Here is a 121,896-nt window from a genome sequence, read left to right as displayed (position 1 = left end):
CAGCCTGGAGCACCCCTCCTATTAGTTAGTCATTCCCTCAGTATCACACCCGGAATCTGTCATTTCACAATTTTCTCCTATAATGCATATGTGCCGCTCTCACCACTCCACTACAGCAACTGCCATCTAACAAGTTGACACAGGGAACGATACAATTCACATCCAGCATTCAGTTCCATATACAGCGAGCATCTGAGGCAGACAGGTCAAGAATATGGCACAGTCTGTTCTGTCTCAAACCTGCTTTTCCGGGACTCAAGAGAAGGTAGATAACGCTCCTATGATATTCTTCAAACACCTAAGATGAGTATGTAGGATTTACATCACTTGTATAAATGAATGTATGCATCCGTCTTTTAGATTCATACCTGTCTACTTTCTTGTCATCATTTATTCAAACAGCCTCTTCTCTTCTGCCATGAAGGTTCAACCAAATCAACAATCTACACTAGTTATACTAGTTACATTTTCAGACTACAGAAGGCACTTGTAGTCAATTATGAAAATGTTCATAATTTTCCCATTACTCCTCACTCAAGATTAAGAATTTTAGTTTTAAAAAAGGATCCTGAATCCACATTCGTGTTCACATCACCACAAACATTTAATAATTTCTTCCTTGGGCCATTTCCTACATCCTCAGAAAACTTCCTCAAGTCAGACAGACGAAACTAAATAATGTTGGTAATTCTAAAAATATACCTGTTATAAAATAAAACAGACAGAAAAGTCCTGTGTTGCATGGACTAAATGTTGTACTTAAACTGTGTTTTTCTTTGTGAAACACGTTTTTAATTACGTTCAAATTCCAGTTACAAAAGCAAGAAAAACAAACGATGTTGTTTTTCTCACGTACTATGAAAAAGTTACACCTGTGTTTGGTCTGCTGCTGATTTGAGCAGGGCTGCCACGTTAGCTAGTGTGTAGCCTCTTAACAAATTAACTGAGGATGAATAAATAATGTCATTTTCAAAAAAGCTATCATCAAAAGTCTGTCATTTGCACAGACCACATAAAGTTCTACCTGTACTTGGATGACTTTGAGAAATAGGTAAGTTCAAACTTACTTTTCTTCACCTTTTTGACACATTACTTAGCTGATAGCTAGTTTAGCTGGTGCATAGCATAGCATAGCATAGCATCCTGACTCAGCCTGGTCCCTATTTGTTTTAGGCTTTAATAAAAAAAAAAGGTTGATTTGGCTACAATAACTCTTGAGTTGACACATTTAGTTTGTAGTTACTAGTAATAGTAGTAGAGACAGAGGGTCAAACCTGTGAAGCATCATGTTTTGTGTAAATTGTTTTTAACAAGCTTTAGTTACATGATAAATTATTAAATCTCAGTACTTAAAACGTTGACTGTTAATTTTAACACGTGTCTTGAGGTGGAATAACAAGTTAGAGGTTATATATCAAAACAATTTTATTTTTGAGTATTAAGGTTAATTATTGTTCAATCATTTTGTTTGCTGCTGATGATAATTTGTCTGCACGATAATGTGATGTTAACTACTCAGAGGGGAATGTAAAACACTTACTGTTGTTAAAGTGTTAGTTTTACTAATTTTGATCACTTTTTTTTTTTAAAGTATGACCTAAGGGGTTGAGGTGAAGCATCACACTTCTCCAAATTTGAGTATAAAGAAAATAAAATGCTCCAGGGGATGTTAGTGTGCACAAAAGTAGTTCTGTTGCCTGTGAGTGTGGTGTCAGCCTGTCCCAGTCCCTTTGGCCCTCACCGTGCACTGTGGACGCCTGACGGGAAACTGACTGCAGCTCAGGACATGGCCTTGTTTGTTCACAGTCCCCCCCTCTCTGAAAAGAGTTATGCTGTCTGTTTTGAATGGACAGCGTTTTTCTTTGTGTGGTTGATCAAAACAGAGGGCAAAGTTAGTCAGCAAGTTGCATAGCTTCTGCATTCTGATTCTTCGAGCCTCTTGTGTATGAAGTTTAGCACAATGTTTTACTCTGTGTTTGACCTGAATGGCATGCTGGAGGTAGGAACGTTCTCTTTTTTTTCTCCAAAAACTTCTACTTATATTATTAGATCACTTATTTGTGTTTGTGTGATAGAACTAAACTAGCAAAATGGCCATATGGGGTTAAAAACTCAGCGTTAACACACACTATGTCAGAGTGCAGTGTTGTTGAATTATTTATGTGCTTTTATCTGATCTATTTCCTAACCACAAGGTATTTGCCTGTGTATCCCTGGCACTTTTGATATTACCTGAAGGCAAATGGTGTATAGATTTATACAAGTTATTTACAACAACAGCCAAACCATTCCTCTGGAAACTAGGCTGCAGATCAAAGGATTGTTTTGATCTCTACTTAGCATATTTGTTTAACCTAGCCAGTGATTCTGAAAAGTGCACAAGCTTTTCGGTGATATGCAGAGCACCCTTTATCCGTCTTTTTCTTCTGTTAGCTCTGGATTTAAGTACTTTCTGTATTTAGGAGACAACTGGATTTGCCAGCTTTTGAAATTTAGTTGCCCACTGCTAGCTGTCTTGGCACTCAGAAATAGATAACTAGGTATGTTCACCGCTAATCCTGATCGGCCTTGTAATAGTATTTGCGGACTGTACAGCACTCAATTAGGGCATAATGTGCTATTTTTATTTCCTTTAAGTTGGATTAAATATGAAAACATGTTTATTTGTTTAAAAAAAAAAAAAAAAATCAGTGTCCTTTTCCCCATTACTATATGGGTACTTTGCAAAGTATTGTTTTACAGTGTTTCAATCAGTGCCACTCACTCCACACAGGACTGCAAAATGTCAGGAGAAAAACAATGTCCAAGTGCTCTCTAAAAAAGATGCCAGGGCAATCAGGAAATTTTCTGGAATGCTTAAGAGAATGCATATGCACACAATGCCCTAATTCTCTCTTACTTTGGGTTTGGGGAAGATGAGCCCAGGTTCATTGAGAGCCAAAAAAGGGGGCAGATGGCTCACAAGAGGGATAAACCTGGGAAGTCATGCTGTAAATGTGTTTTACAGAAAACAATGAAAGGAGCGGACAAAGCGATTGTGGCAAAGTCCTTTGGAAAATGGAAAAGCAGCTCTCTAAGGTCCAGAACCATGGAGAAGCCGGATGAGCCATCCGAGAAGAGTAAGGAGGAGAGCCTTTCCAACTGCACCTGTGAAGCCCCACAACATGGCACAAAAACACTTGGTAAAAGTACCTTATTTTCTTATTTCAAGAACATTCATGCTGCTCTGTTTTTCTTGTGGCAATTTTAATTATTACAGTGGTGACTTGTTTTTTTTTTCCATTTGACTCTCTGGCCTGCCATATCCAGTGAACAAACAAACCACATTGTTGGGCAGGAGAATTCCTTTTGAGGGAAAGTGTGTCTCCAATGATACAGTGTTGCCAGAAAAAGACAAAGCAAAAAATAGCAAACACAAAAACAGTCACAGGTGCATGGGAAAAAGAGAGAACCGAGTGAATGGTCACTGTGGTCCCCAGGAGGTCTTTCAGTGTTAGCCAGTGCGGTGGGTGGACTTCTGACAAGGACGTTGGTGAGCAGCCAGGTGGAGTGTGTAACTGAGAATGCTCCTGTTTATTCTTTTCACATGCTAATGTGGCTCCTATGTGACTTTAATGCGGCAAAACTTTTTCTCAGAGTTAACATTTTTTTTGTAGTTGTTGCAATTCAAAAGGCTCTACACTGTTTTATCTACAGTACATAGCCTTGACATATAGCGATATGTATAGACTGTGTTGTCTGTATTCATTGTGAACAGCTAGAACAGCTACACATATATACCTTTCATGTTCATAAACCAGACCCAGCAAATAACATTCTGTGTTAAAAGTATGATACATTTAAAGTGGTGCTGTGTTTATGTGGACATACAGTGTGAGTGATGTAACAAAGAAAAATGTCCAACCCATACTTTTTATGATCGTTTTATGTCACGTAGCATTTGGCTCTTATCTTTTTTATGCTTCCGGTTGCATAAAACGTTGACTAATGTTTTGTATCTTACAGTGGAGTTTTTTTTAAACATTCCAAATAACTAAAATGAGGCATCTGAGACTAATAAAAAACTACATAGGGGAGCCAAGTTGTGAGCAAATGCACCCCTATGTGGACAAACTAAGAACAGTGGGGCATTTGAAAGAATCACACAGTCCATGCAGTCCTCCTATCTAACTGCTTAGTATAATGGGCTATCATTATTGGAGTAAATGTATATATCTTTCATTAGTGTTTCATGAACAAGCTTAATGTCTAATTCAGCAGCACAAAAGAGCAACGCGGCCTCACACTATGGGTCTTTCCATACCTTGTAGTGTACAGTTGTACATAGCTTCAAAGGCACAGCATCTGCCATCTGCACTTCTAGGAACTCTTCTGCATAACCATTAAAACAAGCTGTCTCAGAGGACATCGTTCGTATTTCAGCCTCAACCCTGAATTACTGTGTGTTCATTATAATTATAAGGGAGGAGTGTTGCCAGGCTAGTCTGCAGAATGCCAGGTGCACACTGCCATAATCTACCATTTTAAACAAGTCAGAGCATTTACAGCAGTATCGAGTGTGTGCTTTTCAGCCATTAGTTCACTTTGGCTTTTATGCCCAAACTCACCTCACTCATCTGAACATTGTGTGTATGACAACAAACATACAGAAAGAAAGTGCAATAGTTTGTAGTGTCGTATTTTCCTAAGCCTGCTTAGGTTATGTGACTGTGCCATGCTGCTGTGTGAAATTTTATCCCAATACTGGCACTGTGTCCTTGTGAGGGAGTCTTGTAAAATAGGTTTACTTAGCGCCTTTGCTGGCATTTCCCGAAGATAGCTAATGCTCAAACACTGTCCATGATCGGATTAACTCTTCAACAAAATGATGTAACTCTTTGTCTTTCTTGTGTGGCATAGGTTTCTGTGCTTAAGTTTACTGGTCATTCGTGAGAGAATGGAAACATTAGGAATCTCTTCACATCCTCACAATCCATATGTTACAAATAACATAGATGACAGCCTTGGTTAATCACAGCCTTTGTCACACAAATGTGACACGTGACTGCCCACAGTGAGTCATTCAGGCATGTATTCACTATTTTTTTGAGGGACAAACTCAAACTGCACAACAACAATCCTTAATCAACATAAGTCTTAATTTTTTGGTGTCGAGGCACAGGATGTAAATTGCATGTGATAAGTGTGAAAGATTTTTTAAGCATCCATATACAGTGTAAAGTATGCAATGCCAAGTACACAGAACATGAATTTGCACCTGAGGACATATAGCTATACATCCAGAGTCACAAGGTATGTCAGGACAAAATGTTAATTACACAATTTATGACAGAAATCAGTTGATATATCTCCGTGGATCTTGCTTATTTACATTTTAATTACTACTATTACTTATTCTTATTTTTTGGATGTGACCATAGCAAGCCCATTTCCTCTCCCACACTAAAAAGAAGCAAAATGACTGTTTTCCACTGGAGGTTTAGATGCTTGTTTATCACTTTTAAATACCATCATCTTTGCTGAAATCCCCTCTCAAAAGAACCTTTCACTTGCTGGAATAAATTCAAATTAAAATTTAAATCCCTCTTTGCATTTCTTCAGCCCTTTTTAAAATAGCTGCCTCCTTTTAGAAAGCTGTTTATGTAGTGATCTGTTCATAATCCAGTTTGTTTCTCAACAGCGAAAAACACAGAAATCGTATTATCACTATCTTGGAGAGATGATGCGAGAAATCGTGAAGTATAAATGTCTGGATCTGTTGAAGTTTTCAAAGTTGTAAAGCTGAAGAGTGAGGCAAAAGCCTTTCAATGAAGTAGTCTGTAAAACTGCAATTTGACTTGCAAATATAGAGAAATATAAAGTACATTTTGCTCTGATAGCGTGAACATTGACCTGCCTTTAAGACTGACAATATGGGCTTATTCAACACCATTTTGTCATGTTTCAGGCAAACTTTGACAGTATTTATCTCGGACTTTTGATAGATGTGGCACAAGAAATATTTGTATTTGTGGCCTTGACGTGATAACTGAAAGATTAATTCTCTGCACTGTAGTTTACACAGTCACAACAGCTCTCGCTGATCTTAGGAGGTGCTCACCTTCCCCAATACAGAGAAACACAATATCTAATCAGAAATATAAATAAAAATAAACAGAAAAGCAGACACTCACACACAAAGCCTTTTCATAACAACACATGTCTGATGTAAAATGACGCAGAAGAGGCCATAGGGAAATGCAATTTACTCAAGTTAGATTGAATTTATTGTTTGGAAACAAATTATAATTGTGTCTCCACAAAGTTAACCAAGATCTAAACAAAAGAAAATCAATGACCCACCCCATTAATCACTCAAAGCCAGCTACTTGTGCTGGAGAAACTTACTTCATAATCAATTTCTTTGTTTTGCTCAAAGGGCATTTGCATTTTAGTTCATGTCAGCAAGCTTCCTGTATCTGGCACAATCAAAAATTGCCAGCTATCTACTTATTAATTACGTCTTTTTTCCCCCTTCTCTTTCTTCAAGTGCATGTCTCTGAATGCTTAAGATGATTTTGGTGTATTATGTTAACTATACAACCCCATAAATATCGTTAAAAAATGAGAAATAATTACATTTGAGCTGCAGACTCAATTGTAAGTTTTTGGATAAAATACTGCTCATTCGTTCCAATGTCTCGGTATAACATCAGGTTACATCAAGTCAGACATTTTTCTTTTAGTTTTAATGACAAAACTCCATCCAATGTCTGCTCCGCAGAATCTTCTCTGTTTTAGCACCCACGGGACTTCAGAGCCCAGACTGAAATGCCTCCTTTTAGTTGTGTCTAGACATACTATTATGGCCACCAAGGTCATTATCAAAGCATGCATTATACACACCTGTTACCATTGTTTAGATGCCCATTTTTGGCTTAACATCCAAGCTCCTATCTTGCCATTTATAGGCGTGTCTGCTTCATTGTCTGCCTGCCCGAGGAGAAAAGATGGGCAGGGACCCCCCAGAGACACCCCAGATCTGGACCTAACCTCTCAATGACACAACACAAAGAGTCCACGGCCCATGAACTACAAAAGTCACACATCGACTGACCAGTCAAGCATTGATTTCTTAGATGTAAGCAATCAGATTCTCTCATTTGAGGGTAGGGGAGAACAAGCATTGACCACAAATGAATGATACGTTTTCATTTTACTGATAAAGTGGATAATTTAAACCTTCAGGGAGATGGATGCTTAGACATTGGCTGACCAGTCAAACGTTGATTTCCTAGGTGTATAAAAGTGAACAGTATTGATCTAGACCTTCAGTAATTACCAAATGTAATCAACATTTTAATTCATCCATGTGTTTTTAGGAATTACCTTCAGTATTGTTTACATATACACAATTTATTATTGAAATTTAGCAACATTTACAGCTGAATATCCGTCACCTACTGTCCGCTACGCAGTACAGACACTTTCTTAATTTTACTATTATGAGTACCGGCACTTCTCACAAGATGCTGAGAGGTACTTTACTTATCTGTCCAATATGGCCCAGAGTGATAATTTCTCACAGTAAACAAGAGCAAGACAGATGATCCGTTGAGGCGACCCCTAAAGGGAGAAGCCGAAAGAAGAAGAATATCTATTAAAAGTTAAAATAAAAAATGTTCGCTAATGTTTAGTTCTTGGCACATCTGTGTCATGGAGGACAGCACAATAACAGGACACCAAATAAAATGGACTGTGTGCTTGAAGTTTAAATCATTGTTGGAAATGTAAAGGATAATCTAAAGTTGGCAAAATGTGTAACACAAGTCCAGTTTTTTTGTTTTTTTTCAGTTAGCATCAAAAGATGTTTAGTTTGTCCATATTGGTCCATAATGGCAGCCTCTGGAGAGCTGATCCAGCTCCTGAGAGTTGTTCAGATCTTCATACATCTTTGTTGTTCAGATCTTCATACTTCATTCATACAATCAGGTGGTTGTACACTTAATTATGTTTTTTTTTTTTTTTTACCAAATGAAAATTATTTTACACACTGTGCCTTTAAGGGTGATTTTTACACCACAGATGACCCTGTTTGGTTGTATGTCATGTGATAAACTTACATGTGGCCTCTTATACCTGAAAGTACTAGATTTAAACAATCAAATATGACGTCTCCAGAGTTCCTATTTCCAAATGTATCCGTTGTAAGCAAATATATAAAATAACCTATATTTGTCCATAACACATTTCAAACGTTATTGAAGTATCTTCAAAGGACAGTGAATAAACATGTTGTAAGGTTGCCCACGGTGACACACGAATCGCCCCAAATGGGATTGCTGTGAAGTAATCTAATCATTCCTTTTAACTGAGACGCAGTGACATGCAGTGTAGATAATGATCCCCATGAAAAATGCACTGTATTTTCAAAAGAATAGTTCCTGTCTACTGACATTAACATAAAGCTACTTATACGTCCTGGAGCCATATCAGCAACATGTACTTATATGTTTTCTGCCTGGTATTTGCATATGCAAATTATTTTTTTATTTTTTTTTATTTCATTCCTTTTATGTGACTTTCTGTGATGAACAAGCGGCATCAAGTGGTTGCACAATAAGGGTTCACTACCACCTAAAAAGACACATTTGTGCCATTTTAGACCGAGCTTAAAGCTTTATCGCTGAAATTAACCACACTTTAATATAGATTTTTTTACACATCTATCACATTCGGTGGCACAGTATGAATATGCATTGTTGTTGTGGCTTTACAGGCTGCCATGTGGAATTAGTCACGTTGCTTTGTTGAAATTGTGGGGCGGGGTGTTGAGTGATAGGGTTTGTTGAAGTTATACTGCTGACATTTTGATCTTGCAGTGCATTAGAAGAATTCAGTTCAACATATTTGTGTAGGTTTCACAGGAGGAAGGTATAGTGCTCAAAACAACAGGGTGCTGTGACACTTCACTTTGCTTACATAATTTGCGGCAGGATGCAAAAAGCTTTTAGACACAGATGTGACCCATTGTAATACCTTTCTAAATGCAATCAAACACTTTCTACAAATATGAGCAGGACTTTTTAAATGTGAACCTTTGTTTGACATGTAATTTTGTCCAACCCACTCCTCTTTCATTTCTCCATCAGCTCTCTCCAGTTATGCCCACATTTTCATTTGATGAAATAGCTTGACAAAAAAAACTAGTCTATGTCCTATGTCGACTCTGAATGAGGTCCCTCTGTTTATTTTTTTTTTAGGGATTTCAGCAGATGTTAGAGCCAAACAAATGTCACATTTTAGAAGAGTGATGTTGTGTAGTCTTCAATATGTTGCTTTTTCCACAATTTGTCAAGACAGCATTAACATGAGTTGATTCTTTTTGTGTTTTTTCCTCACTGATGTCTAGTTCAGGACATGAAATAATCATCCATATAACAAGCTGCTGTCTCCTCCCAGCAAGATTGTCTGCTTCAGCAAACAAAGAACATGTTATTTGATAAGACGCTTAGATAGAGGAGTCTTTACTTTCATATGTGTGTGTGTGTGTGTGTGTGTGTAAGTGTGTGTGTGATTATCAGGCACAAATGCTGAAAAGAGGGGAAGGAGAGCAGGTCCACTCTCTTTGTATGTCTCTTTCACTGTGTGCCATGAATTGGCTCTTGAAGACAGTTAGAAATTAGACTTTCAAATGAGGCATTAAACAAGGTGATGGTCAACTGCCAAACCTTAAGTAATGATATTCTCTCTCCTCAAGTCCCTACCCTTGCATAATCAAATGCACAAATCACACTAAAAAGAACTGAAAATACATTATTATTACATATTGTGTTCACACGTCAGTCTCTGGGGACCTGGGGGGACATCACCAAGAGATAAGCGCGTTTGGGTGGCCCCTACCATCAGCTGGGAAAGGGCTATGCTTGGATATTGAGGGGGGCCCCCCTCATGGGTATCACTTATTTTAAATCCTGAGCCACACCATCTCACCCTCCCCTCTTTTGCCCCTCTCGCCCCAGGCTCCACCCAGAAGTGTGGTTGCCTTTGTCATTGTAATCTGGCCCTGTTTGCTAAACGCTTCCACTGTTTACTCTCTGCTATGGGGGCTTGTATGAACAGGAGTCATCAGGACGCAGGGTGACATCACTTTGGCTGGGGGCTGGGGAGGGGGGTGATGGTCTTTGGAAATCTGCATTTGTGATTTCTTGGGGCCCCTTTCTTCTTTTATTCTTCCCTGTCTCTATCCAGGCCTGTCGAACGCATGAGCTAACCCAGGAGGCTAACATGGCCTACAGGGAGGAATTACACCTAATTACTTGAATAACTGTTAGGCAGCAGGCTTCCGTAGTCACCAAAAATCATTTCCAGGTCTCTGCGTTTTACTGATAGCCAGAATTGTAGTGACAGGAAGCCTCGGACAAAAGCTTTTACATTCAAATTGTCCATGAGAAATGAAACAGGCTGACAGGTACAAACAGTAAAAAAAGGGGGGGAAATCAAATTAACAGACAAGGATTTCATATCATCTATTTTTGTTGTTGCCGTAGCGATAAAGTCGCAGACATTGAAACTGGTCTGTTGAGCCATTGTTATCATCCCTGGCCATCTGCTGCTGAGGAGTGACATTCCCTCTCATTTGCATGATGAGTGATGTATGAGGAGCTTGGGAGGGTATATGCCCTGGTCCTATGACAAAGCAAGTGAAAGTTCTTCTATAAACGCACGGAAAACGGATCAATATGTGAAAAAGGATGGATTGAGGAGTAAAAAAGAGAAATAAATCACCTGTGAGTGTATATGTCTGTGTGTGCATGTTGTGTCTCCCACTAAGAGCACACAAATCTGTGGTGCATGTGTCTGTACGAGTGTACATGCTCATGAGTGGAGGCTAGTGCGCATCTGCCTTCTTGTGTGCCTGTTTGTGTGTTTTGCGGATGTGGGAGTAGAGCGAGGAGGGGGGTTGGTGGCTGTTGATGTGCAAATGTGCATCATGTTGAAGGGCTGTGAATGGGGAGGTGTGACGTAAAAAGGGAGCCGAACGCAGGTGCTTATCTCGAGGCTGTCAAAGGCACAGTATGTCATATTCCTGGGGACTACCTTTCAAAGGCACAGCACCGGCTCAGCTATCAAGACACTGGGAGAAAATCAAACTTTTTGGATCACAGCATTAGGTTGGTGTCAAAGTTCTTTATATTTAATATACTGTCAGTTTGGTCAGCATTTATCATCAATGATACTCTGCATCGCAGTTGTGAACGATAAGCCTTTGAGCTCGTCCTGTTAGATGCTGTCATATTCAACTGAAAACAGGAGCTGAAATGTGTGTTAGAAACTCTGATTTTTTTTACTTAGATTTTGCTCAGCTGTTCAACTTTCTGTTCATGATTCTGTTCTGATTTTTGCTAGTGTTTGTTTTAAACCATGTCAAGGGGAAGATTTAAGAAATGTTGTCCCAGTGATGATCATGGTTTGCCTGGTAAAGTGTTCTTAAAACCTTTGCTGGGAAGTAAGTCTAGCTTCTGTCCAGGTTTTAGACAGTTTGAGAGGATTAAATACCATCTTTTCTCTAGATATGTGACCTATTTTCGACAACATGTGATACCGTCTACCTAAATTAAATTCACAGTACTGTGTGTGGTACAAGCCCGTCTTAGAAGAACACATGTTTGTATTGTATGCAGAGACAAAGCATTGTCAGGTTGCCTGTGGCTTTGACAGTAACAGCTGTACATACAAGACCACTGAGCCTAATGCACTTAAACACTCTGTACTCCAATAATATATTTGAACAGTCAGTGAAGTATTTTATTGCATCCTGTCTGTTGTTGCTGTCTGTAATTTGCATGGTAACACTGTTAAAGTTTGAAAAACTACATGTTATATTTGAATGTAGTATGACAAAAAATATTTTCAAATCACCTTTTGTGTTTTAACCCATGAGCAAGTCTTATATTTGTACAAATTAATTATATCTGAATACACAGTGGTACATTCTTTCTTTTCTTTCTTCTGTAATTCTTCCCATTGTAAGTGAGGTAAAGTGATTCAAGTTACTGAAGCTAAGTCAGCTAACGCTGAATGTGGTGTGTGACAGTAATACAGTCAACCATGAACTTTTGTGTTATATGTGAGCCGGGCTCAGCTTTGAACAAATTCTGTGGGGCCAAAGCACTCGACAGTCTCCAGGGCAACTATTGATTTAGGAGGATGGATGCTGGTTAGAAAAGTTCATCATTTACCAGTAACTTGCAGCTCACTAATGGCTCAGAATCTCTCTCTGTGTATGACCCAACTTTAAGTGAATCATTCTGAAACAAAAGTAAGATTTTTTTTAAGAAGATGCTGTAGATTTTATTTTTGAACAAAAACTAAACAATACAGTATATAGAAACAATAATGTAAACTAACAGCATGTGCCATAGTAATATATCTTTCGCCATGTCTTTCACATACATTATACTCTGTGATTGAGCTGGTAAATCTTAGAATTGAAGAATTTCTGTAAAAAAAAAAACCTGTGTGGAAATAAACTGAAATGCCAGTTGTCACTCTGCCTGTTAGCCTCCATTTAATCACAACCCCATCAGCTTATTTCAGTCAGCTCCCATCTCTTAATAAACATGAAAAGAGCAACAAAGGACATTAGATAACGCAGCACCGTGTAACGGTGTCACACGATGATAATCCTTTGAAAAGTTTCGAAGCCATTTAGATACGTTAACTCGTGAAGGTATAGAAGACATGTGGTCACAAAGTTACTCTTCTGCACTCTGTGTTCCTCACAATAGCAGCACAGACAGGGACGTGTGGTAAAGTAGTGATAAGTAAAAGGCTTTATTCCTCTCCGCTCCACACCCTCCTCTTCAAAGGACACGGATGTTAGTTGCTACACAACACATGAATGTCACTGCTGTTCACCTCCAGGAACTGTCCATGGTACCTGCTGCCCTACCAAACTGGATTCACAAACTTGTTTGCGTTGTTGCGATACACCGTAAATGTCTGCGATGGAAAAAAAATGATCTAAATCTACTCTCATTTATTTACAAACATACATTAAAAAATAAAGCTATTCATGCTCTGAGATCTTATTGTAAAAACTGAAATTGCTCGATTTAATTTGAAGCAAATTGCCGTCGGCTGCACACAATGTAAACAACAGAATGGCACACACACAAGAAAAAAAATAAATAGAACAGTCTCAGCGTACATGTCAGTCTGAAACGCACCATGTTACCTGTTTTTCCCAAACTTCAGTTAGTTAATCCAGGAAAATGAATTATGTGGATTTAATTCAACAAGGTCTCAGAAATGATCCATCTGCTGCCGAGCAGCTGGTGAAAGGATAAATGTAATTAATTACTTAACTTTTGAACAGTATTCCAGAAAAGCTGTGCTGTTTATGAATCCAAAAAAATGTAAAGCAACATTGCGAACAATACCTTTCACATTTAATTATTATATTTTTCCTTCCAGCTACATAAAGTAGCTTTTGTAATTTAACTTCTATATCAATATAATGTCAGAAATGTCACTTTGAAATGATCTTCATAATATCCTACTAATTTAAATAGGTCCTATTATAAATTAAATATTCTAATGGTGGACTCATGTATGTGAAATTCTAGATAACACAATTCTTTTAAATAATTACAATATATATAGCCTCTTACTTTAAAAAAATATTTTTTTTATCTTTCTTTGTTAGTGGACTGATCCTAATAGTAATTATGATGATGACTGATTATAATTGGTGATGATTATGAGAAAATTTAAAATTCTGATAAAATACCAGGATTGTGTAATGTTCCTCATATTTCCCTGGTTTTACTTAAAAGAAATCTAAAACATTTTTTTTATTAAGGGGGGATTCATAACAACAGAAAAAAAACAAAAAAACCTTTTAGTTAATTCTTATATTCGTTTGACAGGGCGAGACTGTGAAATGTTCCCAATTAATATTACATGGGATTTTTTTCCGCCTTTCCTTTTTTTTCTAAATATATTTCAGAATTTACCTTGATTGTAATGTACCTCATTGGCTGTGGTTTTGTTTGTTGGCCTAACTATAAAGGATCTGCTTATACCCTTGTGGGTTGGGAAGAATTAGGATTTATGAATTTATTTCCTCTGTTGTATTGTTTAAACAGCTTTGGTTTAGTTTTGATCCCTTCCTCTTGCCTTTGAGGCTGTTCCACAGTGTCAGCTGTTGACTGATAGTAAGAGAACTGCCTCACAGTGTGAATGAAAGAAAACTAGCGGTTGGTAAACACTGATAAGGGATAAATAGAAAGCGGTCAGGCAGAGATAGTTCTGTGGGAGCCCAGATTGTGTGCGGTCTGTTAAAATGAGATTCTGAGCCTGTCCTTTTTATTCTTCCTCCCCTCCCCTCCCTTCCCCTGTGTGGCGTTTGTCTGGAAAATCTCCAGTGACCCGGCTCGTCAGTCCCAGGCTGCAGTATTCTCTTTTTGTATTTGTTTTGTCTTCTAACAAGGGTCAAGTTGGCCAATAGACATGTCCCTGATGCTTATAGACAGCTGTCATGACTTCAAGTGCTTACAATAGTTACATTTTACATGCTTTCATGGTTCTGCACCAACAAGCACAGCAGGAGAAGATAATTAAAATAAAAAAATAAAATAAAGACAAATTCAGGCACAATTTTGAAACTGAAGTTTCAATTGCATAAATTACTTCTTGTCATACAATTTACCTCAACATATATATATAATTAAAATTATTAATTTTCCTCTAAGATATCATACTGTTCTCTCCAGTAGTCAACTCTTATTTATTTTCTGGGTGTATCTATCTTCTTTGTGACTAAAATAAAAGACCCTCTGAGATCTTACCTTGAAGATCACCATGTGGTGTATTTACACAGAAAATAATTCAGCCCATTGTAGCCCAGCAGCTAATGAGATTGGTTGTTAAGTGAATGACACAAAGGCTACAGAAAAAAGGAAAAAAAGCTTAGCGTTTGGGGTGAATATCACAGTGTCCCTGCACACACACACACACACACTAACATACCAACCAAACACACTCTCTCAGTAGCGAGACTGGACTACCCTGTACCCCACCTCGATATTCTTCTGCTCCGTCTCCTCCCCGATGTCACTATGAGATGAAAAACAAAGGCTAAAGGGGGGCATGGTAAGTCGAGCTCGCCATTCTGCCCTGTCAGACATGTTAACAGTGCATTTAGATGGAGGAGACAAGTGATTGTGTTTGTCAGTGTGCTGAAGATGTGCTGTGCTGTGTAACGCTCAGGCTCACGTAAATAGATTCAGAGAAGGGTCAATAACATTGATGCCTTTTTTTCATGCGTGACTCAGATGAAGATCATCACAGTTTACTTGACCATTTATTAACTTTAAAATAGCTGCCAAAAGTTTTCACTCCATTTCTTCTCCTTGAGCCACTAACTTACCTTGTAGTTGAACTTACTATCAGTTTGTAATGGAGCTAAACTGGTTTTCTTTCATTAAAGGGTGATGGTTTGTTGTTTTTTTTCTCGGTCTGTGCCTGTTTTTGTTAAAAGTGTCAGTCTGTTGTTGATCCTTGAGTCGAGCTTGACTCGTTGTACAAGAAATTAAATTAAGAAGCACTGAAATTCATAGCAGAGAAGAGAATGAAAGCGCAGGAGAAGGGCACCTTTATTCACTTTGTATAGATGGCTACTCTGTTCAGATACTCACTCTCAAGTGAATGGATATTTATTTTTACACAAACATGCACATTTTGAACACAGTGCTTGAATCTCTCCATCAAAAAAATAAATAAAAAAGTGCATTAGCTTATCATGCTCTACTGTCAGACTTTTAACTGGGTTAAACTCCATTGCGTATATTAAACCCTGGACTTAATATACATTTACATTTTGTTAAAGATTACTTCTTTTATTGATGCATATAATCATATTCATGGGCCATCTGCTGATTTGGCAAGCTTGGATCAAACTCACAAAACAGCCCTGCTAACCTTTTAAGCACAAAATAGTCTGGCTTAACTCTGCTAGCCCAGAATTCTCTCTCTCTGTGTGTGTGTGTGTTGAGTGTAAGAGATTGTATGGATATTGGATAATACTTAATTTAGATCCTCCAGGCTGCTCACACCATATTATATTTTATCATGATCGCTTTGGAGGCAGACCAGGGCTCATGTTTGAACAACTGAGCAAATCATGTTTGTCTGACAATAAGCAAAGCAAAATCTTAGTATAAGGAATCTGATTAAACTCTCGATCACAGTGCACAGCTCTGAGTTTACATCCATTGCCATGGTTACGTGGATTTTGCAGGGCAGCGTTGCACACTTCCGCCTGATTGTGATCGGCAAATGTGCATCTCACCTCTTCAGTGTACTAAAACACTGCTTAAGGCTTTTCTGGTTATCCTAATAAGTGATTTAGTCCTGAAGTGTCTCCCACCGAGTGTTTCACAGAATTAGGAATTCACCACTGGGCATCCTTAGTGCATGAAATACTTATGTTCGGCTCATTCCAAACAAAGCTTACGCAGATTGAGAATTCATATGCCAGAGGTAAATCCGAGTTAACACGGATTTATACTGGCATGAGTTAAAGGACTAGAGTTTGTAATCCAGGTGGCCAAGGGATTTTACCATACAGTGGCAAAAATCACTTAAAACTCCCCCAACAATCCCGAGCCACTGAGCTCAGTAAGCAGACAGATTGTTCAGAATTGATGACAGCACGACTATATCAGAGCTGGACTCTGTGTTTGTATCTGTGTGTTCGGGCTTTTGCCTGTGTTTGTGTGCATATGTGAACATGTTTGCTTCCTATATATATTCTCAATTAGTACCAAAGGGGCTGTTTAGAATCTGACCTTGACAGATTGGTATTATTTTCCTTTAACATTGTAGGGGAAGTGTGTTGGGAATACTGCCTTCTTTCTGCATGAACATCAGTGGCGTAAATAAGAAGACCTCAATTTCAGTCGCCGCTGACTTAGAAGTGAATTGATCAAAGTCGCTCTAATATCGAAATAATTAACGTTTAAAAAAAACTTTTGCTGGAGCACCTTTCAAAAAAATATTAAGAATGCTGGGCGGAATACAGAGGTCTGCATGTGTGCGTACACGTGCACATGTGTGTGGAGGACAGAGGAGCAGAGATAGAGTGGAGTTGTTTAATGACAGGAACAGCTGACTCATTTAGAGAGAGCAGTGAAAGGTAATTAACCCTGGGAAAACTACAGCTGCCATGCGAGCTGTTCACTTCAGCGCAATCTGATTAGGAATCACTGCTCGAGTCCCTGACTCCTTTCAGACACTGTGTGTACGAGGTAAACTTTTCCTTGTGCCCCTGAGAGCCCCAGAGCACTGGAGACCTGCCTTTTGTGACGGGGGATTAGCTGGAACGGTTACTACGTTTTTCTCCAAATTGCAGACCACCTGGTTGCATTCATACGACCTCCTACATGAAAGGGCCTCCTTGGGCAGGAACAATGAGCAGGATTACTCTGCTCTTTGTTACACCCGGTCTGGAACTTCTTTCCCCCCAAACACCTGTCCCTAAATTAGACAGGTTTGAAAAACCATTTCCATACAAAATTCAAAGATTCAAACTAACATGAGAGTGGTTTAGCAGATTGGAGACTTGCCAGTGGACGAATTGCCTGCAGCTCCATTGACTATGTTTTTGATGCAGGGTGGACTGCAATAAGATACACATTTTATTATTTGTCTCAATATTTAAGTGTCCCCTAATTGGATTGAAATTCATGAATAAAATAGCAAATCACCATGGCCCCTTTCATATGACGAGAGAACCAAGAGCAGCAGAAATTTGGTCAAAACCCGAAATTGGCTCTTTGATGTCAGAAGAAACGGTCTGGTCTTGGTGCCTTTGTGTGGTCCAGCTCCAGATGAACTCAATTTAGAGGGAAGGCTTTGGGATGACTTTGGAAAGCGATTACAAGATTCATAAATCACCTCGGCAAAGGTGTCACCATCTGACTCTTTTATGGGCCTCTTGCTAACTACGTCCAATAACAAGTTTCCCCTGTAGGTATGCCATCATAACAAATCATTGAAGCGATAGTAGCTAGCCAGGCTTCTAATTGTCTGTTAAGAATTCTGTTAGCTGTGTTCTTTTATTGAAGCATTTCTGTCTTGGAGAAGTGATAAGATGCCAATACGCTTCTCTATAAAAGTACTCTTTGGCAAAAGACACAAACACTTTGCTTGGCCGTCAGGGTAGCTGTGAGGCTGTTATATCTGCAATCGCAGTTGACTTCAAGATTTCTGAGGGTGTCTGCATGAATCCAGAAATCTCCATCAGACAGAGGAATGCTCATAAAATGCTGGCAGAATCATTTTCACGTACAATATATATTTTTTATTTAATCTGAAAGGCCACGTCTATATCATAGCTTTTGTTTTTTTGCAGTTCTAAATAAACTCAATATTGTTGATTATTATAAAAGACTGTTCAGTTATTTTTTTTTGTTTTAATAACTCAGCAAAATATCCAGTCCTGTTGTTTAACGACCAATATTACTTCACATTTAACAAGTATTGACAATTTAGGCCAAGCTGTGCTTTTTCTATAAATTTAACATCCTAGACCTCTTTTTATGTCCCCTTCCCCCGCTCATATATGCCTGAGCCATTATTCTGATGTCCAGCTGGTGTTTAGGGACAGGACGTCTGACCTCTCCCTGTCAATAAAAAGACCCAAAAAAAAGAATAAAGGAAAAGTTCTTAATCTAAATTATCTCGCTACAGAAGTTGATTTTAATCTCTGAGCAGAGCTTAATGTTCTCACCACAAAGACATTTGCATTTCAATGAAAAATTGCTAAATCAATCACCTGCACTCTGTATACAATTTCTCCTGCTCGCTACAGAACAGGTGTGATCACTTTCAAAGCAGGTATATATTTTGCTGCTTGCTCACCTTTTTCCTTTTCAGCCACACATTCAGGCCATATGTGGCTGATTCCTCCTATGGACTAAAGTATAAAATGTGATCAGTTTGCTGTATCCTCAGACATTCATTACAAGGAAATATGAAAGTAAAAGGTGCAATCTCCTGCCGTTTGCTCTTTATTATACATAAACAGAAAACACTTAGCATGTAAAATTAATGTGAAAATTATTCCCGGGGTAAACTATAAACACAGAAGTTACCCCGCACATTTACCCTTTTTTTTCTCCTTCCCCTAGATCAGAGTGTAATTGCCAGTAATCAGGTCTGTTTGCTGCTGATAAAACCACTCTGAATGCGAGGAACCCTCTTTGTGTGATGACTCAATTATGCCAGAAGTGGCTCATCAAACCTGGCCCATCAGCTGCTTTAATAAATAAGGAGGAAAACTTGCTGCAGGCGCATTATAATTCCATTCATTCCATAATTAAATCCATTCCAGTTTTAACCCTTCACTCAGTGTGCTTCTGGAAGAGGAAACAAAAACAAGGAGGAGGAGGGGGGCTACACACCAGACAGTGACCTTGCACAGAGCACCCATCCGTTCCCTATAATTCAAAATGATACTGTTGAAGAAAGGTTAAGAGAAAAAGGCTCATAGAGAAAAGGATGGGAATCAGTTAAGATGCATGCAGCTCCAGTTTTTTTTATTTATTTTATGTATGCATTGTTTCCACACAGCCTTAGACAGTAATTATATTAAAAGAGTAATCTAATCATAACAGTTGGTTGGTTGAGTGTGCAGCACTGACATTTTGAAATCTTATTTTGTGTAATCTCATTTGCCTCTATCATCTCGCCTGTACCCGCTATCTAAAGGAAATGTAAATAATGTAATTAATTTTATGGTCTCCAGAATCTTACTTTGCGACTATGGTCCAGTTTATTGGTTTCAAGATGAGGTATCAGAGGTTTTTTTTTTTTTTTCTTTTTTTTTGTAACTCCATCACAATAATGTCTGTGTTAATTACATGAGAGCGTCCCAAGTGCATGGATAAGCTGGGAACAAGGGGACACAAAGACTCAAGGTCAGTGATGAATATCCACAGCAGCTGCACTGTATTAATAAGGCATTATATGAAAATAATAATAACAGCATCATCCACAACAAAACGGGAGAGTGTGGTTAGAGTAGGAGCGTTGGGGTGTTTTACAGATATTTCCCCTCCAACTCAGCTTGGATGCAGGCTTCCCGATAATGGTGCGAGGCAATGGTTATTCATGATTGCTGGACTGGGAAGGTCTCCCTCTTTTGCTGCACCCAGTTGCAGCCCATTCTCTCCTCTGTGGTGGGAATGCTAGCAGATGGGGTTAGGGGGGAACGGGCTGGGCTCAAGGACACCTAGCAGCCAGATTAACACATAGAAAATCTCATAGACCCTCAGCATCAGGCTGCCTTCTTCCCCCCCCCCCCCCCCTGAGAAATCTGTCCCAGACGAAGGGGAAATAGTCCTCGGAGAGACATTATTTGTGCATGTGTGTTTATGTGGAGGGGTGAGTGCATAAATATATGATTCAGCAGATGATGAACCAGCTCAAATAGTAACTCTTTTTTTTCATATGCTAATGTACTGACTGAATAACCCTCCCTCCCTCCCTCCCTCATTCACTCTTTTTCGCCCATTTTTGTTTTCCTGGGGAAAATGCTCTGTGAGATATAATTAAGAAGATGTTGTTGTTGTTTTTTCAAAGCGAACAGAAATAAATAATTTCATAATAAGATCTGTGAAGTGAAGAGGCTTAACACACTCATTGTGTTGCATCCTTGTTTTCCCTCTTGGATATTTTGTATTAATTAGAAGCAAGCAATTTGATCTCTGTCGAGCAATCAATTTACATCGTGCCCCTTATTACACGCAAAGTATTAATGTGATCTTTACACCTTTTTTTCACAGCATATTGTCCCAATAATCAAAACATATAATACTAAAAAAAACTGATTTCCTGCTAAAATAATAATACAAAAAAATCATTACGACACAACAACTAATGTTTACAGTCGTTTGTGTTTTCTGTATGTTCTGTTACAGATAATGAATTACACGATCGCCTCCTGAGAGATAAAAAGTGTGAAAGCATCGACCAGAGTGGACAGTGTGGATCTGGCATCTTATCCTTCAAAGCGCTTGGAAAACAGTCAAAGGTAAAAAATGAAACAAACACACACACACACACACACACACACACACACACACACACACACACACACACACACACACACACACACACACACACACACACACACACACACACACACACACACACACACACACAGGACTCAGAGATTAAAATTCTCAGTACAATCTAGAAGTCGAGTTTTTGTCGTGTAGAAACAAATCTGACTGAGGATAAATGACTGTGTAGCAGAATAAGCAGCATGTTCAGTGGTGAAGTGTTGCTGTTTCTTTGACCACAGTGGCCACAAACCCAGATTTGGTTTAAATGTACAATATGCAAAGATGTGGGAGGCTCGCAGACAATATCCTCATAAACAAGTGTCGCTGAGTTTGCTTGATGGTGTCAGGATGTCTCTGTTCCTGATAAAACTGTATTCAAAACCATAACAGAAAGTTTAGAGAGAGGTTTATGCTATACATACGTAATTTTAAGAAAAGTTTGCTGTGATCTGTGATGGTTTGCTTAACATTAGGTTCTTTCTTGGTTGAATTTTTGACACAGAAAGAAACCTTAATATTTAGAAAATGCTCAGAAAAAAAAAGTAAATATGCTTTGTAGTAAAAGAAGTTTTTTTTAAAAAAAACAACAACATTAAAAATGACTGTACACTTTATAATGATCTTCATATTATTAACTCTTTCACACTATCATGTTGTAGCAGTAATAGTGGATACGCAAACATGTAAGTCTTGTGTCGTGTACTGTCTTTTAAAATGTATAATATGGATAATTACACTCCTAACAATATGCTTTAATAGGTCATTAAACGGTTTATCAAATATTTACATACTGCTGCTTAAGTGAGGGTTGTTACAAAGCAGTAAGTTCCTGCCATCGATGACATTTAATGCACGCTACCTTCCCGTATGATGACCTGAATATTTATTTTATTTTACACAATAGCAATGAAAACAGTTTGTCCCTCTGTCTGTTTGTTCTGCTCAGCGTCACGTGTGTCCATGCTGTTGCCAAGCCTGGACTACCCGTTAGTAACCAGAGCTTCTACCACAGCATGGCCTGTCCTGTTAAGTGTCACTCTTTGTTACGTGAATTAGTTATGAAACTCAGCATTGTCATAATCACTGTTAATGTGTTTGTTATGTCACAAATACATGTGACACAAACAAAAAAGGGTAAAACTTATGCAATGTGTGAAACATAATACTGTACAGAAACAGACATGATCCATCCTAAAATGACTAAATGTTTTAATTGAAGGAACTTTAGCACACCTTCAGCTGATTCGTGTAGCACCCCATCTTAAATCAAATTAGCAGTCTATTATTTTTATCACAGTAATAGCATTCAAGATTAGCCCGAGAACCTTTGAATAATATATAAAAAAGTATATTAGCTTAAGTGATAAAAATATTTTACAGCTGAGCAGAACTAAAATGTCAGGAAGTGAAAAAAAACAACCATGGTAATAAACATGTGTTGGTGATATTTAGTTAAACTGATTTGAATTTTGATTCACGTCCGTGTTGCTGTTTCGGATTAAAACATATAAGATCAACATTTTGCACAGGAAAAGCACAGATTTATACAAAGGCACACTGAAACATGCCTGTGTGGGAAAGTGTTACCAACTAATGAGGTACATTCGTTTCTACAGAGTGTAATCTATAGTGTTTGGGAGTTGTTTGTCTCAATAGGCTGTAGTAATCAAAAGTAATGAACCTATTATGAGCAGGACCTCTGAGGGCCCGGCGTGGCATTAAGAGTGTGGCACATAAAAGGTTTATTAAAGGAAATTAAGGTCCATCACTGCCACACCTGCTCCCCTATTATAAATGTATGACAGGTCAGTGCCTTCAATCACAACAGCAAACGAGAGAGAGGAGTCATGTTTCCCATTACCAGGGAAAAGTAACAGCATATCCTATGACTCACAGATTTCACTGGCCTGTGACCACTATCCGCCACCATCAGCCTGGAATAATTATGTTTAATAGGTTTTATTTGGGACCCACAAGCAACAGCCAGTGAGAGTGGATAGGTTTTAGCAACTATTTTTATCTAAACACACACAGCGAGCTGCAGCCGGTGCTTTAATGTCATTATTTACTGTCATTACATTTTTACTCACCTCTGAAACTTCCCCTTCCCCGAACATTATACTTTACGTGTTTGCATATTACTGGTGTTTTAGGAGCTTTTTGTGATGCTGTCGTGCACACACACATTTTAAGGCTTACTGGCTTTAGGTGACCAAAAATACACAATTATCTTAAGGTTTAACCTCTTTATTTATTTTTAAATAAATATTATTTTTATATTTATATATTATATTGTATTTTTTATTTATAGTTAAATAAATGTAATTAAACAAACAAGTATAGAATAAAATCTTGTCTTTTTGTGTCTTCATATTTTACAGATGGATTCTGATGGTGAGGAGCAAACTCTGAGCACGTGTAGCACAGGTGAGTGCAGCTTTTAGTTTTTACACACACATATATACACACGCCACTTACCACCATGGGTTAGGGGTATCAGTTCAACAATTCAACTTTCTAACTGTCAATTTTATGTATTATCTTGCTAGTGTTAAGAGCACCGCACTGCCATTTCATTATTCAGAGGGGAATAACTTCATTAAATTGAAACACTGACTCAAATTAGTTAAGGAGTGTGTATATATTATGTGATTGAAAACCCCTAGACTGAATATGTCATTATGCACGTGTTCAGGGCCTCTGAGGCTCTGCCTGCTCACGTTGGAGCTATTACTACATTTGGGCAAATCATCATGAAAAGTGTTATTATTGGTTGTGCTTCATATGAGTATGGGCACAACTTCTGAGTGAGATTGATGCGAGCCTCTGGGGAAATTGATTTACCCTTTTAGATCATGTTGTCAACGCTGTCAAAAGATGAGCTAGCGTCAGTCTCCCAGAGAATGAGCAGCCTGAATGAAAAGCTTTTCAGATCAATGAGGAGACCACTTCTCTGTCCTTATGCTGATTGTACCCGATGGCATTGTAAAAGAGAATAAAATCTATGGTAAAAGGCTGGATGAAGCAGTATTAGACCTGCTGGTATCACCCCTAAAACATTATCTGCAGAACAAATATTTACTGAGCGTTGTAAAATTTCATTAGCAATAACCCAAAAGTAGTGAGTCACCTTGAACCTTTGATGAAGAATATATGGACAGATGCTGTGCTATTACAGTGGAAATGTAAACACGACTTTTTATCTGTTATTTCTTGTGCTTTATTCCACAGGCTTGACTGGCTGCATTACTGAGACAAACAGGTACACTAACACTTTGAGTTTTCTCACATATTTTAAATCTTTATTCGGGAAAGTCTCAAGTTTTAATAGTTGCACATTCAAAACAAATGAACCAGCTGAATCCTCCGTTGACCCTGCTGTGCCTTTTTGTCTGCTCCCCTTTTCCCTTCAGCCCATATGGGTCCATGGCGAGGAAGAGAAGTGCTCAGGAAGGGGTGCAGGGCGCCCCCGTCAACAAGAGAAAGTCCCTGCTGATGAAGCCCCGCCACTACAGCCCCAGCGAGGCATGTGAAGAGGAGAGCGAGGACCTGGCACCGCCACAGGACAAAGAAGAGCTGAGGAACATTGACACTCCAGCAGGTAAACAGATGTCCTGTTGTTTTGTCTGTTTTGATGAACAATTGACGCTGAATTTTAAAATCCCATCTGTTGCATTCATATTTCCCTCCCTCTGCCATCAGCCAGCAGCCACAGTCATTGTGCAGTGGAAGTGAAAGACTACACTGCTGGGTCCACATTAGTTGTGTCTCACGTCCACAAATTGAAGTTTTGACAGCTGATCTGCCGTGATATTTTTGGCGTGGCTTTACCCTCTTTTGATGAGGCCAGATTTCAGAGCCCTCATCTGTCTTTATTCAATAGCCAGTCCAATCCCATTGAATCCATAGAATGAAATACTGAATAGGGGAGTGCACCAGTCCACTTTGATTTAAATGACACTTCCTCCATCCTTTTATATAGAATGATTGTCGAAGTTAGCCTATTGTGAAAAACAAATGAGTTGTAAACACTGCTTGGCTGATGTTCTCTGTTTTTCACTCCACCGCGGAATTTCATCAACAGCGGTTCAAACTGTTTATTTTCACTTATGCCACTGTCCTTTTCAGGAGTAAAAATATTTTTCTTTCCTCTTAATGAATTGAATTTTGTGCATTTGGCAACAAAGCTTGTGGTGTACATGTGCATTCTCACCCACTATAATCTGCACTGATTTGGTATATTTTTAACGATGTAACTAAGCAACAAACATAATTGTCCCTTTCAAAAGCTTTTGTTAGGCCCTCTAACACAGTCTAATACATAATTAGGCATAATGTCTACAGCTCATTATAGTACACATGTGTGTAGTTAAATGGACCAGGAGAGTAGCTCACTGAATTGTGTGGATTCATTGGAAATGGAATTTATTTGTTTCCCTGAGTTCATGCTACAATATAATTATCTAAGAACTACACTGTGCATTATCAGTGTTTCCCTTTTGTTGTTATGTATTCTAGATATATTTTCCTTTGACCACTGTGCACCGACTGACTGTTGTATTCTCTCTTTTATTATTATTTTTTTGACTCTGAAATTTAGTCAAAATATAGCTTTAAAACAAAACATCCAGACAGAATACATTTTTAACGGATGTCAAACAAACATGGATCTTGATAAACATATAAAGACCATATTTTGTTGTTAGCAGATTTGGGGCCTATTTTCTGTGGCAAAATTAGAATTGGAAGGAAACGTGAACTACAGGCAGTAAGAATGTTTTTGCAGTGGTAAGCTGGTCATATCTGCATTTTAACAAAAAAGGGAGAAAAATAAGCCTCTCGTTTGGTCGAGCCACACTGTGTTCAACTCCAGCCAACTGCAGCTCTGCTGCAGAGTGCTGGTAATGGCTATTCTGGAGTACAAACTGTTCACCTGTTCCAACACACAAACCACTGGAGGGATCCAAGTTTTTTTCCTCAATCTCTCTTCTTTTTTTTTTCCCAACACACTTATGTGTGTGCGTGCGTGTTTGTGTGTGCTTTTGTGGGGCTGTGTCAGGCCTGGCAGAGTCCATCTGGATGAAAATACAAAACCCCTGTTGCTTTCCCCGTGAATGTAAATATGTGTAACTGGCTTTAGTTTCAGGGTTTGTCTTTAAACACCTTTTTTCCCCCCTCACAAATAGGGCAAATTATAATCGTGCCCAGTCAAAATGCACATGAAACCAGACGTCAAATCCACTGCAAACAATTACTAATGATTCTAAATTTTACAGCTACCTTTTTTATTGTTAATTTATTGCTTCCATTAATAAGCTGTTAGATAATCACCCTCACCACAGTGTGATCTGATTGTCACAATCTGACTCTGTCTATCTTCTCAACCTCTCCAATCCTACATTTGCTTTGGTCTCTAATGTTTGGCCACTTAAGAGGATATTCAGTCTAGCCTGCTGAAAGTAAAAACATTCGCAGTCCAAAGAGCCTTAATCGAGCATAAGTTTGCCCGGTTTTGGAGGATCAAGGGAGATTTTGTGGAGTCAATCCAGATGATAGCACTCCATTGTTAATCACTGACCATGACTTAACATCGTCAGTTGTCTTAATAAAGTGTTGATTCAGATTTTAAAGGGCTAAAAAGGAACCCTCTTTGTCTGCTCGTCTGATCACACTTTCACTAATGTCTGTGGCTTCACACAGTCTTGAGGCTTTCTATGCATGTGAACATGGATTTCTGAATTTACAAAAAAATAAAAAAGCATAGTGGGCCAAAGGTCAATGCTAATTAAATTGTTGAGAGCACTCAGTAAAAGCAGCTGGAGGAAAGAGATTATACAAAATGAGTGTAACATTTAAGAACAAATGTACAGTAAACATATTTTTAATAACATGCAATAATATGTCATAATATGGTATCTTATCACACTGCAGGAATTTTAAAAAGCCAAAAGCTGAAACGGTTGTGATTTATATGGTATACCGAAAATATATTATAGGAAAAACATTTAAATGATGTTTTACTTGATCTAGATTAGCATAAATAATGTGAATGATTAGGTTAGAAATATAATAAGGTTAGGCCTGTCTTTTAAAAAAAAATTATAATAATAATTTTTTTTTTACCTAATTTTTGTCGATATTCTGTGTTATAGTCACAAGATTGCTGGACGATTTGCTTGTGACACTTTCATCCAACAAATTTATTGTCAGTTTCGTCGTCAGTCGGTCGGTGTATTATTGGCTTCTGTGAAAGCGTTCTCTGCCACACAGACACCAGCAGCTCACAGACATGCCTCTCATTTATCTTAGTATTTGCAGTTTCCTACATCTGTGTTTTTAAGAATCCTCATCACTCGCCTTGTTCTCATCACAGGAAACAACAATTTTTTGTGTATTTAAAATATTTTGGTGCCGATGATAAACATGTTGTTGTTTTGAAAATACACCATTACTAATTAAAAACCAATGTCCACTGCGCTACAAATCCCTCATAATCTTATTCTAAATCTATTCTGCGTTGTTGCTCCAAGGAGGAAGAGGAACACTAGCAGAGAGATATGAAGGGTCATATATTCTAAAATACTCAAGGAATTTGCTTTTGAAATCCCACAACCTTATGATTATCATTTCTACTGCAACATGTGTTCTTATAAATCCTCTACATGTTCATAAAAACATGTTTTTCCTGAAGATGTTTGTCACTTAAAAGTAATATAAAATATAAAACCTTAAAGGATTTGAAGATTAGAAAAGACATTGAAATCTTATCATGCGGGTCAAAAAGAACATATTTGCTTTTAAAACACACACACACAGTAATAACTGTTTGCTTGTTGTTTTTAGATGGAAATATAACTGCTATCAATGGGATGGCCAATAGAAATGGCTTCCATGATGCAGCAGCAGTGAAGTCCAGTGATCCTCTTGGCTGGTCAGAAGTTACGTCTGAAAGCTCTGCACAGTGTGAGCCGGACCCAGCTGAACCCCTGATGGATGAAGAGGAGGAGGAGCTCCTTCATAACGAAGAAGAGGACCAAAGTCAAGACAGGAGGAGTGGTAGATCATCTCCACAGAGTCCAGTAGGAGACATGAGGGAAGCTGAATGGGAGCCTTTGTCTCTGTCTGCAAAGGTGAACGGCTCAGGCTGCAGTCCCCCCAGAGCCTCTGAAGACCTTTCAGGCAGGAACAGCCATTTTAAAGAAGAGCCTCATTTAAATCTGGGGGGGCTGATGGGTAGAGCGAACATTTTTCAGGCTGAGGCTTTAAGATACAGGCCGCCCCCTGCAGAGGAGGACAGCGAAGGGGAGACGGAGGTAGAGAGGCCACCTCGGCTGGACAACTGGGTGCTGGGCCTCCATGAGCGAGGCCTTGAAATGGGCAGTGGGAGGGTGAACTTCAGCCTGTTGGAGCAGGCCATAGCTTTGCAGACCGAGCAAAGACAGGTTTTACATCATGCCTATAGGGAAATGGACCGGTTCCTCATGGAGCAAATGACCAATGAGAGGAGGCACCAGAGGATGATGGACATGGAGAACAGACTCAACTATCATGGAGGAAAAGGTAATGAAAAAACAGTATCTGTAATTTTCTTAACTGTGCCTTCATTCAGCATAAATCAGATCCACCACGTGTGATTGGGATGATTGGAGCATTCAAAAAATAAAATAAGTCAGAGAAGTAACAAATAAACTGACTAAAATGGAGAACATTTTCTGATGGAACTGCTACGACTGGATTTTGACAAGAGACGACCAGATAGTTAACCATGACCATAAGTCTTAAATCCTCCTAAAGTACCTCTCATGTTTCCCTCTGATTCTTCAAATGACTGCAGCTAAATGTGTAATCCTAGATGTAATCTTTCGATGGATGGGAATTAAGAAGTGTATGCTCTGTGCTGTACTAGAGCCTTAACTAAAATGACAGATTAATAGATGCATTTTGTGGGGAAAAAACTCTGGCGCTGCATGATATTTCAATCTCCTTATCTATGTACAATATTTACACAATTATATGCACTAAATATTTCATTTTTTTCCTTATTAGATAGATTACATATTATTATAACAAATCTGTTCACGGGTTGTATCATGTTATGAAATCTTATTTTAATGTGTTTACAGATTCTCCACGGACAGATAAAAAGGACATTAAGTGTCCAACTCCTGGCTGTGATGGCACTGGTCATGTGACTGGCCTTTACCCACATCACAGGAGTTTGTCTGGGTGTCCTCATAAAGTCCGAGTTCCGCCTGAAAGTAAGTTCTGTGCACAGGCAGTACAATGACTGATTAATGCTGATGACTAAAAAGGCTGTTTTAGGATTTACAATCATCCACACATTATTTAAAATCCTCTTAGCACAAGCCGAAAGACAAGAAGAACCTGCTTAATCCAATTCAAAGATGTGCATGTAACTTTTTCAACAAACTTAAAGGCTTTCTCTCCCCCTCTCTCTCATTCTCTTTCTCATAATGTGTTGTAATGTGTGAATATTGAATTCTTTTTTTTTCCCCCACACATTGGCGATTGTTAAGTCATTTCAATATAACTCAACAAACATCCAACATTAAACAGTAATGTTACAAAAGGAACAGAAAAAGTAATTAACTTTTTCAAAAAAGCGCATGCTCTTAGTCTGGAGGCAGTATTTGCAAATCAAAGGGCTAGCTAACGCAGTATTCAAAAATAAATAGACAACTCCAACAAACTAATTGGAGAATATGTACAGAAAAGAAGTTTCTAAGGATACAGAGCGGACCTTTAACGACGCGTTTGTTTTGAAGAATATAATCAGCAGTCTTGTTACGCTCCTCTTTGCACTAAGCTATTTACATTTCAGCCACATTACAGCATTCCTCATATTGAGAAAGCCTTTTGCTTTTTTCTGTGTCTGTCTCTGTGGGATCTTTTGCTCTAATGTAGCAGCCAGTTACATTAATCATCCTTTAATACATGTTTATATGTTTATATATATTCAATACAATTTTATATCCAAATTGCAAAACAAATATACATATAACTATTTTTTTTTGTTTACCTTATTATACTTTCCCAGCTTCGTGATGTCTCACATGTTGAATATTATTTAACCATTGTCCACCTCTTCTCTCTCACTTTCAGTCCTGGCCATGCATGAGAACGTCCTCAAGTGCCCCACACCCGGGTGCACAGGAAGAGGCCATGTCAACAGCAACCGTAGCACACACCGGAGGTACATCCACAGGCGAGAGCCATTAGAAACTCTGTACCCTGTTCATAGATGAGTTACACTGTTAGACTAATGTGTTTGATTTCCTCCCTGTCCAGTCTCTCAGGCTGCCCCATTGCTGCTGCAGTCAAAGTTTCCAAACCTCAGGATGACAGCCTGAAATGCAGACAAACACCTGACCGCTCACCGAGGTATAATGCCACGATTTTCACCGTTCGCTCTCACTGTGGTCACGTGTGCAGAAAAACAATGACAGCATGCATCCACAAATTGTATTCAATTCTGTAGTGGAGAGAAGTTGTAAAAGCCCTAAATGAGGCAATGCAGAAAAGTGATAAACAACATTATTGTTGTGGAGAGTGTGGGATATTTTTATTTTACTGATCCCTGCAGAACACACAGTCTATTTTAATCTTTCCAAGCAGACATAAGCAATGGTTGCTGGTCCTGTGAGTTCCTCTCTATTAGAGATGATAAAAGAGCAGAACTCTTTGTTCCCTGTGGATATATCATGGGCAGGGTGCCCACTCCTACTATATTAATTAGTCTGGCAACCTGGCTTTGGATCTACAACACACATCAGATCCCAGACTCTATGTGTAAAAAAGTACTGGCATGCCTCAATGCTTTCAAACCATGTCTGTACTTAACTGCCTAATATGAGGCATCATATCCTACAAATTCCCCTCAATAAAATAAAATCTTTTTTTGTGTGCGTCATTGTCTTTGTTTTTGTAGAGCCATCGGCCTGATTAAAAAGTTTGAGATGAACCATTTGAACTACAGGCTCTCTCATCCAGTAGCAGCCTTGCAAACTAGCCTCACAAAGGACATGGACAAGTACAGCAGAATCCGCTTTGATTACGCCAGCTTTGATGCACAGGTCTTCGGCAAACAGCCTCTGATGGTGACCAACCAGGACCAGGAAATGTCACACTTCCCTGATTGTAAGCACTATATTTTTTATGTATGTGTTTTTATGTGTTTATGTATATTTCATAAAGACAGCGTTGTGTTTTCAGCTGCCAGAATAACAATAATCTTGTATTCATGTAGCACCCTTGTCAGTTTGTCTTTGTTCCAGGGTTGCCTTCATTTTTTTACCTCTATCAATGTTTTGCTGCCAAAACCATCAAATATCAGCTTACAACTTTATTATTAAGTTTGCCTAAAACACCTGGGTCTTAGCAACTAAATCATTCCCTAATTATTTGTTGTTTAGCACCTCAGCAGTATCCTGGCTTCCTCGGGGCTCCAGGTGGCCGCCTGACCACCTCTGGTCAGCACAGCCCGCCGAGTCAATTCAAAAAAGAAGACGGTCTCCAAGCCGAAGCAGCGACTGCTGCCATCCTTAACCTCTCCACTCGCTACAGGAAGGACATGGAGGCTGTCGCTGGCCGGCCCTTGGCAACCACCACAAAGGTAATCAAATTAGACCACTTGGAAAGGTATTTAATGTGGTCATTTTAAAGGAACTCTGATTTGTGTATAAAAAGGGAAGACATCAAAAGACGGCATTTGGCCACGAGCTTGGTGTTCTGGTGGCAGCAAAACAAGGAGGGTTCCTCTCTACGCATGCTTTAATGTACATGAGTGAACATTTGTGTAATCACATCAAAAGAAGAAATCAGCCTTCCTTCCTAATTACAAATGCTTGTTTTTTTTCTTTTTTTTAAAAAATATACAACATGTGGTATTGTATTAAGTTTTGACATCAGCTGGCATGTAAAACCCTGAACTGTTGTCTGAAAATGCATCTTGCCCACTGCAGATGGCAGAGGATATTTTGCTTAGTTATATGATCCAGAATAGGCTGTGTGACTACACCAGAGAGTCTTTAAAAGCATTTATGGGATTAAGCCAATCAGCAAAAGGAGTTAACATTTGAAAAGTTTAATTCGCACAGAATCCAAACTCTTGGAATCATGCACCGATCCAAAATCTCCTCAGCTGCCTTTATCTCTGAGCCGGCATTGTGTTCAAACTCACTTCATGATTAATATTGAACGCATTCTGTGGGTTACATACGTGCACACTGTACTGTAGATGATTCAAGGTTTCCACACCTACACAGCACAGATCCCTGTCTCCCAGCTTGTTGAGCTGAGAATGTGGCCCTGTACCAGGTACCAGCCCACTGAATGAATAAAACAGTGTTAGCAAGTTAATCATCTGTTCTCATTTACAGCTTAGTTGTCTTGGAGAGACGTTTAAAGAACAGCTTTCAAGTCTGAAAAAGGGGGTCCATATTTAGAGTGTTATATGGCATTGCATGCTTTAACTTATCTGCATAATTATGTATATGATGGATATTACTGACAGAAAAGAATATAAGGTGGTTTTAAAATTATAGAATTTAATTTAAATATCTAGTTTTAACTTTTAGTTAAACAAAATATATGTAGGGGCTAAAAACAAGATTAAAATCAAAATAAATAACCAAAAACTACATCCTACAATATTACACTGGTTATTTTTTTTTTTGTTATGCTGTACACACAGTGGCTGGATAATTAAAGTGAACAGCCACATCCAGTGTCCGTGTAAATTATCCCTTTGAATTCATCTGAAAGGTTCCCCTTTGTTCCAAGAAAAAAAAAGGGAATAGAAAAAAAAATCGGGTTTAATGAAACATATGCATTGAATAATTGGAAAAAAAGGATTTCTCCATTTAACGAGGTAAAACTTTTAATATCATAAAGCGGCCATAAGTCATTATACTATTCCGTTTCAGCACAAAAAAAAAACGACAAATACATCTGTCAGCGGGGGAAACTTACGCCACATTAAGCTTTTTTAATTTTTGCTTTAATAATGATGACCTAAAACCAGCAACCCCACCTCAGCCTCCCCCCTCCTCCTCCCAGCTGCCATCTTGGTTGTGTGTCCTAGAAAACAGATGACACAGCTGTCACTGGAAAACTACACACCAGTCATTATTATTATTTTGTGTGTGTATGTGTGTGTGTGTGTTTTCAGAAGAATTAACACTGGCTCAGTGTGGTACTTTGTCTAGTGTGAGATAACCACTGTACGTATTATTTAAATGCATTGTAAGGAAAATGAAAAGACGTTGCTGGGTTCAAATTCATTACTTCCATCATATTAATGAAAGGTAATTCTCCAGTTCTCAGTCTAATTATATCAAAGGCCTATTTTAATGTATTGTTTCCTCCGGAATCGTGTTGTGACTTGTGTTTTCAATTGTTTAAAGCACCAAACTTTTTTTTTAATGATATTTTGTCTTCAGGACATGTTAATAGAAGTGGATGAAAATGGCACATTGGACTTGAGCATGAAGAAATCTAAGGAAAACGTGACGGCCCAGGTGAAGGCGCCCTCGGACGAACTGCTGTGTTCTCCTGAGTCCTCCGCGACCAAAGGTGGGAGCATGCTCATTAGCCCCGCCTTCTACCAGCCACTGTGCGACAGAGACAGCTGGGAGAGCGCCATCCCTGTCAACTTCAGCAAAGTGCACCTTTTACAAGAGAACGAGGTAAAAAAAAAAGGGGGTGAAAATAACACATATTTGAATTGAGAACATGAAAAATGAAACGACGAGTCTAAAAAAACAAGTTTCATAGGTTTCCTGGTCAGCAAGTTTAGACATACTCAGGTTCTGTCTTACTGTCCTATAAAACCATACATCTTTTAAAATGAGAATACAGTGTAAAATGTAGCAATATTTACTCGTAAAATGTCATGTTGCAGCTGAATATCTAAGTGTGTTAGACAACTTATGGAGCCTTCACTTAGTATCAGTACTCTAAAGATTGTGGGCTATTGAAATGACAGCTGACCCGGTGCCTGATATAAATAAAAAAGGCTGATGAAAAACAATAATCCATATGCACTTTAAAACATTTAAGTATCACTATTTTATCTTCAATTTCTGCTCAATGAAAATAATGAAGCTAAATTTTCCTCACTGAAGTTTGAATCTTTCATTGGTTTGCTAATGATTTATTTTTTCAGGGAAAATTAATCATGTGATAAACTTAACTTTGGCTAAATTAACCATCGCAGAAATGTGTTGATTTTAAATGACATTGTTCTTTCCAGTGTGCAATTTAGTGTGCACATAGTCTGACTGTTGTGTTGTATCAGCCTCCACAGGTTTTGTCATGTGTTTGTTAAGAATATTTATCCTGACATTTTCTAAGCTCCAGTCAGATCTGTGACTGCATATAACACGTATATAATACAAGCATCCACAGTGAGGTCTATACAGCGCTATTTCAGTCCCCATGTAACACTTTTGCCCCGAGGCCTGAGTGAAGCTTAATCTGTGCTGCAAAGGTTTTTCTTTTCTTTACATCACAAGTGGTATTCGTTTGAAGTTGTCAGAAGGAGTTATCACATTTTGACCTGCTTTTTAAATCATACACAACATCTGGTGACTGCACACTGTCTCATTTGTGGAGAGAAAAAAAAAAAAGAAAAGAGGAAATCCATACGTCATGCCATGCATCATAAATATTATGTGGATTAAGTGTGACTTTAAATGGATGTATGATTTACTACTAGTATCCTTAAGCATAATCTCTTTGCCTTGCTCCCTAACCCTCGCGGCTTGTCTTTTAAGAGCATTACACAGGGCTTTTCATTAATTATTCACTTTTAGGTCATTGCAGATTGTTTTCAGGGTTGATATTTTGGACAGCCAACGTTGTGTTTTCATGTCATTCCCCTCTGCAGGAGGATTATGATCAACTTTCCTTGGAAGACCAGCACTATCAAGGCGACGGCAGCATGATGAGCCCCAAAACCAAGCTGCTATTGCGGGATTCAAAGAAAGAGCTTCTGAGGTACGTCGTGTAAGAGAGACTGAAACTTCCCCAGACATATTTATCCAGTCAGCTGTGCATAATGTGAGCTTCCCATGTAGTCGACAGATGGTCAGAATCAGAGATTAAACATGTGTAACTCCAAACCGTAGCCTTGTTTGACTAGTGCAGCTTGTTATGAGTGAGTCAAAGCACACAAATGAAACTCTCCGTGTTACATATGACTGTAACTGGTATGTCTACAGGTTCATGTGGAGAAGAAATGTATCTAATTTAAAAAAAAGTGAGTTTTCTCCCCCCCGTACAAGTCCTGTACAAGCTTACAACTCTTGACTCTTGTAGTTAGAGTGCATGCTCTGCTGGGTCTCTTCTTGAGAATCACACCACAGGAAAAGTAGGACGCTCTATAGTTTCCACAGCACAGCACACCCTCCTACCTCCTCAGTGACACTCAGAGACATCATAAAGAAACATCAAATAATAATTTTCTACTAAACTTCCCGCTGTACTAACTCATTTTTGTCCTTTAACGACCATGAAAAGGTTCTCTGTGTCAAAGATTCAGTGCAAGCTTTGCAGACGTCTGTGGGAAATGGAGTAATCTGTGTATTAAATGCTTTGTGCTCTTGTGCAGCTGTCCGACCCCAGGCTGTGACGGCAGCGGTCATGTGACGGGGAATTATGCATCACATCGGAGGTACTGAAATTAATTACACTCTTCGTTAGCACCAGCTAGCAGATGTACAGATAAGGAAAACAGTGCTTAATTAGTTGAAGACAAATACAGTTGAAATTTTGTCACGCAGCTTGTAGATCTCTTTTTTTTCTCACACACTGATGACAGGAACAGCGCTTTTTTTCTCACGAGGAAAAAAAAGTGGAATTGTGTTTTCAAATAATTGTGTTATAAATATGCATTGAGACATTGTATTAAGATTATTTATACCTGCAGTGATCAAAGAGTGCATTAAAATGACTGTTAGCTCTTTATCCTCTCTAGTGTGTCTGGGTGTCCCTTGGCTGACAAAACACTCAAATCACTGATGGCAGCCAACTCTCAGGAACTTAAGTATGTGTTTTGAAAACTGCTTTTGTTGCTTAAGGATTTTTCACCATTAAGTAGGCAGCTTGTTTATCCTTTCCTTTCCGATGAATTTATTTACATAGCTGTTTGTGATTTTAATGTTTATCCTGCTCTGTATATTATGGTTTTGTCTTTTCTATTTTGAAACTTAAAATACATTTGATTCCAATTTAAACAGTTTAAGCAAAAATGTGTTATACAGTTACAAATCATGTCATTTCCCTTCCACTATGCATCAAGTTGTTCACTATTTCCCCCTCCCAGTACATTAACCTGACTCCTTTGCTCTACTCGCAGTCTTTTTGCTGTAAAAAGCACCTGGTCTCTGTGTCTCTCAACCTGCAGGTGCCCAACACCTGGTTGTGATGGATCTGGACATGTGACTGGCAACTATGCTTCACACAGAAGGTAGCTGAGAAAAACCCCAATGCAACTGAGCATGAAATAAATTTGTCAGATGTATGACTTCCAAACAGATGGTGAAATTCTCACTTTATGCTGCAAACATGCTGCACTTTTTGAGCTCTTGTTCTTACAGATCCAGTTGGCTGCCAGTTCATGCATTTATGTATCTCAACTTAGATTCATACAGTGCATATAGATTTGCTTAAACGTGTGCAATTAAAGCCCCTGTAATCCTCATAGCTGCCTGTATTATTGATAGCTTTTGTCTTCGATTTCCTTGATGTTAACCCCATCGGTTTTTTTTTTCCAACCATTTCTAGCTTGTCAGGATGTCCACGTGCCAGAAAGGGAGGTTTGAAGCTCACACCAAACAAGGACGACAAAGATGAGCCAGAGCTTAAGTAAGAGATTTTTTATGCCCTCATCCAATGCTGTCATGTTTTTGTTTCAAAATTAAAAACACATGAAAACACTGTGAACATGTGTCATGCTTTTGTGCCGCGGGCATTTTACCTGGAGGCCATCGCGTTAAACAAAGAAAATAATTCTTCTCCTGTCATAACATTAGTGAATTATTTTCTAAGGATTAGCAGTGTGTTTTTTTTTCCCCAGGATGTTGTATTTTTTCCCCTATTTTCTGAATGGAATATCTGGCTTTTCACTCCTCACTGAGTGCTTTCTTTATAATTATAGCTGATGAAGAAAATGTTGAATTGCCTGCTCCTGTGGCATTGCACTCTTTTCATGCTTAATCATTGTTCTCTGTCAAAGTGTTATTGGAAAAAATATAATGTAATTGACTTGCAGTTTAAATCCAAAGTCAGATATATGACCCTTGTGTACTTATACATCTGGACACAGATTTTTTTTTCTTTTTAATTACTAATGCAAAGGGCATGAGCTTAGGAATTAGACTAGAACAGATCTCATACACATGAAGAGTGAAAGGGAGAGACAGGGGGAGGGGAGACCCTAGATTATTGTAAATAGTGGGCCATATGGCATGCCTCTATTGTCCTGGTGCCATGCATCAAGCTACCTACCTGTGGTAGATGTAAGTAATGGGACTGGTGTTGTTTTGTCCTCTAAGTGCTGCTGTGCTGTCGAGTAACAAAATGCTGAAACAGGCTCACTCGGCAGCACTCTACAGCATGTGTACCATTTGTATCATCTCAGGTGACCTTTCACTTTTATCAATAAGGGAAAGGGTTAGCCACCTCCAAATTACATTCTTTCGCATGAGGGGATACATGACAATTATCTGTAATTCATGTCACTCCATTACTGACCTGCACAAAACAGGCGTGAAAACACAACCGACAAACTCAATGATATTCAGCGTTAGTTTTGTGTTGTTGTTTTGTTTTTTTATTAACGCGCAGACATCAGTCGACGGTGTTTGTTCTCCCTCAAGTTTTAGTGGATTAGTAACTTAGCGTTAATGCGATTATTTGAGTCCATTTCTAGTTTTGGCGACTTCATTTTTAATCAGCATTTGGCTGGATTAATCAGCGTAATGGTGAACAAATCTTCCGGTCTAGTTATTGAAAGAGAGATTTTTTAATAATCTCTGGTTTTGCTGGCTTTCTTTCTTTCTGTTCTTTTTTTTTTTTTTTTTTTTTACATCACATTCAACTGTTGATTTCTTTGGTAGGTGTCCAGTGATTGGATGTGACGGACAGGGCCATATATCGGGAAAATACACATCCCACCGCAGTGCAGGCAGTTGTCCACTTGCTGCCAAAAGACAGAAGGAGTCGTCCATCAACGGGCTGCCCTTTGCCTGGAAGGCCAATAAACAGGAACTGCCCCATTGTCCCTTGCCTGGCTGCAATGGCCTTGGACATGCCAATAATGTGTTTGCCACTCACAGAAGGTGAGGTGGCCTTGTCCTCCATTTTATCTGTAAATAATACTGGTGGTCAGCATGTGGCACCCCCGTTTTTCTCCATTTCCTATTGATAATGAAGTTTTTGGTGATTTATTTAGTTTGCACCTAAATACATTTCTTTTAATTTATGTCCTGCTGCACTAGCCTGTCAGGTTGTCCACTGAACGCACAGAACATCAAGAAAAAACACTTGGAAGAAGAAATGATGACTATCAAACTGAAAGCCAGCAGTGGTAAGACACTCAGACGTGAAGTGCTTTATTCAGTCACAAAACAGTGAACACACCGCAGTGAAAAGGAGCTTAAACATGCTCGTCTTGTATTATCCCCACAAAATTCTAATCTTCTGAGAAAACTGGTGTACATAAAGGAAACAAAATAACTGTTAATTACTTAGAATTAACGTATATCTCTCCCCTCTTAAAAATAACTTTTTTTTAAATGTCTGGAAGTGACTTATTATTGGCTTTGCACATCATTTACATCATTTTGTAGAGAAACAAATCCTCAAATTTCAAAATATGGCCTCATTCATGAGGCCTATGGCTCTTTTTTCCTGTGGTGATGAATATTAAAGTTATCAGTGAGCAAAAATAGTGCATGCAAAGTCTTATTATTTGATATTTCCCTAATGATTTAGTTGATGAACGATGAATTCGATTCTCTGCTTTAATTCAGGTGTTGAAAACAAAGAAGACATTCAACATTTGGATCATGAAATAAAAGAACTGAACGATTCCAACATGAAGATAGAAGCAGACATGATGCAACTCCAAACCCAGGTAAGTTTTTACTCTCACGAGTTCATTTTAGGGACAGCAGTTATTTCCGCACTCGCTCAACTTGACGAGTTTCTTTTTTTCCCATGTGTGCGTTTTTTGTGTGTGTGTGTGTGTGTGTGTGTTTTTGTCCCCGAAAGCAGATCTCGTCTATGGAATGTAACCTGAAGACAATTGAGGAGGAGAACAAGATGATCGAACAGCACAACGACAGCCTTCTGAAGGAGCTCGCTCGCCTTAGCCAAGCTCTCATTAACAGTCTAACTGACATTCAGCTGCCTCAAATGGTACAGTAAGCCTCAACCACAGACCAAAGAAGAAACCTTATTTTCTATAAAAATGTCATTTCTGTTTTTCTCTTTCTGTTGTGCTGTTGTCACTAATAGTTAAACATGTTTTTGTTGCAGGGACCCATCAGTGAGCATAATTTTGAAGCCTATGTGAACACATTAACTGATATGTACAACAACTCGGAGCATGAATACTCCCCAGAGTGCAAGGCCCTCTTGGATAATATCAAACAGGCTATTAAGGGCATCCATGTTTAAGCTGTAGAGCTACCAATAGGTTTCTTTGACTTGGAATAATGGCACGAGATAGCTCTATTTTACAGATGAGTGCTGGCTTGGCTGCATGTAAGACAAGGCTTTTGGAAATGTTTTCACTATTTCCTGGTAAATGATACACTGCACTGAGGAAATGACCAGCTGGATCTGTAACGCTTTTACTGTTTCTGCATTCACTTGATATGTTTATCCCGGTGAGATTTCTACCCCTATGGCACTTAATTATTTTGTATGGTTTTTGCTTGATTTTAACCCGTACGTGTTCATGTCATTCTTATATTTATCACTATTTATTATTATATTTGTTCATCAGTGTATTTATTTTCCTCTAATTTTCTTTTTGTATTTATTTCCTGGAAATTGTAAATTGCTTAATATCTGTTTGACTTTCTGCACATTGTAAATTACATGGAAGCACATTTCCGATTTTATGGCACACTTTCGCCATCTAGTGTTGAAAAAAAAAATTATATTATTATTTATTGTTATTATTATTATTATTATTGTTGTTATTATTATTATTATTAGACCATGAGTTGGATCGCCGTTCAAAGGAAAGAGTAAAAAAAACTACCAAAATTATGAAGCATCAATATTTTTAAGCATTATTTTTGCTTTCTTTATTGGAAACTGAATGTATGGTGAGACATAGCAAACACTAAGATAAAAAAAAAAACAAACAAACAAGGAAATGCAATGCAACTGTACCTTTTCCTTCTCAACCAACAACAGTTGAATGCAAACCTGGAGGTGACACTGAGCAAAAACATGCAACACCACTCAGTGACCTGAATGTCAAATTATGCTTTGCATCGTGTGCCACAACAAGAGTGAATCGAAAAAAACAAACGAATCAAAAAAACAAAACAAATCCACTTTGTCAAGATGTCTTTCTTTTATGAAAATATAAATATTTAACTGCCTTCTGTGCACACACTTTGAAGTGTGCATATAGTATGTGCCTAAATGTATATGAATCCATAAAAATATACGAGTACTATGTTTTGTGGTAGGACAGTATTATGTGGATGGTGTCTACTTTATTATACAGTACACTTATTTTCATAGAAGGAAACGTTCCTGATGACTGTTTAAACACTGTTGTCTCAGTAGCTGTACTCTCAGAATCATGTCGTCATGACTGGGACTGAAAAGTCTGGTGTTTTGTGAGGGAGGGAGATGGGGGGGGGGGGGGGGGTATGGACGAAAGAGTGACTTTTCCAAAAGAAAACAACACGAAAAAACAAATCATCTGCTCCTGCTTTATCTCAAACTGCTTACAAGCCTTAACATTTCAAGCCGTCTTTTTTGACAGTTTGAATTATTCTTGTAACGCTTGGGACAGATTTGAATCGTAGCCACAACTTGTCAATTCCAAACCATTAAAAAACAAAAGGGGGGAAAAGAAATGAAAACAGAGACAAATGATATTCCTTAGCTAATCAGTTGTGTGTTTGCATTAATTGCACTTTTGTATTTTGATTATTTCATAAATTTGTTTTGGCCATATACTGACTTTGACTTGCGACAAACTGGACACTGTATCGTTGACATTGACGCGACAATAATCACAAGGAAATTAAAGTAAGTTATTGGAGCAATACATTTTTCCATTTCTGCAAAGGGAAGTCAAAGACATGTAGCCTGTGACATTTCAAAAAGAGACAAAATGGAACAGCAAAAGAGCCAAATCTGAGAAAAAAGTATTTGATCCAAATATGAGAATTTCAATCTTTTAATAAAACAAAAAAAAACCTAACAATCCTTTATTTATCATTTCTAAAAGTTAATTCCTCTACCACACGTCGTTTGCTCAGGAAGTTTTGTGAATAATATTTATTTTTTCCCTGTTAGTATTTGATGTTTTGTAATGTGAAATGCTTTTTTTGTGGAACGATATTAGTATGATATGAAATTGTATTGTATTTCCTTTCTTTTACATTAAAATGTAATGCTCTCTCTCTCTCTTTTGTTTTTTTTTTCCTCAGTTGACGTAGATTGTAAATTGAAACTTCCTCTTACTTTTACTATTTCATAATAAACAGATATGCGCTGTGTTGTACAGTTTGTGTATGGTAGAAATAAACTTTTCAAATGCTTGTGTGGTCTCGAGTCAAGTCAAAGGTGTCAACTTTCCTTAGGCATCGGCATCACCTAGTGGTGAAACTTAGGCATTACATGTAAAACAACAACAGAGTGGTGGCAGTAGTGTTTCACTGACACCAACAACTGTCACAAAGTCACATTTCCGCATTGTCAGAGTAGCTGTGATACAAGTTATTCCTTTTTAAAAATACAAAAAAAAATGTCCCTTAATCATTTATAAATATATTGAACAACACAATGTGTTCATTTTAGGACTGAAAAATAATCTCATATGGTCAATATTTGGTTGGTAATGAACTTCATAACATTTGGTTTCCAAAATGTCAGAATAGATTTCACTTTTATCAATTCTGAGTAATGTCTATTATTTTTATATACATTTCAGAGGCTAACACTATCACATTACATTTAGTCAATTAATGGATTACTTCTAAATCAATTTTACAGATTCTTTGGATAACTGCAATCACTAACCCGAGATAGAATAGAATTTTGTTCCAATATGTATGTTTTGAATAACTCAATAAACACATATATTCATTCAAAATAACATCAGGCGTTGTGGAAATGGCAGTGAAAATTGTCAGAAACATTATATTGTGTATTATTTTATGAATGTCATGATTAAAGTTGTGGGTCACCACTAAAGGGTTTGGGAAACAGAATTAGAATTAGATAACAGGTCAAATTAGTAACTATTCTGTCATAACAACTAAAATAAACCTGTTTTTGTTCTTTAGATATTCAAGGAAAACATGTAATTAAATGAAAGTAATGAGGTCCAGGAAAAGAAAATCAACAACATTTGCCATTGCATAATCTAATTACCTTAAAACTGAAGTTAGGTTTGAACCTTGGCATTTGCTGTTACATTTGTTACAGTTGTACACAACTGATTTCTTTTCAAACTTAATGATTCACCAGTCAGCTCTTCAGATGGCACTATCTATAGTTTTATTACAAGAATATGTTTGTGTTGCTGGCTAGAACAGATCAAAACGATTATGTGAGAGAAGACATCTAACAATGACACAAAGAAAAGCTAATGTTGCTCAAAGACGTCTTTGACTACATCATGAAATCTCTGTCCTTGATGCGTTTATTTACAGACAATAGTGGTAAATAAGACGTTTTCAAGGGCCACTAAAAACAACAGCAGATATGTGGAGTGGTAAGAGCACACACTTCAGAATATGAGTCTGTTATTTGACACCAAATCACGAACAAACATGTTCCCCATCGTCACATGAAACTCTATCTTGGTGTACTGTATACGTGTTGTGTGTGTGTGTGTGTGTGTGTGTGAAATGTGAGCGTGTTCCAGATGTATTAAGTTAAACAGATATGGCTTGGATGTGTCCTCATGCTAACTCTGCAGAGGATAAATGTTTTATTGCATTCAAACTGGGTTTCAAAGCTTTTTAGACAGGCTTGAACTTGTACAACGCAATACAACTTATCATGTCAGGACAGAGATAAATGACTCTGACTGTGTCACTATGATGGTCAAATCTGGTCAGATTGGGAAAGGAGATGCTCATATCTCATGATCATGGATGAGTAGGTATTGGATTACAAGACGAACTTTAATAAACCCAAATTGAAAACTTAATCCTTGACTACTAGTCTAGGGATGTGAATCTTTGGGCGGCTCACGATTCGGTTCAAAATCGATTCTCTCATAGCGTGTTGTGGCAAAAATATGGCATCAAAACAATACAAAAAAGTTTGTATTAGATAATGTGATAATGTGAACACACACAAAGGCAAACTTTGAGAGACAAAAGTTAACATTTATTCATTCAAAACGAATACAAACTTACTTACTGTAGAAAAAATAACTTAAATTAACTTAAAATAAATAAAAGCTTAGGCTAGCTGCCTTTATCTCCCAGAAGTTACAAAAATAAACTGTACACAAATAACACAAACTATACAACAATACCATTTTATATTTTTTTAATCAATTTTTGAAGTTTGAATCGATTCAGAACCGTGGATGATTAGAATCGCGATTCCTATTTGAAATTATTTTCCCCCCCACCCATAATTTTGTCCTTATGCCTAAAATGTATTGTATGTAGCTGAAGTCCAATAGCTAGTGTCACACTAATACATGACAACCTGCAGGAGAAGAGTAGTTCTTACTACAGTACAAGTGTTTTGCCACAAAATGCTGTCTGTTTACCTGAGTTTGCTTTGTGCACTCAAATGAAGTGACACAGAGAATCCGTGTTAATTACTAGTTGTCTGTGTTTTCTAAAAATGAAGAAAAGTACAGCGTCACTTTAGGCAAAAATTTGGTCTAAAAAAAAAAAAAACACCACTCAATACACAGCAGCTCAAGTATAAGCTTGTTTAGAGAGAGAGCCCACCTGTCCAAACCAGTGTTCATCTGCCAAACACAAATGCTGCCTGACTAAACCTGGTCGTCATCTCTTCCCACACACAAACCAACCGCAGAGGCTAAATTTAGGCCTTTCCTTAAGGGAACTGTGCAAGGTTACAAGGACGGCATTGGGCTAAGAGATTCAAAGTGACGAGATCATCACCACCAGTCACTGATAATGAACTATACTCATGGTTCTCAAACTGTGGAAAATACTGTTCTACTGTATCAGGGTATGTGGTCAGAGTGGAGCAGACGGATTTTGACCAGAGTGAGTATAAAATAAATCAAATAAAAAAATGAAATAATAACAAAGAGTCACCTTATCTCTCGCTCCATCTTAAAGGTGCATTATGTAATAAATCTAAAGCAACTGGCCATAAAATCCTCCTAATATGTCACAGAGACTCAGGAATAATGTTCATATAACAAACTGAACTCACCAACAACAACAGTACAGACAAAATATTTGCATTAAAAAAAATATTTTGCAGACTGCAAATCATGTTTATGTTTTGAAATCATGTTTTGGCATGTGGCGCCACCTACCGCCGTCTACCAATCATTGTAGACAGTAGAGTCTATGTTGCAGAGCAACCACGGGTTGCCAGTTACGTCAGAAAAAGAAACCTAAAAGACCTCGGTATTTTGGATTTGAATGTAGTAACGTTTTTTTGCCACATTCCTACATATGGCACCTTTAACCTAATGTGTCTATACCAGGGTGTGAAGTATACGTGATGAAGAGGAGGATGATATGTCTTTGCTCGACCTATTTACTCCATTGTATTTTAACATCAGTGATAATTGTGCTACTTTGAATATTTGGTTGGAGTTGGAGAACTACACTATGATCAGAGCCACAAACGCCCTGAAGTATTTATTTTTCCACGGGTTGTTCTTGATGATCCACTATTTAAAACGTGTCAGAGAATAGTTACACATCAGAGATTAGAAGCCATTGTTAAATATGATTCTTCTATACCAGGGGTCTGCAACCTTTAGGATGAAAAGAGCCATTTTTGTCGTCTCTCCACCCAAAAATTCATTTGGAGCCGCAAAAAAACCCACAAAATGAAGATAATAACACATATAAAGGTTTTTATACAGACAAACTATATACAATAGTAATAGTCTCTTTCATTTATGACATTTAAGAACTACAACATGTTCAGTTTATATCAAACCTCTATACCCCGTAGACCTGGTTCTTCCATTGTTTCATTGTTTGTGGCAAATTAAAGAAATTAAAATGAACCCACTTTGAAATAAATGAAGCAAATATTTGGATTGTATGTCAAGAAAAACGGTATGTGGATCCAAAGATGGACAGGACACATCCAAACATGTACTGAATATTGCATTTTACGTCGACATTGGATGTTGCACAAGATATTTAAACACTTTTATTTGTCGCCTTGATCTCTAAAGCTACAAGGAGCCACTGCTGAGTGGCTGAAGAGCCACATGTGGCTCTAGAGCCGCAGGTTGCAGACCCCTGTTCTATACCTTCAAAGAGTGTTTTAGCAGTGAATATATTATATATCAAAGTGCATTATAAGTTATCCTGAGCTAATCATTTTGTGTTGTGACTGGAAACAGCTTTTTAAAACACCATCCCCGTTTATTACCATTTCAATATAGTGAATGAAGAATCTACAAGGCCACAATTGCATATAGTACACAGTTTAGTATTTATAGCTTTCCCAGCTTAAGGTATGATAGATAGAGTGTGTACAAAAATATGGAAGCATATACAACATACATTTAAAGAAATAAATTAAAAAAACTTAAAAAGGAAAGGAGAAGAAAAAAGTACTCAGTTTGTGAGCTCATGCTTTAGTGATGTAAAATGGTCTTTGACACATTTTGATTTCATGTACTTTAGGGACTTTACATAGAGTTGTATCTCATTATAAAAGCATGGAAATATGGGTGCACTCTTTATAAATGTTGCCTGGTGGATGAAAAATGTGGCTAAAATAAGAAAAACATTAAACATTAGGTCTAATGTTGTGTTGTGTTTGTATCATTATAATTTCTAATAAACCTGTATTTTCTAATTCACCTTTCCATAAAGTCTTCCCAGAACAATTGGGCAATTTACTATATTATATTATATTATACATTTATTGGAAGGGTAGGAATAATGTATTACGTTGAAGTGGATTTATTTTGTTTTGGGTGGAACTATTGTAGTTCTCAGTTTGGATATTTTTTTGCAGATCAAATAAGTTCATATTGTTATTTCTATAGATAGATAGATAGATAGATAGATAGATAGATAGATAGATAGATAGATAGATAGAGAAGCAACAGTGCTTCCCTCTATCGACAACATTTCAGACCACGTGACCTCGTGTGTTTACATCCTCCGCTCAGCTGTTTCTTTCTTCCTTCACTTGGACACAGCGGCTCGTCCACTCCACGTTACCTGTAGCAAACCGTGCAGCTGGTTAGTTGGTTAGTTAGTTAGCGAGTTAGTTAGCACAGTTAACTAACAGGCGGCCTCTGCAGGGGGCATTTCACGTCTCAAAGTGTCCTGTGAACATTGCACAGCGCGCTCCGTTACAAGGAGTGAGTTAATGCGACACCACACTGTGAGTATTTTTGTGTGTGTTTGTTTTTTGTCTTTTTTACGAACTAACAGTGAGTTCGCTCGTTGGCGTGTGTGTTGACTGGTTTTGTTCGCGTTAGTTAATGCGACACAGCACAGTGAGTGTGTGTGTGTGTGGGAGCAGTTAATATAACCTGCTTTGTCTGACTGTGTTGTGATGATGGCGCACTCAGGCCCGCAGCAGCTAATGTTAGCTGGGTTAAGTTTAGCTCGTGTCCGACGGTGACTCGGATGCTCACGGTTCTACATTTAAACCCACTTAACCTCAGCTGCGAGTGTGACCTACATTTGTTCATTTTCTTTGTGTTTGCGTGTTTAATTGTGTGCTTGAAGTGGAAAACTCTGGCTCCACCACCAGGCGTCAGAGGCTCTGTGGCAAATGAACGACTCCATTTCTTTTCATCGTGATTTCTCATGCTAAGCTGTTATTATTAAAGCCGTAGCGGTGATATTTCTGCGTTTTCTCGTCTAACCGGTCCAGCTAAAGAATCTCAACTACTGCAGAGAGAGCCGACGACCTGCAGCTGCGCTTTTGTCGTCAAGTGTGACTGTGGAACAAAAGCAGTGGGAGCTGCTCACAAACACACTGACGCTGACAGTGTGTGTTGTCTTTGTGTAACAAATGTCACACTCGCCGTGTGTTTCCTCACACACGTATGTGGACGCACAGCATTAAAGGGGCAGCCATGATTTACAGCGCTTGACAACATTTTGTGAAAACGCTGTTGTTGTTTTGCTCCGTCGTCACACGCAGTGCGAAGAAAGTGTCCCGCTCTGTGATTGGCCGAGAGGCCGCTGTCTGTGTGGCAACTGCGTCACGTGACCAGGCTCGGCGGTGATTGGCTGCACCAGGTGTCAGTTTTGTGGTTTTGGTGGCCAGAAAAATAGACACAGTAAACCATGTTTGTGGTGAGGTGAAGAAGCATCCTTAGTCCTTGTACTACAATAGCTGCCATACTAGTTTTGCTTACACGTAGGTACATTTAAACTGTTAAAAACAATTGTTTTAAATTAAGGTTGTGATTCATTTATCAACATACTGTATATATAGGGTTGTTAACTTCCTGGTAAGAAACTAAGGAACAGGGAGGGGGGGCAACCTGATATGCTACACTTTACATAGGTAACATTACCGACATTATACACTTTCACACTTAAAAGATACAGTTTTGCTGTTTTACAATAGCATTTCTATATAGTATGTAACGTATGACATGTCATTTTTTTTCACCTGAGCAGTATCTCCTTTACACCATTTTACCTTTTCATCTCCATTGCTATGATACACAGAACTGTCAGTGAATCGGACCACCAGTTAAGAGTGCCCATTTTCTGTTGGACAGGAATGAATGACCGACAGATCGAGAGGTCCTCACAGCAGGAGGAGGATTTTATTTCCCTCATACAAATCACGCAATCTTCATTAGTGGACTAATCTGTAATTTTTCTGTCCTGGTTTTACAGGACTTTGACTTGATGATCGAAAATAAGGAACAAAGTGTGTCTTTTATCTTTCAAATATGAAGAAATCCTTATTGTACAGAACAGTTGGCAACCCTAAACCTATCTTTTGGGAATCTGTTATTTTTATTCCAAATAATATGAGGTGTTACATAAATGGCTGTATAAAAATAGTCAATACTAGAGGTTTAACAAGAACTAAGTTTTTGTCACAGGACCAGCATTATGACCACTATGTGGTCTCGTCTCAGGCCCAGACATCTTTTTAGTCCATCTTTTTACTCAAATGCAACTAATAGTATAAGGAGTTAAAACAATTTGTCATCCCTAACCCTCCCTGCCTTTTACTAATGAGAACAATTTGTGTGTTTGTCTTGGGGCGGAGATGTTGCCAAATTGTCTGTAATAGTTTGCTCTCCTAAACCACAAATAATTAATCTGCATAACAACGTTTCGGGGAAGATGCACGACAAACTACACACCGTGGTACTATTTCCTCAAATGGGCGTGAGAGATGTGACTGTAGAGAGTGGGGATTGATTCATTCACTTTAAGTTCTATGAAATAATAGATCTAGGTTGCTTTGCCTGGATCTGCGCAGACAGAACACCAAGTTGTTATTGCTAATTTTAGTGTAAATACAGTGAAAGATCAAATGTATTACGGTAAGGTATTAAGACACTATTGTCAAATTGTCAGTATCCTCAATTCTATAAATGTAATCATGCAATTTTATTTTTACTCATTTGTAAATAACTGTAATTTTTGAATGACTACATGTCAAAGATTTATGTCACCTGATGATCAACAACATAGTGTTTATGTGATAAATTAGTCAATGTTAAGATGAATTAAGATAAATATGATTAATTGACAAATTAATTATTCAGAAACGACAGCGTTTGACGTTGCATGTGTGTAGATGAATGAAAAAGAATGATCAATGAAAGGTTAATGACTGTTTTGGAAAGTGTGTCCACCAACATTCTAACTGAGGTGCAGTGCAGAAGGAGGCAGTAGAGGCAAAGGAAAGAGAAGAATGACAGTAATGTAACATTACAATTTCCTACTGCCGTAAAACAACCAACCAAGAAATGAAATCTTGAGTGACATTGGTTGATCTGACACATCTTATCATCAGCTATCTGGCTTCACATCTTCCACAGTTAATTAATTCACACTAATGCAACCTTAACTTTAACCTCAACCTTTTCTTGTTTTTAATTATGCTTTATAACACGTGAAAAGGTGCTCCAGGCGACAGCAGTTAAGATTTACTTTTTGACACATGCTTCCATGAATCTTTTAGAGACCGTGAGAGTAAGACAATTGGTATATTTCGAGAACTTTATTTTAGAGATGTTTCACACATACACACACTCTGGCACAACACACTTCTTTACTGTTGCATCTCATGACTGTTTGTGGCTAATTAAGGCAGAGTCTATGGATCAAATTTGCATAAATGGAGACAGATTTGAGTCATGAACACACTTTTAATTCAAGTCTGAAAGCACCACTATAGCTTGAGGGTGGAACCAGAGGAAAATCTTCATTATTGCTTCCATCAAAGGTTTATCCACTGTTGAGGATGAGTTTTGCATGGCAGTCTGTCTTGTATACGCATCTGGAAAAGTGGTAATACACGGTTCATTGAGTGAGTCGCTATTGAAGTCTGTTTATAGAAACGTCTTGGTATATACTTCCAATCTATATAACTGCAGAGAAGTTGTACCATTGAAATGAAAAATACATTTTATTTAAATAGATGAAGAAAAAGATATGACAGCCTAACTGGTTGGAGTAGAAAAATAGACTAGACTGACAAACTACAGAGTTGTATGTTTTGAAATATAACAAAGGCCACACGATGGAGTAGTGGCTAGCACTGCTGCCTCACAGCAAGAAGGTTGGGGTTAGAAACCTGGTCCAACTAAAGGCCCTTCTGTGCGGACTTTGCGCTTGGGTTCTCCAGTTTCCTCCCACAATTCAAAAATGTATTTAAATTAATTCATAAATTAATTTTCTCCTGCTTTATCCTCTGTATGAGGGTTGGGGGTGTTGGTGCCAATCCCAGCTGACATAGGGCAAAAGGTGAGGTACACCCTGGACAGGTCACCAGTCCTTCACAGGGCCACATAGATGGACAACAATTCATTCTCGCACTCTTTTTCTCTGTGTTGTCCCCATGATGGACTGGTGATGTGTCCAGGTTTTACCCCACCTTTCGCCCTATGTCAGCCAAGATTGGCACCAGCCCCCCCCCCCCCCCCCAAACCCTCATATGAAAGATAAAGTGTAAAAAAAAATACCCTAATTTATCAAAAATGTAATGTATGTAGTGGATGGAGGAAGAAAGCAGAAATGATCACGGAGGTTAGGCCTCAGCCTCATTAATTACCAATGCTCGTTTACCATTACAACAACATGTTCTTGTACAGAAGACAATATGTTGCTGTATTTACATTTCTTTTCTCTTGCCTTCAAAGATGTACCACAGTGAAAGTGGAAAATGGTCATTGAGGTCAACATAATAAAATGGCGGCTTCCTTTTAGACACATCAATTTGCAACGACTGTGTGGTCATTAGATTTATGTAATAAGAGATTATGTGGAAGCAGCTCAACAGATTTCTCCTCTGGGGAGTGAATATTATGTAGACATGGTTCAGATTTCAATGTATCTTAATGAGAATTGAGCATTTTAGCGTATTTGAAATCATAACAATAACAACTACACTACAATGACTGGCTTTCCAGCAAACCTTTGGCCACTACCACAGTTTCCTGGGTAACCCACATGCAGTTCAAAGACAGGTGAGGACAGCGTCAGATCAAAGGAAAGTGAGGGCAGCGTCCGTCTGGACAGAAAGTCTGCTGCATGGCAACTGGGCACGCAAAATGTGAAAAAGTGTTTTTTGCTAAATTCATGGGGTCACCCTAAAACTTGGTCAGATCCCGATGTGCAGATTGGTGAGATTTTCTGCTTGGCAAGGCCCTTAAAAGTGCACTTAAAGAGTAAGTGAAAGAAAAAGATGATGATGTGGATTATAATGATGATGATGATGGGGAAAAAAAAGAGAATACTTAGATAAAACAAGTGGTAAAATAAGTAAAGCAAGATCTAAAACATGGAAATGTATGATAAAAAGTGAGTTTAAAGGTCAATAAAAAAAGAATTTATCCTACCGTAGCGTAATAGGAAGTGGGTTATTAAATCGTGTTGAACAGGTGGAAACGTCTGGGGACATACATGAGGAGTCCTCATGAGGACTCGTTGATACATGCAGAGATAAAAAATGATAATAAAAAGATGACAGCAGCATTAAGTGGCTCACATTTTTTGCTGCAGTGTACTCTGGGCAAAATATTAATCACAAATACAATCCCATTCATTTGCTTTTAAAGATTATAATTAATGTAACAATTAAAGCTGATCTCTGCAGTGGACAACACACGTTTTTATGTATTTCTTAGTTCTTCCCAAACATGATTGAATCAGAATATTGGAAAGGCTTCTAAAAACAGCACAGTCCAGTATAACACCGTCACAAATGCATTTATGTAGGAGAGGTGATGTGGTATGATTTTAAATATATATAGCGTGTATATTGTTTGATGGTCAGTAACCACAACACTCATCACTGTACTGTTCTTCAGCAGTCTTTGTGTCTCATGGGCATGAATAGCTGATTTGTCGTTAGATTGTAAAACGCTGATTAGTTGAAATCATAAATTAGTTAGAGGCTGATGTCCTATCTCTTTATCCTCCTGGTTACGTGGTGTAGCTTTACTTTGACCCTTGATCTGAGTGTTACAGGGTGTATGGAGTCATTACATTTTTATTTACTTTTGAATCTGTGGAGTTGCGTCGCAGAGCTAGGAGGAGGATTTTCTCTCCGACAGCTCAGACTGCTCAAGGGGTGACAATGAATAATCATCAGATAAAAGCATTTTTACTTGAAATGCCCATTTCGAGCATGTCTTGGGTTTGTGAGCTAGACGGTCCTTTGGTATTTAGTTACAGCATTAAAGGTTATCTTGTGTCACCAGAGGTTCCGTTACATGTTTCGTCAACTTGTGGTGTCCCTCGTCGGGCCACAGCATCTATATACATGGCCTGAAATGGCATCTCTACACATTAATACACCAGAGGTGAACCCAGGACATCCAGTGTGTATTTACCAGCAGATTCCTGTTTATAATGAGAGATTCTTTTTCCTCTCTTTTAGACTATCTTTACTGTTGCAGAGACTGTTATTACCCAGCTGGCCTCCGTTGATTTGTCTTAGCAGAGAGGATGAATAATGACCTGTTGTAAGAGTCAAGATTATCATTGGTCCAAATGTACAGCGATTCCCAGAAGCAATTTGCCTACAGAATACCTCCCCTGACCCACTTTCCTGGATCGTCTGTCTACTGCAGGCAATCTCAAAGAACTATGCATTTCAGAGAGTTCAGAGGGAAATATTGGGATAAGAAAATACACTGTTGTACAATCAGTAATAGTGAGGGAAGCAATGACTTTTTGCCTGTTTGGAGGAGCCAATGGAAAATTACCTTACAGGCCTTCCGCTACAAAGTCACCTCTGAATTTAATCTTTATTAGCTGACTCAGATGTGGAGATGCTGAGAAGGCAGAGGGGAAATTCAAGACTTGTTTCACGTGTCTCCAGCCCCAGCTATTTACTCACTCGTGCTGAGGCAGTGTGGGATATTCTTTTGGGGATGAAAGCATTAATAAAATGATAAATTTAATTAGCATGTGAGGACTTTTCCTTCATATTGTTATAATGAGGTATTAACAGGGAAGTGTACATAGTAAAGTCAAGAGCTAGTGTAATGTTTTAAAGCACCACTGTATTTTTATGTAGTGCTTACTTAAGCAAAAACAGCCTCTTATAGCTTTGGCTCGGAACCTTTTGGGCTTGGGACCCCTTAAAATAAATCAGTTTTGTGATGCACATTGCACACATCACAAAATTACAGCCTCAGTGTGGACGTGAGTTGTCAACACTTCAACCTAAGAACCGTTTTACCATCTCAGACTGTGTAATTTGGCCTGAAGTGCATAAAGTACTCGAGAAAAAATGCTCAAAATACTTCTGGAAATCTATCACTAACTTTGTTTAACCTGTAACTTTCTGTGTATAATAGAACAGGTTAGCCAATACTGAATGTTGGTGCATCAATGTAAAGGTAATGTAATGTAATTACTTTATGTGGTATGTGGGTGACAGGAAAGTTATATGGTAGGAGGACAAATCCAATAAATGATCCCTGCACAAAGGTTATAATGTGAGGAAACAAGCCACCATGAACCTTGAGTTTGGTTCTCTGCCTCAGCAAATAACAACTCCACACAATGGAATTTATTTCTACTGAATACACCGACAAGTCTGAATCATGTATCAGCATGTAAGCTATATCGGAGAGCGATAATAATTGGTGTGATGATCTGTCAGAAAGGTTTATCTTGTTTTCTCCATATTTACCAGTAAAGAAAGACTAAATATTCCAGACACAGCTCTGTAAGATACAGCCTTTAAAATAATCAATACATGCAACATTCCCAAATGTCAGACATTGACGCCTCTAAAGATTTTGCAAAACTTCTAAGACCCACAATCAGATTTGAACATGAGCAATAATCTAGCACAGCATTAAATAAGCAAAATAAAATTTGCCCCTGTCATGATTGCTTCCATCCATCCATTATCTACCGCTTTATCCTCCACCAGAGGGTTCGCGGGGGGTGCTGTGCCTATCTCAGCTGACATAGGGCGATAGTTGGGGTACACCCTGGACAGTTCATCATGATTGCATATTCATCATGAATCACAATCTTAATAGGGATGGGAATCGGTATCGGTCATTATCAGTCAAAATATCTGGCTCAGATATCGGACATATATAAACGTAAAATCCGAATATCATGCTTCATAATGCACAGACTGTAAAAATGGAAATAAAAATCAGCAAAATAATTTTAGTCATGTTTGGGCTGTTTAGTTTTTTTTTTGGCAGAGTACTATTTGTTACACAGTTGGATAATTATGTCTTTGAAATGACTCGGCACAAAGGTGTTGTTAACAGCTTCATAGTTCATAAATGGCCAATCTTGGCTATGGCGAAAGGCAGAGTACAACCTGGACAGATTGCCAGTCCATCACAGGGCCGCATAGAGACAATCAACCACTCACTCTCGCACCTATGGTCAATTTAGAGTGTCCAATTTTCCTAATCCCATATTGCATGTTTTTGGAGAAAACCTACTCGCACACAGGGAGAACATGCAAACGGGTCACAAACCTGGGTCTTCTTGCTGCAAAGGGAAGAGTGCTAACCACTACACCAACCATTTGGCCCTCACTCCAAACCAGGGGTGTCAAACCCATTTTCACTGAGGGCCACATCAGCATAATGGTTACCCTCAAAGGGCCCAGATGTAACTGTCATACAGAATAAATGTAACTAAATGTAACCAAATAGAATGTAAAATAAAGGTAAGTACTCTGCAAAATAACTTTCTGTATTTATTACTTATTCAAGTTACAAATATGATGCATTATAGATGTAACCCGGTCCACAATGGTGTTTCTTGACAAACTAACAGTTTTAAGTCTGTATCTGGTCGGGGCAGACCTGCTCACACACCTTCAGCATGCATTGCTTCAAAAACGCACCCTCAGAAAAAGACTTTGAAGCACGGGTGATTTCTTCAGCCACAATAAAGCGAGCTTTCACTGCCTCATCGTTTTTTGGTTGTGGCTTTTGTGAACACAATCTCAATTTCACTCGTCTCATGATGCGTTGAAAATGATACACTGCGATCTAGTGGCGGTATGGTCAACGCACACCTTAAAGCAGCATAGACCCTTTTAATACAGATTTTTAAGACCAATTAATCACTCGTGGGCCACATAAAATGACATGGCGGGCCACATCTGGCCCCCGGGCCTTGAGTTTGACATATGTGCTCTAAACAGTTGCAACAAAACATGTTATTGTTGATTTAGTACAGAGTAGTTGTGTTGGATTGCATTTCTTTTAGATAGGCTGTACTTAATAAACTGGCAGTAAACCTTTTCAGAGACTGCTGTGTATAAGGCCATTGTTGATGATCTATGACCAGGTTATGTTGCCTTATATGTCATTTTTTCACATCCAAATACGGTGTATAAGATACTTAATTCTCAGGGTTGTTATTTTATGGCCTTGTTGAAGGCCACAAGTCAAAGCCTGTCAGTCTAACGACATAACCCCTCACTTTAGGACCGAGCAGACTACAGTAAAGTCAGACAGTGACAGACAGCCTCTCATGCCTTACATCAAACTTGGCTGTGCCGGCGTCTGAAGCTATCAGTGATGAAAGTCTGTGGACGAGACAGGACGTATAATTATTATTATTAATCATGTCATTATTTTTTAATTTACCTGTCTTCAACTTGCGAATATGCACCATATCAGTGACAACAGTGGCTTTAGTCAATAAATAATTAGCATCAAATTAGATCCATTTTCCAGAATCTCTCTCAAATTTTAAGAAAAACCATAATTGAATTCTGTGTTTAATCAGTCTGACATTCATATAAACTGAATGGGACAGTGGTAAATAACATATACTTATCAGGCCAAATAAATTAGCTTTGCCTATTTCACTGAGCCATTGCTGCAAGAAAATAAAACACTTAAATGAGTAGATCATCTCCAAGCCTCTGCAACCTGGTGCTCCACCCCAACCAGGCAGCGTTATTGGAACCACTCAGTAGAATTATATCCAGAGTTCTAACCAGACGCTCCACAGAGATTAAAACGAGCCAACCTTTCAAGACATTTTCCTGTTTTCCATTTTCTTCTTTCTAACATAGCATGTGTTGCATGTCTTGTATTATTGTATTGTTTTCAGACCTGACATCTTGATGAATGCATATTGTGTAGTGAACAGTTACACAAATACGTCTACATTATTTCATTTGGCATGTTGCAAAAATAAATAAATCCCCTGCATTTTATCGTGAGGGGAGCTAATTGGGGAGAAAACTGTTATAGCACAGTGTGTCATTGATTATTCAGTCTGTGTCTCTTACGGTTGTTAATTTTTCATCATAAGACCATCCCAGTTGTGAGGCAATATTATTAAATCTTTACTTTTAGCCGCATCTGAAGCCTTCACTCTACCTAATGTATCACAATGTTTCTGTCTTTTTTTTTTTCTTCTCTCAGGTCACTTTTTCTGCCTGGGCATGACTGTTGTCTGAAGTGACGCTTGAGGAGTGACAGTGACGCCAGCCATCTCCATGTTACTGTGAGTAGGAATCGCTCATCCCGAGTACGACTTCGCCCCTTGTGTTTCACTTCTTATTTTTGGCCATGGGGGGAGCCGTGAGCGCCGGGGAGGACAACGACGACCTCATTGATAATCTGAAAGAAGCTCAGTATATCCGCACAGATAAGGTAGAACAGGCTTTTCGAGCCATAGACCGCGGTGACTACTATCTCGATGGCTACCGGGACGGCGCCTACAAAGACTTGGCATGGAAGCACGGCAACATACATCTATCTGCTCCATGTATATACTCTGAGGTGATGGAGGCCCTCAAACTGCAGCCTGGACTTTCTTTCCTTAATCTGGGCAGTGGAACTGGCTACCTGAGCACAATGGTCGGCCTTATCATAGGTAAGCATCATGTTCCCTTTTTATCACAGCTGTGCTTTTCTTTTTAATGTATTTGGGAAATACTGAGATGGTTTAGTGTTATTTAGAGAATGTATTTACCTGGAAAAGTACAGCCTGTGACTGCAAATTACACATCTGGGATATTAGAACCTCATTGACTGATTTAACAAATTGTTTAAACTGTTGCTAAACATGATAAACAAATTCCAAAAGCTGAAAAGGGAATTGAGTTTCTTGTCAGACCAAGTGTCCAAAACCCAAAGGTAATACTTTACTACATTAACACTAATAGTACTCAAATTTCAGAATCATAATATCCGTCTTACCTCTCGTCTACATGATACTATAATAGGTAAAATAAAATGCTCTCTGTTACATTAATATGAAAGGTAATTGTTTTTTTTCCCCTCAGGGCCATTTGGTGTGAACCATGGAGTTGAGCTCTATAAGGATGTGGTTGAATATGCCAGAGAGAAACTGGATGATTTCATAAAGAATAGTGACAGCTTTGATAAGTGAGTACATGCCATGGAAACACATTTTGTTGACAGTTAAATTGATTTTAAAAAACCACCAAAACTGACTGATTAAGATGAAAAACGGTGGTTCGAGTACATCCACTTGTGGTTGAAGGAATTGTTCTGGGAATCTTGTTCCCTTGTTGTCAAGGGTTCAAAGCCTAGTATTTGACAGTTTAATAATAATATACAACCAGCATCCACTTTGCTTAGCCATGCATTAACACTGGAAACAGGTCGAAACGGCCAGCCTGACCCTAACGTGTGCTTAATCTGTACAAAATGTAACTGCTACAACACATTTTTTACTCTACGGTGTTTGTACAAATTTGTAATTATATTAATTAGGGCTGTAACGATATGTGTTAATCTACCGGGGGCAGTGTCAGACACAGCGACAAAAGCGTCATAAAACCATGTCTAACTTTAACAAACACAAACATGCTGCATACCCACAGAAAGGTCAGAAACTCAACTAAAAGCTCATACAAACCATTCTTATGTTCACCAAACACAGTTAAAACACCGATGGATCAAACCCGCAGGAGCGGAAAAAACCCGTTACAACGCACACATTGAAAAGTGGCACCAGAGCGTCAGCGTGATTATGTAAACAGCGGAGAATTCACAGATTCTAACGGTACCATTTTTATCACTCTACGACCAAGATTCACAGATCCAGCCCCAAAATAAGAGCAAAACAACAACTGACTTTCAAGAAATACAAGCAGAAATGTTGTCTTACCTTTGCTGTTTATCAAAACAAGTTATTTCCACTGGAACAAAACTGCTTCTCATGAAGAACTACACTTCCCAGCATGCTTTGGGGACAAATCCCAGTCTGATTGATCATTTACTTTGTATTTTTCAACAGTATTATTTTGTCACAGAAAAGAGAGAAATCTTTGGTTATTTATTTATTTATGTTCAAATCTGTTCACAGTGTTCCAAAATATTTGTTATTAAATGTTACATTAAGTTGCTATATAAGTAAATGTTGTTTAAATAAAATGTTTTTTAAATTTCAAAATAATCGTGGAATGTATCGAATCATGGGTCAAAAATCGTGATACAAATCGAATCGTGAGTTTGTGTATCGTTACAGCCCTAGTATTAATGCATTTTCTAAAAACAAAAACAAACTACAACACAAGCCCCATGGTTCTCAAACTGTGCTACATTTACCACCAGTGAGTGGTACGCTAGCTTCCTCTGGTGGTACTTGGAGTACAATCTGAAATACTGATCTACTGTATATACCAGGGTATGTGATCGGAGTGGAGTGCTTAGAAAATGAAACAAATAACAAAAGAATTATAATAGTTAGAGTGACCTTATCTCTTGCTCCATCTTAATCTCATGTCACTATATCAGTGTGTGAAGTATATGTGAGGAAGAGGAGGATTATGAGAGAGCAAATCTTATTGTGAATAAATCTGCCTCCTGTGAAAAGTCTGCAGCTGACTTTGCTCGACCTATTTAGCGTTGCCGATTAATGGTGTTACTTCAAGAGCTCAATATTTTCTCAGCTGGTACTTGGTAAAAAAAAGTCTGAGGACCACTGCTGTAGCCACATATGTGATGCTGAGCCTGAAAGAAAGGAAAATATGTCTCCCGTGGTTGTTTGCTGCATTTTATTCACTGTTGTCATTTTGTCACAGGTTTGAATTCTGTGAGCCAGTCTTTGTGGTAGGAAACTGTCTTGAAATTGCAACAGACAGTCATCAATACGAACGCATTTACTGTGGCGCTGGAGTTCAGAAGGACCATGAAAATTACATGAAAGTGCTGCTCAAAATTGGAGGAATCCTGGTGATGCCCATAGAGGATCAGGTAAGCGCTACAAGCCACTGAATAATCCAGAATTTACTCGTTATAAAACCAGGTAAAATAGTTTTGACCTACAAGACGGCTTATGTAACTGCCACATGCATTATTGAGCCAGAACGGCCCCTGGATTTGAGCAGCTGTGTCAGAAGCACACACAATAATATTTTATTTAAAATGGTGGATGTGTGAGTGTGGACAGACTGTGGATCATTTAAGAGTGCTGATGTTTTTTTGGGATGAAAAATGGAACCTTTCCAGGTTGGAGGGTTAAGATCTTGACAGACTCACAGTCAAGGATTTCGGGCCAGTTGAAGTTATTTCAAGGAAAAAGGAACTGAACTGATGAAAAACCTGGGTTAGCTCAAATGTTATGACCAAAGTTTTGATATTTTATGTTTACGACTCTCTAAAGTGAATTCAGAGTACAGTATTGGCTAAAAATGTTACCTTTTAAAAAAAAAAAAAAATCCACATGATTAAAGGCATTATAGTAGGAACAAAAGCAGCCTGCACACTTATGAGACTTGGTGGAGAACATTAATCTTGGTAAGACTTTGACAGCGCTATGACTCATTTTTACTCAGGCCATATTAACTAATATGAATCATTTTCCGCATGTTATTTCTCTTTGTTGTGGCCCTTCATCAATGCAAAGTTAGTTTTTTTCCAATCCATCACTACCTAAGCGTTTTAAAATGAAGCAGAAAGTGTATACTAATGTGAAGAGGCAACATTAACAAGCAAGCGTTGTCATCCAGAACTTCCACTTTTGTTTTTTGTACCCACAGTGCAACGCATTATGTGAAATAGATTTTGTTTGTTGTTATTGTTTGTGCTGCTAAATGGCTTAAAAAAATATAAATGATAAAGAAATATCCATGCACATGTTCAGGAATACACATTCATGATATTTATTTTAAAATACAGTTTGTTTTAAAGACATCTAAGCACAAAACACCTGTGCAGCCTTGTGACTGTATAGATCGTAAAAAAAAATAAAAAAGTAACCACACAGAGACTTTGAGCTATAATGTGTTGCAATGAAGCACTCATTCCCCCTGAGTATACATTAAAGATGGCTGTGAAAGCGTGAACCATACTTAAAGCTGTTCTCCGTATCTGCTGCTCTTACTGAACCTGTGCCACTTGACTGCCTCTCAAACCATTAAAGATATAAATGTACACTTACATTATCGCCATGCGCGATGAGCCCACAGCCTCGTGTCGGCGGAAACTGGGGACTGGTAATTACGCTTTAAGACCTGATGGCTGCTCAGGGCAACCTTTTTAATGATGTGTCTGGTCGAGGTAAATGACTTGAGAAAATACTGCATACCATAACTGCGACTGTAAGACTGACAATTAATTAGTCAGTGGATGAAATTTATGGCCAGCTGGACAACAATAAACAGATAGTTGATTAATTGCCTAAACACACAGTGTGCATTTTCTGTCACTAGGGTTCTCTCGGTTAAAACAATAACAAAAGACTTCCTTCTATGATGGCAGGAAGCAGCGTGGGATCATGGGAATTTTTGTCTTGTTCGGTGCTCCCCTGTGTTTGCACTTTAAGGCTAGAGCTTTAGCGGCAGAACGTGCGGCTAATGGTGATGAGTGGACTCGATCCATTAGTGACAAATACACGGAATACTGTTGTTAACGTCTAACGTTATAGCAGAGACAGTAAAGCTGATGGTGTCAATAAAAGGCCAAATCAAATGCTCCACTACCTTAGATAGAAATATGAATTTCTGTGGATTTTAAGACTGTTGGGATACATTTGGGCCAATGTATAAATAATACAAAATATTTTTATGACATTATCTTGGCATTTTTAGACCTTTTAATGCAGATTATGTTACATATTCTATCTCCAATTTGAAATTGATAAACATTTTAATTATAAAATGCAAGAATTTGCAGAACAATATGGTAATCTGAGGCTTTGGGTGATGGGGTGTTAACGGTGGATGAAATGATTCAACAATTTAATGAGATCACAAATGGATCCATTTTGAAAATAATAATTGGTTGCAGCAGTTTTTTTTTAATGCAGTCAGCTACTGTTTTTGAACAAAGATGCCGTGTGGTCTCTGTATGACAGGCTTTATATACAGTGGAGTTGGTTCCCCTTTTGCAGCTTTTGCAGCTCTACAGCTTCCACACTTATTGGAAGACCTTTCTCAAGTGTTTCCATGGGAATTTGAGCCCACTCATTCTGTAGAGCATTTATGAGGTCAGGCACTGATGTTGGACGAGAAGACCTGGCTCACAGTCTCTGTTCCACTTCATCCCAAAGGTGCTTGAATGTGGGGTTGAGGTCAGGACAGTCGAGTTCTTCCACGCCAAATTAATTAGAATTTAAATAAAGTATTGTAGTATATATTATTGTATTATACTCATTCATATACTCACATCTTTTTTGTTGTGCAACGTTGAGATTGTTGTGCTTGCAAAGCTCGGCTACCTCGCAGTCTTGAATCCCACATGATTTCCTCTGTGATGTTCTTATCTGATGTGGCAGCATGTATGCCAGTGTAAAACAGCGTATACTGTGTCCTCTCTCTTGGGTCGCAGTGCATATATCTGCCACCCATAACGAACACCCAGCAGTTGGAGAACACCTTTGAGTGGGTGCATTCTGTTTAATAAGCAGACATTGTATTTATACAGAAATAATTGCTGCTTGTTGGCACTGGTGGAGAATAAAATACAGACCTCAGGAGAGGAACATATCCAGGTGAAAAGTCCCAAAAGAACACTCAATGGCAGATCCACTCAAATATATGCTGTTTATGAAACATTGATAGGATATAAAAAATACAGTACATACACATTGTAAAGAAACTGTGGTGCTTTGGGCCCTTAGCCCCTCTTCTCTATAATATTATACACTATTTCATATTTTATGAGTGTTCAGTGTTGAGTTCAGGTTGTGTCTCTTTATGCAGCTGACCCAGATAACCAGGACTGGTCAGAGCACATGGGAGAGCAAAAACATTTTGGCAGTGTCCTTTGCCCCGTTGATCCAACAGAGCAGAGCGGATGGAGAGAAGCCAGACACTGTTAACCTGCGTAAGTTTCTCCACCACTCTCAGCAAAAGAAAAAGGCATTCTTTGAGTCCTCAGAGTTTTTATATTTCCTAATCCTGTAAAAGTATGGAATCTTCAAAAGTCGTACAGTGATGTGATGAGATCATTCCTCCAGCAGGATTTGCTTAGATGTATGAATTTTGCTCTGCAGCTTTAGACACCACTTCTTTTTGTTGATGGCTTCACACTTTTTTATGCTGACCTAGTAGAAAACAGTGGTGCATTGGTATAGATTATTGTTATTTTTGTGACGCACTGCCCCTAAAGGACCGTGTCATCTCCGCTTGTTCCTCAGCCCCGGTGACCGTCCGCAGCCTTCAGGATCTCGCTCGGATCTACATACGCCGCACTCTCAGAAACCTGTCCAGCGAGGACAGCCAGGGCAAGGGGACGGTGCAGAGAGTCCCCCAGAAGCGCAAGCGCAGACGCTGCCGGCGGCGACGCATCAACACCTACGTGTTTGTAGGCAACCAGCTCATCCCCCAAATGGTGGAGAGCGAGGAGGAGGAGCACGCCGAAGAGGAGCACAAGGAAGTGGAGGAGGAAGAGGAGAGGGACATTGGTGACATTGAAATACTCAAGCAAGTGAACATCTTGAGAGACCAAATAATGGCGTTACCCCTGCCTGAGTCTCTGAAAGCATATTTGCTGTATTACAGAGAGAAATGACTGATTCCCTGGATATCTATTCTCTCTGGGTGCAGCTCCTGCTGAAATGCCATTTTTCACCCTCTTCAGTACAAATGTAGCATTATTTTCATGAAATCCAGACGACACAATTCTTATGGAAAAACACTTCATAGATAATGCTGGATAATAATAATAATAATGTTTGGATTGTCACGACCCGTTTGTTTTTGTTGACTTGGTTCTTTTGTAGATAAACAACAACAACAGAACAAGGAAATATGTATGTATTAAAATGTTTCAGAAATTTATTTCAGATTTTATCACAATATGTCAGGATTTCTGCAGAAGTGTGCAGATTAAGAATTGGTTCTCAGAAAAAGTTCTTGCTATATTTGTTAAAATATGATCATGCCATTTAAAAAAACAACAACAAAAAAACAGGACATTTATTGCACCTTTTTTAGAAGCTTTAACTTCAGTGTCTGGCAATTTGATGACGCTGAACGACACAAAAGACAGGAATCATGACTGGGGCACGTATGTCATCACTCTTCTGGATATTATTGTTTTAGGTCAACGTGTTTTGTGCGTTCCTATTACAACAGAGAGACCAGATGGGTTCATCCTTTTTTCTACAGTGCACCTTTTATTACCCTAATGTTTTCTACAAGGTGTGGACATAGATACATAGATACTTGTCTCTCACTTTGCATACAAGTAACATCCTTCTTGACATGATACGGTGTGGTAGGTCCTCTCCTCTCCACTGTTACCTTGTTTTTTTTATTGTAAATGCAAACAATATATTGGTTTCATTAATCATTAGTCATATCAGTTGTTTAGGAATAATGGGGAAAACTGAAGGCAGGTGTTAAATTATGGTTCATATTTTCAACTTTTTTAGAGGGAAGTGGTAACAGGGGGAGGTGTTTACCAGTTATGATTACATGCATGACTATACTTCTGTGTGTCTTGGGTGTTCCTGACTTTACGCTTTACATGGTATGTTTGGTCACTGGAGGTGATGTCCCAAGTGATCAACTTTTTAAACAAAGGAAAAAGACTTTAAAGATCATTAATCAATTTAATGGCCTTGAAACCTATAAACAACCTTTTTTTTTTTTTTTTTTTTTTTAATTGATCAGGATCATGGAGGATTTTGAAGCCTTTTGTATCTTGGACTGGAGAAGTGTCCAGCAAAGCACCTTAAGCTGCAGTCGTCAAGCGGAAAAAAAGAAGGTGCCGCTATTTTTTGGGGGGTCGGGGGGCGGGGTTTGAACATGTACTGTGGGCAGAATTAAAATCTTGTTAAATCAAAGTACAATTTTCTTGCAGAACTTCGCTTATAGTGATGGCTTTTAAGTGCCAACGTACCCGTCACATTAGGCTGTCTGTGAGTCGTCTGGCACAGTAAACTGAACCCAAACGATGCTCTATATTTCCACAAAAAAAACATTCCACGGTGAAAGAGAAAACCGCACGCCGCTGATTGATGTCACTTTTTCCTTCACGCGCTACCATCACAGACTCTCTGATTTTGTTTCATCACACTTTGAATGCGTAATTTAGTATTCCAAGAGCTGAGGTTAATGTTGTCAATATTAATTCTATTCAATATAAATGTGATATATGTGTATTGTTATGATATGATTCTGCCTACAGGTTAATTTGCATTGGTTTTTTTTGTAGCGCCCTCTTGCTGTACTGTATCTTGACACTGGGAATTCTGTTAATCAAAACTCCACTGCTGTCTGTTAAATAGGTAAGAAATATATAGTGATATAGATCTTCACTTTTGTTCTAGTGTACTGAAAAAAACAAACATTTTGTTTAAAAACGGGGTGATTATCTATTTGTAGTTTTTGTGTTTGAAGAGGTAACATTTATTTTCTGTAAATTCTTTTTGTCTTTTTTGCATTTTTTTTTTATCTGAAAGCTTTGCAGGTAAGCAATAATAGAAGAATTAATGAAATTATTATGACCTATATGAAAACAATCCCATCTGATTTGCATAATATCCATTAAGGCTCATGTGACCGATTGTGGGCACACAACAGATTATAAACATTGTCTGAAATGTAATTGCTAGTTAGAGAACACATTAGGCGTCGGAATCTCAGGTCACGGCCTCCACCAAAGTTAATGGGATTGCTGTGACTTCAATCAAGTTTGAGCACAGAAACGGTCACTGGGGGGAGTCATTACCAAGTCTGTGCTCGTATATATTCATTTGTTAAGAGCCAAAATAATTCTGTTAATTTTTGCCCATGCCTGGGTTGATTTCTCATAGTGTGTGCTTAGTTCATTTTGAAAAGATTTTGTTTCTCCGTAAATGTTTGGCACAAAAATAAAGGTCTCAATCACATTATGCCTCTTCTTCTAATCAGTGTTTTGGTCTCAATTAAAGGGGACATATTATGCAAAATCAACTTTTTAATCATTTAAATCCTTATATCTTGGACTCTGGAGGCCCTATCAGTCGGCAAAGTGTGAAAAAAGATGACTCACTCATGTTTTTGTGGTCCTCCTCAGTCTAAGTACAGGAGATAAAACATGCGATGTTGACTTCCGCACTCACTGGGACGTCACAATGCGCTAAATTCTTGGAATTGTCTCGCCCCGAGAGGGCTGGTGAGGGCAACAGTATCCGAAAACCGGAAGTCCACGAAAAGTTCTATTCTTGGCTCCGCAGTGCAGCAGAGAGTTCTACACAAACTTCCAGCCTCAGAGGATTTATCTGTCCAGTGGATACATGTTATATATGACAGCAATGTGCCTGCTAGAGCCTGCAAATGATCACTTTTCCAAATGCTAACTGCTGTTAGCTCCTAGTAGCCTCTGTGGCTCATGTCATTTCCTGTTTTGTTTTACTTTTTTTTAAGGTGGACTTAAAGAGATACTTCTAAACCTAGCGTTCTGAACAGGGCTGTTTTAGCAGGGTGATTGAACTGCTGTGGTGCTTCATCCTTATGGTATTTTGACCAAAGCATGTCACAGACATGTTCATTAGGACACCTGGGGTCCATTTCACAAAGCGGGTTCAACAAACTCTGAGTCTAACCCTGAACTCTGAGTTGATCTACTCTGAGATAGGAAACTCTGAGGTTCCACAACAGCTGATCTGAGTTAGTTTGATCAACTCGGAGTAGTTTCACCTGGAGTTAAGTGAGATGGATGTTCAGTAGACACCAGAGATTCATTCAGCGGAATTCATGTGCAACTGTATAATGTCCTCCTTGTATGCATTTCCAGTTACCAGTCAAAGAAATTTATAAAAGACTCCTGCTGAAAAAAAAAAAAAAAGGACAAAGAAATGCAGTTCTTGGGCCGCCAGATTAGGATGGCAGACCTAGAAATTGAAATACTGGAGCAGAAGTTAGAGGTAGGTGCATTGTCACAGGTGAATTTTGTTAACTATTGGAACATTAACTAAAGTAGCGCTTGTATTTGCAGGAAATTAAGAAGACCAAATTAAATGTGTATCATGTCTTTATTTGATTGCTGTGGTGGTGATGGTGACTCAATCACTAAAGTGATTATGGCATATGGCGTCTCTGGCTGCTCTGCCGTCCTGCACTGCTGACAGGTGGATGGGGTCATCGTCAAGGTCTTCTATTTGTAGGGCAGGGTGTTGCTCTCCTCTAATAGTGGCAATATTATGAAGAACAACACATGCCACAATAATGTCACAGGCCCTCTCAGGGGTGACCCTGAGGTGACGTAGGCACTGGAAACGGGCTTTCAGCAGGCCTATGGTCATCTCAACCCGGGCTCTCGTCCTGCAGTGAGCCCGGTTGAAGTTCTGTTGGGGGCCTGGTTCAGGGTCAGGGTAAGGGGTCAGCAGCCTAGGTTGACATGGGTAACTCCCGTCACCCAGCAGATGTCCATCAAACTCTCCTGTAAAGTATAGTGGATACATTAGAGTATATTAAAAGGAGGGAGATGAGTGAATTATACAGTATTGTGCAAATCTTTAGGCTGTTTACCACGTTGCAGTCTGTTGCTCAGGTTAGACTCACGATAAATCCTCGAGTCATGAACAGACCCGGGCCACTTGACCTCCACATTGGAAATGATGTGTGCAGCATCACATACGATCTGGACAGTGCAGAGAATGACAGGTGTTGAACTATGGTGCAGTCTTTAACATTTTGAAACAGTGGTCAAGTCCACATGTACCTGCACATTGATGCTGTGAATGGACTTCCTGTTCACATAATCAGCTTCATTATGTGATGGAGCCGTGATGGGGATGTGTGTGCCATCGATGCAGCCAATCACACTGGGGAATCCTGAAAGACGTTAAAATCAATCATCCCAGTCTGAGGTTGGTTGCAGCACAATGTCATGATGAGAATGTTATTTAATATGAATTTATTGGATCTCTACACTGTTCACCTGCAATCCTGTGGAACTCCTCCTTGATGGCTCTGACAGGTTTATGTCCAGGGAAAATGACAAAGACAGGTAGCAGTCTTTTCAGGGCGAGGCAGACTTTTCTCACCGCTCTGCACACAGTTGCCTTGCTCAAGTGCTCTGCATCTCCCACGTTGTATAAAACACTCCCGTTTGAAAAAAAACGCAGCGCAACGCACAGTGTCTGCTGGGACGTGAGAGCGTGACTTCGGTTGGTAACGTTGGAAATGTGAGGACGGATCAGGTTGTGTAAGTAAATGATTGACTGTGACGTGAAACGGTACCGCTCAAAAAGAAAAGTGTCCGGAAATGCAAGAACATCTACGCGCGGTCTGATAATCATCTCCCGAGGAATATTGAATTCTCTGCGCAGTAATGCTGCACCTTCATCCACGGGATCACTGTCAAAAGGACATGCCATGGTAGTGGAAAATAGTCGCCACCTAATATAACTTCTAATGTAGACGGCAGAACTATACTACGCCAAAACACGCCTGCTGACTGAATGAGGAAATCAAATACCGTGTGTGTCTGAAAGAGGGCGGAGACAGAGAGAAACTCAGTTAGGTTCATAGAGCATGTTACCATGGTAACTGACCGAGAGCTTAAGTTACCTCTCTCTGTGAATCAGGCTAGAGTTCCTCCTCTTTCTCTGGTTTGACTTACCTCCCTTTGTGAAAGGGAACACTCAGAGTCAGGGGCGATTCTAGAGTCTGTAGGGGCCCTAAGCAAAAAATTCCAGGGGGCCCTTCCTTCTAACCAGTGTTCATCACCATTATGTTACAAATAATCTGACACCAACGAAAAATGTACGTTCAATGTACGTTCAAATGTGAGTTCAAATTTATTTTTTTTCCAAAATGAATGAACATGGAAAAACCTTGTAATTAAAAAGTATGTGAAAATATAAATGAAAAGAACAATACAATACTGTAAATAGCTTTAAAAAAAAACTATATAAACTTAGTAAAACATATACATTACGCTGTAAAGAACCCACATTATAAAACAATATAAATATATAGAACAATAAAATACTGTAAATAACTGAAAAAAACATAAACTGAGTAAAAAAAAGATATGCATTACACTGTAAATAATCCTCTTCATTTTCCAACTTGCAGAACGATAACTTCCTACTTTCCTTCTGAGATGTCATTGCAAATCACCCATTGTTGTTTAAGGGGGGCGGGAAGGCGACTGGTCACTGCACATTTCAGTAAGAACTCAGACTCCGAGTGTCGGGGGCCCCCTATCGGCTCGGGGCCCCAAGCAATTGCCTGCCTTGCCTGTTCATAAGCTGTGCCTCTGCTCAGAGTTTCCCTCATTTCAGGGTTAACAGGCTCAGAGTTTTCACTAAACCTGCTTTGTGAAACGGACCCCTGGGAATTAGTTTAACTTGGACAAATAGGGTATAACCAGTGTTGGGAAGATTACTTTGGAAATGTAGTTGGTTACAATTACAAGTTACCCTGTTGAAAATGTAATAGTAGTGTAACTATTTCAATTACTTTCTCAAAGTAATGTAACTAATTACATTTGATTACATTTTGATTACTTTTCTTAATTTTGAATGAAATCTCTCAACTGTTAACCATTTTCACATGTTAAGACCTATAGTGTGATAAACCTTTCAGCAGTACTTAAGACTATATAAAAACAACATAATAAAAGACTCTTTTTTTAACCATATATTATGAGTGTGACTTTAGGCCTGTACTGTGAAGGAGGCTCACTTCCTCACTAAATGGAGCGACAATGGGCTGATTTCAGCCAAGAGGAGCAGGTTGTTTTAATGGAGAGAGTATGAGTGATACAAAAAAGCCTGAAGCAACAGTGTTGCTGCAAATATGACAAGAGGCTGATTTTAATTTCTGACAGATCTACATTGAGCTGCTTTTAAATATGAATCTTTAGAGCAACAACAACTGTTGTTTTAAACTGTGTTTTATATTGTTTTCATATATTTCACTGATCACAATTATAAAATGCCAGTGTGTGTTTTATTGAAAGCGAGGCTGGGTGTGTGTATGAAAATAGGTTACGGTACAAGCAAATCTCATGTTGTCTCTGTACAAATACCTTTTTAAATGTGAGAAAACAGAGTAGACCTACTCAAGATTTGTGTTTGGGCAACACATAACAGGCGAAACAATTCATTTATTCATGGCCACATTAAGTTAAATTATCTGTCCTGCTGCGAGCGCACAACATCTTTCAGTGGTGATTGTATATAAAGGTAAATAGGCTACAGCCTAATAAATGACCTCCTGACGCTGAGCAGCTGAACATCAGTAGGAGGACACGCTCACAGAGAAAGTAAACAGCAGCGGATCAGCGCGATCTCTCCCTCCGTACAAATGCTCCGTTCTGATCCAGCTCCACTGGACTTTCAAAGTAAAGGTGACGCCAGCTGTAAATGAGTTAAATAGTGAAACAGCGGCACTTTTATAGCCGATGTTATGATTAAACTGATCAGGACCAGGTTCTGCTCTGTCTGTATGAAGTGTTTTTTGTATTTACAACTGTAATTTAATTACATATTTTCTCCCAGTAATGTAACTGATTACAATTACGTAAATTTTGTAATTAAATTACGTAACCTCGTTACATGTAATTCGTTGCTCCCCAACACTGGGTATAAAATGTCTGCTTTAAGTGCAAGTCAGTCCTCTAAACCAGGGGTCTCAAACTCAAATGACCTGGGGGCCAATGTGAATCTATTGTGGTCAAGAGGGGGCCGGCCTAGAGAACAAAAAGTGGGGAAAAAAACAACTGTTCACAATATTGTATCATGATATCACACGTGTACTTAATAATACTATTTATGATGCAAAATTAAGGTATGTATGGATGGATGGAAATAATGTATTAATATCAAAAACAGACATTTATTTTAAATTACATAAATAATAGTCTGGACAACTGTAATTAAAGGCGCCATATGTAAGAATGTGGCCAAAAAGGGTTACTACATTCAAATTCAAAATACCGATGTCTTTTAGGTTTCGTTTTCTGACGTAACTGGCAACCCGTGGTTGCTCGGCAGCTGAGACTCTACTACTGACTGCAATGATCGGTAAACGGCGGTAGGTGGCGCCACATGACAAAACATGATTTCAAAACATAAACATGATTTGCAGTCTGCAAAATATTTTTTTGAATGCAAATATTTTGGCTGTACTGTTGTTGTTGGTTGTTGGTGAGTATTTTGGATGTTTTTTTTGCTTTGTAAAGCTGATCCATGTCAGTGATAACTGGATTCAGCATAAGACTCACTGAGCGCAATCAACGAATGACCTTCAATTACGTCTGTTCTTCTGACATTGTGCGCTGGAATTATTCACACAGACAGCAACCAGAATCGTGTAATCAGGCTTTTATCTGCAATAAAAGGTTAATGTGTTACCAATCTGCATCCCTTTAACATTTAACGTAATGTAACAAAACATTTAAACAATTTAGTCAAACATAAAGGTCATGAACACATAATTAATTTGAAATTCTGTCAGAGTGAACACCTTCAAAGAAAAAACTTGTTTTATATACTCATGGATACTTTATACCAAATCACAAGTTATTTTTATTTTATTTATTTTTTACTTGAACACACTTTAGTGTAGTAAGCACCACTTTTTACTAGTGATTTATTTCCTTTCTTTTTGTTCATAAAAACGAGCCAAGTGAACTGTGCCGTATTTCCAAATTTAAACATTCTGAGTATCGGATTGTCTAAAAAAGGATATACACTCTATTGCACATTCGTATAGCTTCTGTATATACACTGTATATTTAAACACAGTAATGGACAAAATTTGAAGTGTTCTAAGGGTTAAAATATAAGTTTACTATGCAAATGAAGCACAATCTGCAGCCTCACCATTAAATGCCACTATCTCTTACACACTGTACCTAGAATTGAGAATTGAGTTGAGTTCACTTTGAGAAACCCTTATGTTTTCAGTCACTGTATGTGATGTTCACTTTTTGGCATTCATGATGTCTCTTTTTCACGTGTATATGCAGTGGCGTGCATGGACATTTGGAAAGGGCAGGGGCGGAACTTAAAAGGGCACCTGCTGAACTCGCTGGTGGGCCAGGAGTCACTGGGGACAGAATTTTGTGGACCTCTACAGTATATGGATCTCCACATATTATTGTTTCATTCATTTCTATCACTGAGATGAACACTTTCTATACATCACTCAATACACATTTCATCTTAGGAAGAACTGGCCCACCCAAGGGTCACATACGACCCCCAGGATGATTTTGTTAACATTTCATATTAGGATTACAGTCTGCTAATATTTGTCAGTTTCAGATACCTGTGACTCAATGTGTTGTGCCTTTGTCCATCCACTGTGATCTGTAAGTTGTGCAAATGCTAAACTTTCATTTTATAATATATAATAATATTCTCTGCTCTTGAAATTTCAGGCTGTTCTTAGTAAGTTAACTTATTATGCTATTATTTGACTGGTCCGGTTCACTTGAGATAAAATTGCATTGTATGTGACCCCAGAACTAAAAATGAGTTTGACACCCCTGCTCTAAGGACATGGCCATGTAGGGACACCAGGAGTTTCATAACAGCACCCTTTTTGATTTGAAGGACACCCACAGGAAACAAAGTTACGAGTGCATCTTATAGCACACTGCATCACTTTTCTCCTCGAAAAAGCCTCTTCTGCAATCAATTTTCTTTAAATTTACATTTCGCTTTAGAGGCCTCATATGAACTTCACTTTCCCATGTTTTTACCACTCCAGAGGACACTTTAGTGTGTGTCTTGTGACTCAAGAGGGTGCTTTACCGCTGTATATATGGTAACATTATTGTAAGATAACTGCTATCATTAATACACCCGTGTGTTTAAAGGTGTTACTTATGCTCGTCAAAATAGCAGTATTTTAAAGGTCCCATATTATGCAAAACTTCAATCAAGTTTGAGCACAGAAACGGTCACTGGGGGGAGTCATTACCAAGTCTTTGCTCGTATATATTCATTTGTTAAGAGCCAAAATAATTCTGTTAATTTTTGCCCATGCCTGGGTTGATTTCTCATAGTGTGTGCTTAGTTCATTTTGAAAAGATTTTGTTTCTCCGTAAATGTTTGGCACAAAAATAAAGGTCTCAATCACATTATGCCTCTTCTTCTAATCAGTGTTTTGGTCTCAGTTAAAGGGGACATATTATGCAAAATCAACTTTTTAATCATTAAATCCTTATGTCTGGGACTCTGGAGGTCCAATCAGTCGGCAAAGTGTGAAAAAAGATGACTCACTCATGTTTTTGTGGTCCTCCTCAGTCTAAGTACAGGAGATAAAACATGCGATGTTGACTTCTGCACTCATTGGGACGTCACAATGCGCTAAATTCCTGGAATTGTTGTCTCGCGGAGCTCTGCTTTGTCCGAAAAAACACGGAAGTCCGCAAAAAGTTCTATTCTTGGCTCCGCAGTGCAGCACAGAGTCCTACACAAATTTCCAGCCTCAGAGGATTTATCTGTCCAATGGATACATGTTGTATATAACGGCAATGTGCCTGCTAGAGCCTGCAAATGATCACTTTTCCAAATGCTAACTGCTGTTAGCTCCCAGTAGCCTCTGTGGCTGATGTCATTTCCTGTTTCGTTTGACTTTTTTTTTAAAGGTGGACCTAAAGATTAAAAGTACTACACAGAGCGTTCAGAACAGCGCTGTTTTGTGCAGGGTGATTGAACTGCTGTGGTGCTTCATCCTTATGGTATTTTGACCAAAGCATGTCACAGACATGTTCATTAGGACACCAGGGAACTAGGTTAACTTGGAGACATAGGGTATAGCATGGGACCTTTGTGTTTACATAGTGTCATTAACATGTATTTGAGCACAATGACAGATCGCACACACATCAATATTTCAGTAACATTCTGAGAGTGTCGTCTGACTGCTCGTCACGCCAAGCAAACATCATCATCATCATCATAAATCTGGGAGAGATAATAATAATAATAATAAAAATCCGCCACAAGTAAGCCATGTTGTAAAAGGCCTCATTTATTACTTCATTACACAGCATATTTGTTAATAAAACATCTGCAAAAAATAAAAGAATCCTCACTCTAGTTCCTGTGTTATAAGGGAATATGCGACCAGGATCATTTAAAGCACAGAAGCATCACTCAGACTTTCTTTGCATAGAGCACACCACCATCACCATTTGTTCCCCTCACACACTCATGTCGGCATAACAAGCCTGCACAGAACCGAGCTCTTCACTGACCCAATTTAATTTGCTGTCCTCTAGACTCGAGACTTACTGACCCGTGGGCCTCTAGTGTTTGGGTTCTACTTTGTAAATGAAAGTAGGAGCATGACTAATTGCGGCTCGACTTTCTTTGATTATCAAAGTTCAGTTGTGACTCTGCTGCACTCGCTGTGCAACACAGGGACGTTTAAAGGGCCATAAATCTTTTTGCTACATTTGCAGTACCTTTCGCTCGCAGTGTTTTATTTATTTATTTGTTGTTGTCAAAAATTTCCCTTTTATTATATTTACAAGCTTTGAGTCAAAAAAGATAAAATATTCCAAAAATACACCATTGCTGATTTTTATTCTTCTAAATTGGTCCACAGAGTAAATCATGACAATGACAAGGTTATGCACTGTCTATCTACTCGAGTCTGGTGCACATCGAATGAACAAATGCAATAATTCCTACACATAATTGCTCACCGTAATTCTTTAAGTTCATTTGAATGTCAGTGTTTATTTACATAATCAATTTATTTTAATAAATGAGAAGGAAAAAGATTATGCCAGCTGTTTAAAATCATGTTCAGAGTGGTTTTGTCAGATTATGGTTGAGTGGAAGGTGAACCTGATTGACAAATTCTTTCATTCAGTAATCCTGCAAACACACAGAGGAATAGAAACAAGGTTATTGAATAGAATCATACCAGCGCAGATTTAAAACCCATTCATTTCTTCCCTTAATTCTGCCAGCAAAATAATATAGAATAATTCAACTCTTTAAACTTTTAGTTGGACGTCACATATGTATGGAAAATATATATATATTTTTTTTAACTTTAAAATTGAAATTTGAATATAAGTTAAAGTTTTTTTCCACCTGGAGAAATATTTTTGCAGAACTCCCAGTGAAGGGTGAAATATGTTTCACTTAAACCCATAATTGGTTAAAATGACATACAGTAGAAAAACCCATGGTGGGAGTGGATTTTTTTTGTGTCGATTGTTGTGGTGTGTGTGTGTGTGTGTGTGTGTGTCTGAGGAAGGAAAAACTCCACTTAAAAACATTTGCAGTCCCACATTTTGGGTTCATAGTGTTTCTGTGAAGTTGTTCAAAGTAGAGGTTTGTGTCTAGTTCCACAATTATTCCCGAAATTCCTGAAAATCTGATGCATCTTCAGAGATGACGGCTGTATCAGTCCCTCCTCTTCCACCACCACCCCCCATAGAGTGTCATAATCTCAGTTTATTCCTCTTCTGCTGTCCACATTTTTAGGCAATGGTCATGTGTGTCAGTTCAGTGTCTTTTTCACGAGGGCTCTGAGAGCAGCGCCTGTCAAGTGACATATTTGAGCTTGGGCATCTGTGAATTACATGAGATACTGGACAGTGAAGGAATCCCAGTGGTGGTTGCGGAGCCGTGGCTCTCCACAAACATTGGGTCCAGACAAGCGACCTTGGCAGCAAAAAAAGCATGAATACAATGAAGCACGGCAAAGAGGTTTGAGAATTCCAGCTCCTGAGAGAAAGAGAGAAAAAGAGAGAAAAGAAATCTTATTTGTACTCAATTACATTTGACCTTGTTGCTTCAAAATTCTATAGCATTTCTTTGAATGCCTTCCAGCACAACACTAGGCTTATGTTACTTACTTTTGCTTCAATAGATTTGGAGTCTTGATTTTGGAATAAAAACTTGATCTTGCTTTTTCCATCATCAGATGATCCTTTTAGTTGAGAAAACTTGTATCTCCACAGCACTGCCTAAAATATAAAGATTACAAAAATCATATCAGTTTCACTTTAATCCTTTTATACCTAAGCCTCAAAATGTCCGTCTGGACTTGTTCGTGTGTGTGCTTATTTTAACCTTTTAAAGGCCACAAAATATCCTGTGAGTAAGTGTTTTTGCCCATTTTTCCAGAATAACTTTCAACATCTGGCAGTAATTTTTTTTTTAACTTCATGTTAAAATAGTTTTAACAATTTAAAACTTCACCCCATGTTGCTCTAAATGGATATCAAAAATGCGTTATAGAATGTTGTATGAAAGTGGGTAAATGGCAAAACTTAAGTGTGCTTTGAGTGGTCATTGAGACTAGAAAAACACTATACAAACCATTTAGTTTGGTGTCTGTTGCACCATCAACTACTACCCACCACATTTAACCAATAACACAGGTAGCAACACTTTAATACTAAGGATGCCAAGAAATACTGAATGATACTGAACTTGTAAAAAAAGCACTCTTCTCACAAACATCTTGACCAGAGAAGAAAAATGAGGGTCTGCAGTGGAGATGCGTTAAAATATAGACATTGAAGAGGAACAGGAAGTTGACAACAGACATGCTGATGTGGATACTTTTCTCCCAGACAGGGAAGCAAAACAGGGAACTTCAGCCACAGTTAGCAAATACTCTCTATCTTTCTTTCCCTCACTCTCACACACTTGAGTACTGAAATATTCTACTCAAGTAAAAGAAAAAAAATGCTTTAACTTTCTCACTATTCACGCCAATTCACCTGTCCTCATCATCCACCTGTCCTCATCATCCACCTGTCCTCATCACTCACCTGTCCTTATCACTCACCCGTCCTTATCACTCACCTTTCCTCATCAGTCACCTTTCCTCATCATTCACCTTTCCTCATCACTCACCTGTCCTTATCACTCACCTTTCCTCATCAGTCACCTTTCCGCATCATTCACCTTTCCTCATCACTCACCTGTCCTTATAACTCACCTTTCCTCATCATTCACCTTTCCTCATCACTCACCTGTCCTTATAACTCACCTGTCCTCATCACTCACCTGTCCTTATAACTCACCTTTCCTCATCATTCACCTGTCCTCATCACTCACCTGTCCTCACCATTCACCTGTCCTCATCACTCACCTGTCCTTATAACTCACCTGTCCTCACCACTCACCTGTCCTCACCATTCACCTGTCCTCATCACTCACCTGTCCTCATCACTCACCTGTCCTCATCACTCACCTGTCCTCATCACTCACCTGTCCTCACCATTCACCTGTCTTCATCACTCACCTTTCTTCATCATTCCCTGCCAGTTTTCAGTGCGTGAATTATTATTGTTATTTAAATTCAGGCCAACATTTTTTTTACTCCGTAATGGATGTGATTTATTTTAAAATTACAAATTTTAACCTCTGCATTTTTATAGTCGCCTTGTTATCTTCTCTCATAACATGATAATTATCTGTTCTCTGTTGCTTTCACTTTTAATCTGTGTCTATACATTTGCTGTTTCATTATACTGTGTATAAATATAAAACAGACAGAAGAACACTTTGGTATGAAGACGAGTATAAGTGCAGTGTCTAATGCCAACCATACCCCTGGAAAGGTTTTCATTTGTGATTATAGTAAACATTTCAAACGCCAAAAGTCACTGTTGTATATATCGTATATACATCAACTTTAAACAACAAGAAAACATAATCACTATGCGTCTCTAGTCACTGCAATCAAATTTATGAATTCCTTCCTGTGTCCCTCTCCATGAATCAACCAGACACAAACCTCTGTGGGATATTGTTTTTTTTTTTTTTTTTTTTTTAACTATCAGGAGATTTAGCAAAGCCACGGAAATTGCCCCTGAAATAACAGAGTTCAGTAATTTAATTTGTGCTGAAGTGGATAAACAAAGGCTGCAGAGTGAGTTTCCAGGCTGACTCTTCAGGTCCAACACTGTCCATGTTGTTCATATGAATATGATTATTGTGTCGTCTGCTCCTGCAACCGCAACACACGTTTGATTGAGCAGCTGCGATTCTCTGTACTTCTACTCGTGTACTGCGTTTAAATGTATTTCCTGCAATGTTTGTATTCTCTGTTCATGCTCCTCTGGCTTTTTTATACATCACTGAAAACCAAACATCTCTATTTTTCAGAATGTTAAAAATGTGATTTTATGTTGATAGAATAAACAACATAATTTTCTCGTGGCGGTTAATGAATTCCTTCTTAATCCAAAATAGCGCAATTTTCGACAAACATCACCAAGCAACACAGTGAAAACTACACCTTTATATACTCGTGATACTAATATACAAACCAAATTAATTCTATTTAATGTCCCTAGGTAATCTTTTTAAGTCATGATGAATAATTAATGAAACATTAATGGATAAATCATCTTTTTTTACCATTCTGTTTGGTTAACATTGCGTTGAAGCAGCAGAAGCTGGACACTGCAACCATATGTTCATTATGCTTGTTAAGTAGATTTCACTCAGCCTCGGTCACAGTGTGTGCACCCTGCTGATTAAAGCTGGTAATTAACTGGTTATCGTGAAGGCGAATGTGAACACGAGATCCACATCTTAACCTTGTATTTGTTTCTTCAACATAAAACAAAGTAGATCATTTTCTCCAACTCCCTCTTTCTATTTGTTTCAAATGAGTCAAGGTACTCTGCAGTCTGTCACATTTTAGTCATCTGGTGCATTTTTGTTTTATTACAGCAAAATATTTCCATTATTGCTCAAGTTTGTTTTTCTCTCGGTTTAACTTGTTATCCACAAGGATGGAAACACTGGAGTCTTGACAGCTCACTTGCTATAAACACAGCCATCAATCATTGAAGAAAAATCACTTTTTTTTGCATTTTCAAAGTGCTACAATCTAAATCCATTCATGAGATCTTGCCATTTTGAAGTCTATTGGTGCACGCAAACCCTCTAGTCACAGGTTGATCATGTTTACCTTACTTTACAGTTTTATATACTATAAATCACTGTAGAGGCCTTTGATATGGCAAGTTTTAACATTTAATAGCTAGACTGGACATGTATTACTGATATCTGTAATTCAATTCTTCCTATCCACAATGTCATTCTTCCTATCCACAATGACATTCTTCCTAGGACAAATGATGTCACTTTTGCCATTCATGTGTATTGGGCTTTCAATTTCAGATATACACAATGACATTCTTCCTATCCACAATTGGATTGGATTGGATTGGATTGAAGATATCTGAAATGGGAGTTTCTCCTAGCAATTCTATTGCAGATATCCAGAATGTTCATTCTAGATATCCAGAATGTAATTGTGGATATTTAAATCCCAATACACATGAATGGCAAAAGTGACATCATTTGTCCTAGGAAGAATGACGTTGTGGATATCTGAAATGACAATTGTGGATAGGAAGAATGTCGTTGTGGATATCTGAAATGTTCTGAAACAGGAAGAATTGAATTACAGATATCTGTAATACATATCCAGTCTAGCGATTAAATGTCAAAACGGCTTGCCATACCTTTGTTGTGTCTGCCTTGTTTTCTATATGACACAAGTTTCAATTATGATCGATATTCCACAAGGCTTTAACCCTTTAACACCGAGTGTATCGCAGACGACACGTTTGCACAAGGGCACTTTGCGTTACCTGATTGATTGCGTGACAGTTTGTGCTATCGGACAAATTCCAACAGTTTCTGAGAGCTGAGAAGTTGCACGTCAAATACACGTGGTTTGCAGGAAGCCGGAAAATCAGCTTTGTCACCATAGAGGAGAGAGTACATACACCTGTACATAATTTCCATTTTCGGCCTGTTTTGGGACATTAATAACAAATAAATGTTATTTCAAATATGTTTTATGCTGTTAAAATTCCAAATTTGACATGCAATATCTGGGGTTCATGTACAACTAGTGTTTTGTTTTTATTTTCCCCATCATTTTAAATTGTTAACACACTATTTATAACTTGTAGTAAATTGTAAATAACTGCCAGATATTGGACGTTATTCTGGAAAAATGGGCAAAAGCACTTACTCACAGGACATTTTCTGGCCCTTTTATGGTTAAAATAAGCCAAAAATGTCCAGACAGACATTTTGAGGCTTAGCTGTTAAAGAGTTAAAAGGATTTGGTGAAAACCTCCAACTGTGGATAACATGTCACCAGATCCTCAGCCAGCAGATTACAGCGCAATGTGTTGTCTTCGATTAAAACAAATTCTAACTTTCAAATTTGCCAATACCAGCTATTAATGCTGGAGAAATCCCACCTTGTATACTGTGTCAGCCATGTAGTTTATGTATGGGTCGTGTTTTTGTGCTTTTCACTCTGTAAACAACACGCTGGCAACATTTTTTACTGTGTTCTGTGGGACTTTGTTGCGCCACGCTGCAGGAATTAGGGCCAGGATCTTAGAGAACAATATGGCAGTGCTTGTGTCCTGCACCGGCACATAATGTGCACCAGTGGAGGAGTCCACATGGCTCACAGATTTGGGAAAAGGCCAAAAACGAACTGCAGGCAGAAGTGAGAGGTTTGAGCAGAGGGGGGAGCCAGCCATCAAAACAAATAAATGTGCTGATACTTTAGAAATGCACACAGTGCAAAAAAGCTTATCAGCACCAAAGGAAAAAAGAAAAAGAGAAGCAGAGGCATTGTGGTTAGTTTCATCACACCGTGTACAACATCCCACTGAAAGCATCTGTTTCTCTGTGACCGTGTGCCACTCACCTTTGAAGCTGCATCAAAGCACACAAAGCCCATGCTGAAGTCAATAGTGAGACCCATTAGGTGGCTCTCCATGATACAGGCATATGTTTTACTCTGCAGTTAAAAGGAAGAGAACAAGATGTTACCCACAAGGTCACAAAAGTCAGAATGTTTTTTTTTTACGATCTTTACCAATCTAAAAGGCACTAAAACGACTGAGCTAACACCGAATGCTAGATTCCAATCATTACAATTCCCTGCACGTTTACCAGCGTTCGCGTGCCCACCTGTATTCTCTCCACCTCCAGGAAGGTGGCCATCTGAAAAGCCTTTTCCCAGACCAGCAGCTCACACTCCAGCTCCACACTAAAGAACATGTCCTCCCCGCTCTCCGTCTGGACGCTGAAGCAGTGCTTCCTCTTGTCCAGAAGGTCGTTATCCTGAGATAAGACGAGCACAACTGCCAATGCTAATCACGTACAGAGTGATGCAGAGATTTGACAAGCAAGAGCAATGCAGCTAAATGAAGGTTCATTTCAGTCCGAGGACTGCACCTCAGAGAGCACTTCACTTCTTCAACACTCACATTAAGGTAATGGGTTTATACGCACGCGGAACCAAACAATGTGCAGGATTGTGTTACATCCTCATTCTCACATGTAATGGCAATGTAGGTCATATGTGAGTCTCTGTGGAAATAAAGCTCCTATAACGTGCGCCTGAATACATTTTACACAATCAAAAAGTGACCTTGAATCCGCAAAGAACGAACAATTTTACAACTTTAAAGTGCTTAAAATGATGAACACATACAGTAAGTGGGTGAGTTTTGTTACTGCAGTCCTTGGATTGAGTTTATATTCAGTCAGTGTAGCAAGTGTGGCTCTTCCTTTTCTACATGTGTGGAGAGAACTCGACACAACACACAAAAAAAAGGGTGCTTTACCTTCAGAATCTTGCACATGATCTCATACACAGTAAAGCTTTTCTCGGCTCTGGTCCAGTCCCACGTTGTCACCTGAAAATATCACAGATAATGGAGTGAAAACAGCTGATTTTTAAAACTGTCTTTATTTACAGGCTACAGACTGATTGCAAAGCCCTTTAGTTTCTGGTGTCGTAGGCTTAATTTTCATCAGCTGCATTTGTCCATATAGCTATAGTAGGAGCTAAGACGCCATGTCAATTAAGAAATGTTTTGCAGCGTACGCCACAATTAGACATTTATATTTTATTAGAATAAATATAAATGTAGGCTGAATTCAACAAATGTGCATGTTCTGACATAACAAGCTGCCCATGGTAAGACTTTGATGTACAAAGTTTCTTCTTCTCTTTATTTTGAAATTGTGAAATTCTTTCTCTGAGGCTTTGAGTTGACTGTAAAAACAAAGAAGAAAGGCCGTAGGACTTGAACAGCTCCTCACTTCAAACTACACCCTTTCATACATTGAATCACATTTGTTTTGTTTATTTAAAGAAATGTTACTTGTTGTACAAAATCCACATATCTGTACTTTACTTTGTTATTTGTATTTCTAGAAACTTTTACTCATTACATTTGAGCTGCTTTACACTGCAGTTTTGCCATTTCAACCATTCACACACTCCAACATGGCTTTAAAAGTGTCTTGGTCAAGGACACATAATAGACTAGCTTTTACTTTGACAAATACAAGTATCCCTTTAAGGTACTTACAAGACTTTTATTATGTATACATGCATTTTTTACTTAATTCACGTCGTAAATAAGAGAAAATTAGTCAACAGCACTTTATGTAAGTGTAAGTTCACCTGGAGAGTATTTAGTCTTCAGTCTGTCATATTTTATACATATTTATTTTGGGTAAATAAAATGCAAAAAGTACTTTCTCTTTTCCTCCTGTAATAAAACACCAACTACTTTTAATATCATAATATAAATACAGTTATCTAATGGAATGCCATATTACTACTATAGGTGGAAAAAAGTTAATATAAAGATACCAACAACAGTAATAATAATAATAATAATAATAATGACAACACAAGTCCATCCACACTCAAGTGTGGCTTCAAATATAATCCAAAGTCAATCCCTATTCGTGGCTAGGATTTATTTGAAGAGACCACATGTTTAATAATAAATAAGTCTCAAAACAAGCTGGCTCATATATTCCACCATCCTCTCACATTAGCATATTTCATTCATATCAGCACATTCAAGATGAGCAGGCAATTTCAGTTATCCATCAATCTTTTCCCATCTTCACTACCATCGACAGCTTATCCCTCTTGTTATAATCACTTAAGTGGCTGGCAGAATGAAAACAGATTTAATGATCATCATCAATCAAGGGGAGGATCAATGGAGCACAAAGGATTATGAGTGAGCCGCTTCCTTCTGATTCCAGCAGGGAAGCGTTTTCTCCTTCAGCAATACATAAACATTTAATGAGAAATCCCGCGCGGCGTCGAGCCACATCACTTCTAACAATGACGCCGCGCGGTTTCAAGACGAGAGGCCAAAACTTACAGGCGGCGCTGAGAACTTGAAGAGTGAGGAACCTCTCAGCGCGAGGAACTTTGGTGAATACATTCGGTCCTGAACGGAGTCCTGCTCCTTCTCGTCAACCCAGCCCATGTAGATAATCTAAGGTTAAAACACAAATACATGTATTTAATATCAAATATTAAGTCTTTACCATGTGTAAATACACAGAGAAATGGAAAAAAAAACAGTGTTATTTCTGCACTCTTGGCCAATAATACCATGCATAAGAGATCAATAACAACAAAACCTAACGTAAGAGAAAAACTAAACGGTCTGAAAAATTGCCCAGATGATCACAAGCAGAACAAACAGTACATTATACAGTATGATAGATTACTTTAATAATCCCCACTGGGACATTAATTTGCAGTGGCAGCCATATCATGTCAAAGAAGTAGAAATGAAGGAGGCATAAAAATGCTAAAAATACAACCTCCATATTTAGCCTGCTGCTTAAAGCAGTGAAAAACCCCATTAACAGATGTTAATATCACACTGACGCTGATAAAAGGAGTAACACATGACAGCTTGTGATGCGTCCTATGTGATGATGATAACCAGTTGCCACATAAAAACTATTTCAAGTATTTGTTTCTTACATTTATGGACCTGATGTCATACTGATATAATGACGTATTCATAGAGGGAGAACTAATAACCACTGTCAGGCAAGCGAGATGCTGATGTTGAAAGCTCAAAGAATGCAAATGAAAGGTTTTTCTGAGGCGAAAGAATGAAGAGACACTCTTCATGTGTCTTGTTTAAGAGGAGTTCAATTGGATTAACTGTTTAATTTCAAAGCCTCATCTGTTTCAGTGTTAATAGTAAACTATTTAATTATGTAACATGGACACTGCACATAAGGCAGATCGTAGCCATGTGCCTAGAGAAAATATGTAAACATGATGTTAAAAAGCAAAGAAAAAGAGCAGGTGATGCTTTATGTCTTTATACTCTTACACGCAGAGAGAAGATGTGAAGTTCTTAAGAGAAGGAAAAAAAAAGAAGGTTAGACCAACAGGGAGATGAAAAGAGCGCACAGCCTCAGCTGCGTGATTTTCGAGTTTTGATTTTAGACATCAAGACTTTCACACCATCGCTCCTCATTAAAGTCAAGGAGACGTAAAGCGTTTCCTTGTTTTTTTGTGTGTGTGTTTGTTTTTGATGGATCTGCTAAATAAGCCCGTGAAAGATTGGGGACGAGCAGTCACATCCCTTGCAGCTTAATTTTTCAAATGAATTGTCAAGTGAATTCACATGTTTTTGTGAAGCAGAAGCCCCCCCCCCCAAAAAAAAAACAACAAAGAAATATTAAAAAGAATCCCACTCTCGCGTTGATGGCCCCTGTTTGAACTGAAAGATGACACTGATCGTTAACTGAGTGAAGGCAGTGAAATCCCTTCCTGATCATATCTCTGTGGGTAGACTTTAATGATGCAAACACTTTCTTTGTGTTGCAAGAGCAAAATGGGGCCTGTTTTCTTTCTCTGACTGACTGACCTGCTTAGATTCAGCTCTGTTTTTAACACATTGGGTAAAATACACAAAATAAAATAAAACATAAAAAAGCAGCAGGAGCTCAGCTGCTGTGTGAAGAAAACAACCTACCTGCTGGTTGACTGGAAAGTTTCTGTTAATCTTCTTCACCTGTTAAATTCAAGAGGAAAGTCAATAAGTCATTAAAAATATCCAACACTAACAATCGGGCACCAGTTAATATCAGAATATGAAGTATTTGCAGGACCTCCCACTGGGACTGACAGTCATCATTTGTATTTGTGTAAGAATAAATAAACTATGACTCATCCTTACTGACATGTTAACCACAGCACTGAATAAATACTGTTGGAGCCACTTAAAAAAAACACATTACAAAAATGAGAAAGAAAGAATTATTTCCACAAGGACACAAGGCTTTTCCTAAAAAAAAAAAAAAAAATAAAATCCATTAAAAAAATCCATTCACTGTGGTAATAAAGGCATCGAAAACTACTAAGGGATCAGTGAGCCTTTAAATTAAAGCATTCTGCTCAGATCACAGGTATCACTCGCACCTAATTCCTGCCGCACTATCAATATAACTCTTTCTCAGGAGCTGAAGACCAAATTAAGCTGTCCAGGCCTGATACCGTCCTCCTATAGAGGCGAGAACTAACTGCTCTTTGTGAAAAGTTACCGAAGTTTGGGCCGAGGGAGAAAATCCACGCTATTGTTGTTTTTACTTTCTCCTTTTTTAAATTTTTTTTCAGTGTATGCAGGAAGTGAAGGGAAAGCAGCCAGAAGAGAGTAAAGCTGAGAGTTTGGATATATGGGAGCAGTGACGCTGGGTTTGTTGGGGTGCAGCTGTGAGTTGTTGTGGCCAGTCACAGCTTACTGCAGGGCTGACATCAATTAGGAGAGGCTGAAGAGTTTACACTCTCCAAGTGATAAAACACACATCAGCTCTGTCTAAAAATACATGTGATTATAGTAACAGCATCGTGCTGTCAGGGAATCAATGCTCAGTCTTTAAAGTTGTTCTCTCTCCGAAATTGTATCCAATGGCATATTTCTATAAACAATTATTCTTGCACATTTTAATCAATATCCACTTTTTATACCCCTTTCTGTGCTTATTTTAAAGGTGCATTATGTAATAAATCTAAAGCAACTGGCCATAAAATCCTCCTAATATGTCACAGAGACTCTCAGAGAATATTTGCATTAAAAATGTGGCGCCACCTACTGCCGTCTACCAATCATTGCAGTCAGTAGAGTCTCAGCAAACACGGGTTGCCAGTTACGTCAGAAAACGAAACCTAAAAGACCTTCGGTATTTTGAATTTGGATGTAGTAACCGTTTTTGGCCACATGCTTACATATGGCACCTTTAATCATAAAAGGGCCAGAAAATGTCCTGTAAGTTATTGCCCGTTTTTCCAGAGTAGCGTCCAATATCTGGCAGTTATTTACAATACTGCATGTTAAAATAATGTATTAACAATTTAAAACGAAGAAAAACAAAAAGTTATATTTAGACCACCACAGTTTGTTTCCACTCTAACAAACTGAACTATCATGTTTTTCAATAAAAACAAGCCAAAAATGGAAACTTATGTACAGGTGTTTTCTCAACTCTCTCCTGTCTGGCGTGAAAAACGCTGATTGTCTTGCTTACCTGTAACAGCGCGAGTGAAATGACCGTAATAACCACATCTTGGCTTTAATGTGTAACTTTTCAGCTTTCAGAAACAGTTGTAAATTTTCCGATAGCACAAACTGTCCAGTAAATACGGCGATGCGAAATGTACTTGGTGATACGCTCGGTGTTAAAGTATCATTAGTTATATTCTCAGTTATACTGTATAGCTCAGTGGAAGAGCGAGTTGCCTTTCAACTTGAAGGTTGTGAGTTTGATTCCACCAGTCTACACGTGTCCTTGGGCAAGACGCTTCACCCCACTTTGTGTGAATGGGTGTGAATAGATGAATGGCAAAAACTGTAGATAGAGTAAAGCAGCTTTTAGTGGTCACCAAGACTAGAAAGGTGCTATATTAATACAAACTGTTTACCTTTGTTTGAATTCTAGTTCTGCAAATTTGATTATCTGGACTTTCAATTTCCTGTTTAATTTTTTGTCTCATCGTCATCACTGGGGTTTGTCTTCTCATTGTAGGTTCTGTTTCCTGTTTTATTCTGACACTTCCTCTTTGTTTGGATACTGACCTCGTCCTGTCTTCACCACTTCCTGGTCTTTGTTGATTACCTGCCCCGCCCTAATTAGCTTCACCTGTGGTCTCTCCCTTCCTCATGTGTATAAATACTCACCCTCTTCTCTGTGTTCTCTGTTAAATCGTCTGTTTTTCTTCTTGTTAGCTCATGTTCTCCCAGTGTTATAGATCTAACTACTACTACTATATAAGTAGATATAGTTTTTTTTCCTTTTGCTCTTTGCTTCACTTTGTTCTTGGATTATTTTTCCTTGAGACATTCTTCATCATTCACCGTCTTCATTGAACATGGATGTTACCTGCACTGACCTTGTGTTGTCCTGGACTTGAGTCCTAGATTGCAACCACAACAACCTCTTTTGATACTAAAAGGTCTTTATTGTGGTCTCACCCTGAACCTCCATCATCCACACAAAGCTCCTGAATCAGCTGAAGGCGAGAGCGCTGCAGACATGGTGAGTTTTTCCTCTTTCTTTCTTCCTATTTCACACATTAAGCAGCAAAGCTGCTGTGAGGGATATGTGGCACTGATAATCGATTTTCTTTGTTTGAGTTATTTTTCTTGACAGTTTAATGTGTGAATGAATTCAGCGAGGCTGGTCATCTCAGCAGCTCACAGGTTTTGGTTACTTGGTAACGACAAACGCGTCAAAGCGCCTCGGTGAAAAACACCTCTGGGTTCTCCCGTACATGAAAAAATATTGAGTACTTTTTGCTCAGGTGTGTTTTTATAGTTGGAAAAAAATGATATATTTTTCATCAAATTGCCCATAGGTTGTGCTGGAAAACAGGATATAAGACACTCTATATTGCACATTCTTATAGACTCTGTATATGTGTTAACATAGTAATGGAAAAAAGCAGCCCAAATACTTCTAAATAAATAAAAAATAAAAATCACCATAAGTTGCGCACTACAGCTTTAATTACGTCCAAGTTGCTAATGACTCCATCTATATAACGCTATGAAGATGCATTATACATGCATACGTTAACACAGCTTCTCCATGTGCCTGACACAGTTAACCATGCTCCCCTGAGGAGTATTACAAAGCATAAATCATCATTGTGAGTTCTGGGGTAGGATATGGCCACACATGCTCAGTCTGGTGGGCTTTTTATTACGAAAGCAATTATTGGTCTGCTGCTGTCTTAACTCTGTGTTTGTGTAGTGGACTGGTAAATTCTCTCTGTGTTTTTAAAACTATCTTTTTTTTACTTTCTGGTTCAAATGTTTGCATTGAAATCGGGCAAAAAAAAAAAAAAAGGTGCTTCAGCTTATTCTGCACCTGCTACATAAAATGTGCTGCAGAAGGACTTGAATCTTACCGAGTTATTCTCACTAAAGACTTTTTCAACTCGGGATGAAAGAACTGGAGGCAGACTGACAAATTCCCAGAGATGTCACTGTTTTTGTTGAACTAGTCGTGAAGCTGAATTCTTCAGGGGTTCATTTATTATTTTATGCTTTTTTATGTCTGCAATTTGTGCTGCTGCCTGTCTTCTCCCGCTCTCCTTTCAAGTTATTCTCAATGAGATTGCTTTATGCTTAGTCCTGATGGTGGTTAGCACTGTTACTTCACAGCAAGAAGGTTTGATTCTCAGTCCGGGACTTTTCTGTGTGGCGTCTGCATGTTCTGCTGCCATTAAAACACATGTGAATGTGGCACACATTGGATCACGTTTGTCCATTGTGGTACGTGTGATACGCTCAGTCACAGCAGCTGTGAACAATCCTCCATCTGACCTCGTAAATTTTGTCGTGCAATTTCAGTCCTTTCCTTTCATAACAACCGTGTGTCCTTAAATAAACTGGTGATCCGCGTTACTTTGCTTTCAGTATTCGAGAAGATGATTCAATTCCACTCTAACAAACTAATCCATCAGTAACAATCACTTCAATCACTCAATATGTTGAGAGGAGCTGCCTCAGAAATAATCATGAGTCTGTACCAAACATGACCCGACACAAATGAGCAGTGGCCACGTTTCAAGGCTTGCGGCTCGGAACAGACAGACATTTAATTTAAAACTAAATGATCACATATTTGTATCTGTGTCTCAGCCAAAGCTGTTCAGTCTGAGCTGCAGTTCAGCACTTGTATTCCATGCCAAGGCTAAAAGACCGACGCTGATACAGAGCGCATTAACAAAAAAAATAAATGAATCATGGGTGTGAGTCAAAGCTTAACATACACTCTAGATGTGAACTGATTGTGAGTCATACTTGGAGAAAGCTAAAAGAAGTGTTCAGCCTGCAGTAGCTGCTGCTTTGCTGTGTAGCTGGCAAGTGGGAGTCGTTAGAGCCAATGGAGCAACACTTCCTTCATAATGCTCCCATATCGCCTTCAATGAAGCCTTCAAACGCACCGCTAAACAAACTCACAAGTGGTTTCTCGAACACGAGGACGGTCCCACGAGCTAACGGACCCAAACAATGAGGAACCTTTATGGGCATCTGTGGAGCACAGGGATCTGAGCAGTTTCCCTCCTCCATCATCACTCAGAGAACTGAGGCGGATTTATTTATTTATTTGTGATGAATGGACCAATACTGACAACAAACGACTAAGGTCAAACGTCGAAAACAAACAAAGACGGACGGAAGCAAAGGTTGACCGAGCTATCCGTGCGTTATTTCAATATGTTTATATAAAATGTTGCCATTTTAGTCCAGTGCTTGCGCGTCTCACTTCATGGAGCTGTCCTGCTTAATCAGTGGGCTCCATTGATCTTCATTTTCTAAAAAGGTCCATCTATGAATATTAATTTAGTCTTTTAAACACAACCGAACATTTGAAAAGGCAAATCCTTCAAATAGATTCTCAATTTTTACAGTTAATTTAGTTTTTCTTGTTGCTTAACATCATTCTGGGATTCATCTGCAGCACAATCAATCAAATCAATCAATCATTTTATTTGTCCCCAAAGGGCAATTACAGGAGCAGCAGAGAAATAAACCATGTGTGTGTCACACAAACACACATAAAAGGCTTCAAAACACAAATACAATTTTAAAATAAAGTGAGACGCATCAAACATGATGTGGAACATATTTAGAGTCTAAATGATTAACACCAGTGTAGTTCATTCTCATGTTGTTTGTTTTGGTTTTTGTATCAAGCTGCAGTTTCACATTCGGATTAATAAACTATCGACCATCTGGCTGTGAGTTTATATGTGCTCCTGTTACCTTTTCCTCAGGGAGTTAAGAGCCGGCAGATGGTATGAAAATAGTTATTATGCCGTTTGCTTTTGGCGACGAGTAAAGCAGCCCTTTTGCGGTTTCCTGCAAACGTATTGTTACTAGAGTGATATTGTGAGCAGGAGCACAAAGTTTATAAACGACGGTTAACAAAGAGTTAATGCAGCGCAAAACATTAAAATGAGAGATAATTAAAAATTACCATCAGAGAACCAATCATTAAAAATTCAAGCTATTCTTGGAAGAACTATTTATTCTATTGATAGGATAGTTGCGTTTTTTTTTGTGTGTAAAAAAAGTAGACGTCGTTCAATGAGCCATGAGAAGCAGAATAGGATTTATGTGTTATTTTGATGTGAACAGGGAGAGCAGAAAAACACCTTATAGGAGTCCATAAGGAAAAATAGCAGTAAAATTCTGACTCTTTATTATATGGTTTATCATGCTGTGAGACAGCCCTCGGAAGGCACGTAGGTGTATGTTGAGAAAATATCGTGTCTAAGGGAAGAGTTGTCTGACAGCATGGCAACCCTATGAAAATATTTAAAATATAGTGCAAAGTTAGATTTGCTTTGTTTTTGTTGGACCTTTGTTTACGAGGCTACAACACATTCCCTCTGCTGACCCTGTTCACATCAAAACAAGTAAATTGTGTTTTCGGTTCTCCCGTTTCTCAGTATGCTGAACATCGTCTACTTTATTTTTTATATTAGCCTCGACTTATAAAAATAGACCATTCCTTATGAAGCTTATTAATATCTGACTTCTCCTTTGGCCATGTCAGAATCATATATGCTCGTATTTACGTCAGAATCAGACTTTTCTTATCGTTGGCCACTCAAAGTTGCTTTATACTACAGTCACATTCACTCACACATTCATACTAACATCGATGTGAAGCGCATTTTCTATTACACATCTTTCAGACACGTTCACACGCTGCGACACAGCCGCAAGGAACAATGTGGGGTTAATTGTCTTGCCCGAGGACACATCGGCATGTAGACTAAAGCCGTGTTTCAACCAAGTGGAACTGTTCGATATGGTACATATTTTTTTTTGCATTTTCCATTACGAATAGTACCAAAACAAAAGTTCCATGTTTCGGTACCCTTCCCTTGAGGTACCAGAGTAATGGAAGGGTATGTTACGGGTGGAGTTAGACCCTCGGCAGTCAGCTGGGCGACAGAAAAGTGTCACTCCCTGGCGACCGTAGTCTGTTCTCATACAAAGCTTGACATCTTGTTGAGACACAAAATGAGCAGAATAAGCTGCTGGATGTCCTCCTTTGTTGTCTGCTAGGTCGCTTTCAATGTTATTTGTTGTCGGTGCACTGGTACGACTTCACGCTCGGATCTCGCTGATGCAGCCATTGGACACAGTGCGCACTAGAGCTGCAACTAGAGATTATTTTCATAATCGTTTAATCTGTCGATCCTTTTCATGATTAATCAAGTAATCGTTTGGTCCATAAAATGTCAGAAAACGTTAAAAAATGTTGATCAGTGTTTGTCAAACCTGGAAATGATGATGTTCTCGAATGTCTTGTTTTGTCCACAAAACCAAAATGATTCACTTTTAATGATTTGTTTGTTATATGGAGCAAAGAAATTAGAATATAATCACATTAAAGAAGCTGAAACAATCCGAAATCTTGTTTTAATCATGAAAAAAGCTTCAAACCGATGAATCTATTATCTAAATAGTTGATGATTAGTTTAGTAATTGTTTCAGCTCTAGCACACACCCCGCGTACCATGTACAGCTTCCCTTGTGAATGAGGTCTTTATCTGGTTAAATAAAATAAAAGTTACTGTTTTTAGTGGAAACGCAAGCCTGACCGAGGGTTTTCACTGTTCCAAACCATATCATGCTTTACCAAAATGAACTGTACCATGATGGAAATATGGCTTAACAGAGTTGGGAAATTGAAACTCGACTAGATCGAGCACTCATCCACTGTCACAAATTGACATGTGCGTCTTGCCATTTTCTAGCTCACTCAGACTCCAAGGTTATAGGAGAAAATAAACTCCCAATTGTTGAGGCCAGTCTGGCAGTGAGTCATCAACATTATGTTTAGTGTATCCCTCACTTTGTCCACTCCAATTAACCAGGGCTCCATTATCCCCTGCAGACCTTTACACACAAAGCCTCTAACACACACACATCCGCACAGAACACACAGCGACAGCAGCAATGGACACAGAATAATTACAAAAGCCCTGTTTTCCACTGCTGCTTTCTCTGTGTTGTGTCGATGTCATGTTGAGAGAGAAAAACTACTGTGACATTTTGGTTACATTTTACCAGACGAAGGCTCAGGAGGCTCTGAAAATGTAAATTTACATTTAACTGCATGGAAACGGAGGAAAAAACATCAAAATCCTCCTGATAAACATTTTCAAAATTGGACAATTTTTTTCTCTGGGTTTTGTGTAAGCCAGCAAGACACGCAATGAAGCTTGTTGGCAGTGTTTGTATTTGACTCCCCCTGCTGAGCATCATCAGCCGTCTGGAAACACAAAAACACACTGCTTCTTTTTCTTTTTTTTTCTTCCGTATCAGCTGTGGGGGAGCTGGAAAAATATGTTCCAGCAAAGACAGAAGAAGGCAACATTGTTATTCCTTTTTGTCTTGCCGAGTATCTTTATTACATAATATATTGTGATGAATTATAGATAATACAAGTCTAAGATTTAGCTTGAGGGAGAACTGTTAGTGTAGAGCAGAGCAATTTGGGTTATTTTGATCTCGCGTTCTTAGAAATAAGTAGCGTGTGCTTTGCTTGGCGTGAAAAGGCATTAATCTGTTTCTACTTGGTATGTGTTGACATTTACAAAAGAACTGTTGGATGATTCATAAACTCAACACCCAACCGAATACCTTATTGGTTTACATGGGTGACTGCAGGAGCCAGCAGACCTACAGTAAGAAGTGTTATTGTTTTATCTTACTCACATTGTGCTTGGTGAGACCGGAGATGTTGCTCACTATTGCCTGCAGCCAGTCCAAACAGTCCTCTGCTGTGGGACACTGGATAACTCCACTGCAGACGCCGTCCACGGCAATAACCTGGAAAGCATTTTTCCTGAGCAGATATAGAGAATTAAATATTAATCTAAACACTGTTGCAGTGATTCACACATCTAAATCATTACCCTTAATTTTCCTTGGTCCAATGTGTAAGAATAAGTGACATCTAATGGTGAGACTGAAGCTCCTTTGCCTAATGTATACTGTATATACCAGGCTTACTCTAAGGTGATACAAACTTATAAACTTATACAAAAATAAATTGGAGAATAGTCAATTTCTACCAATAACCCCAGCCAAATGTTACACACTGTAACTTTAAAACTGCAACTTTGTGGTTGGTGTATGTATACTGAACTTCAGACTGAACCAGGCTAAGTGATTCAAGCTATTGGACTTGAGCTGAGGATACACTATAAGACTTTTTGCCTGATTTTACCCACAGTTCACAGTTGAGCATAGTTTGCACTAGTTGGGGACAGTGGACGTGGTTGGCACACAAATCTGTTGGTGTGTGAGGATTGAGGAGTGACCTCAGTAGCAGTCAATCAAACATGTTTGAATTTTTTGGAGCAGACTCTGGACTCAATAGTGGGTAGTGTACTGCGATCCGTCATCAGACACAGTCATTACATGTGTGGTCATCATTCTTTCATTCAAAAAAAAAAAAAAAAAATCTGTTATGGGTTCATGTTCTGTATCTTATTTTGCTAGGTTCCTGTTTCCTGTCTTTGCAATTGTCTTGGTCAGTTGGCTGGGTGAAGTCTCTGAATCGCACACCTGCTTTTTCATTCACTCCTCGTCAGTGCGTCTTGTCTCCATACGCGGTACCAGACTTCCTCAGTACTATACTTTGATCTCTATGCGACCAACTACATGCTTCACTTTACAGTTTCCTGACTCAGAGCTCTGCCAACACGCCGACCAGCCTCTTTCTCTATTGATTTTGTGTTCTGTAGCTTTTGTTCTTTTGTAAATAAATCCTGCTGTTGCCTTATTTCAAGTTGCAAGTTTAATTTCCACTTATTTGGGTTTAGTTGGTCTTTAACTTTTTATGAACCAGTCAGTGTGTACTGCAAGTCTTCAAAATAGCTAACAACTGTGAATGTTGTGTAGTGTGTCCCCAGCTTAAGCCAAGTTAATTGGCAGTTGTAGCTCACAGACACAGTGGTGTCAATTTTCTTGTCCAACTCCAATCATAACAGCAAACAAAATATTAAACAATTCCTTTTGAATGTGCCAGCAGATTTTTGGAGAGGACAAAAATGACATGATAGATCAAACTAGAGTGAATCTTCATTCTAAACTGAAAAGGATATAATAATACAGGGGTAATCAATCTATAAAACAACAACATATAATCCCAAATTAATGTGCTAAAGCATGTCACATGATTACTGTTTTATACAATCTACAGCAGGGGATCAAAACAAACACATTGAGGAAAGCATAATGTATTGTGTTGAATCATAACAAGGGGTTATGTTTTCGGTTATGTTTGTTTGTGAGCTGCGTAACTCATGGATCACCATCACAGTGAGATACAGTGAGACAACCTTAGTAGAGGTTTGTTCTCTCTGAGAGCTTTCTGTAGTTTTTCTTCTACAACTATCAATATTGTTATTAATCATCACAAAGGAATGTGTATTCACTAACAGAAGCTCAATAGTGGACTGGCTCTTATATAACATACTGTGCCTGTCACACGCACCATAGTACCATGCGGCAATCACACTGTCTCCAGAAAACAGACTCAATGCTCACATTGTGAGTTCAGTGTTGAGTTTTGTGTGTTTTGCACAGTAGTTTAGTTAAATTATCCATTCTGATCCATCAGAAATATGACAACTGCTGTTAAGTGCATCATGCATCCACTGTTGCACTCTGCAGTGAAGCAGACACACGGATTTAGTGTAAGCAATATTACAGCACAATTGTTTGGTGTTTATCATGAATGGTTTAACAGGATATAAATACTTGCAAAACATATTTTCTGCTCCATTTGAAAAGCCCCCAAAGCACCTAAAATGTAAACCATGTCAGCACTACATTAGCTCTGCAAGTGAGAACGGATCTCACTGACCCTGCAAAATGAAGTCCCTGCAGTTTACCTGCAGACATCAGAGCCCGGCATGTACTGTGACAGGCGGGAGTGTAGCAGTGGAATAAGGCGCAGGTCCACCCATCTCTTCTCCCAGCGAAGCCCTGGGGATGTGGGCCAGGACGAACAGGACAGCGTGTCCTGCAGAAGCGTGAAATTCAAGTTAGAAGAGCTTGTCGTTTCCCATCCACCACATTTCTAACAGGTGACAAGTGAGGAGCTTGAGTGCTGCTGCTGCTGCCGCTGCAGGTACACAACAGGCAGGACTACAGCGAGCGCAAGCTGCAGAGGGGAGCTGATTCACCCTCCTCAAAGGATAAAGATAGAGCATCCCAAACAGCCAGCAATGACAGCTGCGTGAATACAACTTCCTGGCAGTGGAAATGCTGCTGCATGGTCACAAAGGGACAGTTATAGAATCTGTCAGTCAAAAGATGATGCAGTCAGAAAAAATTGTTGGGGGGGAAAAAAATATGTACCGTGTTGTTAGGATGGTAGTTTAAGTGCAGGCCACTATCACACAGAGGAGAGGACGTCCCACTACTCTGGTCACTTGGAATGCCTGAAAGTGCAGCACACACACACACACACACACACACACACACACACACACACACACACACACACACACACACACAAAGCCAATAAACTCAGTGTGACACTCATATTTATTTCAAGATTTCCAAGAACACTGAATCACAACCTTTCAAAAGAAATGGTGTTTGTTCTCTGCATGAGCTCCTGTTCTGTGCCAGTCGACTGCTTGATTGGCCAGTCAACCTGGCGTATGTGTATGTGTGTGTGTGTGTGTACGTACGTGTATATGTGTGTATATATTTACAGTGTATATACATATATGTCGTATAAAGCAATGTCACATTTCTTGTTGAACATTTATGTGATGCTTGCGATGTGTCCTGTCCTTTCTTAAGCAAAAATAACATATTTACTTTGTCATAACAACCAAGTTTAAGAGGAGCAGCTGATTTAGTTTTTTTTATTTTATTTTTGTCTCATTGGCTAGAGTTTGTCACCAGGACAACCAGTCCTACAGAGAAAGTAATAGCAGCTATAAATACTTGGTTGATTATTCTGTGCACAGCAAAGAGCTTATAGAGGTCTCTCACATGTGCAGTCCTCACACAGCGGCAGTTTCAGAAAGGCGGGCGTCTTCTTTAAGAAGGAGACGGTGAGAGTCACTTCTTCACCAGCATTTCTCAAAACTTGCACCTGGAAGGTAATAAAAAATAAATAAATGTGAGAATATTTTTGTTGCAAGAGCTGTACAATCTTAACTGATTGTTTGCTGCGGTGAAACACAGTGTGTCAATATTTGGCAAGAAAATGCAAGATGAAGGGTTTTACTTTAAACTCTGTATACACAATTCTTGCAGTTACATTTAAGAAAAAAAAAAGGCTTTACATGTCAAAACAATATAGATCATTAAGTGAGACAAGATAAGAGCGCAGTGGAATAAAACAGGAGATATGAGCTGACAGCTTACCACTTCTTCATGGCGATAGCTTCTAACGTTTATTCCATTTATCTAGGAAAAAACAGTTATATTGTTACACTAAATAACACAGCAGGGATCACATCACTGTAACTTCATCTTGATTAATGAAGCAGCACAATAGCTCTTGAGCCCAGGACACGCCGTCCCAACAGTCCAATCATGTCCATCGTCCTGATCGAGAAGGTTTTTGCGGCACTGTTGGTCTTTGTTGGCATCAACAGGAGCTGTGTCTGTGTCTTTATGGACACTGCAGCATGTTGAATCTGCTTTGCTGTCCATCAATGAGAAAGAATGCTGTGATTTGCTGTTAACCCACCATGGGTTCATATACAGTGGGGGAAATAATATTTCATCCCCTGCTGAATTTGTAGGTTTAAACTGGTCTAGAATGTTTATGGTAGGCTTATTTTAACACAGAGGGACAGAAAATCAACAAAGACATTTTTACAAACGGATTTGCATGTTAAATAAGTAACTGATCTCACACAGAAGGGTTATGTGTCCATGGGGCACATATATATAAGTCTTCTTAATAAAGTACTCCTTTAAAGTACACTTTATGTATAAAAGACACCTCAATCAATCTCTTCCTTTCAAACCTCTCCACCACCAAGGGCAAGATAACAGAGCTGTCACAGGACATCAAGGACAAAATTGTCAACCTGCACAAGGCTGGAATGAAGCTACAAGACCATCAGCAAGAAGCTTGGTGAGAAAGAGGCCCCTGTTGCTGCGATAATTCAAAAATGGAAGAAATACAAGATACTGTAACAGTTAATCACCCTCGCTCTGGAGCTCCATGCAAGATCTCACCTCACGGTGTTAGGAAGATTCTGAGAAAGGTGAAGGATCAGGCCAGAATTTCATGGAAGTCTCTTGTTAATGATCTCACGAGAGCCGAGATCACAGTCACCAATAAGCTAACACACTTTGTCATAATGGATTGACATCCTGCAGTGCCCCCTAGGACCCCTGCTCAAGAAGGCATATGTACAGGCCCGTCTGAAGTTCGCCAATAAACACCTGAATGATTCAGAGAAGGCTTGGGAGAATGTGATGTGGTCTGATGAGACCAAAATTGAACTCCTTGGTATCGACTGTCAAAAATGGAGGTGGAATCATAAGGTTTGGGGCTGTTTCTCTGGTAAGGGTACAGGAAAACTTCACTGCACTGAGGGACCAATGAATGGGGCCATCTACCATAGAGTCTTGGATGAGAACCTCCTGGCCTCAGTCAGAAAACTGAAGATGGGTCTTCCAGCATGAGAATTACCCAAAACATACAGCCAAGGCAACAAATGTGCTCAAGAAGAACCACATTAAGGTCCTGGAGTGGTCTAGCCAGTCTCCAGACCTTTGTCCCGTAGAAAATCTGTATCGAGCTGAAACTTTGGGTTGCCAAGCGACAGCCTCTAACCCTTCAGCATTTGGAGAGTATCTGTAAAGAGGAGTGGAAAAATCCCCTCCTGAGATGTGCACAAACCTGATGAACTACAAGAAACATCTGACCTCTGTGCTTGACTAAGTACTAAGTCACATTTTGTTCAAATCCTTATTTCGTTCAGTCAAATACAAATTACTTTATAACCTTTTATGTCATGTTTTCGTCCTGGATTTCTTTGTTGATATTCGGTCTCTCTCAGTTAAAAATAAGCCTAACATAAAAATGTTAACTTCTTTTAAAGGGGATGACCTTACAAATTCAGCAGGGGATCAAATAATTATTTCCTACTGTATATGAACCTTCTTTTATACCCTGCTTATTAAATTTGGACCGTGCTTCAGTCCAAATGTGTTTTAGTTTGAACTGCAACTACCTAACAGACTACTGCCACCTGGTGGTAAAGTAAATCATTTCTTTTCATACAGGTGCAGAACGTTCATGCTGTTTGCTCATTGGCTGTAGGTGATCAGTGTGCGAGTGCGTGCCTCTGTTAGGCAGCATCGCGGTTTGTTGTCTTTCTTTTGTGCCGATCGACCCTCAGACCAGTGTGTTAGAAAACACAGTTGTCATGAATATGACATGAGATGTGGATTTTATCCCCCATCAAAATTCATGTGAAATTCAAATGACAGAGGAATGATACTGGATGCGATATAGCTTTTGGAACACACAACCATTCAACGCATGAATTATTGAAAGAACTGTTGTTTTGCAGTGAACTGGGTAAAACAGACATTAATGTAAATTGTGGCATTTTACCTGAAGGATACCGTCTCCAATGAAAAGCAGTCCAGAGAGTTCAGCTGGAAAACAGAAAACCACTATTGGTTTAAAAAAAAAAAAAACAAGCAAATAAATGTCCATAAAAAAATGTTATGCATAAAACATAATGGTTTTATATCTACCTTTTTGTTCTTTTGATATCTTTGAAATGACAACAGGGATTTTATGCTCTGCTCCACCCTAAGGAGAAACATTTAATTAAACTGAATAGCAAAGGTATCACAAACACTAAGGAGAGACACAAAGACACTTGAGAGCAACTCAATTTTCAGTGAAAGCCTCTGCTAATGCTGTTATAGCAGTTTTACAAGAAAGGAATCAATAACACTTGTTCGGGCTTAATTTAAAGAAGTTGGGAGGAGCGGTCTAATCAGCTGCGATCTAAATTACCTTGATGCTCAGACCAAACCCTCCAATCGTCTGCCTCCTGATCGTTACAGTCCTCTCCTAGAAGAGATTCAGTTAGAGAGAACAAATGAGTTCAGGCTGCTGCTGAACCTGCAGAGACTCTGACAACAGAGCAGCTGGGAGTGGCTGCCTCTCTCAATTCAATCACAGCAAAATAAAAATACCACTGATTGAATTATGCAAACATAAAACGTTCTATCATAGTTTATTTAGTTTCTTTCCAGTTGTGGTACTAGATATTTGTTTGTACTTTCAGTGCAAAAGTGGTTGTAGAGAGTAATAATTATGTTTATTTCATTCTGCGAAATTGTAAGTGGATGCAATCTATCCAGAGTAAGGAAATGGAAGAAAGCAAATAATCCTTTTTTTTTTATTATTATTATTCATGTCCACTTAAATATATATGTAATAAAAACAATTTTAACCTGAAAAAATGTGGTGGGTAAATGCCAGGTTTCATGTTGTGTAATTCACACCAGAAAAATGAAATTCCGCCAAAATAATGTGTTGGATTCTCACACTGATTCCTGTTAAATGTATTTAAACTTAAAAAAAAAAAAAAATATCAATCTTTACCTTCAGGTAATGATATAAACAGCATTGTAGTTTTGGAGCCACAGGCAACCAAAACAATTGAGTTACATTTCCAAAGAAAACTGGAAATGGGGGCAAATCAGAATAAGAGAAGGATGAAGTGTTGTCATAACTGGTAATAATCTGGACATGTGATGTAGACGAGTCGTTTCCATCTTCCTCGTATCCTTGCTATCTCTGTGTGCCCATCCATTTGTTGTACGGCATGTCTTGTGTGACAAACAGTATGGTCTTATATTATTTTTGATTTGGGCAACCCAGGGTCTAGAGGAAAGGAATTGCTCTTGAGCAAGGCATCCATTCCCCCATTGTCCTTGGGCACAGATATGTGCTGTCCACTGTGCGTTCACTACTGGTGTGTAATAAGGATGGGTTTAATGCAGAGGTCAAGTTCACTATCACTAATTGGTGTTTGTGCAAAACTACTCATTCTAATTTGATCATTTTAGCTGCCTAATTATCAACAATGTGAATTTGATGCCTGAAAAAAAAACACAGAGCTTTTCATGGTGATGGTACACAAGAACCAGCACATACTGATGTGCTCATGCGGTTTAACCCACGTGTTTTCCCTTTTGTGTAATTAGAAAATCATGTTTCAAAGGACAAAAATCACTTTGTCCATATGTCTTCAAGGTTTTTTTTTTTGTTTTTGCTAAAATAATAAGATCATCTTGAGAGAGGACACGGACTCAGCGCTCATTAGATTAATTTGTAAAGAAAGTGGTTCATTTACGATTGAGGAGAAAAGTTGTCCAACGTGATGATACGACTACAGTATCATCACAGCGGTCGGTGAATTTCTATTTATAACCACGTTTACCTTTCGCAGAATAGATCGACTCATGCAAATGTGTCATTAGCATTGAAATTCCCAGCATCTTTGTGCCGTAACCTTCACATATGAACACGGTTCGTAATTTCATTGTGGAGAGTGTGAAGGGTGGTGCGTGAGCGTTCAGTACGAACGAGTGAGGCCGTGTTACTTACACTTGAATAAAAAGGTTCTCCTGACACACAGATGACATCTTGTTCTTGAATGGTCAGAATATCTTTGGCCAAGTGCAGTCGAATATTAAATGGCTCCTCATTACCTTCTTGCATCAAATAAATCCCAGTCTTTGTCTGCGAACAGTCAGAGAGAAAATCTCATTCATCATCCCTCCATGACTAAATTAACTGGCCATGAAATGAAATGTCACTGAGAATACTTGTTGCAGGATGAACATGGAAATTAGGATACAGGGTTTAGGCAATATCAGTTATTCCTTTTTTTCTTTTTTTTTTCTTTTACTATTTGGCTTGTTAGTGCTAATGTTGTAACAAATAACCATTTTAAGCACTGTGAGAAGTAAACACATTTAGACAAAAAGAAAATGTATGGTTTTAGTTACAAGACTTTTTGTGATTCATTAAAAAAAAATGTTGTGTGCTTAGTATGAATCCATGCTGAGGAAAAAAACAAAGTCATTTATTTTAAGGCGGATGATGACAACAAATTAAGAAGCTGTGAAATTAAGAGGGTAGAATGGAGCTCATCCTCTGCAGTTGAATTTCCCTGCCTTGCACACAGCAGGTGTGAGGACCCGGTGTGTTTCCAATGATCCATTAAAAACATGCTAATCCGCATAAATTTTGCATATCCTTCACCCTCCCTGACTAATTGCAATCCCAGTTCTGTCCTTGACTTAAAAAAAAGGGTCTTAATAAAAAGGAGCACCTTCACCTGACAAGACTGTTAATAGAAAAAGGACACTAGTGTCAGCATCCTTGTCTCCTAGGATACAACACTCATCAGTTAACAAGACAGGCGGCTGCATTGCTGCTCTTCTCTCAGAGACCGTCTCAACTCCAGGTCAGACTTGAAACAAAGTCAGTTTACGGAGCACATTATCTTTCACCTGTACTGAGGGAAAGCAAAGCAATGTATGCTTGAGCCCACAGCTGCAGCTGCAGCGTGAGAAATGGAACGATGGGAGCGAGGATTCATTCACATTATTCACAGTAATGTGCATGTGGAAATCATTAACCAAGCAAAATGAGGGCAGTTGTGCCATTACTGTACAAAGTCAGGTCAGGCCGTGTTTCACATGCTTGGGTGTTTTTTAACCTGTTGTATATAATTAACACTTTACATAATTAGCCTTACCTCTCATGGCTCACACTTATGTTTCATTACTCTCACTGTCATCAACCCTCAATTAGCATCAAAATCACTGTCTCCAATCTGACTACCTGCACATGACGATTTACACTGCCAACAGCAGCAGATACTGTGTGAAATTAGAACAATGCTTTATACCACAAAGGGTATAATAGTGTTGTTTATATATGCAGTTAATTCAGAATGCTTCTGCTAGAGTCCTCACTGAGACCAAAAAAGTAGATCATATCACTCCAGTTCTGAAGTCTTTACACTGGCTTCCTGTGTATCAAAGAATTGACTTCAAAGTACTATTGTTGGTCTACAAAGTGCTGAATGGTTTAGGGCCAGAATCTCTGATCTTCTGCTTAGCTACGAACCATCCAGAACTCTCAGATCATCTGGGACAGGTCTGCTCTGTGTACCCAGAGTCAGAACTAAACGGTTCAGTTTCTATGCACCATATATCTGGAACAAACTCCCAGAAAACTGTAGGTCTGCTGAAACTCTCTTTTAAACCAAGAGTGAAGACTTTTCTGTTTGCCGCTGCATTTCAGTAATTTCCAATACTGCACTGTAACCTCTATTCCTTTGATACTCTTGATTTTATCATTTGTATCTTTTTATTTTATTTGTATCTATTTCATTTTTTAATCTTCTACTTAATGTTTTCCATATACATTTTACCTGTTTGTTTTTAGTTTTTTGATTTTATATCTAATTTTATAAATGCTTATTTTCTATGCTTTTTAATGTTTTATGTAAAGCACTTTGAATTACCTTGTTGTTGAAATGTGCTATACAAATAAACTTGCCTTGCCTATATGACGTTAGAAAAAACTAATTATGATGTTTTTAGACTCACTACATAGAAGAAGAAAACTGCTCAAAAACCTGGAGACTGATGAGGAGACAGAGTTTATGCTCTGCCAGTGCAAGGAATTTCACGGACAGTAGGAAGACTTGGAATGGCTCTCAAACGTGTTTCCAACTGGCCACCATTGAAACCAGAAACTGCCTAACACTATCAAGCTGAAAGGGGGCAAATCACCACCTACTGTACCACAGTGAGAAGGCGGACACACTTCATTTCATAGATGAATGAATGAATGAAAGCCACAATCATAGCTCAAATTAACTGTGCATGGAAATGTACTGACAGAAGTGTATTTAATATAAATGTAAGATGCGCAGTATGAACAATTTTATTTCTGGAGAAGATCTTTTTGCATGGTGTTTGACCAGCATTATATATGTCTGATCTTATTATTTATCACCACACTTTTTATAGCTGGTTTCTGAACCACTATTTTATCCTTGTTGAGATCCTCATCACGTCCTGATATCCACCAATAAACGCACCTGTAAGTCACTGACTGGCCAACCTGTTCATTATGTTTTCTACAAATGATTCAAACACGATGTCTTCAGTGTCAGTGAAGCTGCCCTCAGTCTATCCTGCAAAGTTGGTCCACTGTGTTTTGAGGGCAGAGCTACAAAGGGCAACAGACTCCCTTTGTAATGACTAGATTCATGATTCAACACTTTTCATAACCAGAAATTCACAAAATCATGTACTGGAATCATGGAAGACCTAAAACTAGCAAGTTTTCATATATGTATGTATATATATGTATGTATATATATATATACACACACACACCAAGGAACATATACCACGCAATATGTCAGGGAACTCTCCATCTCTTCAGCAGCTGTGTTCATAAACAGTGAAAATGGTGGGTAGCTGCTGTGCCCCAGGAGAAAAAGCAAAGGCAGAGAATTTTACTGAATCTCCAAAGATCTGCCATAAAACATGTTTAAAGCGGGCAAAGACGAATGGGAACCTACAGCAACTCATTACCTGTGTTTCTATGTCAATGCAATGATGAGTGTAAGAAATTACCGCTGGATAGAAGCAGGCTTTGGCCATTTGACTCTCTCTCCCTCCTCTTGCTTCCTCATTTAACCCTTTAACACCTAAGCCATTTTTGTGCACGCTTATTTTAACCATAAAAGGACCAGAAAATTACAGACATGTAAAATGTGCAAATATGTTGTCGCCGTTACGCTCGGTGTTGAAGAAAACTATATGTTGTCTTATTTATAGTGTACTAATACTGCAATATATCATACTCCCTAATATCGGGATCTGTTTTATATCACAGGATTCTTACCAACACACAGCCCTTCTACTAATATTATGAAGCTCTGCCTTATTGCAGTTCATTCATACTTTAATTCTCGTACGTCCTGCTCTCATCTCCTCACACCCACAGCTGTCATTTTCAGGGGATTCGATCAGCCGGTCTTATCTGTTCCTACAGAGCTTCAACGCACCTGAACCATGACCCAATTATCTCGTGGCCATCTTTTTTAAAATGATGTTGTCTCTTTCTGCCGCAGTCATCTTGCTCTGTTTCCATGAGTTCATGCGTTTCCACAGTCTCATCTGAGCCGTCATTTTTCATGCTTCAAAATGCACCAACCACCATCACCACCGATGTCTAAACTAAGGTGGATTTTTCGAGTCACTGCTCAGAAGAAGTTTCCCTCGGCTTTGATATCCCCATCATGCTCAAGCGCCGAAAAAAAATCTTTAAAGACATATTTCTGTTCAAGCTGTAATTGGGCAGTCCATGGCTGAGTGAAAAGGGAACTTGGCTTGTAACCGGAGGGTTGCCGGATCGAATACTAACAGGTCAAGGGCGCCTCTGAGCAAAGGTACCCACAACTCCAACTGCTCCTAATTCTAGTTCTACTAGGTTCCTAGTAGTTTAATAATAAAAAAAAATAGCACTGGTATGTGCAATGTTTTGTATTAAAATTGGAGAGGGTTGGGTTCATATGTTTGCTGCCAAGGGTTCTTCTATAACAACACACTTTCACAAACACTGTGGTACTTTATGTTGCTTTCTGGTGATTGAAAAAGTCACGGCAGCGGCTATAATCGTGGTCAGCGTCCGGTCAAACTGTACCATTGATTAAATTCTACCAACCTCTTCATTTGAAGTCTTGAAATCCATGTGCTACAATGCAGTGAGGAATACTGCAAAGGAGAAAAACAAGACGGAGTGAGAGACTGTGGAGGTATGTGCTCAACAACTGCATTCAAATGAAACCAGCATTGTTACTAGGATGCCTATTTTCATTGTAGTCCTGGCCTTTTCGACAATTGAGAGAGGTAGATTTTTCATTGACATGCTGCCCACTGAGCAATCTCCGGAGAAAACTCGAGACCATTAAGCATTAATGAATAATTCATTAGCAAAGGCGAAAACCCAGGTATCCTAATAAATGTTTCAATATTGAATCCAATGCTCCCCGAAATGAACTTGGTGGAGCCGTGTCAGCAAGGCCTTAAGAACCTGTTTCTCAGCCGTTTTCTCAGAGTAGAGAAGAAAACTCCACCATAACCTGAGATGTTTGAATAATAATAATAAAACATACACCATGTACTTCTTTTAAATCATCTGACTCACTTTAGAAAGACAGATGCACAAGTGGTCTCTAATGAATGTTGTGAGAGAGCTTCATTTACATAAACCAGTCCCACTCAGTTTTAATCAGATGACTGCCACTTGACTCCACCAAGTAAGTACAGATTGAAAATGGCTCACACTTGAATGATAAAATGTGTGCTGGAGAGGGAGTCACAGACTTACCTCAGCAGAAAGGCCCCCAGCTCTTTGCACGGTGAGGTCTAGCCATGGAGCAGTGAGTTGATCCTTGATCTGAGCTGCAGCAGAGGGCCTACCCGAATCATGGCTGTCAGACTTTGGTGATGTGTGTGTGTGAGAGAGAGAGAAAGCGAAGCTGTCACCTCCCCTCACTGGCTGTAGATGTTGCTGGATTGTTCCCAGCGGAGCCGGAGCAGAAGAGCAGAAAGAGGCTATCATGTAGTGAGGTTTCACTGCTGGTGGTTCCTAATCGGTGTCCTTGCAGCAGTAATAGCAGGATGTGGCCATGGCATCGTACTGATAGAAAACCCACTTGCAGATGAAGAGCTGCTGTAGAAAATGCAAAAAAAAAAAAAAAGAATACAAAAAATCAATATCTTGAAAGAAGCTGAGAAACATAACTGATTATTGTTTGTCCAAATGCTTGCGACTACGACTGAAAAGATGTAACCTACAATTGCCAGCAACACAGATAAGTGTGATGTCAATATGACTGCTGCATGTATGTGGGATGATGAATCAAACATAATTCACATCTCCGTCTCCCAAACACCCAGCTGCTGCTAAACAAGGAAAAGATTCAAACTCTGAATCCCATCTCGGAGTCTGTGACGGAGGAACCTCTCAAACACACACAAAAAATAAATAAAAACCTGTGGATTCATGTGCACAAATGCAATTAACACATATTCTTCTACTTTCCTTGGATTTCTGTATGCCAGATAGAAATTACTCTTTTAAAGTGTTTATTAAATTCCAACAGCATACCCTTGAGGAATCCGCCTCGTTAGCATGCATTGTTGGCTTGATGCCACTTTCTTGTGGGGCTGCAGTGTTGCTGCTGTGATTATTGTTACACAGAACAATAAATTAATACATAAATCATTGACTTTTGGTGACAGAGTAGCCTTAATCGAGCTTGCAAATGTCCTCGAGTATCACATCCATGCTAATGCACTTTTCCTTAAAATTACAGACCGTGTCAGAAGTAATCTGCTTCCATACTGACACACCTGAACATGTGTATCACGTGACCATTCAGTTACACTGGACATTGTTGTGTATGTGTAAACAGGATGAACTAATGAGAAACTATAGGGGAAAGTAATGAACTACATTTACTCGCATTGCTGTAATTGAGAAGGTTTTTTGTGTACTTGTACTTTTTAGAAACTTAAGTATGTTTTTTTTTTGGAAGTACTGTACTTCATTACATTTGAAATCACATCACATTATGAATGACAAGGACAGGTGAATTGGCACTAATTAAAATTCCTGGGTGAGAAAGTTAAAACAAGTGTGACCTAGACGCATTTAGACTGAAACATTATGTGTTTACATGTTTTATTTTGGCAGCACTTTAAATTGCAAAGCTTTGCCTTTAATTAAAAACAATTCACGTGAGATTTGTGTCCCCTTGTCCTTATTGCGCGACACAAGAAAGAACCCTAACCTTGTTGAAAAAAGTATCTTTTACACCGAGTACATTTTAAACAAGCTACTTTTTTACTTTAACTTGAGTACACTTTTAGATTAGAAGTAAATAGATTCATTCATTAGATTACTTTTACTTACTTAGTACTTTACTAGAGTACTTCAGTAAAATGTTATCAAAATAGTTGTACTTCAATACTATTTCCACCTCTGTGAAAAGGAAGTTCTTTTATGAGACTGACAACAACAAACTAACCATTTCACAAATTTGAATACAGTTAGACTTTAGATGCTCCCCTGGAGTACGATGCAGGAAAACTCTTTACAAAAGCAAGATATTGACAAAACATTTGAAGGATTTTATTCCGTCAAACTCTGATCTATAAAGCTGGAGTCTGGGGTGGAGGCAGCAAAGCTTTACCAGCGCTGTGAGGCAGCATTGGCCTTGCAACAAATGAGTGTTATTTACATGGACAGCCTTTGAGAGTGGCAGTCGGAAAATAGATTGTGGTCACCTGATTACAGCTGGGTCATGTGACCACTGTGTCCTGCTACCATCACTATCACAAGGCTCCATTAAATGTTAACAAGTGATAGTGGAGATGTGACCAGTAAGAACCAATCAAGAAGGGAATGAAGGTAGACACAGACTTTTAAAATCTCCCTTATTTGTGTCTCCGTGTGTCTGGAGTGGAACTGATGCACTTTTAAATGAAAATGGAGTAGTGTGTGGATGACACCAAACAAGAGTGAGTGATTCAGAGTAGTTTTCTTTCAAGAATGAAAATAGTAAAAAAAAGTGTTGTGTAAAGGCCACATTATACTTCTGCGTAATGCGTTATCCGACTGCGTAACCACGGAGACCACTCGAGCCTTCATACTTCTGCGTCGTGGTGACGGATACGCACTGCAATTTCCCGCCCGATCAGCAGGGGTCGCTACGCAAGGCTGTTGTGCTTTTGGCTACAGTGAGCAATGGCGTCCGAGAGAGAAAGACTGTTGTTGTTGAAACAGTGTCCGTTTTTTCACTTTTCTGTGTCACGGAACGCAGTTTTAAGATAATTTGAGAGGAGAAATTGGCCATTTAGAGTCTAAACATGTGCTGTGTGTGTTAAGATATGACATATTTATAGTTTGGCAGCGACGTTGTTGGCGGTGATCAGCTCCGCCTCTGTGGACGCTCGGTGCGCACTGTGAGCCGTAGTCTTTTGAGCATTCTGATAAATTTGGGTTCTTGAATTGAGCCAGGGTTCAAGCCCCGGTTGGAACAACAGCGTTTCTGCAAGGAGTTTGCATGTTCTCCCCGCACGTGCACGTCCAGGGTGTATCGCACTGACATTATCCCCCGCTGACATTATCTATAGATAATGGATGTATGAATGGGAAGACCCTGGTTGTGAACAAGGGCAGAACAAGGGCCTTTCTCCGTAGAGTTTGCATGTTCTCCCCGCATGTTCATGGTTTTTCTCCGGGTTATTGTGTGATTATTATTGTTTGTATCTATGTGACCCTGTGTTGGACTGCTGACCGGTGGACCTCGTCTTTCGCCCTAATTCAGGTGGGATTGGCACCATCTCAGCCCCTGTGACCCTCATGTGGAGGATAAAGAAGATGGATTGATAGTTCTTGAATGGATAAATCTTGAATTAGGCCTATATCTTTAGGCATTAGCTACTGGCTGTTTCTGCCTTGGATGTTGTTATGTTAATCTCAGTATAATCTATAGACTGCATATCAGAAAGATATTATAGATGTTAGCAACACAAACAAACTGAATAACAATAATACTTCCTTCATTGAGTTTATGTTCACTCTGTTGAAGCTTTGTTAAAAAACGTTTTTGTTTTTTTTTGTCTGAATGGTTCTGTTGGAGGCGCGTGTTTGTGATGAGGTTTGATTGTGCTTCATTATACCAAGAGATGTTTGAAACATTTTGTCCACTTCTAATTACATGTTTTACGCAGCATTTGTTTCAGCTTACCCAAGTATTTGAATGTGCATTTAATTCAATTTGCTGCAAATTTGATATACACATAATCTACTTTTCCTCAGAAACAGCTGGTCAATTAAGACAAAAGTCATCTTCAGCAATATTGATAATCATTTGATGAGGAAAAATACCTGGATTTTTCCGATTTCTTGACGAGCAATCAACAATCAGATCATTGCTGTGTGGCGGTAAATAAAATAATGATTGTTTAGTTGTAAGTTTAGTACAATGTTCTGCATATAGACGACGACAGGCAGATTTAACAGTGTTGGTGATTTATTTATTTATTCATACCCAAAACACACGTGTGTTAACTATTAAATGCGTCTTCAGCGTACGCCAGCGTGTGTTGTTTTTTTCCTCTGAGCTTTGTTATTCGGGTTTTATTGACGGTGGAAATTCAATTTGAAAAACACGTTCACAGTTTTTGTCTCCATCTGCGCCTACACTGTGAGCTGTCGGAGACAAGCCAACTCTGTTTAATGGATGTGACAGAAATCCTGACATCATTTGTGGAGCTGCTTTAAAAATGAATGCGTTCACATGGTCTCATGAAAAATGTGTCTGCGGCTCCGAGATGAGTACTTTGTCTTAGACGGTGCCCTCCTCAACATCCTGTCACATACGAGCACTTCAACCCCCCTTTTTTTTTCCTCTCTGTGAGAATCCAAAGATTAAATAAGCTGAACCTTTTGTGCCTTTTATGCCGACTCGGCATAACTCCTTTTCCCCACCACACTATCAGATATTTTCAGTACTACCAATCTGCCAAGCAATGTTTTTTTTTTTTTTTTTCCAAATAATTCTCTTGTCTATGACACAATGGCAGGAAACAGAGCGAGGGGAGTAGAGCGAGACCGCCTGGATGATGCGGAGATCGTAACTTGACATCTCCATCTTTTAGACCTGAGGACAGCTGCGACCCATGCAGGATGATGAATTGCCATTTGTGCGTGCAGGTGGAGCCGCTGTCTGCAGAGTGCTCCAGCAAATGTAGTTTTACTGAGATGGGTTTCGCTTACTGTATGTTCACTTGTTCTGCGACCTGGAACATAGAGTGCCAGAGAGAGCAGCTTTTTAATTTGGCCAGCGATGATGGCAGACATTATGTTACTCAAATATTAAAGCATCCCAAAAGAGTCCTGCTCAGCATCAACAGCATTACACTAACACAATTTCACAGCGTCTGCCCCACTCATGTGAGGAAATGTAATGAAATTTCTGCTGCTAAAATTAGATCGTAGTCAGGTCTTTTTAAAACGTAACACAACGGAGCAATAATCATGATTAGTTTCTATAATTCCTCCTTCATAAGTTAAGTTATTTCATTATCCGTTATCACAATCTTCCCCATTAGAGACATTTATTTCAGCTGAGTTTGTACTTAATATCTCCAAGATATCAAAAAGAAAAAATGCTACGTGAGCTCAGGATGTCATCTCCAAATGTCTTGTTTGGTAGCAGCATGGAGCAGTCTTACTGGGCGTATCCTTCAACCCCCGACAATCTATGATTATCTATCTATGATTTTACTATGATGTGATAAAAAAGACAAATGCAACAAATCCTGACTTTGGAAAAGATCATGAGTTGGAGCCAATTATTTGCCCATTTGGATTTGTTTAGCATTAAAGGTCCAGTGTGTACCATTAGGACTTTACAGGGAATATACTGTATTACTCATACATATGTTAGTGTAAGTGTAACACAACACTTGGTTGCTTTTTATAGCCTCAGTATAAGCCTTTTGTATGTACAGTGATTCAGGCAAGAACTTTGTATTTCGAAGGCCACCGTTTTTCACCGCCAACTTGTTTCTATAGCTTCTTATGCAAATAGAAGAAAAACATAACGTATGCCCAATGAATAATCCAACGACTAAGTGTTTACATCATGTCTGGTATGTGAAGGCCACTGTTGGTGAAAGGGAAGGTGAGCAGACGATTGCACTCTGCAGTCTCACCATTAGATGTTACTTATTCTTACACACTGAATTGCTGAATTGTTCCTTTAAATTAGTGCATATAATGAAGTATTAGTAGTGGTGTAATGTCATTTGTGAAGGAGGTGGTGGTGCATTGCAGTGTTTGACACTTCCACCTCCTGGTCGGGATGTAACTGAAGTACCTATGCTTCATAATGTGTGTGTGTGTGTGTGTGGATTGGAGCTTTGATGTTCTCAGGTGTGCAGCCATGCAGTTTTAAACTGCTGCCAAGTGGCTCTAAACATCTCGGTGTTGTAATGCACCTGCCTCACTCTGCAAGACCAATCCATTTATTTTTGAATGTGGAAATTCTGTGTAAAAATAAACTAAGGGAACACAAAGGGAAAGGGTTGTGACTCGTGGTTGCTTGGGCACGTCAAACACAATGCGTGTCCTGTACCTTAGGACCACTGAGAGCAAAACTAAAAAAAAGTAAAACAGGATCTCTCCACTTCAATAATTGGTATATTTTTCCCCCCAAAAAACTAAACTTCGACCTTAAACCATTAAACACACCGCACAAGTTTGAGCACATTAAATATTCTGCTTAAATCTGTGTGGTGTGCAGGATCCTCTCCGCCTGACAGTTTGTGACACATTAATAAACTGAACCTCCAGCCCCCAGTCTTACTCCTGCAGTGAGGCAGCTGTTTGAACAGTTGTGTATTTACAGAGCACATCTAGTATCCAACAGAGCCTGTTTGTGCACCACAGGAGGTGCCACTTCTCCTCCTTTTTCCTTTAGATTATTCTCAAGATCGATCACTCTGGCAAAATAGAGAGAGCAGCTCATCATCTTTTCAATTCTTTCAGCACCTTTTGTAAAAAAAAAAAAAACATGTCTCTCACAAGCCAATACCTGCAGCCCCAGTAGCAGCCGCGGTGCTCTCCATATGCCAGATGCTCATGAATGATAGGAGGAGGAGTAAATTAGTGATGGACACATTTATAGACAGAGCCTCTGACCCTCTTGACGATGATGTATGTTTTCTGGCAATAGGGAGCAAACAGATATCAGCTGGGTGTCAACTTAAATCATTTCATAAACGTATTTGTATCAGTAATAGACATGATGAACTGCATCTAGAGGAAACTGTATATTCACTGCTGCCAGGTTTATCAATTAGATTTCAATCAATATTATTCTTTCTTATATGACATTATGGTGCATTTCCTCCGGCTGTGTTATCTCATATTAGCACTTTAATTGGCCTCAACAAATGAGCACACAACCTTTGTTCCCACATGAATTATAACATTCTCCTAATTAGAGCCTACTACTGTACACAAGTGTATGAATTAATCCTTTATATATAGACTTTGAATGTTGTCTCTTCTTTTGTATTGTAACTAAGGAGGTCTGAGCATCCCCTCAGAAGAAGACTTGAGGCCTGAAAATGGACCCATGCTGTGTGTCGAGTACATGAAAGGAATAAAAAGCTGCACATTGTGCTGGAGGCAGGGCCACAACTAAAATGAGGCAGAACATCTGCTCACATACAAATTATAAAAGTACAGTGCTGGCTCTCAATTCATACAATTTACAAATTAAACCTGTGGGACATGAACCTGCCATAATAATGAAGGTTTATTAATAATAATAATAAAAAAAATCTTTTAAAGGTTAAGATTCTAAGTTTGTTTTATGACCTAGAAAATGTGCAGGATAAGCAGCTTATGACTTTTTTAATCATCTATATTTTTAAAAGTTAGATTGGTAGTCTTTAATTATTTTCCTTTTTAAAACAAAAGTTCAACATACAGTATGTTAAATTTCTGTGTGGGCAGAGCAATTTGAGAGCATTTGTATTTGTAATATTTCTGACGAGTCATTTGATTGCAATTTAGTCTGCGGCATGAATTTTGAGTTGCGTTTCAGTTCAATATTGACTGTGTAACAGATTTATAGCATGACATATCATTATGCCATCAAAAATGATGACTATATTCTAATGCCAGTGTGAGAACTTCCATATTTGTTTAGATATTCCAAAACATCAAAAGCTATGACTTAAACCAATCCCAGTAAGACTATGAGAAGTAGATGAAACATGTTGATGAAAACATTTGGGAATTAAGTATAAACCCTATGTCCGATGTGCTATATAACTTATATCCTAATCTGCACCCTTTGCAATTTACTATTGCATTTTCATAAATAGTGATTTTGATTTGAACACAAAGAATTGTTCAGCCTTACAACACTGAGCCTCAAATCTGTAACCTACACAATTTAATTGTCAATTCAGAAACAAGTCAGTGAACAGAAATGCTTTGTGTTGATATTTTAAATGAAAATTGTGATGGTTGATGTTCAGTCAATAGCAAGTTCTCTACAGAGACAACACAAATAATGCAGTTCTACAGCGAATGAGGTTGAGCGTATAGTGTGCTGTCAGTGGGAACCACTGTTTAACGCATAGGCAGAGTCTCCACATTAATCAAGTGTGACCCAAAATTGTCCAGTCTGAGCTACTTACACATTATAAAGCAAAGAGGAAACTCTTCCTCTCTACAGAAACCTGGAGTTGCAGATGGAGATGCTACATCTAAGGGGTTCTGTGACTTGTATGTAAAGCAACATGCTTCGTATCATAAATCTTTGCGTATGACCGAAGCTCTTATTGCTTTCCTAAGGGCAGTCATCATCATCATGTGTGGCCCTCAATGCATTTGTTTGTGTTGCAGCCCTGAACCTCTAAATCAGATGGGCTGGTATACGAGGCGCATATAAATGAGAGTCGTGTCTTCTGTGTTCCCCCACCACAAGAGTTTGGTGTGCATTCGCTTCATTAGCCATCAGTCTCTGCTAAGACAGACTAATGGTTTTCTTGTTGCATGACACTGACAGAACACTGATATATATTTCTCTCCAGCACTCTCGCTCTCTCTCTTTCTCTCAGAGAAATGGCCACACTTCTTTTATTTGTGCCGCACATACATCAAACTGCAATAAAAAAAAAAAGCATATGGCTTTTTCTCTGTGAATTCAAACATCTGGAGCCTCTTGTATGGATGGTCGACCAAACACTTGATAAAAAAGCTCCACAGACACATCGCAGAGACATTTTTCTCTCGTGCTGCTGGACTCTGAAGCAAGTAATGAAGATGTCCAGGCTAACAGTGACACACCATAGGCTTTCTCAGCTGCCCTTTAGCCAGAACAGTCGCTGCAGGAAACCATTAAAAGGATTGCTCTATTCCCAGGATCCAAACTCTTTCTTTTGAATACATACTGCAGCTACAATCCTTGATTATTCAGAATTTGCTCGACGACACACAGTATCAAACCGTGCCGTGTGATGCTGGGGGAGTTTACCACTTTGAATGTGTGAGCATTAATAATTGATGCTGATGTATACACGCGATGCTTCTAGTGATGCTTGAGGACAGCTCATCCCAGTTGTATATTTTGAAACATTTAGCAAGCCGTGCTTTTTAAGTGACCCGAAGGGATTGAGTAGCAGCAAGAGAAACAGAGGCGTATTGATTATCTAAGTAGGGGAAATAAAGTGTGGAGGAACTCTCTGTTGTGGAGTGTGTTCACTGTTCCTAGAGCATGATTGATGGCGGTACACTTAAGGTCACGGTGGTAAAACTTTGAAGGCAACTCAGCCTCTATAAGCAGAGCTGAACTAGAACATGAGTGGTGCAAAAATACCTGCTCTCAAACAGAAACTATTTAACTCAGACCTGGTTTTCTGCCTTCGGTCATTTGGCCAAAATGCTGTTTGATTTAAGACACATGGAGAAATGGGTTGTGGGGAGGTTACGTGAGCTTGGGCATAAACTCATCAATGACATGTCAACGTCTCTCCCTCTGCACGAAGTGAGACCTCCAGTACATCAAACAGATTGCTCCTGACCTATGACCAGCAAATGGACGCGCTCAGCTCAGCTCAATACGCCTGCACGAGCAGAGAGCGTCTCACGCCGAGGTTACAAACCTGAAATCAGTGTTAAGGATTCTGATTTCTACACCTCAGTGGGTTTCTTACACACACAAACTGCACTGATTGTCTGTCACCTTGCAGTCCATAATGAGAAAAAAAACAAGCTCGCCTTGAAGGCTCCCTACCACACCAGTAGGAGAAGTAACATAGATTTCATGAAAGAGTATTCGGGATAATAAAACACACTGGACAAGCAGCATCAGCAGCAGGCTGTGCTGAAATGCTCTTTTTTTTTTTTTTTACCACAGACAGGCGTTGATGATTTTTCTTTTTTTTAAAGAACGAAGCTGGAGATGAGACACATGGATGCAGCACCAAGGAGCGATCTGTGAAATGCGGAGTAACGTTTGAGCTGTAAAATAACTATTTAAGCTGATGTGATACTCAGTATCTGATACTGATCAGAAATCCTTAATATCACAGACATGCCTCAGTAAGCACATGCACCACATACTGTCATATGACCACAGTCAGCAACACTGCAGTAATCATGTGTTATTTATTCACAGAGAGATGTGCATCTGCAGATAAAACAAAGTTGTGATATCGGCACATATTATAAGCTTTATCTGGTTCTAGAAAAACTTTAAATACAAAGCAGTGGTGAGACTTTAACTCAGTCATGTTGTAGCCTCTTTATATCTTCCTTTTTTTTATGGGAGCAGAGCAGATAAATTGTTACACAGCTGAAAGTTTATGTTTTTTTTTCAAATGGCCAGTTTATGGCATCAGCACAGCTGGATTATTTATTAACACCCAGTATTGGACTGAATGTTGTTGTATTTGGTGTGATATCAGGGACACACCAAAAAGTAGTGTGAGCCATTCTTACAAATAAAAGTAGGGCTTTTTAAAAAAAAAATATTATTATCATTGGCAGGCAGTACAGGGAGAGAGTACTTAAACGCTGCTGAAGAGCACTGAGGATGAAAAGAGGCTGCTGCCACTGCACTGACCGGAGGAACTGCGGGTGCTGCTTTGTGTGTATGTGTGTGTGTGTGTGTGTGCGTGTGTGTGTGTGTGTGTGTGTGCGTGCACTGAGGAAATGCAAAGCTTTCTGCTAACCCATGCTCAGCTTAAAGCCTGCAAATCACACAATAATAAGCCGCGGTTCACGATGAGGCCCGTCATAATCACACTGGTCATCTCACTGCCTCAGTTCAAACGTGACTAACAAATGATGATGATGATGATGCGACGCTTTTCATTGGATCATATATCTATATATATGTGTGTGTGTGTGTCTGGTACATGCACCATGGTGCGCAGCTTTAGGAAGGAAGAAAAAAAAGTACATTATATGATGAGAATGTTTGGTTTCGTGGATGTTGAACTACCTGCAAATGCACTGTTGTGTTCTGACGAAGTGTAAATGTGAGCTTTACCTGATATCCTCGTAACAGGTGGCGATGTCCTCTTGTTAGATCCCCTTCGACTCCAAAAATGTTCTAATTTCTTATTTTAATTTATGCAAGCAACGGCTGCTTTAACATCTCTGCGAAATCACAATGTATCCCTTGTGGCAGCATCGCCCACACGGCATCCTGGTCCACTACACTGTAAAAAATAAAATAAAAAATAGAATAATAAATAAATAAAAGAAAGAAAAAGGAGGAAAACCGAGAGGTAAAATCTGGCCGCACTCGCTCGCCAAGCAGGATTAGTCCATGTTTGCTGTGCAGCGACGGTTTCAGGGATTCCTCTCCTCCGTCGACATCTCCAGCAGAGGCTCCTCTGCTTCTCCCTCTCTTCGCATCGTGCTGCTGCTGCCAAAATGACTGAGGCTGGAAAAACTCACATGCGGCTGCTTCAACACTTGCGCGTCAAGCGCCTCCGTTTATCCAGGATTCCCGCACAACTCTGAGCCATTAATATTAAATTATGCTGCTTGAACACTTTCACTGCTCCACGGACGTGGGCAGTTCTGACCCACATATGTCCCAACTGTGTTACATACACAAACAACTCATGCGTTTTTCTTCCCCTCTCTCCTCTATATTCTTCTTCTGCTGCCAATTACGTTTGTGTGCACTGCGGTGTGTGTGTGTGTGTGTGTGTGTGTGTGTGTGTGTGTGTGGTTTACGAACAAAAAACATATATCACAGGAAACGAGGACATTTTGGCTGGTCCTCACTTTCACTCACACCTGTTCATGGGTTACAACCTGGTTTTAGGGTCAGGGTTAGAGTCCAGCCATTCAGTTGTGATGCCATGGCACTAGGGAATGCTTTATGTCTGAGTGTCCACACTAAGATAGTTGCGCAAAAGTATTGTTATTATTGTATTTAGGACATTTGAAATTAAACCGATCTTCTTATAAATATTGAGGACTCATAACAGACGCCGCCCTATCATGGACACGTCACTCTGACTTTATTCGTAAGAAGATCCAGCAGCGTGTCTACTTCCTGCGTAGTCTGAGATCTTTTGGAGCCAACACTCCTGATTATTGCTCTGTTTTTATATGTCAGTGGTACATAGTGTGCTGTTGTATTAAAGCACGGTCTGGTTCAGTATAGCCTAACCGTCAAACTTAAAACCAAACTGCACGATTTAAACGAGGCGCACAGAAAAAGCATGATCAGGTTTGCCAACTCCATCTCCTCCATGTTCTGAACGGCGAAAACCAACTCCTCCCCTCAAACAGACGATTCAGAAACCCCACATTTGAACATGATTAACTGAAAAATCCATTCATCCACTCATCTATCCTGCTGCTGAACCAGAACCAGTGAACAGTTAAATAACATCAAGCCCACAGAATATGACTATCTGTATGTCTGTCCTAATTGTTGTTTGTTTGTTTGTCGTATGAACTGCACAATGAATTTCAGTTATAACTGACGACAAAGTTGTATCGTGTATATAATACTGACCTTGTCATAACCACTCATCCTCAATGAGGCAGAATTGAGGCTCAGGGCTTTGATTTGAATTGCAGTTCAGTCAAGGCTTAGGTTTGGGCTCTGGTTATGGTTAAGGTTAGGGATAATGTTTTGTTTAGGCTGCCCAAAGGAATGGAAGTCATTTAGTGTGCCTGAACCATTATTGTTAAGACATATTGATGTTGAGGGGACATTTTTAATCAAGTCCTGTCAACTTCAAACAGGCTTTTTCAGGGTGATCTCTCAGATCCTACAGAGGCAGAATCTCATCTCTGACACTCTGGTTAAATTTAGAATGATGATGTGAGTTGTGGTTATGATGAAGGTTTTGGTTTGCGTGTCCAAATGTGTATGTGTAATGTGTGCGTCTGTGTTTGCGCTTAAACGTGTCTTTATTAGTCTCTGAGGACACATTTTGTTCAAACCCAGCATTGTAAGGAGATTTCTGACAAAGGTCTTTCTGAAGGTCATGCCTTGAAGAATTTGATTGATAAGGCTGTGCAAATGAACAGAAGTCAATGCACGTCCTAACAGGTGTAGCTGAGTAAACTGCTTCAAAAGACAAAAAAAAAACACTGCAGCTCACACTCCATGGTTCGTTTTATTCTGAAAGCCAGAGCGTGTGCACAGTGGTATCAACTTTTTGAATTCTAATATAAAAAGGATTATGAAAAGGGATCTCTCCCTCCCCTCGCTCTCTGCTGTCACATTCTCTCAGTTTATGTCAATGAGCACACTTGCACATCCTCAACACACACACACACACACACACACACACACACACACACACACACACACACACACACACACACACACACACACACACACACACACACACACACACACACACACACACACAGAGGTGTGCACATGCGTTCAGTCTCCAGGTTGTATTTGGACTCTGTCCCTGAGGCCTGAGCAGCTGAGCAGGCTCACCAGGTGCACCTCATTTTCCATGCTGTCATCATGCCAACTGAACGATCCCTCTGTTTCCCCACATGATGCAAGCTGACTCCTCTTATGTTTAATGTTGCCCACCACCCTGAGCGGCGTGCCACAGGGCACTGTCTGCAGCCCCAGCATAGATCAACTCCTTTATTTTAAAAGGTTTGTTAATTAAACGTATAAACCTGCAGCTCTGGATGGTCCTGATGGTCCTTCACCCTACAGCTGTTCCCAGAGATGTCCGCAACAAGAGGAGGTGTGATTTGCAGATAATAAATGGAAGCACTCTGATTTTACACTTCACTAGTCTATAAGTGTCTTTCACTGTGAGGCTTTTCCATCCCCATCCTTCCTAATGGCTTAACTGTGATCTGTTGGCAAACTTCTGATAACAGATTATGATGATTATATACAGAAGCTTCCAGGTCTCACCAGTTGCTTTGAAAGTGTAATGCATTTGACATTACTGCACCTTTAACCCTGTAACTGACTCAGGGATGAGATAATCTGATACTGAAATGGTGGCTCAAGACTGAGGGCCAGATATAAGGTATGTCAGTGGATTAGTGGAATTGCTATGATGTAGATGTGTTACTGAAAAACATTTGCATTTCCCCAAGTAAATCACACATCATTTTAACCATATTAGGCCACTGGTTACCAAAACTTTACTGTCCCTGTTCTTGGATCACCAAGTTGTATTATAAGTATTTTTCCTCTCTGGAAAGAAAGAAATCCCCCCAATTCCCCTGAAAACATATTTTGTCAGTCGGCTTCTTACTCTGAGTTATGATACAACATGGACAAAAATATTCTGTCAAAGTTTTGCTTATCACACCAGAGTGATTCATGTTTTTGTTTCCAACGAGTACATCCCAAAACCAAACTGGCAAAGTGCTGGTGTTGTGTCAGACGATGCTCGTTTCCCTTCGCCTTATTCTGAACATTATCCTTCCCTAACCTCAGTCACCAAATATCTCATCTATGCCTCACCATCAACAATGAGACCTTAACATCAAACCAGTTATATCAAAGACCATACTGATGTTAGAGAAACCTTACATTTTAAATCTCAAGGAGGTACAGACTTTGACCCGTTCTCATGTTGGACAGTGAACATGGTTTTCGTGCCATTTAAGACTGGTATATACCACTTGTGTCTAAAAGAAGTGATAATAACTGAGGTAAACAACAAGAGAAAGCACTCAGAGAGCACAAACTTTCATTTTCCTTCAGTCGGTGTGTTTACATGCATGTTAAGTCAGTTTTCTTAATGTCATGTAAACACGTTAGTCCGACTATAATCAAGCTAGTCTTAGTCAGACTAAGATACCTGGATAATGCGGTTCATAGTCTGATTACTCCTGCATGTATATACTTAGTTTGAATGGATCTGGACTTGTCGTTCTGTGCATGCACCAAAGTTTCCTCTGCTGTCTTTGACCCGGAAGTAGAAGGAGAAGACGTTTAACTGCAGTACTGTTGGCAGAAAATAACAAACGACACGATGGCGTCAGCTAGATCGACAGAAAAGACTGATGTACAGCAAGTACACAACATAAAGAACCACAGCACGATCCATCTCACACTCTATCTTGCTGTTCATTGTTTGTTTTACTGTGACGTAAAGGTCAACAGGAAACAGGATTCAATACACACTAGTGCATAGAGATATGTATAGTCAGATGTACACAGACAATAAATTGTTTTTCTCCTCTGCATGCACACTCAGATCGTATACTCAGATGATTAAACTGCGGATCAAAACACTCCTCTATCTCACAACGGTTAACAGTTCAGGATCCTGAATCTGGATCCATATCCTTACATGGATCACCACAAAAATCTAATTATTTCTTCCTTAGTCCATAACTAATATCCTGAGGAAATGTCACACGACTCCATCTTTTACTTTTTGAGGTTGTGCAGCTCAAAGACAGACAAACAAACAGACAAATGCTGCCAAAAACATAACCTCCTTAGCGGAGGTAATGAAACACATACTATATTTTAAATGGTTTGCAGTAGTAGGCTGTCGGAATCCAAATGGAGAAGCTGCTGTTGTGTCTCTGCCAAAACTTTTCTGTCAAAATGTCGAATTTAAGTTCATAGCAACTCTGCCGGTGAGAGCTGAGCCATCCTAATGGTCCCCATGCTCCATACACCGCACACTCACCAACACAAAACATGGTGGCATTTATGAAATGGGCAGGGCTCATGTGCAAAAAGGTGATGTTTCATATTTCAGAGCTGCAGTCAGGATTTTCATGTGGCATTGTTTGCTCAGTCAAATCTGCGCCCACAAAACAGTTGCTAATAGTTACTTATTTTCTCATGAATATTTAATATTATGTGGGGCCTAAGTGGTATTCCTTTTTTTATGCATACTTTTAATGCGGAGTCTATTTTATTGGTTTGCACATACACATGCATAGTAAAAGGCACATTTGTACTAATAGACACACAGTCCTATCAACTAAAATACATGGGTTAAAAGTAAACAAAAGCCTTTGCAGATGGTAGAAGGAGGCTATAGAGCTTATGCAAAGACCACAGCAAAAACAATCAAGGCAAGATAAACAGGATTAGTGTGTATTAATTAAAAGTAATGAGGGATGGGAGGAGAAAAAAGTTATAAAGAGAGGACTATATAACAAGATTTTTTTAATGAGGTTGTTTATGAGTAAGTAATCAATGCTTGTTGAGATCCTCGAACAATGTACAGGTTTGAATGCCGTAAAACAGCACTTCTTTATCTGAATGTAGATGTGAAGGAAGCTGCAGAAGTGTGCAGGTGGTGACGCTGTCGCCTCTAACCGACAAATAAACATCGCTCCTTTACCTGAACTTGACCAGAGAGTCAGAGGCATGTTCATGTTTTAATTGAACACCCTTTTTTTTTTGCTGGTTTCACACTATGCTGTTATGAGAGAACACAGAGCTGGAGATACACAGCTTCCTCTCTGTTAATTAATTTTCGAGCTCATAAACGCATGCTTCTGCGTTTCAGAATTTTACTGATATGTGCCGTGGTGTCCCTCTGCCTTCATTACTGTCAGTGGAAAAGCCTCCGCAAGCACTGAGTGGAGAGGAAACAGAAGCGAAGCATGAAAACTGTGAGAGGATGTTGTCACCTGGCCATGCATGGTTTCCCTTCTCCTGGATGGGTTTTGCTCTGTGGGCAATTTTGATTTCAAAAATATTATCTTTTACAGAGCACAGTGTTTTCAAATGGATCACCACCATACACCAC

General features: G+C 38.9%; 4 protein-coding genes across 4 annotated transcripts; 2 read left to right on the top strand and 2 right to left on the bottom strand.

The window, feature by feature from the left end:
- Positions 1-1,945: 1,945 nt before the first annotated feature.
- On the top strand, positions 1,946-39,821 carry st18 (ST18 C2H2C-type zinc finger transcription factor; the record flags this gene model as incomplete). Its single annotated transcript, XM_083889598.1, has 23 exons — positions 1,946-1,999; positions 3,008-3,182; positions 20,970-21,082; positions 23,498-23,543; positions 24,348-24,378; positions 24,530-24,717; positions 27,960-28,676; positions 29,240-29,374; positions 30,240-30,330; positions 30,426-30,518; positions 31,066-31,274; positions 31,550-31,749; positions 33,578-33,823; positions 35,026-35,135; positions 35,749-35,811; positions 36,115-36,183; positions 36,544-36,606; positions 36,924-37,004; positions 38,258-38,479; positions 38,639-38,727; positions 39,173-39,276; positions 39,414-39,560; positions 39,681-39,821. The coding sequence occupies 23 exons, from the start codon at positions 1,946-1,948 to the stop codon at positions 39,819-39,821; spliced, it is 3,387 nt and encodes a 1,128-aa protein (XP_083745724.1).
- Positions 39,822-46,749: 6,928 nt separating this feature from the next.
- Positions 46,750-65,432, top strand: pcmtd1 (protein-L-isoaspartate (D-aspartate) O-methyltransferase domain containing 1). Its single transcript, XM_083890263.1, has 6 exons — positions 46,750-46,934; positions 56,638-57,091; positions 57,504-57,606; positions 59,271-59,442; positions 62,391-62,514; positions 62,828-65,432. Exons 2-6 carry the CDS (start codon positions 56,785-56,787, stop codon positions 63,199-63,201), a joined length of 1,080 nt encoding a protein of 359 aa, XP_083746389.1. The 5' UTR covers positions 46,750-46,934; positions 56,638-56,784; the 3' UTR covers positions 63,202-65,432.
- A 1,250-nt stretch (positions 65,433-66,682) lies between these two features.
- LOC310927303 (putative nuclease HARBI1) lies at positions 66,683-68,906 on the bottom strand (the record flags this gene model as incomplete). Its single annotated transcript, XM_083889597.1, has 5 exons — positions 66,683-67,059; positions 67,149-67,260; positions 67,342-67,454; positions 67,561-67,843; positions 68,868-68,906. The coding sequence occupies 5 exons, from the start codon at positions 68,904-68,906 to the stop codon at positions 66,683-66,685; spliced, it is 924 nt and encodes a 307-aa protein (XP_083745723.1).
- Positions 68,907-75,151: 6,245 nt separating this feature from the next.
- sntg1 (syntrophin, gamma 1) lies at positions 75,152-104,797 on the bottom strand (the record flags this gene model as incomplete). The annotated part of the gene is made up of 17 exons (XM_083889969.1): positions 75,152-75,334; positions 75,466-75,576; positions 80,319-80,411; positions 80,585-80,737; positions 81,244-81,315; positions 82,813-82,929; positions 84,439-84,477; positions 92,707-92,836; positions 94,893-95,023; positions 95,362-95,444; positions 96,010-96,112; positions 96,388-96,429; positions 98,603-98,646; positions 98,749-98,806; positions 99,017-99,073; positions 100,619-100,753; positions 104,771-104,797. 17 exons carry the CDS (start codon positions 104,795-104,797, stop codon positions 75,152-75,154), a joined length of 1,578 nt encoding a protein of 525 aa, XP_083746095.1.
- Positions 104,798-121,896: the final 17,099 nt, after the last annotated feature.

Source organism: Microchirus variegatus (genome assembly GCF_963457635.1).
Source record: "Microchirus variegatus genome assembly, chromosome: 5".
NCBI lineage: Eukaryota > Metazoa > Chordata > Actinopteri > Pleuronectiformes > Soleidae > Microchirus > Microchirus variegatus.
Note: the sequence above shows the minus strand (reverse complement) of the source record. Positions and strands in the feature narration are given on the sequence as shown.

Excerpts from the sequence above, each read along its gene's own strand:
- pcmtd1 (XM_083890263.1), top strand. The coding sequence starts at position 56,785 with ATGGGGGGAGCCGTGAGCGCCGGGGAGGACAACGACGACCTCATTGAT. Across the intron at positions 57,092-57,503 it reads AATGGTCGGCCTTATCATAG|GGCCATTTGGTGTGAACCAT; the intron begins GTAAGCATCATG and ends TTTTCCCCTCAG. Across the intron at positions 59,443-62,390 it reads TGATGCCCATAGAGGATCAG|CTGACCCAGATAACCAGGAC; the intron begins GTAAGCGCTACA and ends CTCTTTATGCAG.